This window comes from Beta vulgaris, chromosome 5, assembly GCF_026745355.1.
Source record: "Beta vulgaris subsp. vulgaris cultivar EL10 chromosome 5, EL10.2, whole genome shotgun sequence".
Classification (NCBI taxonomy): domain Eukaryota; kingdom Viridiplantae; phylum Streptophyta; class Magnoliopsida; order Caryophyllales; family Amaranthaceae; genus Beta; species Beta vulgaris.
In genome coordinates, this window is record NC_079206.1 from 44,121,008 (window position 1) to 44,265,186 (window position 144,179).

Consider the following 144,179-nt stretch of genomic DNA (forward strand, 5'->3'; position numbering starts at 1 on the left):
TTGCATTTATTTCCAAGGAGATAATTGCGGCGGTAGCACCATCCGTCGAGTCGAACCCTCGTGGATTTATTTTCTTCCCCAAACCCGAGCTTTATCGAATGAAAAAGAGTTCCGGTCGGCGAGGGTGTTACAGTTTTTGACGGTTTGAAAGCAATTTTTCACTTTAATTTCATTCAAGTTTTTTTCTTAAATAAATCCTTGAAAGAAGCCGAGAGTATATTAGGGTGTAATTACATCAACACCTTATATAATAGATTGAACAACAAAAAATTCTAGAAGGTTTTAATCCTAATAAGGTAAAGCATAGTACAAAATCTATACAAATCAATTAATTTCTTTTACACACTTACCATAACCAAAAATTTTGTATATAAGTAAGATATACAAAGAAACATACTAAGAAAAGTCTCTAACACTATAATTCAACCTATCCAATGAATAAGTATTCACTTAACACATTGCTTCTTGTCACTCCTTCATGCAACTATTTTCGCTCCCGAATTCTGTAGTCTCACTCAACCCTTCTCCTTTGTGATGTAGCAACTTAATTATTCCATATGATGTTGGTGTATACTTCGTTGACTAAACATCACACGTGTTATCTAAATAGAAGATATTTGTGACAATTAATTGTTATTGAACTAACTCTTTGTATCTTTTGCAATCCTCACTGTATTATAACTTTGTAAATCTATAAAGGCAAAATTAACTACATCTATGTTTACAAATCTATATATGAAATAAATATTTATTTGATGATTATTTTCACATTATCAACTTATAATGGCAATATTATCTACGTCAACACATGCATTTTCAAATATGACACATTCCAAAATATATTTACTTTACGTAGATACATGAAAAAATTGATATGAGAATAGGAATAATATAAAAATTCATCATTTTCTTTTTAGAATATCAAGAAAAAAAAATCAAGAACAATTTATATTAGCTATAAAAAAACTTTAAAAAAGTAAATAGAAGTTAAGAAAAGTTACACGGTTGCTGGTGATTTGCTTCCCCCACTGCTCCTCCTCCATCCGTCGTGTTTGGTTGTGTTAACAATTAATCTTTAGCTGCTACTTCGTGTTGCATGTTGCTGCTATTTAGCATGCTTTAGATGTCTTATTCCACTAACTTTTTATTTCAGCAATCTTAGTTCTAATTAAAGGTATAAAGCAGACTTTGATCTCTTACTTAAAAAGAATTTAGATTAGTTGTGAGCTAAGTTGATTGCGGTGTTATCATTTATCAATGAATTCAAATCACTTTGAAACCAAGTATGAGTTTTGTTTAAATGATTAGTTAATTGTTAAAGGAACTTTTGAATATATAGACTTGAAGTTGCGGTTAATATTAATTGACCGCGACTTCAAGTCGCGATTTACTTCAAGTCCATAGCTTGGCGCTGAGTGATATAAACCGCTACTTCAAGTCCAAGTAGCGGTTTACTGAAATCCCCAACTCCAGAATTTGATATGTGCTTGCAACATTTTGCCCAGGTAAAGCGCTACTCAGGGTAGCGGTTTATATATATAGACAGCTACTTGAGATAGCGGTTTATGTGTATACACCGCTACTGTGAGTCGTTTACGTGCACAAAAAAAAAAAACAGTTTCTCGCGTGCCGTCCTACGTGGACGGTACGCAGGGAATTTTTTTTTTTTGAGCATATTTCTGGAATTAAAACCCACTTTTGCATTATTCAAGGAAAAAACTCATAAGCATTGTGGTACTTTAATTGAAATTCTAATAATAACATAATCAGCTAATAGTGATATGAATAATAAAATAATGGACAATAATACAAATATTGATTGAACATTGACTATTTGGACCTTATTGGACCTGATTAGACCTGATTGAAACTTATTGCACATGATTAGAACTTATTGGAACCTTTTTGACTTAATTATTGCACCTGATTAAAACTTATTGGACCTGATTGAATCTTATTACCCTGATTACAACTTATCTGAACTTATTAGATCTGAAATTTAATTTTTTAAGTTGAAGAAAACGTCACTCTAATCTTTATCCTTAACTCGAGGAAAATATAAAATGACTCAAGTGTCGATGACTTTGACCATTATGACAAAGCATGGACGGTAGATTTAGTTTTAAGTTTAGTTTTATCTCTATTATATAAGGCAACACATGGGGGACACCAAAAAATAGAAAAAGGAAAAAAAGAAAAAAAAATAGAGGATAACTAACTCTTTCATTTGAATAGAAAAAGGGGGGGAAAGTAGGACATTTAAACTGAACATCAGTTTTTTGAGAAAATAAAATATAAAGACATTTTTTCTACCCAATTAATTTTATTTACTACTTCATTTGTTATCATACGTTATCGCACGCATTGCGTGCATGTAAGACTAGTTTGTAAAGTGTGCACTTATTGCCAAAAAAAAAACAAAAAAAAAAAAAACAAAAAAAGTGACTCCTTTCCTCAAAGCGACGTTTCACTCTGAGAAACTCAATTGCCATAACAATGCTTTTAAAATTGCTCAAATATCCATCGTTTAAGCAGTAGATCTGATTCTCATTGTTGTTTCTTAAACAACAAATTCCATCACACTCTCATTTCAAAAGTTGAAAAGTTGAGTGAGAGAAAGGAAGTTTGGTTGATCGAAAATGGCGCCGATCTTCGAGTATTTCATAGTGTGTGGAATTGGGCCAGAAATTCGAACATTAGATGGAGATAAAGGATTTTATGGGACCAATTATAGGTACTTACCATCACTTCTTGATCAATACCCTCCTTCCAATCCCTCTCTTCGTCCTCCGCCTCCTCCTCCTCAGCTTCCTATTGTAAGTTTTTCTCACTCTTCATCACTCTTTCTGCTTCCTAATTTTGGATTTTAGTTTTATATGTTTGTTTCGTGCTTTCTAATTTAGGATACATGGGTTATTGGGTAGTTTTCTTGTGTGATTGTAGTGGCATTAGTCATCACTCATCACTCATCACTTATGGGTTTTGCTTTTGTTGGAAGCAAAAAAAAAAAAAACTACTTGATCCACACACCCACTAGAGATACACATTAATGAATTGTGGAATACAACTCGTTAGAATATTCCCTATCACCTTCATTGCATCTGTTTGGGGAAGCATTTTAGCTACCTTAAATGATAAGGTGCTAAAATGATTTATATGTTGGGTGTCTGGAATGAAATGAAAAAGGCTGAAAGAGCATAACCGAATGATGGATGCATATTGCATAGCAAAACTACTTTGTCTCTTAAGGTTTGCTCTCATTCCCGTTTGGTTACTTCTTAAGAGTTCTATTGGGTGGGTAGGTAGCTTTGTATTGATGTTTGGGGTAGGAGAAAAAGTAGACAGAATTTGTGTGACCATGTCACCTAAAAAGGAAATCAAGCTATTGTTTAGGGACTAACTGGAAAGGAAACTGAAGCAATCTTATAGAGACGGAGGGAGTATACTTAGTGATGCATATAAATATACTTCCTCTCTTCCTTTCTTTTGAATGACGAGGAGAGAAACTGGGGAAATACCAAGGAGTCTAGAGCATGGAATAAAAACTCGCATGTTTCGTTATGTAATACCCGTTTTGTAACCTATTTTAGACATGTTCCTCGAAATGTCTTTTGTAACGTGGCAATAAAATCACGGCGTTCTTGCCACAATGTCCATAACGTAACGTTGACTCACCGCGTTAGAAGGTTTTTTTTTCTCACTTGTTACATTCTTTATTTGTCAGTTTGGCCACAAAAGAGAAAAGGAAAACATACATGGCAATTAGAAAAAACAATGTGCACACACCAAAGAAGGGAGAATTAGGTTCGGTAATGTATATGAGTTAGCCTTTGTTTATACTTCATCAGAAATAAATGAAACGCTACCCCCAAAAATCTCTTCCATAAAAGATAGAAGCGTTTCATTTATTTTAGAACGAAAGAAGTATGTATAATAGGATAAATCATTCATTTTTTAAGTAATAATGCATTCAGCATATGTATAACCCAGACACATGACAATTTTGGTCATATTATGTTGAAGAAATACTTGTTAAACTTTAAAGTGAAAATCTGTTTTACTATGATAGGTTAAAAATCTGTTTATATAATTTTTTCTTTAAAAAAATTCATGCCACGTTAACCAAGTTTGAAGTTGCGTCCTGTTCATCTGTTACAAGCCGCTTTCGGGTCATTGCAAGTGATATTGCAACCGCATTCACGGTTTTCTTGATTTCATGTGCTTGGTTATGTTGATTTCAAAGATATTAGACTCCTTCCCTTGAAGAGGAAAACCACCTTCTCTCTTTTTCTCCCCATTCCCAATGTTCATCTTTGCATCTAAAACGGCAGCCAGGTAAAAATAAACATTTACCCATAATACAGATACTCTCCTCTGCAATCCTTTATTTGTTCTTCTGTTTACCAAATTACATACTTTATATTTATAGTTTTATACATAGCAGCTAGCCACAAAACAAATTTCATTTGTTCTTTTCAAATTCAATATCCACGCAGGAAAAAAAAACTATGCATGGAAAATATGTAGAACACTTGACATCAGTATGAATTCATTTTTTTTTACCGCTGCCAGACATTTTTATAAGTCAATCACAATGCCACCATTTTGGCTCCAGGTTGCACACAAACAAATGAACCCATTATTGTCATGGTTGTGTGTATGTGTGTGTGTAGAGGGGGCTAAAAGGAAAGGGGGGGGGGAGGAGGTAATGACTTATAGGGGTTGTTGAATGCCGTGGTGGTTTGCATGGTGCTGGTTCAAAGAGGTGGCTGAGTAGGGTCGGAAGAGGCAAGAGAAGGGCGGTATGCGAATCTCATTTTCTAAGGTTAAGGGCGGAAGGTGGGTATTGAGGGGGTTGGCGGAGGGATTTAATACTTAAGGGTATGAGGCTCGAATTTTAAGATGTCTTAGCTCCATTAAATTGTTGGATATCAAGTCCATCTCATTCTTCAAAGTTAAAATCATTAAGGTTCTTCGATCAGGAGAGTTCACAAAGAAACTCGTCGGGTATGTTTCCTTTATGAGACATCCTGACGATAGGGAAGAAGACTTGGTCTTGAGGTTTTTGGATTGTCTTTATGTCCAAGAGGTTTCCATGGATGGGAATGCGAGATGTTTTCGCGTCATAGCAAGAGTTCACCTTGTCTATCAAGAGCTTGCGCTTGTTCCTTGAAATTTTTTACCCTTGATCTTCCTCGCTATTGGTTTTTGGCCGACAAAAGCTCCTCATACCGAGGATGTTCTTAATGGAAGGAGTTTCTTCATCACTAGTTGTTGCAGTTTATGCCTTAAGGAGGGGGAATCTATCAATCATCTCCTCCTCTTTTGTCCTTTGGGTTCTTTCTCTTTGGCACTTATCTGTATCCTTGTTTGGATTAAGTTGGATCCAACTTTGTTCTTGTTAAAAGATGCTCTTGTTGCCTATGAAAACAAGGACGAAAAAGGTTGGCTTGCCGAGGTTTGGATACTTTTGAAGATGATTCTGTTAGCAATTTGGTGGTGCACTTGGAAGGAAAGAAACCAGTGGATTTTTGAAGGCTAGCTTCCTCGCATGAAGCTTACAAGTTCCATTTTGTTAGTGTTTAATATAGCTGGAGTCAAGTGTGTGTTAGTGAGCATCACTTACACACAATAGCATGAGGGCTTGAGCTTTTTGTCATTAGCCCTCCTTTTGTAAATGGGTGACACCCCCTTGGTGTCTTTCTTATCTAATATTATATGTTACCTATCAACAATAATAGTAACCTAACCAAATCTTCAGGGTTCTGACTAAAGAAACTCATGAAAGAATTCGTTTCCTTTGACGATAAAATTGTATATATAGGCATTTAGCAATGGAGAGGTGAACAAGATGTGGGAAAGGAGTTGTAGAAGCTGCATCTTTCTTTATATTCCTAAACTGCAACTTTATACCTGGTGAACAGAAGGAATTAAGAATATACCTACTGATGGATTTCCATGGACTAGAAAGTTTAGTCTTTGAAGCGCAGTGGGGTGTTAAGGATCCTTGGAGCCTAGGTGAAAGGCAAAGGCTCGTGTATCTACTTTTTATTTCTATCTTTTGTGGTGTAAATTTCAATAAAAAGAGCAACAAATTTTAGTATAAGTTAAGGCAGTGACTCAGTGAGGTCTATAAAGTGGGAAAGCAAATGCAAGTGACAACTAAAGTAAAGTGACTAGTCAAAGTTTGGAAGAGCAGAAGCAAACATCAGGCTTTAGAGGGCTAAGTAAAGGTTAATGTTTAAATACTAAAGACGTGATTCATTATATTTTTAGCCCCTAGAGAGTGAAAGACGGAGAATAAGATAAGGGAGAATCTCCTAAGGTGGTTGGCAATGTGAGACAGAGCCCAAGTGATGTAGCGGTTAGGAGGTTTGAAGAGTGGCGAAGTAATGGTATCGTGAGGGAGTAGGGGAAGACCTAAGAAAACTTGGATGAGGGTGATTAAAACTGGTAGGAGTCTATTACAGGAAAATATGGAGTTGGATAGGGGAAAGTGGAGGGAGATAGTCTTTGCGCATAAATGTAACTTTATCTTTTTTCCTTTTGGTTCCTTATTAATTTACTTTCTGTGTTTTTGCAAATTTTTCTCACTAACTCCCTTAAATGTACGTTATTTATGCTCTTTCTTAAGGTTTTCTTGAACCTATTCATTTTTTTTTCCTTCACATTCTTTTTTCCTCCTTTTTATGTTTCCTCTTAGCCTTCTTTTTATGAGGCTTTGTGTTGAATTGGACTCTGAAATTTGGGTAAGACTCAAATTTATGGTTTCTTGCCCGATATTGTCTTTTTCTCTCGCTTTTCTGCACCCAACTTTACAAATACGTTTTTGCTAGAGCCTGGACTTGCCCATTGCCTTGGGGGTGCACTTTCTAAACTTAGATATGAACATGATGCATGAGTGTTTATAGTAAATCAGAGTAAGAACACCATATACCATGCACATTGACTTGAAAATGTATGAATTATATTGCATCACAGTATTAGGCATATAGTCATATATTCTGAAACATCTCCTTAGTGGATGTGGATCTCGACTATTGGTGAAGTGGTCATACTTTATTCATTTAAATGAAACTTGATTCAGCAAATCTTTCAAAATTTTGTGGATGCAGTTAAAGAAGTTCTCTTGCATTAGCTTCACTCTAATAGAGTATTCTCTTGCATTAGCTTCAGTCTAGTAGAATATACTATTGATAGTTATGTACTTGCTTGGATACGTGACAATAGCTATTGAAGTGTGATGTTAATGGTGTGTATTATATTCAGTTTGTGCTGCTCATGCATGCATGTACTTGCTGGAGTTTGATATAATTGATGAGGGGAATCTTACGTTATAACCATTGCGCCACGTGACAATGCAACCCTCTCACAACCCAAAAAATTGGGGGGAGGGGGTTGTTTGGGGATTAATAAAGAGTATGAATTAACTTTTTATATGTTTTGAATTTTGATTAGTTGAGAAGGATTTGGTTGTATCACGTAGAATTTACAATGGTTATAAGGGATATTTTATGTACTTGATTAGGGGGGTTCGGAAGCCTTTGGCTTGCTTTGTCTCCTTAACCTTCTGTTGTTGTCAGTAGTTATCTCCTCACCTTAAAGAAATAAAGAAGCTTTTCATATCTATCGAGTGCTTAATACACATCATATGATCATACATGTTAAATAGTCACATGATAGCTGTATATGGAGATATCTATTATTCGTAAGTGTATGCTTGTGCCTTCTGTTTAGCTTCCCGTCTGCAATCGATTGCCTTTTTTTACTCATATGAGGGACATGATATAGGTATTTTATCCTTTGTTGCTGTTTCTTGGTATCTTATCTATCCCAAAAATTATGTTGCCAACCAACCTGGTCAGGTTATTCTTGGCAATTATGTAGTCTGGCATGGTGTAGAGAGGTGGGAGCATGAGTGTCTTGTTTCTTGTTTTGGGTTAATCTCTCCTAAAATTGCATATGTAGAATAATATTTTTGGCCAGTTTCTTTTTGGTGGAGTCCTGTTTGAAATTTTTGACGTTGCAAATTCTAATCTTGTGACAATCTCTGATTATAGCGTGTTTCATTCCTTAGTGGATGTGCTATTACTCCATTCCTTTTTTCGTTCTTATTTAGAAGTGCCCTGCCTGTGTTTCAGCTTGTTGTTTAGTAAGTGAATAGAGGTCTTTTTGAAGTGGCTGCTTACTTCTCTTGACAATTATTAAAGTTTTTGTTCTGGGAACCCGATTTTTCATTTCACTTGTGTCAATGCAGTGTGTTTTGCCTGCTGGAGTGGAGTTCTATGCATCAGGCTTTGACGGCAATGATCCCTTAACATATCCTCGAACTTATCCTATTGTCTTAACTGGTATGTATGAAAGTGTAAGGTGTGGTTAGATAAAATTATATTGGTGGCTATTGCAAGTTTGCGACACCCTTTTTTCTGGCAGTTTTGCATTAATATGAAGTATCGTTTTCAAATCTGTAACTAAGGAAGTTTGTACCTGATGTCTTCATATGTTTATCAATAGTAATAGTAGCTTACTTCACACCCATGACATCTTTAGGATGACTTAATTTTCTATTTGATTGTTTACAGAGGGTGATGGTTCCAAAATCTATGTCACTTGTATTGCCTTTCGGGATCCTGTTGATGAAGATATTGTTGAAGCACATCGTATTCCCTTGAATTCATTTGCAGACAAGTGCATATGTCTTGTTTCACGTTTGCCAAGTTTTTATGTGCTACGTAGTGCTCTGGAGGAGATCTTTGCTCTTTGTTCATCCCTTAAAGGAAGCTGGTGAGCTTTAATTTTCTTCTATTTAGTTGCACCTTTAGAGGGAAGGAGTAGTTTTCGTTAAAAAAAAAGGAGGGAAGGAAGGAATACGATCATTAGGCTAGCAGGTTATAGCTTCAATATATCACTAATCCACCACTCTGAGAATGATGGGGTGGGGGGGGGGGTGAACATGTAACTTCATACTGCTGTTTTGTTGAAACCCATTTACAATATTTGCATCATCATTTGTATTCCAGCAAGCCATTATGGGATGTCATTGCCTATATGGTGTCTAATGTTCCTCTGCCTACGCCCGGGAAAGATCGAGTGTTGTTTGCTATTGAGAATTGCCTACTCTCTGTTGAGGCTCCACCAAAAGATGGTTTACCTCATGCTGATGTAAGAGGAATCTTTCTATTTACTTGTTTCTTATCGTGTCTTTATCAACTTGTTTGCATAAGCGTGAGTAGACTTACCAATTTTGCTTGGGTGAAATGCAGATATCGTTTCAGCCATTGGTACAGTGTCTGGATGTTGACAATGTTCTTAAACTCTTCACAGCTGTACTACTTGAAAGAAGAGTCCTACTTCGGTCAAACAAGCAAGTATCAGTTTTGAAAGCTTCGAATATATTCCTTAGTTCAAGAGAAATAAGCAGATCTGATTATGCATGCTTTATCACCAGTTTCATTTTGGAATTGGTCAATCCCTTAAGATGTCTTTGTTGTGTACAGCCTACTTGACATTTTCTTTGCTATGTAGGTTTTTTCATGTTAGTAGATTTCTAGAATTTCATTCTTGTTGCTCAATATACAGCGTATTTATCGGTGCTTATGAAGTTATGATGTTGAATGTGTTTCACTAGACACAACTTTTGTTGTTGAAGTGTTGTTACTTTGAACAATGGGCTCTAGTGGACTAAGAAGCCATATATAATCAGTCATAGTTCTCTATATTCTCATTTATATGTTTTCCCTCTTTGTTCTTTTCCTTCTTCCTTCTTCTTTGTCTTAAAAATGGGTCACTAGTGGACTTAGAAGCCATATACATTTCTATAATTAGTAATTACAGCAAGGAAAGACACAAGTGCTGAGTTAAGTGCGTTGATATTTCTCTCCTATGGCAATTTGCTATCTGTCCTCAATCTCATCCACCGCCAGTCAAAAGGATTAGTTAAGGTTTTCGTGGATTTTCTTCCTTTCTTTTACATGAAAGACAGGACTTCTAGGAAGACTACCATGAATTGTTATACATATGCCACATATAAATTGGTATTATTACAACATTTAAATAACCAAACTTGATATATATTGAATAAAGAACTGTTTCTGTTGTTGATACATATTTAACAGTTTAACTATCTTCTTATGACAGGTATTCACTTTTGACTCTTGTATCTGAGGCAATTTGTCATCTTATCTACCCATTCCGGTGGCAGGTAATACTTTCAGATATTGAGACCATAATGTACGATATTTAGAATTGGATATTCACCCTACTTATATGACTGCCGACCTTACTGATAAGATAAGAATAAACGTATAGCTGATCTGTGACTTTATTGATAAGTTGCTTTTTTATATTTTTGTTTTTGTTCTTGTCAACAATTTCCTTTAGGTTCCTTACATATCCCTGATATTTGCCTTTTCTTTTCTGAATGTTGAAGCATGTCTACATTCCATTACTATTTTTCAGCGGAGTGGATTACATTGATGCTCCAACGCCATACATGATGGGTCTTCATTCAGGAGTTGACACCTCTGATCTATCAATGGATGGTGTATGTTACTTACTTTGATGCCATCTTGTTGCTTTGCTATTGCACAGTGCTAATCTGACGTATTTCTGTCTTTTCTGCTCTACTATTATATCTTGGTCAGACTTCACATTCTCTTCCTGATTATTTTCTGGGTTCCTAGTTGATAATTCCAAGTTTCCAACTATGTTTGAATGATTTACAGTTATTTAGTTCATTACATAATATTGTTATTGCCATGTGCCTATACGGTATCTACTCAAAGCAGCCTGACAGTCTCTAGGTCAAAACTCTCACAAGCTTACTGCTATATATATGATAAATATAAATTCTGAAACTTTTTAGTCAATAGTTCCCACTACCTTCCCTTTTAATTGTCAATGTGTATAACAACGCAAAAGAAACGTTAGGGGGGGGGGGGGAAGGGGGAAGGGGGAGAAGAAGAGAACAAATCCTACTTTTCTTTGTTTTTCTTCTCCCTTGAGAGTTGAGATTAAGTGATTTGATGGTTTTTCCTACTTCTGTTTCATTTACTTTAGTATGTGACTAGGAATCTGTTCTATTCAACTTATCTTATTGTTTCTGAACTTTTCTGAAGTATTCTTAATTTTCTGGATTTTTCGGAACTTGTTGGACTTTTTTTTTTTTTTTTGAAATCAATGAAAATTAGTTGAAAAGAATAGATCCTAAGTTGGCTTTCCCCACTTTTTCCTTCTAAAACTTGGATTCAGAAACCTATATCAATGTAGTGGCGAAGTTCCAGTTTGTGGTGGCCAAAGTGCCTTAGTGGGCTACGATGACATTGTTACACTTCCAGAGTTCCAGTATTTTGATTTGCTAAGGCACCACATTTTCATGCTTTTGTGCCCTTTTTATAACTTACAAGGAAGATTGTGCTACTAGCCTACACCTAGTTTGTGGGTAGTGGTAAACAAGTCCTAGGCACTTATCTACATAAAGTGTTGTGACCAGTGAACCATCACCAGGCCGAAGAAACCAAAATTCGTTTCTTTATAGGACTGTCAAGTTGTAACAAGTATGGAATTTGTCATCTGTCGGCAAAAGACGGAGAGGAAAAGCATAAATTGTAGCAGAAAACATTTCCACACCTAGAAGAGAGAAGAACGTGAGGGAGGGGGAGGCTTTGGTGTGGGAAATACATATTAGTTGTGTTAGTCGATGTTAAGAAGGGGATATGGCATTCATGTCTTTTTAAATTGTGCACTAATAGATTCAGATTGCTAGTAATTTTATTTTAATATTTTGCATACTATTATTTAATTAATGAACATATCATTTTACTAATTTAATTTAGGACATTTTGCCAAATACAGCTGTGTAAAGTGGCCACTTTGTTAATTACAGCCATTTTATTTCAACTTTGTAAATTGCAGCTTTAAATAAACAGAATTTTTTAAAATTGCAGCCTAAAGCCATTTTCAGGCCAAATTAGCCTCAAAATGACGTCACATGTTCGGCTAATTTAGAATTTTCAGGCCAAATTAATATGTTTGACTAAATTAGTCATTTTAAGTTGTAGCTCAAAGCCGCATGCCAACATAAAGATATCCTTATTTTTTTCACATGTGACATCATTTAAATGGCTTTCGGCTGCAACTTAAACTTTTTCTGTTTATTTGAGGCTGCAATTGACGAAGTTGAAATGAAAGGGATGCAAATCATGCAATTAACAAAGTGGCCACTTTAAAGTGCTGCATTTGGCAAAAAATCCTTTTAAATATTCATCTTATAGAAATACAAATTTTACTATGATAGGTTTTTTTCCAGTAGGTTGGATTGCATACTTAAACTAAAAACTGAAAATGAGGCCTCAATGCGAATTTTCTTGTGTTGGCTGCAATCAGTTCCATTACATCCTTCACAATCCCCTTCGATGCCACCACTGCTGCAAACATGACTGCATAGTTTTGAAAGTATGTGGAGTATTATGCTACCACTAGATTGTAGGTTGTGGATATTGGTCCTAAACTTTTAGTAGCGGTGAGCTCAATTTTACAGAGTTAGTGGCCATTGCATCATTAGTTGCCTAGGCTTTGCTCTGTAGCTTCAGCAAGCTAGGAGGCAACTATCACTGGATGATGCTACAGTTAGTCGGAGTCGCCTCATGTGGATCTAGCTTTCAACAGCGTAGAACACATTATGAGAGATGTTGGAGGAGGATGGGTGCCTGCTACATGCATAGGTTCAGGAAAGTATGTCTCTTATTGTGGTTCCTGAGAGTGGCTGAGACATAACTTCGAGAAGTTAAGAGAATATGAGCATTACTTATTCTTTAACTATTTGAAGCGCACTCTTTGTCCTTCATGTCATTTGAAATCGAGAACTTGATTGCTAGTAAAGCCAACAAAGCTCAGTCTTGGAGGATTACTTTGCTTTTGAATATAGTGAAGTATTTTATCTTCTAACTAGCTTGTATTGCCTTCTTTCCTAATAGAACAACCAGAGGAAACTAGACTTAGTGCCGATAGATTTGGATCAGTATAACAGAGTTGTGGATGTTGTGCCATTAGTTGGCTCAGTTTACGCAGTTGTTCTTTGTAATCTCTGGCTTCAGCTTCAAAGTCTCGTGGGATAACAGTGGCAATGTTGTTTAAAGATTTGAACGTGTATCTTAAAGACTGAAACTGGTAGGAAGAACCAAGAACTGGACTAAGGACCTTAGTAATCTTCAGATTCATTGTTAATTATTATCACAGGGGCTCTCAGATGGTCATAATGATTGGGTTTTTAATTGGTAAATATGCTGGAACTTAGTGGGAGACCATCTGGGCACCCTTATTATAATAATAATCAACAATGGATTGAAGATTCTGAGCTGGAACCATCATCTATACAGTCTGCATGATCTTCAGATAATAACTTCTGTTATCATATGTTATGTAAATGAAAGCCATCTAAGGTGATTGTGCCCGGGTCTTTGAATTTGTCATATTCGATCTAAAGTCCCTGTGTTGATGTATCTAATCACACTTTTTTACCAAAACATTGCCTTTTCTTTTCTTTGCTGCAGCTTGATTTTGACTACCTATATCTTCCTCGTTTCCTGATGTAGGTTGTAATTGTGGACCTTGAGTTGAATCGCATCACTACTTCAGAGGAAATACCTTCTATACCAGAGCCAGAATTGAGCTCCTTACGTGGTGAGATATTAAAATTACTATATCCAAATGTGATGGATATAGATCTGATCAAGGTTGGCCTCGGCAAATCATGTGAACTGCATCATAGAGTTGCTAACAGACCATGGTCAGAAGAGCATGATGTTCAACTTAGGTAATTTTGAACTTCCTGTATAGTTGTGTGTGTGTGCGTGGGTGTGTTTGTGTGTATTGGTGGGTGGGGGACGTGTAGGGGTGTGTGTGTGTGTGTGTTTTCCTGTATAATGTTTCTATTGCAAGCATGGCCGGTGAGTGATTGGGCGACAAATTTTTTATTTTAATTTTTATTCTGTAATTTTTAGATCGATTCCTGAGGTTGATAGGCTCAGGTTCTGTATATTTTTAATAATTGTTTGAGTTCAGCACTTCAGCTTGATCATACTAGCAAGCTATGTTACATGGACTCCAGTAAAGTTATTTCTCCCCATCTAGAGAATACTTTGTAGAGCAGGATATCCCTATTAGAGCAGGTTATGAATTTCTTGTCCGTAACTATATTCTTCTTTGGTTAGCCCGTTCTACCAGAAGTCACTTTCCTTTCTCTAGGCCATTAGAGTGGTATACTTCCTCTGTTTTGTAATACTTGCAACGTTGAGATAGAGAAAGATAAAAGAGAATGTGCTAGGGGAGAGAGAGAGAGAATATGGTTGCAAGTAATAGAGAACTTCCTAAAGTAGGAAATGTTGCAAGTATTAAAAAACGGAGGAAGTATATGGTGAATAGTTGTAGAAGCTTCCAGCCTCACAGGAAGGCAGGCCCCTGATCTGCCTATAGCAAGTTTGAAGTCACGGTGGAAGATGTTAAGTGAGGCTCCTGTAACAACAATTGGTGCATGAAGTATGATAGGATTCCATTGTGAATTACTGATTGAATAGCCCTGAAAAGGCTTTGTCATTGTGGCCGTTAACGGCCCCGTCCTCGCCCTTTTTGAGAGTAAATCTACACCATCTTGCTCAAGCCTTTGGCTACTGTTTGTGTTTTCCATATCTTCACTATGATGTGAGTGAATAGTGCTTAAGTTTAAGATATAGCTAGTTAGTTGAAGTGGAATGAAATATGAACCTCGAAAAGGCGGAATTGAAGAAAGGAAAGAGCAAGTTCTAGATGGTCTGTGTGTGCACCATCAACATGTGATGACTTGTCATTTTTTTCTATCTTTGCAGCTAGGAGCTTTGGCTAAACAGCAAAGGAGAGCCTAATAATGCCTCTTACAAATGTAACGGCTTCTACTCTAGGAATTTTTAACTTGGTTTAATGTGGCAGCCCATAATGTAATGTGGGCTCTAAATTCCAAAAGTGTGTTTGAACTTCATAATAGTATGATGTCCTTATGTTAATCTTGCATACTGTACTTGTTATATCTTGTCCTTCTGAGTATCAACCATGATCTGTGCGCTAGTTCAGGAAGGAAAAGAAGTACAGAATGCGGAAATTGGATATGAGTGTCATATATGGTGTTACTAAGAAATGTGTTCTTAGTAGGTGGTTTTTTTTGTGCATTTCTTTGTTAGGTGTCTGTTGCGAACTCATGTGATGTGACCTTTGGCTTGTTTTTTTTTTTATTTTAACAAATCTATTACCGTATGTAAAATATAATCAGAAGTCCTCAATTTATCTGATTTACTTTTGTCAGAAATTATGCTCTTAGCTGTTGGTTATTTCACAGCTAGCTCCTGTATCTAGTATTCTCTTTCACTTGTCCTGGCCCATGTCATTCTGTTAATAAGATTTAGAACTGCAGAATCATGACCAGCTTTGCCATCATATAATTGGTGGAAGATTTTGATGGTTTATGCTCCTAAAACTATTAGCATGGGAGTCTTTGTTTGTGTTTCTTGTTTTGAGTGTAGTATTATTGTGTAGAGCCCCTGCAAGGTACTCTTTTCGAATATAGTGTTCTTGCCTTAAATTTTATATTGTGCTTATCTGTCTGTGTGAAGAATTGTTTCTGTAATATGGTAAGGCGCTTTAAGCAATTCTCGTTCTCTATGTGCAGGATGATATTTCTGAAGTTCTTTGCTTCAATATTATCAGGATATCGGAATTTTATTGTATGTCTCCGTTTCTGTTTGGCATTTTTGTATATATTAGGGGTAGTATATGATTGGTTGCTGTCAAAAGTCAAAACTGCTTATCAGATTACCATTTTGCGTAATTGTGAGGGAATTGATTTTCCCACTCCAAAATTTGCATTTGGTATTCCCACTGTGAAAATACTTATACATGCTTCACTCACAAAGAGGAGTGCCAAAATTAGATTTAGTGGGAAAATCACTTCACCTGATTGTATGACTTAGTGTTGTTTTTACAGGAAAATACAGCAAACAATGTCTTTAATACCCAAGCATTCTTGAAGAAGCGCTCTCGATTGACTAATCAACCCCTGGATCAGATGGTGAGCTTTAGTTCAGTCTTTTGCTGTGGTGATTGGTTAATTCCTTTTTGTTTGCATTATTGGCTTGTCATTCTCATCTATACAGCTGGCTGGGCCAGCTGGCATTCAAACTGAGGTGATCCAAATCTCATCTTTAATTACAATTGTCTTGCTCGAGCACTCAAGCTTTTTTGTCAAACAAAATAAGCTGAACTTAAGCATGACTCAAAGGGTTCAAGCTTGCCTTGATTATATAGATTTTCATTGTTCCCTTCTTTGAATATTTTTTGTGCATTCTAAGTACTTTCTAAAAAAATTGTTATCATTGCTCATATATTAAACTTAAAGGCAATGGTTGAAAATTATCTGACATTCTTAAGCTCTGTAATTTTGAACCTAACATCATCGAGTTTGACCCATGTTTCTTTGCAAACCGATCTAAGAGGGGTTGTTTTTTTCCACACACAATCCTGTACTGCGTGTGAGCTGCTCAGCTCACTGCCATTCCTGATACTTCTTGTACATGCAAACTGTTTCATTATCTCTAAGATATTCTAATATCCAAATAATATTTTGGGGGAACAATAGCAACTAAACGTAGTAAAGGTTACAAGTTTCTTAATCATTTTGGACCTAATTTTTTAATATAATAGAGTAGCTTATTTTTAATGTTTACCCTTTGCATATAAAGAAGATCTATTTTGGTATCATAAGCGAATTTGTGAGACCTGTGAGCTGCTTGTGTACTGTATGTCAAAATTCTACTTTTTTTTCCACAGATAATACAATTTTTGGATACTCAAGGTTTTCTGGACTTCCTTGAAAGGTGCTCAGGGTCTGGTGATAATTATAACAACCTTCTTGACAAGTTGCAAGATGCTATTGGGAGAGGACAGGATCATATGTCAATACTGCCATCACCTGTATTAGATCCTGAAATTATTACAATATCAGATCTTGGTGGTGGAGTACCTGGTAGGTTTCTCATCAAGTTGTGATTATATGCTTGTTATGCTTAACATATTACTTAGTTGAATACTTGAATCCATGTTTATGTCTTCCTTACTAAGATGTTACTTCTCTCTGATCCACAGTAAGTGGTTCTCGTTATACATATGACAGATTCCCTCGTTATATCATAACTGAAGAGCAGGAGGAAAAGAGGAAACAGATACTTGCTGCAGTTAGTGGAGCCCTTGTGAACGATGCAAAACTTACTCATGATCTTGCTGAAAGTCTCAGTCCAAGGGAGAGAGCTGTGGGTTCTTCTTTCAGTTTTCCCTATAAATATAATTATTAACATGACTGCTTGCCATGGTATTTATTTACTAGCCATCAGATTTGTGAGTGTCGCCTTAGCTTTTGGCATGGCCATTATCAACCCGATAAGCTGGTTTCTCTTTGTTAACAAATAACAACCAGTGAAGAGCTTGTGCAGATCAGTTTTAATAGATTGTCATAAATCCAAGTAAACAATGATTGTGATTCGTGCAAAGGAAAAAAAAAAAAAAAAGTTGATTTATCACTCTGCTTATAGCAGTGACAACCTTGTCTTAGAAAGAAAATTCTGTAGATCGTGTTGGGAGGAAAGTGATAATCTGTAAAAGAAGCCCTAAACCCAACTTAGCAATGCTCTTACCTGTATTTTTCTTTTTACAGGCAGAACGGGAGCGCATGGTCTTGGACATAAAAGTGAAGTTGCAGGTGAATAATCTATTTGATTTACAATTTTATTGGAATTTGATTCTTCTATCCTGTTTTTGCAAGTAGAATGTTGTTTCCATTAGAGCTACCATACTTCGTAGTATTTACATTTATTGGCTTACGGAAAAACGTTGCAGAAAAGCATATCATCATTTTCATTTTATAAGTGTCGTTTTCTGAGTTGAATTGTCTTCGGAGGACGTGAAGGGGATGCGGCAGTGGAGAGAGGAAATATGATAGGTAGGTGAGACCGAAGGAATTCCTTTGGGGGGCCAAAACACAGTGAGACATGGGAGAAAAAGAGACTTTTGAAGTTATTTCTTTATGTGGGTGGAAAAGTTAAATCATTATTCCACTCAATCTCCAAATATCTATAATTGTTAGCGCCTCTGTTTTATAATGTTTCTCTTAGTCGTCTTTACATGAAGATTAGTTATAGGAGAACAGAACCACCAATAGTGTTGGCTTATTGTGGAGTCAAATGCATACGAACATACATAATAGAAAGTAGGACAATCATTTTGATATGGAAGGACTATTTGTGTTATTCCTATACTTGTGAAACCATGTGGAGAATCAGGTTATGTTGCAGAAGTTAATCTGACTTTTGAAATTGTGCCTTTACCTAGTAGTATAACACTTTCATGCAATTAAATGTTGATGGTTTCATGTATACATTTTTAGGTCAGATAGCATAAGCTCTGGTGGTTGTAGCTTTGAAATTTGTGAATGTATTGTTATTGAATTGTGCCTCTAGTAAGCTGAATGAACGGACCTATGCTTCTCAACCTGGTACCTTGATACTGTGATTTGACGTGGTTTTGTGTTACGTGTTAAGCTGGTGTGAAGTTGTATGACAATTCTTACTGAGCAGGGGCTGTGGCTACGTCTTTTGAAGTTAGGGACAACTGATGATCCATTGTCCTCTTTTGAATATGGAACTATTGTTGGTAATCATGCTTCATATCTCTGGTGGTTTTTTGTTGGTAAGTTATTGACTTTTGCTTGGAGTTTAGCTAATATCTGTCTCTCTTTTGCAGCTCTCATTGAATCTGACGCAGATGGTATTGGCGGAAGTGGGTTTGTTGAGTGTATAAGGGAACACATACATACTGTATGTTTAGTAGTGGAAGATTATACTCTTTTTTCTATTCTCACATCTGGAATTACTCGTTTTTCATCTGGCTTTTGTCTTGCAGGGGTGGACTTGTCAATTGACTGAAGAGCAATTTATTGCTGTCAAAGAACTGGTACTGGCTACCGCTTTGTCATAACATGTAGAGTTCAGCTTATACTGCATCCACGGTTTTAAGTATTTAACATGAGTGCGTATCTCGCTGAAGGAAAACGTTTTTGTAATGAAATTAAAAAATTCCTTTTGAGTCTGTCCCTATAGAGCTGCTGAATATTGAGTAATCCTTTAAGAAACAGGTAAATAGAAGTGAAAAGCTATTTTGTTTTTCTAATAGAAAGATTTGAATTGTAATCACTGTAACAACTCAAATTCAAAGGCAGTTACAGAGCTGTAGAAAAACAAAACTTATGATAGTTTCAACATTTATTTTTTCAACACTATTGACACAGAGTAAAGAGATGGGCATTCTTTTTGATATGCACGAGAAAAGTTAATTTGAGCAGAGCTCTAATGCCTTTTTCCAGTCTAGCTGAAGCAGATAGCAGAAAGAGTTCCAGGTCCATTAACTTGATTGACACTGTCTATAAATTCATAGGAAAAGTACTGTGCACAAAAGACAATATTTTGGATGAGCTTATTATCCTATACCTCCTCTTTGTTGACTATGGCTAGTTCTTCTTGCAAAACTTACCAAAATAACTGAGGTTATTTGAGGCACGCGTTGTGCTTTTTGAAGCATTGTCAAGCTTTAGGTCAAACCTTCAAAAATGTATGCTAACACTACTCGGTTATATTTGAACTCTGAAGTTTCAGCTATTTTTCTTTGTTGTTATGTAAAGTTTTTCCCTTTTATTTTTTTGGGTCTCCCTCTGTGCCCTTTTAAGTGCATTTCTGGTTGGGCTATTATTATTGAGAGATTCAAACAATGGGCTAATAATGTGAATTAATGAAGTTAAGATGAAATGTTTGCACAAAATCTAAATGTAATAGTTTCAGTTTATTATTGATTGATTGCTTTAGTTACTAGTTAGACATTGTTCTTTCACATTTTCTTTTTCCTGTACTAGTCTTGTTATTTGAATTGGCTCCTCGTCTCCTGAGTTCTTTGCCTCTCTGTGTTTTGTATTTGTTTTTACTTTAGCTGAAAACTGCAATTACCCTTGCAACATCCCGCAATGACATGTCAACAGTTAGAGATGCTCTTGAAGTGTCAGCTGAAATATATAAGAAGGATGCCAATAATGTTTCAGATTGTGTTCAACGTCATCTGATTTCTCTGTCGATCTGGGAAGAGCTTCGGTAAGCTTCAAATTCATCTTAGCGCAGTGAACTTCATATCTACACTTGTCTCAAGTCTCACCATTTTGACGCAAGCCTCTTTTTTTTGGCAATTAGAAGAGAGTTTATTAATAACCAAAAATAGAGAGTTTACCATCCAAACCAGAAGCTACATGTATCAATTTTATTAATAGTTTTATTTTTGGGCCTTCTTTTGTTGCATTGGTGATACATCTTTTGCCCTTCAAGTGTATGACTTACCTTCCATACATAGTTTGCATGTTGATATGAACTCAAATATCCCAACTCCTAAAAGGATATTTTCTTGTATTGCTACTACATGTGGTTGTTATCTCTGGTGCTATATGGTCGAGTGTTAAGGTTCCCAGATGATTAAAGACTTCTGCCAGCCTGTGGTTATGGCCTTGTAGGTGCAGAGCCTGCAGGCTGCGTTCATGCCTTGGAATTTGTGGGTTGCATGTGATTCAGTTGAGGTTGCGCCCCACAAAACGACCTGGATCCTCTTTGTAATTATTCTGGATGAGCATTCTCCAAATCTTAACTAACAAGGATCCTGTTTGCACTTTACCAAGAAATCCTTTTGTTTCTTCCCCAAGTGCTCATTGTATTGAGTCATTCGTTGTCCCATAATCATTTTCTAAATTCCACTGCTGTTTACTTGGTGATGTTTGGCTGTCAAGCTATCTCATATATTTTGAGAACTCTAGTATCCATAAAGAAAATTTTGATTTACATTTTGAGAACTCTAGTATCCATAATCATTTGCTAAGTCATTATGAGTGTTGCTTGAGTATGATTGAGGAAGCTATTCAGATAAGATCATTTGTTGATGCATTTCTAATAAGATGCTTCCAGGAGCATGAAAATCATCCATGCTCCAAGGGTGGAGTTTGGAAAACATCTGCATTCACCTCATTTTCTGAAAATGTAGATACGCACAAACATAGGGAGCATTTTTATTGATTCAATTTGTGTCATTTGTTTATGTAATGTTCTGATTTTGGCTTCACAATCATGTGACTCCATTTTTTCTTTACTCTAGGTTTTGGGAAGGATATTTTGAGTATCTCATGGACCAAACCTCCAACAAGTAAGGATATATAGTTGATCTCGTTTCACTTAATCACATGCTGAGATATTACGTTTCCGCATTCCTTTATGTTTCCTATTTTCCAGCTGTGAATTGGTTTGGTAATTACACTCTGAAACTCCTTTAAACTGAAATAAGTCGGAAGTATTCTTACTTGGACCTTCTGCTTCTGATGTTTTGTTGATGATACTAATAATTGTAAGCTTTACCTTCTCTGTCCAAAAAGAAGCGTTCATGTTTTACAGTCTCAGCCAGTCAGGTCTCCGACCCCACACCAGTTAAATATATTTTTTGTGCAGTTATTACCTGAGGGTCAGCCTCCATCTCCGACTTTTGGATGCATGAAATCTTTGTGAGAATGGCTGAATAAATTAAGAAACATATAAAAGATTATTCATTATAATGTAGTAGAAACATGAATGACTATTATATATTTACCTATAGTACACACTCTTCATTGCACATCAAGTATCCCATCCTAGGCACTCTGAAAGGGGTACATGCACTTTACACTTGATTTTGGCCAAATCATTTAAACCTTTCATTTGATGGTTGACCGTCATTTGCAGTAATTGGTACAATATTTTTGGAGAAGTAGAATGACCACCTTCTAATTTTTTGTGGAGAAGCCCAAATAACTGCTCCTTACATGGACACCCCGCTTGGAACTGATTGACATTGATTTGTATTTAAGATTACTAGAAGTTGTGGAAAATTTTATTTGTATGTCTTTGAAAAATAGGTGATATGCTATTATGTTTTGTATGTGTCTTGTATAATGCTCCCTCAGTTCCAAAATGTTTGCGTACCTTAAAATTTATGACTGATATGAGTTTTAAATTTTGATGTTGGTGAAACATTTTGGAATCGAAGGCATAATAGTTTCTAATAGTAGAAGGATTCTAATTGTACTTTTAGCTATGTGACATATTGAGAAAGCAAACTTCATTCAGAACATTTTGATAAGGTATATGGTTTCTCATTATTTCTAATCACTGCTGATCTTCAGGTCATCTAATTATGCCACCTTGGTTATGACACAGCTGATTGTAGTAGCTTCACATATGGTACTCTCTGCCCTTTCGTCTTTTCTCCCACAAAAATGCTGCTACTGATTACTAATAAACTTAATAATCATGATACTTAACTCTGTGAAGGCTGGACTGGGACTTCCTGATTCTGACGCTTGGCACATTATTGAGATCATAGCAGAGAAAAACAACATTGGGTATAAGCAATTTGTGAGTATCTGTATCTTTCCTCTGTCAAGTTTTGGTGAAGCCACTTGTGCTATCTGCTCATTTGAAAACTGAGACTATTCCCCATCATTTGGAAAAGATTCTGCCTCCATTCACTCTTGCGCGTGCACGTGCGCGTGGGTGTGGGCGTGTCTGTGTGTGCGTGCCCGTGTCCGTGTCTGTGTGTGGCTGTGTGCGCACGTGTCTGTGCGTGTCTGTGCGTGTGTGTGTGTGTGTGGTGCGTGTGAGTGTGTGTTGGGGGGGTGGGGGGAATGCTAGGGCTCCTCTGAAGGTGAGAGCTTTCATGTGGACTTTGTCATAGGTAGACTGTTCTAATGACGTGCTCCAAAGGAGAACATGAGGGATGGCTGTGGAGTGTAGTAGTCCTGGGTTTTCCCTTTACTATTTGGAGCTCCTGCAGGTTCAGCTTGTGGGCCTTGGAAGAGGAAAGGAGAAGAAGGTGCGGGGCCTAATGGTTTATGGTGAAATTTGCTATTACGTGGCGTTTGTGGTTAGAGCTGAATGCTGATTTTTTTCAGAACAGAAAATCATTTAGCATCTTAATGGGTTGAAGGCGGCTGGAGTTTCACACAATTGCTCTGTTGTGAATTATGGAGTATAACATAAGTGGGTTAATTTTTAAACTGTTCTTGCTGCTCTGAGGAAAATTTGTCATCAGTCTTACTCTCTGCTACAGTTCATTTACAAAAAGGTTCTTTATCAAATAAAAGGTGGATGGAAGAAATTTTTTATCACTGGATATAATTTCTTGTAAAATGGAAAAAGGTCGCATTGCGATTGTTAGTCTCACTTTGTGGCCAATGGGCATCTCTGCATGAGCTAAAAAATTGAAAAAGTGGCTCTTTCTCATTGTCATTTCAGGAGTCTCGGAAAATATTCCTTTGATTATAAACTAATATATACTTTTTAAAGCTTACTTTGTTATTTTCCGTAGAGATAAAAAGGTATTGAACATTTATAGTGACTAATATTTGAGTATTATCTTATATGTAAATTGACTATATCTATATGCTTTACGATTTAGAAATGGGTTATAAGCAGGGAAAAAAAACGCTCTCGCGGTCGCGTTCGCGGGAACGGTCGCGTTGTCGCAGGAACGGCTTGTAACGGCGAAATAGAACGTTTCGCGGCCGACGCGGCGTGAATTTTTTTAAAAATTCACATTAATATGATTTAACCTTATTTGCATTTTTTTAGTTTATGAAGCATTATTAGAACATAATATAATCAAATCTAATAGAATATCATGTTTCCTCAACTATATAATTAAATCATTAAAAAATTTTGGCCAATGTTTGAAAAGAACGGATGTAACGGGGATAAAATCGTTCTAACGCGGCGAGTTCGCGTTACGGAACGGACAACGCGGCGAGAAGTACGTGAATTTAATTATGGCGTTCCGTAACGGGATTTCGCGGAACGGCAAATCCAAAATCCGTTACAGAACGGCCGTTCTGTAACGGAACGGGAGAGTTTTTATTCCATGGTTATAAGAGTTTACATGTTAAATAGAGGTCCGTGATGGATGTGGCGATGTGATTCAACGTCACATATCAGATTGCCAAGTCCAAAATATGTTACAAAATGGCCTTTAAATAACAGAGCAACCTTGTTTTTATTGTATGCCTTCTAATATACGACTTATTACATATGTAAATCTAAATGATACTTCCTCCATATCTATCTGGCTAACCTGTTTCTTTAGTCACACTTGCCAATGCATAATTTATCATTAATTTCTTTATTTATCAAGAAGCAAAACTCATAATAAATTTGTTATCTTCAAATTATACATCGAGATGAATCTAACAAGATCCCACATGACTAGAAAGAAACATAGGAAGTAGTAATCAACTCTCTGATAATATGTGCAGTCTTTGAATCTTAGAAAGTGCTCCAATGTAATATTAAAAAAAAAAAATCTAATGTGTGACCTTGGTTGATTTTTAATTATGCGAGAATGGTTTCTTTGTTTACTCTGATTGGTCGTAGATACAACTGAGGGGGTTCTTGTCACATATTCACCAACTACGCTTTGCTTACTGGGGAGTCGCGGCTTTAAAAGTCCAATCATTGTCTTCTTATGGAGTGCAATCAGCACTTTCTCAAGATGTTGCAACTGACGGTCAACAAACTATTGAGGCTTCTAGTGTTGGAAGGAGCTGGGTGCAGAGCATGTTCAGCAGGGATACATCATTAAGGGCTCATTCTTTTACTCGTGTAAATAGTGGAGTATCAGGTATCTCCAATTTATGTCGAAGTTATAAATCATCCAGGTTATTATCTTAGCTTATCCTTTATTTCATATTTTTGCTGTATTCAGTTGCAGATGAAAACAAACAAGATCTGGGAAACACAGCAGGTCAAAAGAGGCCTTCAACAAATGTGCGCGTACTTAGGGGCCATAATGGTGCAATCACTGCTTTACATTGTGTCACAAGAAAGGAGGTTTGGGATCTTGTTGGTGACCGTGAGGATGCAGGCTTCTTCATTAGTGGAAGCACAGATTGCCTGGTATGTGAACATATATTGCTAATCATGTCAACATTAATCTTTGTCACCTTTTTTTTTGGGTGAGGGGAGGGAGAGGGGTTGGGGTCTGGAAAGTTGTTTCTGTTTTATCGATTTATATGGCACTTTCTACCAGATCTTCCTTTGTGATGATTATTGTTCAGACTTCAGACCTTCCATGAATGCTTCAGCCTTTTCCTGCAGTTACACATGTGAATTTTTGTATTGCCTTTTGTTTCAGGACTTTGGTCTTGCTTACTAACAGATTGTAGCATGTGGGCCAGTTAAATGTTATTTTTTCTGCTTTCTTAAGCATATGTAGCAGTGTACAGTCAAATTATGTTGAAATTCTTTACTGGAATATTCTTATGATTTATAAGAATTTGGAATTGATCGACTACATTATTAACTGAATATTCAGGTTAAGATATGGGATTTGTGCTCGAAAACTTTGGCATGAATACACCTTTACAATTTTAAAGATACTTCAACTGATTTATTATTTCATCCACTGCATCTTTCCGCTTAAGATATGGGATCTGTGTATGAACATCTTATCAGCATTATTTTTGCAATTTATAAGATTTTGAAGTTATTTTACTATATCACTCACTTCAAAATCTTTCAGGTTAAGATATGGGATCCAAGTCTTCGTGGTTCTGAGCTTCGGGCAACTTTGCAAGGCCATACTGGGTACTATATCAAATTAATGCTTCTATTCTTTCATATAAGTAATGATGAAGTTATAAAAAGACAACTGATGGGTAACAATCATTTTAAAAGGCGGGCTAGAGCGAGATATGTTGTACCCCTAAGCTTTTAAATACAGGATTTCAATAATTGCTGCTTAATATAGTATGCTCAACTCCACTTTGAATGTCCATTTTTTTGTACAATATTGGGTGTAAATTTGTATTCTGTTTGCTAGTTCCATACCAAAAACTCCCATCTGAAGTAAAAATTAAACCTGAGAATTAAATCTCAGTTGGTTTTACTTGTCATAGACTGACCTCACATAGAGTAAAAGTTACAGTAAATACAGAATGTGACAAGACTAAAGTTAGTGGCTGATAGGAAGTTCCTTAATGACTTGTGAGTCGTGACCCTCATGTAGGTGAATGATTTTCGCTTCAACCCCCCATAATGGATGATTTTTGTCATTTGGCTCTGTTTCCCTTTTCACTATTACTTCTTCACTTATATATCAATTTCGTGTCCCCTGTTTTATCAGATCTACATGGTTTGATATCATTCTGAACTATTGCTTTGTCTACCAGAGCTGTGCGTGCTATAAGTTCTGACCGAGGAAAGATAGTATCAGGCTCGGACGATCAATCTATCTTGGTCTGGGATAAGCAAACGTACCAGGTTCTGGAAGAGCTGAAAGGGCATAATGCACCAATCAGCTCTGTGCGCTTGCTCTCAGGAGAACGTGTCCTTACTTCTTCCCATGATGGAACCCTGAAGATGTGGGATGTAAGAACAGACACTTGTGTGGCAACTGTTGGGCGTTGCTCAGGTTCAGTCCTTTGTATGGATTACGATGATTCTACAGGAGTTTTGGCTGCAGCAGGTAGAGATTCAGTTGCTTATTTGTGGGACATCCGTGCTGGTCGACAGATGCACAAGCTCTTGGGGCACACCAAATGGATCAGATCTATCAGAATGGTTGGAGATACTTTAATCAGTGGTAGTGATGATTGGACAGCTAGGATGTGGTCAGTTTCTCGAGGCACATGTGATGCTGTCTTGGCTTGCCATGGAGGTCCTGTTCAATGTGTTGAGTATTCACCGTTGGAGAAGGGAATTATTAGTGGCTCAACAGATGGGATGCTTCGGTTTTGGGAAAATGGGGATGGAGGTATAAGATGTGTCAAGAATATCACCTTACATTCTGCTTCTATTTTATCTATAAATGCTGGTGAACACTGGCTGGGGATTGGTGCAGCAGATAACTCCATGTCTCTCTTTCATCGCCCTCAAGAAAGACTTGGTGGGTTATCCTCCTCAGGCTCTAAAGTAGCTGGATGGCAGCTTTACCGGACACCCCAGAAATCTGCTGCTGTTGTAAGATGCGTGGCTTCGGATCTTGAAAGGAAACGGATCTGTAGTGGTGGCCGTAATGGACTTCTTCGATTGTGGGATGTTACTATAAATATCTGAGCTCTTAACTGTCATATTTAGGAAGTTATTCTGTCAGATTTACATTATGGTAATTGTTTTCACCAAGATACGATAGTACAAGTTATGAAAAGTTAGCAAGTATTTTACTATTCCCTTTATATCTTGGGATCACATTTGTATACCTCCGTTTGAAGGGCTTGGTTCAGCTGCTTGTATTTTGTATTTGTGTTACAAGTAATTGTTCAAATGTCACGCTGTATTTTTTTTTTGGGTTCACTGGAACGATATATTAAGATAAAACTACTACATGATCGGTTTTCGTTTGCATAGGGAGATATTCCTCTTCATTACAGCAAGAACGTAATTGTTCAGAATAAATGTCTTCTAAGTTAATATTGAATTTTACCCATGAATTTGTGCAAAATTAACGAAAACGTTAACCTCGCTGCTCCCTTTACGATCTATTCTAGCCAAGATGTCCGCTTTCTGAACTTAAGCCCTTTCCACTTTCTGGAGTTCGATTTAGGCCCCCTCCTGTAACAATTCTCTGCACATAAATATATAATGGTTATAATGGTCTCGAATTCTAGTATTCCTGTTTATATTCTCTAGAACCACTAGAGAATCCGAGAGAATTAAGCATTTTGTCCACTGATTTCGTTTTATGCACATCAAAGTCTAAATGATTGCAATAAGCTTCGAAAGCTTGGCATCATTGCTCACAAATATACTACAGATTATTTTCACCCATTAACCTGATTTTCTCCTGCAGATCGCTCCCATCCGCATAGGGGTTAGCATTACAGAAGGAGGCATCAACTATTATAGTGAACTCATGGTTTTGGGATATTTGGAGGGGTATCGGTGGGTTTGGTTGTGGATAAAACAGGTCTTGAACAAGCATTCTGTAGTTAGAAACACATATTGGTGCCAAAAATACTCTAATTTAGGGTGCGTTCTCCGCAACTTAAAAAATTAAGTTTCAGGTCCAATAAGTTCAGATAAATTCAGATAAGTTCAGATAAGTTTAGATAAGTTGCAATAAGGGCAATAAGTTCCAATCAGGTCTAATAAGGTCCAATAAGTTCCAATCAGGTGCAATAAGTTCCAATCAGGTGCAATGAGTTCCAATCAGGTTTAATAAGGTCCAATAGTTTTGATCAGGTCTAATCAGGTCCAATAAGGTCCAAATAGTCAATGTTCAATAAATATTTGTATTATTGTCCATTATTTTATTATTCATAATTTCATATCACTATTAGAATTTTAATTAAATTACCACAAAGTCCACAATGATTATAAAGTTTTATACTTGTATTAGTGTCTATTATTTTATTAAATATTTTGTATTATTGTCTATTATTTTATTATTCATAGCTGATTATGTTATTATTAGAATTTTTTATTAAAGTAACACAATGTATAGTATTATTGTCTATTATTATTTGATTATTCATATTACTATTAGCTGATTATACTATTATTAAATAATATTATAATTATGGTCAAATAATTAAGGTTAACAATAATAATCATTATAATTACAATATTTTGCAATTCGTTTTTAAATAAGGAGTTAATGCATTCTACTACCTTCAAGTAAATGAAAGTGGATTGAGAATTTTTCATATGTGCCAATTTTAACTTGTTAGCAATAAATGTTAATCAACTTTTGATTTTCTACTAGTGCTTTATAAAATCAAAACAAGACTATTAGATATATTAGTGGTGAAAGTTATGTATAGGCAAATTTATAAATAGTAAAATTTTTTTTGTTAAATTAATTATCATAAGAGATAATTAATAATTATTTTTTTAAAGGACGAATTTTAATAAATTACTTCATAATAAATTTTGAGGGGTAGTATTTACGTTAGTGGTAATATTTATGTTATTAATGGTCAATTTTTTTTTGTCTAATAAGGTCGAATAAGTTTCAATCAAGTCCAATAAGTTTTAATCAAGTCCACTAAGGTCTAATAAGTTTCAATCAGGGCCAATAAGGTCTAATAAGTTTCAATAAGGTCAATAAGTTCCAATCAGATCCAATAAGTTACAATCAGGTTCAATCAGGTCCAATAAGTTGAATCAGGTCTAATCAGGTTTAATAAGTTCCAATAAGTTCAGTTCATGTTCAATAAGTTCAGTTCATATAAGTTCAGGGCCAATAAGTTGAAGAGAACGTACCCTTAAAGTCCTTATTGTTAAATGTCCATTGATTTCTTCTTATCCATATCCTCCAACATAGGAAGGAGAAGAGGGTGCTCCAAGAGATGTTATGATAGTCCGTCATAGTTGTCTGAGAATTTAAGTTTCCATTCAGTCAAGTTTCAAGGTCGGTACTGAAAAAGTCCTTAGGCAGAGTGCACTTTTGCCACACCTCTCTTGCTCTAATGCAGTCTCTAAGGACATGTTCGTGAGTTTCCATGATTGTTAGACAGAAGGGGCAGTTTGGGTTACAAGTTATACTTCTAGCATAGAGTGAGGCTTTTGTTGGTATACCATTCCACAGGCAAGTCCACAGGAAATTTTTGTATTTTTGGGTGGCGGGGGTAGCCCACACTGGTTAAGTCACAGTCACTAGTGCTAGGGGATGAGCATAGGGACCGATCATCCTTATAGATCTTTTGACAGTCAAGAAAAGTTTCCTTAGCAACCTAACAAACAAGGGTATCTTCTTTGTCTTGATTATCCCTAGTCATATTATAGCTCTCATTCCATTGGGTTATATGGGGGGGGGGGGGGGGGAAGATATCCAAGGTAAGGTCCTGAAGGTTCCACCTTCCTCATCCAACACACTCTCAACTTTGCGTTGGTCTTCTACATTCGATATTGGGCCAGATACAATGTTCCTTGAGGGTTCAAAAGGTGTCTACACATCATATCAGAAGGAAACAAAGTCACCTTTTTCAATACTCCAGCCTGAGTATTTTGTAAAGATGACCCACCCTTTTCCCATGTCTTGCATTGCCATATATAAGATCCAGATTTGAAGGGTCTAGTGAGGTTTCTACCCCTGCAATACTTTTGGTATAGGACTTGGGCAGCCAAATTTTCCATGGAGTTCATCTTCCAACACACTTGTGCTAGGCAAATTCTGTTTCTTATAGCATTTTTTCTAAGGCCTAGGCCCCCCTGATTCTTTTGGTCCACATACTTTTTCCCATGCAATCAAAGCCAATTTATTTTTTCCAGCTATACTTCCCCAATAGAGCTTCCTGTAATTCTCCACAATTTTATAAATATATTTAAAGTATATTTATATATGTTTTCGTATTTAAATAATTAATTTCTTAAAGTGATGACTATTTTTAAAGGTAAAGGATTATTTAATGTTTTAAATTATCAAATTTTTTTTGAGTCATACTTCTTCCTCTGTTTTTTTATCATTCTCACTTTCCTATGTGCGTCTCCCAATGCACTTCTTTGAACTTAAATATCTTTCATTATATATTAGTGAAAATTATAACGATTGAATATTAATAATGTACTAATTGAGACGAATCAAATAAGACCCCACATAGTCTTGAGAAGATTCTCTCTAATTATGAATAGTGCCAAGATTTCAAGTGAGAAATATATATAAAAAAAAGAGGGAGTACTTTGAAGGTTATTTAATATTTAATTATTTTGAGTTGTAGTGTAAAAGATTTTAAAATATTGGGTTAGAGGAGCCCAAACCTCTATAACTTTTTATAGAATCACCTTTTATTAAAACAACCCATTAAGCCCAATTCTCTTTTGGATCCCTAGTGGGGGAACCTATAAGTACTTCCCTCATTAACAATTTTGCCACATTACACAATACCCTACTTTCTCTCTTCCACTATCTCCTCTTACGACACACTCCTTTTTCTCTTTTCCTCGCCCGACTTTTCTTTCTTTCCCTCGGTTCACTTGCCGCCTAGCCGACCACCATCGTCGCAGCCTTGCGCCGGTCCTTCCCTCTCCTTGGCTACCGGTTTTTCTCCCTCCTCTTTGGTTATTTTCTTCCTCGTCTATATTATGTTGATGATTAGTTTAATGTTTTAAGTATTATTTTGGTGGTTTGATGATTAAAGTTTATATCTTTAACTCTGATAATACTAGCTTTCTTTGCATGCAATGCGTGCGTGACTTATTTTCGTAATTATTATGAAACTTCATCTAAATATAATTTTGAATGATGTAATTTACAATCATTATTAGTTCTAATTAAATATCATGTGGTGCAAATACAAAATATAAGAAATACTTGATGAAGAAGTTGTTTTATAAGTATTTTTATTGCTTGTTAATGGATGTTGGTATATTGCTATTGCATTTCAAAGTTAGGTAAAATTAAAATTTTATGTCTTTGGTTTTGTAATTGATTTGAAAATTGCTTTAGTTATGTTAATTTGTTCTTTAATCATAAACTTTTTCTTTTAATACACATATTTTATGAAAGTTTATTTTAGCTACTTTGAACTTCCTTTGATATACATATTTTAAATTAGGAAGGGTTATGATTGAGGAAAATCTCAAAATCTTAATAGGTAATATTTTTTATTGAATGAAGGGTTAAAAAGTCTTTGCAAAGGTGGACGCCATAGCTCCCCTCTTGGCTTATATAATGGAGATTAATTTCAGATTATATAATTAGTTTAATAGATTAAATAATTTCATATATAATATATATGTTTAAATTAGGTTTTTAAGCATGAAAGCATGTATTTTTGATGTTTTATAGAGTTAGAACTATAGTACTATGTTAGAGTTTATGAAAATTGGGTACTTTAATATTTATAATTATTTTACAGTAAGTTCAAAAGGGCTTGAAAGATATTCTAGGTTGCTGGAATCTCTATTCTATAAGGCAACTAGGGGGGACACCAAAAAATAGACAAAAAGAAAAAACAACAAAATAAAAAATACATCCAACTGCAACACAACTCGGCAATTAAAAAACAAAACAAAAAAACAAATTACACACAACTGCAATACAATTCCATTTCTCAATTCTATTCCACCAACTTCTACCCGTCAATTCTACCTTCGGGTTCTATGAACAACACAACAACATCAACAAACCACAATTCAGAATACCAATTGTTTTTACACAATACAAGGTAATTACAGTGATTTGTTCATAAAAATTATACATGATATGTTTATAAATACATCATTCATTTCCATGCAGAGTACTTTGAGTTTCACAAGCGCCAAAATACACAATCGAACCACAAATCAGAATACCAATTGTTTTCACCAATACAAGGTAATTACAAATTTACAATGATATGCTCATAAAAATTATACATGCTATGTTTATAAATACATCATTCATTTCCAAGTATGAATTTCATGCAGGGTAGTTTCAGTTTCACAAGCGCCAAAATACACAGTCCAATACAAGCAAAAACAATAATATGTAGTACTTGCTTCTCTCTAACACCATATTTTTTTTCCTTTTTGTAATAAGATTTGATTGTGATTTTTGTGTTATCAATGTGAAGTTCATTTCCAAGTATGATTTCTCGAAGGACATAGTCCCTCTCTTGGGGAGTCAAGAACAATTGTACAAGAAATCATTCACCCACCCCTTCCTCCGCTGCTTGACTCCCCAAGAGGGGACTATGTTCTTCGAGAAATATATCAAGGGGCAAGCGAAAGTCATCAAGGAGCTAGAACCATCACAGTTAAGGCTCTTCGAGCAGGGTACTATTGGCCCACCATGAGAGAAGACGCCTCGAAGTTGGTCCAAAAGTGCAAAGACTGCCAGATGCATGCCAACCTTCCTCATCAAGCTGCTAGCTCTTTAACCACCATTCAAGCTCCACTGCCATTCGATATGTGGGGAATGGACCTTTTGGGACCCTTTCCCCCTGCTTCAAGACAACGAAGATTTCTCTCACTAGTAGAATAAATGCTTATTGTTGCGGTCATTAAGTGGCCTATTGCGGCGGTTTTAGCCGTGCAGCAATAGGTAATTAATATATTGTTGTGGTTTTAATTCGCGGCAATATCGAAACATATTGCTGCGGTTTCTGGGCAAAATCGCAGCCATAAGTTCATTTTTAATTAAAATAAGTACAACGTATTGCTGCGATTTTGGCTAGAAACCGCAACAATAGGTTGGCCTATTGCTGCGGTTGTTTCCCAAAACTGCAGCAATAGGTCATGGTACAGGTAATTTTTTTTTTTTTTTTTTTTTTTTGCATTTCGCAATTATTGAAAAATTAAAAGCATGCAACTAACCCATCCACTATCCACCAAATTTGCAGACAAAATGAAGATGAAATGACATGAATCTCATTAATATATAAAGATAAAAAAATTAGTTACATAAATAATACAAAAGATAAAAAAGTAAAATGAAAAGGCAAAAATAACAAAACAACTATTACAACTTAATGACTAATTACAAAAATTATAATAAAAACAAAAAAATATGTTAGAAAAAATAAGAAACTGATCTAAAAAACGAGAAATCAAAAAAAATAAAATCCTAAAACGAAAAAATCTACAAACATATATAAAAAAAGAAAACAATTAAAAAAAAAATCCTAAAACAGATCAAAAAACGAAAAAAAAGAAAACGAAAAAACAAAAACGACAAAAAAAAGGATTCATGGCGCCATGGTGAACCGGATCTCGTTTCTCAAACGAACGAACCAGATCTCGTTTCTCCTTTACAGTGCCGGTACGGTGAACGACGAGGAAATGAAGATGAAGCGCGAAGATCGTCTCAACCAGATCTTTCTCAATGAAGCGCCATGGTCGACAGATCGTCATTTGACCTCTCATGACCTCTCTGTAAATGATTCATTTCGCGTCTCAACCAGATCATTCTCGTTTCGCAATGGTCAACGGAGTCCGCGTTTCTCATTTTTCCATGGTCGAAAGTGAAGGATGAGAGGAGGATCGAAGATGGAGGGTCGAAGGTGAGGGTGAATGACGAGAGGAGTGAGGGTGAACGGTCGAAGGTGAAGGGTGAGTGGAGGGTGAGAGGAGGGTCAAAGGTGAAGGTGAAATGAAGGTGAAGGTGAAGGTGAAGGTGAAGGTGAAGGTGAAGGGTGAGAGGAGGGTAAAGGGTAAGAGGAGGGAGGATGATAAAGATTGGGTGAGAGGATGAGAGGATAGTGAGGAAAAAACCAAACCCTAGCTGATTATTGCACGTCGTTTATACTTTTTTTTTTAAATATTTTTTAATGATATTGTTGCGGTTCTTCCAAGAACCGCAACAATATATTAAAATAATACTTTTAAAAATTATTTCAATATATTGTTGCGGTTCTTAACGAAAATCGCAGCAATATGTATGGTAAAAAAGACAATTTTTTTCAATAATTTTCCAGCCGATATCATATTGCTACGGTTTTTGGCCGAAACCAAAACAATATCTTTATTTTATATTTTACCTTTTCTATTTACGTGATATATTGTTGCGTATGGATAAAATTGCAACAATACCACCACAGCAATAAGCAATACCACCGCAGCAACTGCGTATGGAAAGTGCCTCGGCTTCCTCGTAGATGAAAGGGGCATAGAAGCTAACCCCGACAAAATTGAAGCCATCATCGAGATGAAAAGCCCTCGAACTGTCAAAGAAGTCCAGCACCTAACCGGATGCATGACGGAACTAGCACGCTTTCTGTCACGATCAGCTGACAAGAGCTTATACTTCTTCAGGCGGCTAAAACAGCCGACATTCGACTGGGACGACGCTGCGGAAGAAGCGTTTCAACAGCTCAAAGCACATCTGGCTAGCCTTCCCAAGCTTGTCTCCCCCTTGCAGGGAGAGACACTCTTTGTCTATCTAGCCGTATCAGATCACGCCCTCATCATCGTCCTAGTCGCAGAGCGCGAGAAGAATCAACATCCCGTATACTTCATAAGCTACGCCCTTCGAGGCGCAGAAACCAACACCAATAGAGAAGATGATCTTCGCTCTTGTCCTCGCCACTCGCAAGCTCAAGCCTTACTTTCAGGCTCATCCCATCAAAGTCCTCACCAGCCAGCCCATTCGAAAAGTCATCGAAGGAGGGAACCAATTTAGTAGGGTGACGGACTGGTTTAATCAACTATCGAACTTCGACATCGAATTCGAACCACGACGTGCTATCAAAGCCCAAGCGTTGGCGGACTTCGAATGCACCTCCAGGCTGAGCCTACGGAGGAAGGCTTCTAGGAGCTATTTATCGATGGATCGTCATCCAAGGTCAGATGTGGTGACGGACTCTTGGTCCTAGACCCACAAAAGAACAGAAAAGAGTATGCAATAAAGTTCGACTTTATCGCCTCGGATAATGAGGCTGAATACGAAGCACCACTGCTTAGGATCCAGCTATGCAAGACAGCTTGGGCTCGAAAACTCAAAACTCACTCCGACTCCCACCTTATTGTCGGGCAAGTGACAGGGGAGTTCGAGGGCAAGGAATACAACATGAAGATGTATTTGAAGAAAATTAAAGAAGAAATTGTTGATCTAACCCCCTTCACTATCACTCACATCCCTTGTTCTGAGAATCAACAAGCTAACGCACTATCAAGGCTGGCCAGCTCAGCTGAGGATCTCTCACCCCGGCCAATCATGTGGGAGGTCCTCAAAGCTCCAAGCATCAATTGGGGGGGGGGGGGGGGTAGCCACCCTCGATAGAATCCCCACTTGGATGGATAAAATCATATCCTTCTCCAGAGATGGTGTCCTGCCCCAAGATTATCTCGAGGCAGAAAGAGTGCAGAGGCAAGCTCGATGGTTCACATATCACAAAGAACAATTGTACAAGAAATCATTCACCCACCCCCTCCTCCGCTACTTGACTCCCCAAGAGGGGGACTATGTCCTTCGAGAAATACATCAAGGGGTAAGCAAAAGTCACCAAGGAGCTAGAACCATCACAGCTAAGGCTCTTCGAGCAAGGTACTACTGGCCACAATGAGAGAAGACGCCTCGAAGTTGGTCCAAAAGTGCAAAGACTGCCAGATGCATGCCAACCTTCCTCATCAAGCTGCTAGTTCTGTAACCACCATTCAAGCTCCCCTGCCATTCGATATGTGGGGAATGGACCTTTTAGGACCCTTTCCCCCTTCTTCTGGACAACGAAGATTTCTCTTGGTAGCTATCGATTACTTCATAAAGTGGGTAGAGGATGCACATCTCGCCTCCATCACTGATAAACAAGTCCAGCAATTCATCGGCAAAACTTGATCACTATATTCGGGGTTCCTCGAGTCCTAATATCAGATGATAGATGCCAGTTCAACAGTGGACCAACTTGAGACTATTGTTCTAGGTTTAGCATCGAAACCAGATTCTCTGTCGTCAGTTGACCTCAGACTAACGAACAAGCGGAAGCAGCGAATAAAGTAGTTCTGAAAGGATTGAAAACTATGCTCGAAGGAGCCAAAGGTTCATGGATCGGCGACCTACCAGGCGTCCTGTGGTCAACGAGTACAACGGTCCGGGAAGCAACTGGATAAACACCATTCAACTTGGTGTATGGTAGTGAGGTTGTGCTACCCATCGAAGTTGGCATTCCCTCACCCAGGATAACCTTCTATGATTACAATAGCAACGAAGCTAAAAAGAAGGTCAACCTCGACCTACTCCCAGAAACTCGAGGCAACGACCTCTTGAAAGTTATTTCCTACAAACTCAAACTGACACGGCTATTCAATCATCGGGTCAAGCATCGACCATTTCAGGTCAATGATTGTGTCTTAAGGAAACTTGAAGCCACGGGTCGAGAGCCTCGACTTGGCAAGTTGCAACCCATCTGGGAGGGACCTTACAAAGTCACTTAAGTAGTTCGACAAGGCAGTTACCGCCTCAAAGATCAAGAAGGGTGTCCCCCCCCCCCCCCGACCATGGAACGCAAATAACCTTCGTAAGTTCTATGTTTAAGCGTATCCCTCGAGCTTAGAGGCATAACATGTTAGTTAAAGCTCAACTTTTGTAAAATCACTTGCTTTTTTGCATTGATTCATAGGTCTTGTAAAATCACTTGGCCTCTTAGGGCATTTATTTATAGCTATTGTAAAGAATCACTTAGCCTTTAGTGGGCACTGATTCAAACTAATTTATGTAAAGGTTACTTAGCAATTACTGGTCTTATGAAACGAGTGTCGAATCAAGTTGTAAAAAGTTGTATGACCATCGAGTCTTGGTTTAAAGCATGAAAATTAGCAAATCTCGAAGGCACAAACTTAAACAGAAACAAGGCAAAGTGCAAAGAATCGAGTTTTATTCCATTTATCGAGATACAAGGTACCGAAGTAGCCAGCTTACAAGTTAAAGAAAAAATCTAAGGCAAGCAAGAAAGCTTAAGGGTTCAACATTAACCCTGGTAGGAGGCAGCTGAGAAGACCACGCGAGAAGAATAGAAGAAGAAGATACCATGAGCTCGATCCTGGCAGCAAAGAGGTAGGAGCTTGATTCCCGCAACCAAGCAAGAGCTCGATGCCAAGAAGAAGATGCGAGCGGAAGTGGTCAGCCCTCGAGGTTACCAGGGGCAAGAGCCTGGTCCTCGACCTTGGAGGCCTCACCACTGCCCCCCGCATCCTCTTAAGAAAGCGCTCCAACGCCTTTCTCCACTTCAGCCCAGGAGAGACCAGGGGATACCTTCTCGAGAACGGCCCACACCTTTCGGAGGGCCTCAGCATGGCCTACCTCGAAAGCCTGTAGTGATGCATCTTCGAGAAAGGTCCTCCCCTCCGAGGAAAGCTTCCAGTTGTTGATGATCGCGTCCCGACAGTTGCGAGCTTCGGCAATTGCTTCCTCAACCCTCTTATTGGCCTTCTCAGCCTTCTCTTGGGCCTTCTTGCAATCCTTGACGACCTCCCGTCGTCTACGGCTGGCCGAGTCCCTCTGCTTCCTGAGGTCCTTGATGGACTGCTCAAGGTCAACCACCTTCTTGTCGAAGGACTTCTGAGCCTTCTTGATCACCTCCTCAGCCTCCGAGAGCCCCAGCTTAGCTATCCGGAGGCGATTGACTAGGGCGGATCTATCGTTAGAGGACATCTCCCCTGTCGAGCCATCGGCGGTTAGCCTAGGCTTAGACCTTCGAGCCAGGGTCGATAACCTGATCGATAGCTGTTGCAAGGAAATAACATGAGTTAGCATCGAGTTATAAATAATTACAAAGAAATGTATGGCAAAGCAAAGTTACCTCAACCAGAGTAGCCTTAACGGTCTCGATCTCCTGACCCTCGTGGGATAGGCAACCCTTCTCATCGGCCTCCGTCATCAGATGCCTGTGAGGCCTTATCAAACCGCGAGGCCATTTGGGCGCTCGAGAGTGCCAAGAAAGGCACCCGGAAGGGTTCCTCCCTCCACGGCCTCTTCCTTGAAGGTGGGGCACCCTTCGACCCAAAAGCAGCCACTGGCTGCAGTCCTCGAGCTTAACCTCTAAAGGTTCTTGCTTGGGGACCAGCGCAGGTGGGGGTAAGCTTCCTCCCTCAGTTGAGGTAGCGCCCTTTGTAAGACCATCAGGGAGGATGGCCTTTGAAGCAATTTCCGATCCCTTGTCGAAGGGGAAGCGGAACTCGAGCTGGACTTAGCCAGCTGGTGGCGTTTAGCCGCTCGAAGTGCCTCGACGGTAACCAAAGGCTGAGACATAGCACTCGAGATGAAAAATAGGGTTGATGGTGGAGATGAAGTAGAGAGAGAAGAAGAGAAATGAGATTTTGAGTTATAAGAGTTACCCGGTTATGTACTTATAAAGAAACAAGATCGCGATTCCCAAGGTTGAAATAAATTCAACCCCCTCATTGGGCTACACTTGTCGGCCCATCAATGTCAAACACGCGCCACGCGCTTGTCACGTATCTCAGGACTCAAGCTGATGTTACAAGCACCTCGAGGGTCATCGAGACTCGACGATGTCATACCTCGAAAGACTATTATCGACTAACGCAAAGTAAAGGTTGAAAATATAGCGAGAAAACAAGGAGAGGCAAAGCATTGAAAAAGTCAAAAGTTTCATTCATTAAGTAAAGATTTGCATCCTAAAAGCCACTAAGGGCTTGGCTAATTACAAAATAGGCAAAAGGCAAAATCAACTAAGGAACTCAGTCAGAGCTGCTCGAAGAGTCGCTGATCGAGGTGCTCGGGGTATCGTCATAATCGAGGGACGTGGAGGCACTCGAATCGGCTTGATCCTTAGGGTCCTCCTTTCCAACCTCGACATCATGAACCTCGTTTGCCAAAGTCCCCTCGATATCGAGGAGATCATCAGCTTCGAGCTCAGCAGCAATGATGGAATTGTACTCCCCCTCGACCGTGCTCTAGTCGACTTAGGAATGTGTCTTTCCCAAGGCCTCTCCAAGCTTGCCTAAAGTTACTTCTGTGGCGACCTCGGTCCCACGCAGCCCCATATCAGCAAGGAAATCCTTGCCGGCCTGGGAGTCCTTCCACTCCTGGATGATGAGCTCCCTCGCCTCCGAGGTCTCGCCTTTCGAAGCATCATTTATGCGCTTGACTGAATCCCGTTGGCTCACGACATCCTTGATCTTTTGGTCCTGTAGAGCCTTCTCGTCGATGAGCTTCTTCTTCTTCTTCACAGCTAGCTCCTTCTCAAGCCTGTCGATTTCAGGATGGTGGCTCGAAGCAAGCTTCGTCTGCTCAGCCAGGTCCTCTCGAAGCTTCCGGAATCCTATAGTATGTTGATGGCTCATTACTGCCATTCGAATCAAATGCTGAAACAAAGCATCAAGCAGCACTTACGTCGATCCAAGAAGAGTTAGAACTTCGACCTCCTCCTCCTCGATCAAATCTCGGCAGACCTGTATGTCCGCCCTGGTAAGGAAGCGCTTCACAGCCGAATCGAAGCGACTAGCCTTCTCCATCCCAAACAGCTCCGTGAAGGGTTGCGTGGGGGCTCCATTTCCGAGTTCTTCCTCGTTTTATGAATTGGAGAATTCTCCTCTCGAGGGGGGATGCCTCCCCAGTGTCTCGAGACTTGGATGATCCCCCCTTCGATCGAGGAGCGGAGTCTGCAACGATCTTTCTCCGGTCTCCACCCCCGTGAGGAGTAATGATGGCCGATGCAGTGGGGGGTCGAGTTTTAGGCTTCGAGGGATCCTGTGAGCAAGAGGGTTATTCATCATAACAATAGAAAAGAAAAGGTCGAGAAGGGGCAGATATTACCTTAAAGGCTCAAGGAACTCGAGTGTCTCCCCTCGACACCCTCTGTCGAATTTGGTCATGCACCCGTTGGTTGGCCGTTGGACGCTTCTGCATCTCCTCGTTGAGTTTTTGGCAGGTAATAACTACAATAAAAGAAATCAAGTTAGTAATCACACTAAAAGTAGTCGGGATCAGATCCCCATTTATTGAGGTAATGAATTCTAGAAAAACCACTTCACACTTACCCATTAAAGCAATCAACTGACTTGATCGTCAGATGGGCGATCCCGGATATACCCCAGGGGTAGTCTAACTCCCGTTTGCAGGTTTCACTTCATTCCCCGAGTGACCGGTCACCACTGTTGATCATCGGCTCCTAATATCGATTCATCCCCCATCTTATAATTTTTTACTCGAAATAGAGGGAATTTGATGTAGGTAAAGATTATACACGCAATCACAGAGGAAATTCAAAATGTATCCTCTGCTTAGCATCTCATTCTTAGCGCATTTCTTGAGCTTTGCGATCATTTCTTTAGTATCTTTGTATAATGGTTCTGGTAAGTACCAGATTTTGGATGCAAATTGCAGAACATATAAAATCGTCGTAGTAGTTTGTTAGAACGACATCTTCTCCTTTAGACGTAAGAAATTGGTTCCATCAAAGCGATCTAGTTTCATAGTATCATTACCATACATCTTCATAGAGTTTTGCATAATAATATATCCTAAGATTGTCAGACACATTGTAACGGCAAACTAGATTAAAGAAACGTAAACTAACGGAATTATTCTATGTCCTTAGAAATTAGAATAATAATGTCCCACTAAAGTATCGATGGAATTAATCCACTAATTTCCACCGGGATTCCCCAATCTAATTAAGAACGAATTCAGGCAAATAATCCAATTACAATGAACATGATTATAGTTTTGTCAAGAGAAGTGTTTGAAAGAAAGACATGTAAACCTGGATTAGCAAAATAACGTTACTACCTATTATTAGGAACGCAATAAAGTAACAAAGAATTAAAGAACAATATATCTACGTAAGAATTAATGTGATTCATTTACAATATGTTAGCTACATCCACAAGCAGAGAAGACATGTTTTATTATCTTTTAGGAGAGAGTGAGAGACAAGGTACATGTTACAAAATATAGAGGCAAAAGTTAATTAAGGGTTTATATAGTATCATGTTTTATTATCTTTTAGGAGAGAGTGAGAGACAAGGTACATGTTACAAAATATAAAGGCAAAAGTTAATTAAGGGTTTATATAGTATCGTGCTTGGTTAATCCTAGCGTCAAATAATTTAAGACGTACAATAATTAATTGCTTAGTGTTAGTCTTCGATTGGTAATATATGAACATTCTAATAATCCAAGTAAAAGGACATCCAAGCCTGATACTCGATTTAGCTCAACTATTTAAGCCCTTATCATATTTAATGTACTAATAAGCATAAGAGTCAATATATATATATATACATTAAAAACATTATACACCTGATAAGACTTTTTCAACTTTCTCTCTCATCCGAAATTCTCTCCCAAAGAATTGAGAGTTATCTCACTTTAAGTGAGCCCACTTGTCACCTAAGGTTTTCTTCACTGAGGAGTTCTCGCCAACTCACACCTGGCGTGTTATGCTCTTTACACCACAACAAATCCAGCCAGCTGTCCAGACGCGTGGTACAAGCCTCGCCAAGTTTGATCGGTAAAATTTTCTTCCACCGGTAAATTCATCCTTACCACCCTTGTTCTTCATGTTTAAATACTCCCTCTCACTGTAATTCTTGCGGAAAAACAGCCAAAATCTTTCGTTTTTTCCTTTCACTTTTCACTGTTAGTTTCTACTTTCTCTTTAATTTTTCGGCTACTGGTTGTTACTGATTACTAACAAAGATATTAAAAACCTTCGCTTAGTTCCAACACCTTCACTGTACGATTTTCTACGTTACTATATTAACCTTTCCAAAACCTATATATTTGCGAAGAATGAGTTTCTCAGAACCCCAAACTAGTAATAGTGAAGGTCTTCCTGTTCGTTCTATACACAAGCGCATGGGTATCCTTGTTAGCCACCCGCCATCGACTCTTCCTCCTCTGCCTAATATCGAGTGGAGTCATTCTGTAGTTGGCTATTTTTTTGATCTTGTGCCTCCAAATGCGAGCCTGGTTAATAATGTGGTCAATACTCAGTGGATTACTCGAGGCTCCATTCGAGTTCTTCGCACTGGGATTTATTTTATCTTTGAGTGTCAAGACCCGCGTGATTGTGCGGCTCTTCTTCGCCAACACACTACTGTCATAGATGGTAAGATTATTACCTTTCGCGCTAGTTCAGCCAATCAAGTTCCTTCTTCTATAGACTTTAGTCTGGCTACGCTATAGGTACTGGACTGCTCGTATATTATCTCACGTTGGGATGGTTGATTTAGTGGAAGACACTGGGCCGGGTCTCCCACAGGAGGCTTTTCTTCGTGCTCGTTTAGTCATAGATTTAACAAAACCACTAATCACGGGGTGCTTCTTGCCCTTGGGAGATGGTCAAGTGGTGTGGGTCTATTTTCGATATGAAGGGGTTTTTAAGTTTTGCAAACAGTGCGGTTGTGTAGGCCATCACACTGGACGATGTCCAATGTCTGCCTATGATGCACACCATCTTATTCATCGTCGTTTCCTGGAATTTGAACATGATGGTATGAACATCATGTTTGATGCTATGGGTGTTCCTCTTTATACAAATATTATTCGTGGGTTACCAGATCGGTTTATTTACCGAAATGTTCGTGTGAATTTAACTCATGTGGTTCCTGGCCATGATCCCTATATATTTGAGGAACGTCACGTTGATGTTCATATGGTGGATTCAAGCTCGGACGAGGAACCAGTGGAGGTAGAAAGCTCGGAACCTTCGCTTGAGCCACCAAATTTGCCATCCCAAGCAAATAACCCTTCTCTTCATGAATCTGAATTTCATACTAATCCCCCTATGTCTTTTTCCCGAGGATCACCTGCAAGTGTAACTCAGAATTTTTCTCCTGCTATCAGTGGCCACGAAGTGTTATCTCCACCTGGGCGCCGCTTTGCTACTGATGATATTACTTATGGCCACATCGAGGATTTTGTATCCCCAAGACCTCAACATGTGCCACCCGTATCTGCAGCAACTTCCCATATACCATTAGTCGCACCTACAGCCGCAGCACAAGTACATCGAAGCAGACCTTTTTATCGTCATTTGGGGATTACTACGCGACCTCCGAAATTATTTCGCGTGGCGATCGAACACGAGGAGTGTTATGTGCGTCCAAATGATGCTGCATCGGGGTTTATTCATCAGTCTCCTGGTTGGGATTCTCTTAGCAATGTGGGAACTCTTGAGGCACTAATCGAACAAGGAAGGACTACGAGTGGTCCTCCGCATCCTGACGAACCTGGGCCTAGTAACTGGTTTTCCGCAGGTCATAAGCGCAGGGCCGAAGGTTTGTTGCATAGCCAATCTGCCAATGACGTAGCTGGCTTACCTTTGGAGGTGAGTTACAGCTCTAAAGATGGAAAGCGACAACGTCTGGAGCAATGGGAAGCTAAAGGAGGATTTAATTTAGGCTTCCTACGTGGTGACGTTCGTACTAAAGCTATTACTGATGTGTCTATGGCTCGAAATTTGGAAGTGGAACCTGGGGAAGAGATTATGTCTTCTTTGGCTCAGAAACGTCATGCAGCTACTTCACCACCTATGCCGACTAAGAAATGGATTTTCAAACGTCAGCGTGGGAATGATGTCGGCTCCTCTGCTGCTGACATGGAGGGACATTTTTCCTTGTTGGTTAAGGTTGCAGATGACTCAACTAGGGTAGTGACTGACCCAGACCAGTCACCTCTAGTTCCATGAATATCCTTTCGTTAAATTGTCGGGGTTGAATACCAGTGATGCCCCGATAATTCCGTACATACGCTGGTTGGTTGCGACGGTTAAGCCCATTTTCTGTTTGCAAAAACAAAATGTTCAGTTGCACATGTACAGTCTGTGTTACGAACTACTAATCCACACACTGTAGTTGGTGTAGATGCTTTAGGGTCTAGTGGTGGGTTAGTTGTGGTTTCTTGGGCACCTTTTGCTGTTAACGTACTTAGATCCATGTGTAATTTCCTGTTTTGTAAAATATCAGCAAATAATGGAATGATCTGGTACGTTTTATTTTTGTACGGAGAATCGCGCCAAGAATTTCGTACTTCATTATGGAATCAATTGTTACACATGTTAGAGCCATATCCTGACTTTGTTATTATTGGTGATATAAATCAACTTGATCATTATGGGGATAAGCTGGGTGGGACTACTATGATTAGGGGATGGGAAGAATTTACAACTTGGAAGCATGCTCTACAACTACAAGATATTCCCTTTGTTGGCCCTCGATTTACTTGGACAAATAACAGGGATGGTGTGGATTTAATTATGGAACGTCTCGATAGAGTGTATGCTTCCCCAAATTGGAATGACAGATATCCACTTGGTTTCATTAAAAACTTCCCTATTCTACATTCTGATCATGCAGCTATCTTTTACCAGACAGAGCCACCACGCCAGGTTCATCGTAGGCCATATCAGTTTGAAAATTGGTGCCTCATACATCCTGAATTACCTAACATTATTTCGTCTGTATGGCGCATTCCCATAGTTGGGTCAACAATGTACCGGTTCACGAAACATCTATCCATCTTTCGCAATCAGATTAGGCGATGGTGACTGGATCATAAAGTTGTATGGGGGATTGATTGGCAAGAACTTTCTACAAAGTTAATGGCCAATGCGACTGATATCTCTTCTCTTCCTCAGGGTAACGCTTTCATGCTCCAACGTCAGCAAGAGTTGAATAAGTCTGCTTTGGCACACTCTTATTGGTCGCAACGATCTAAAGATAAATTCGTTCAAATCGGGGACCTTCCAACCAAGTTCTTAATAAGATGAGACAAAAACAACGTGCAGCATATATATATCTACTACGGATAGCAGACGACCAATGGACGGAGGATGGTCCTACCATAGTAAAAACTATTTTACATCATTTCAAGGTTGCATATGGGCCGTCTCAGGTGTCTACTGCCTCTGATCAGGTCCAGGATGAGGCCATTGATCTACTACTTCGCGACTTAAATTTACCTCATCTTTCTCCTTCTCAACAACAACAGCTCATTCGACCCTTCTCTAAGGATGAAGTGCATGAGGCCATGTTTGGTATTGGTCAGGGCAAATCTCCTGGCCTGGATGGATCAACGGCGGAGTTTTTCAAACTTCACTGGCTTAGCCTCGGAAATGAGGTATTTCAAGCTGTTAATCACTTTTTCACAACAGGTTTCATACTTCATGAATGGAACCAGACGTTGATTGTTTTGTTGCCTAAAGGACCGAATCCTGAGGATGTGACACAATTTCGGCCAATTAGTTTATGTAATACCATTTACAAATGTGTTTCGAAATGCCTTGTCAATCGTTTACGGCCGTTGCTCTCTGATCTTATCACAGAATATCAGAGTGCCTTCATACCGGGAAGGCATATGGATGACAACATTTTGATCAGTCATGAGTTAACCCACGTTCTTAATAAACATCGAAGCGGTAATGTTCATCTAGCGGCTCTAAAAATTGACATGAATAAGGCATATGACCGGGTTAACTGGAGGTTTCTCTTAAAGGTTCTTCAGGCCTATGGATTTCCTGCACCATGGATACAGTTGATTAGTCAATGTATTTCTACAGTGACATATCGCATCCTGGTTAATGGACAGGTTACAGAGTCCTTTCCTTCCCATTGTGGGCTCCGTCAGGGTGACCCACTTTCCCCCTATCTATTCTTGTTCTGTATGGATATCTTCTCTCGCATGATAATACTGGCTACGGATATTCGACTTTTTGATGGAATTCGAGCTCACAGGTACGCTCCTGCTATATCTCATCTGTTTTTTGCTGATGATGCTCTTCTTTTCTTTAAAGCGTCGACTACTTCTTGTACGAAACTGTCCAATCTACTTGATCGATTCTGCCATATTTCTGGTCAAATGCTCAGTTTACGAAAGTCATTTGTTAAATTTAGTCCAAATGTTTCCGAGCACATGGGTCAGGAATACAAACGTATCTTGCAACTAAATGCCAACGTTTCCCTGGGCACATATCTGGGTACTCCTGTGGATATCCAAGGGAAGAAAACTCAGCACTTCACCTTTTTACTTGATAAAATTTCTCAACGTATAACTGCGTGGAATCATATACCAATTTCGCAAGCTGGGAAATTGATTCTCATTAATTCAGTCCTCATTGCTTCCATCGCTCATATCCTATCAGTCTTCTTGGTTCCCACAACAATCACAAATAAGTTGGATGCAATGCTAGCAAGATTTTTCTGGTCCAAGTGCTCAGGTAAAGGAATTGCTTGGAAAAGCAAGGAGCTCTTGCACTTGCAAAAAGGTGCTGGAGGACTCGGATTACGTAGTATTGCGGTGCACAATCGTTTGCTTCTGATTAAGAAAGTATGGCGTATTCATAGGAATTCCAATGGTCTTATAAGTAAAGTATTTGCTGATCAAACTTTGCGGCCTACTTCATCAATAGCTACACTGCGTCCTATGCGGAATCAATGTTCTTGGGGTGCGCGCGGGTTAATATAGGCTGAGAAGGTGCTCTTGACAAATTATATTTGGAAAATTGGATCCAAGTCCAGATTACGAGCTGGCAACGAGCGCTGGGTTCATGGAAGGCCTCCCATCTTTCGGGATAATGTATCTCTTCACACTGCCGCTACTGCTTCCATTGCTTCCCTCTTGTTGCCACACCAACAAGGTTGGAATGTATCCCGGCTTCATTCACTTTTTCATTCCAGCACAGTTCGTGATATACGTTCTCTTGAAGTGCCACAACTCACCAACCAAGAGGACCTTTCTATTTGGCCTTTTACTACTTCGGGCCAATATACTACCAAATCTGGGTACTACTTCCTTTCTCGAAATACCGATATCTATAGCATGAACCCCCCTCTCAATTCGGAGTTCTTTCGAATCCTATGGGGATTGCGCATCATGCCAAAATGAAAACTTTTCCTCTGGAAACTGTTCCATAACGGGTTAGCAACAACATCTAACCTTTCGTACCGCGGACTGACTAGTTCAGATGTTTGTCCAAGTTGTAATTTGGAACCAGAGACATGCCAACACCTTTTTCGCTTTTGTCATCTTTCCACGTTAACATGGCAAACTAGCCAATTGAATCTCATTTCCAATTTAACTCCCCTTGTGAGCTTCAAAGACTGGCTCATTGCATGGATACACTATTTCTACCAGCAGGATGGATACAATGGCCATCGTCTTCCTTTATTTGTGGCTATTTTATGGGCCATTTGGCAGGGACGGAATCAAAAGGTTTTCAACGGCACAACACCTGATCTGCCTCTAATCCGTTCACTTCAGGACAAAGGTATCCAACAACACTTCACCTTTATGGCTACTCCTCTTCCTCAGCCTAGGATTTTGCATGAGGCACCAGGTCCGCCAGGGTTTCTTTTTGCACATTTTGGGTTCTCCTTCTCTGGGATACCACAGTTACAGATACAAGTGGATGGGTCCTGGAAAAAGTTTTCTCCTCTGGCTGGTATTGCCTGGGTTGTTGATAACGTCAGTACTAACGCAAGGAAGGGGCAAGGTAGCTGCATTTATGCTGACTCATCCCTGGTGGCGAAAGCACGGGCTTGCCTGGGGGCCTTGCTTTGGGCTCAAGCTCAGGGTTATTATCAACTTTTGATCTACACAGATTCCGATATTCTGGTCCGGAGTTTGCTTCATCAAGCCACACAACCAATTTCAATTGCCTGGACTCTCAACGACATTCGAATCCTGGGACAACAACTTCAATGGTGTCGTATTCTAAAAGTTAATCGGCAACAGGTGCAGCGGGCACATGAACTGGCCAATCATGTTCGCCTAGGACAGATACCAATGGCCAACCTGTAGTTAATTTTGTTTTATGGTTCTGTACGTTTTAACGATGTCCAAAAAAAAAAAAAAAAAAAAACATTATATTCCTTCCATTTGGGACAAAACCCACACTTAGCTTAACTCCACTAACTAAGACATAATAAAGACTATTATACAACATGATAAAGAGGCATATAATGCAGAAGTTGCTTAAAAAAATATGATTTTTATTTGGATGTAGAGAGAGGTATAATGACAAATGATAAAGACGGAATTTGATACCAGGCCTCAGGCACCACCTTCCAAAATTTTAACTAATGAAGTTAATTGAGATCCACGAACAATAATATGTTCTTATATACCTTTGCACCCAAAAGATAATACTAATAATGTATTCTTATCCTTGATTCTTTGTATATAACAAGGCTAATGAGTCTAGTATATAGATGAAGCTAAATAGATCACCCGAGGAATTGATGTACACATGACAGTATGATACCTCTTTTGAAAGTCAAGTGTCTCTATAAAATCTAGTACAGTAGAATAATAGTTACATACAGAAAAATTCAATACTTAAGGTTGGTTTAAGTAGTGAGTTCTTTTATTTTCTCTAGCAGAGTTTAATTAGGTTTCACCTCCTATCCCAAGCATTTACTTAGAATTTAAGGGTGAAAGAGGTTGGGATGTTTGACCTCTAATAGGCCTCTGGATGGGGGACTCTGTGTGAGAGTAGCCCAGATGTTTTTTCTTACCTTAGAAAAATATAGAAATATTCAATACTATCAAAATCTTCTATAATCCTTCAATAATTTTATATGTAATCATAGTAAATATGAATCTTCTTTTGATATCAAAAATGTTGTTGAAATTACTGATACTTCCAATTAAGTATAATAATGATTTTAAAAAAAATTAATCATTTGTGGTAATTTTTTCAACAAAGAAATATAGTACACCTCCGTTCTTTTTCTATTGCAACAATAGAGTTTTTACGAATGCAAATGCACCAACTTTAACTATTAATATCTTTAATTACTTCTTAGTAAAAAAATATAAATTAGATCTTTTTGAAAGTATAAATCGAAACGAATCTGACAAGATTCCACATAATTATATTTTTCCTGACGTAAAAATCACAAGAGATAGTGAAAGGATGGTGAATGAATAATGTGAAAATCTCATTGTTGCAATAGAAAAAAAAACGGAGGAAGTAGTTCATAAACAATTACAACCTACACTAGGTGCAAGTCTTTTTTTGTAAAGAAAAAAACTATAAGAGATTGATATATAAAGTATCAATCCATTAATTCTACACTTCAAAAATAAAGTACCAATTCATTCGGTATAGAGTAATCACATACAAAAAAAAAAGACTTGGCGTTGCTGTCTGCTTCATTCTAGTTCATAACCAATTATCCCTCACTAATCTAATGGGTATCCGCAATGCACACCAATAGTATTATGAGAAAGACAATAGAGAATTGTAACATAATAAAATCAAGTATTGTTCATCACCTATGGAGGATCCAAGTCCACAGGTTAATTCCCTCAATAATGTTTCCACTTTACGTAATTAATAGATTTTAAAAGTTATGACACATCAAACATCACATTAACATTAACAGGAACCTCTTTAATTCAATAAATATTTTTCATAACTTAAATCACTATATCGAATTATAATAATCAACGTCTATAATTCATAGTAACCAATATGTCCATCATGGAACCCCATAGAGTCACAATATCAACTTATAATACCGTTCGTAACATCATTAACTCATTAGTTGTACCCATTAAGTTATATTATCAACATTAGTATAATTTTTAATAGGAAAATTTGCGAGAAAACACCTTATTTGTTATACTTTTTGTAAGAACACACCTTATATATATTTTTTTGTGAAAAAACGCCTTATATAATATTTTTTAGGGTTTTTCTACGTTATACCCTTGTGTTTCTTCAATTTCTACGTTTTACCCCAACTTTGTAAAAATTCTACACGGTACCCTCAAGCTTACCTTTTTTAATGCACGATGCTCAAACTGTTGATTATATGTCATTAATTTCATTTATTTTTTTAAATTTATTGGAACTAAATTAACTCATACACAGTTTAACCTTTATAAGGTTATTCACTAATTAGATTCGTTCTACCAGAATATAAAAAATAGACAAAATTAATGATGTATAATCAGTGGTAGGGGCATTGTTCGTTGAAAAAGGTAAGTTTAAGGGTACTGTGTAGAATTTTGAAAAGCTTGGGGTACAACGTAGAAATTGAAAAAATACAAGGGTATAACGTAGAAAAACCCTATTTTTTATTAAAACAACCACCTTAATGTCGAAATCTAGCCAACAAGTCAACTTTCCGGCATTGACCCATGTATTATATCTCACTCCCTACGCTTGAACTACACGCACAATTAAAACAAAAAGATACACTTTTCATTCTTTTGTTCAACCTTTGTTGCGTTTAATTAAACCCTAATACTGCCAAAAGTTTCTTGCTTGCCTCTGGTCTCTCATGCTCCTCTACAAAAAGCAAAGTAGATTGTGTCAGTGCTTTGTCTCCTATACATCAAAATCCAAGGTATATATTGCATCTACTTTATTATATTGAATACTTACACAATACTCTAATGTGATGCACAATAAGGAGCTGTATGAAAGCTATGAGTATTTTCATAGTTTGTCACCTCACTGCTATGAGTAATTTCATACAAAAAGGCAAAAGCTACATAAAAGCTATGGGTATTTTCATACAAAAAGCTGTATATAATATTGCATCTACAATAAATTCATAGTTTGACACCTACATGCTAACTAAGTCATCTATTTTTTCATGTTTTAATTTTGTTTAAATTGTACTTGATATACTAATAACATTATTTATAATTTATGACAAGATGGAAACAACAAACACCATATTGAATCCTAAAATCGGGATTAACACGGTTGTACTACTGATGATATATATGGTATGGTGGAAAGTTTGTATGTGAAAAAAAAGAGGATATATGATGGAGGGAGAATGTTTTTTAAAGGGGGTATATCTCAATTGTGTTACGCTACTATAGCTTAAATTATAACATACTACTTTGGTGATAAAAATGGAGTTAAAATATGGTATAGGAAAAAAAAGGAGAAGTTTGACTAATGGCCTAATGGAATTTATGATTGATTCAAACCCATATGATTTGTTTGAATCTAAGGATGAGCATGGGTATATCACTATTTTTGTAGAGTATGACAGTGGAGCTAAGGAAACCGATAGAGTATATGGTGACCGTGGTGATGAAGAAGGTTACAATGAAGGTTGGATTCTTGGTGGTGCCAATTTAGATGACTGGGTTGATTTAGCCGCCAGTGATGGTTGGGATACTGAAGTGAGTTTCGGTTCAAACGGAAAAGGAGATACTAGTTGTCTTAGTAATAAACCTGCCAAACTTGATGTGAGGAAGAAATCGGGAAGGAAAGTAGGATCTCTTAAGGGACCTGAAGTTAATGATGTTGTGTATGATGAGTTTGTGGACGAGGATAGAACAGAATGTGATCTCTTTGCAGAGGGAGTTGATAGAGACTTGACTGAAAGTGTTGATGTGAGCTTTAGTCAACCAAATATTGTAGGTGAATCACAATTGGATTTAGAAATTGTACAAGGTGAGGAAGTTCATGTTCCCGAAGATGAGGACTTAAATGAAGACTCTAACGAGGAAGGTAGTGACATTGGATCGGATGAGGAACACGACAAGGCTCCCGTATTCAACCCATAAATAGGCTTTAAGAATCCCGTTGAAATGAGAAAGGGCTTGAAATTTCCTTCAGCAAATGTTTGTAGAAAGGCACTAAGGCAAAATAAAATAATCGAGTAATAAAATTCCTAATAAAAACACATATAGGAACTTAGAGAATTTCTAATACTACTAAAAAAACTTAGTCTGCAGACCTTATTATAAATATAAATTTCAACATCCACTAGTAGAAAAAGGACGATTTGCATTCCCCCAAGTGCGTTGCACAACAAGCAAAACGACGCAAAAACATAATATGCGTCGCATGCTATGAAGAGTACTGCGACGCAAACAATCATTAATGTGCGTCATACTCCATTGATGTGCGACGCATATAGCTCATGTGTGTCGGACACTAAGGTCCGTCTAACGCACATCAGCCCACAAAGCCTAATTTTAAATACTTGGAGGCCCGTCATGTGCGTCGCATGGCCCATGACACGCGATGCAGATGACCCGTGAGTTCGTGACTTTTAAACTTCTCCCAATCCACTCCTCGTATTTCTACAAACCCTAACTTGATCTCTCACCACATCCTCTCTCACTGTATCCTCTCTCACCTCATTATGACTCTCACCTCATTCTGCTTCCTCCTTTCAATGCTCTTTTTCCCCATTTCTTTTTCTCTCTCCACCATGGATCCTGCAAATTTCAGTCGCTCCAACTTAATTCCTTCTAAAACCCTACTTTTAAACTTCATGATTCCAGATCTATCTCTAAACCACCATGGAAGCTCAAATTTGGAGCTCAGAGCCTGTGACATGCAACAACTACACTGAGATGGCATTGAAATGGGAACGACGTTCCCCATCTCAACTGGGAGTGACGTTCGAATCAAAGAAAAATTGAACCTGTTAGAAGGAATTGGAATGGGGTGACGTTCTCCATCTCTAACGGGTTGATTTTTTATATCATTTTTTTTTTTTACTTTTTTAGATCTGAAATAACGACGACCTTCTGGAGGTATTGTAATGGCTTCCGGCGAATTATTGTAAAGCGATAAGGGTCTTGTTGTGTACATTTTTGCTATTAAACTATGGAATCACCAGGTCTTATGTCTTATCTCTTGTGTTCTCCTTACATTTATATGGCAACTTCTTGATGCAAACTTGTTGATTCTTTCCCTTTCTTAATCTTGATTTTTTTACATCATTCAGATTGAAGAATGTTGAAGAAGTTTTTTTTTTATATCAGAGTGACGTTCAAATCAAAGAAGTTGACTGTGAAGATTAAATAATATTGAATTTACCTTCGAATTTATCACCATCTAGATTTGAGGTTATTTTTTTTTTATAGTTTTTCCCCCTAAATTGTTTTGGATTAGCCGATTTCAAATTAGATTAGCGTCCGACTTTTTTAATTTTCTTGGATCTATGTAATTCAAGTTGTAATAAATTGTAAATTTTTTTTCTCATTTATGTACTAGTTCTTTCATTTGATTTTATTTTATATCAAAGAAGTTGTGATCTGATTTTTTGGGTTCAAATTATATCAAAAAAATCGTCTTTTCTCTACTAGTGATCCTATGGTGAAATGATCTTCCTAGCACAACATTTTCTTGTAGTTACATTTTGTCTCAACATCTAAACATATAAGAACGAAAAGAAACAATTAATAAGCACCTGAAATAAGTGCTTTCACGTTAAGGCACATAAACCCTTTTCGATCCCACTCTCATAATTTATTTTAATGTTCACTATTTAATTTATTAATATCTATATTATTTAACCTTAGACTCGTAATTATTTAACAAATTTTATTAACTCCTAATTTTATATTAATTTATTATACCCTAAGCTCTGAACACCAATTTGTAACACCCCAAAAATTTGGTTTCAAAACTTTATAAAACATTCACTTTTCATTAATATATCTAACCAAACCTTTAGGGTGTTACTGCTGCGTCTATTGTTAAAAATAAATGCAAGACTAATTATTAAAATAAAAATTTAACTCACAAACCAAGGTATCAAAATAAACTACTAAGTTGTCTAATTTAAACCAAATCGAAACTAAACTAAACAATCCCAAATAACAGTACTATAATATTTATTAAACTAGGTGAACTTAAAAACTATAGATTCGCTCATTCCTGCAACATAGTCCCTTTCACCACCCTGCACAATATAAATAGGAAAAAGAACAAAGAAAAACAAAAACACAAAAATTAGCGAAAGCTAAGTAATTATAACTCCATCCCGTAAAATAATATAGTTATATTTTGAAAATAATATACAGACAAGTATAACGTGGTACAGACAAGTATATAACATATTACAAACAAGTACATAATATGCTTAACCATTCCATTATTTCAAGTTTATATGAGTCATACAACAACAAATTTAATTATTAGAGAGGAATTGAACGTTAGTAGGTCGGGACTAATCCCAGTAACCACCTACTTCAACATGGATTGTCACCCAAATAAATTAAGAGTAATGGCTAATATCGTTTTGCAGAACGTCCCTAGTGTGCACACCCTTCACTAATCTAATGGGTACATGCAATGCACACCAATAGTATTAGGAGGAAGATAATAAAGAGTTGTAACAGAATAAAATCAAGTATTGTTCATCGCCTATGGAGGATCCAAGTCCACATGTTTCCACTTTACGTTATTAATAGATTTTAAAAGTTATGACACATCAAACATCACACTAATATTAACAAGAACATCTTTAATTCAATAATTACTTTTCACAACTAAATCTATAACACCCCGTAATTTTCACCCTTTATTTTTGGTGTTTGTTTATATTAAAATGATATTTTTCGTAAAAATAAATAATTTATTATTTAAGTTATTTTGGAATGTGCTATAAAAATGTGTATATATTTTTATATATTCTGATATATTTATGTATATTTATTTTTAAAGGTTAGTTATTTATTTTAAATTTTATATTAGCTTCATTTTTTTTATTTAGGCGCTTAGGATGCGGTGTTGTCGCGTAGCGTTTTTGTATCATTAATGGACCGACTTGGGTGATGAAATGTTGCATCACATGTGGTGTGTCATGCTGGCCGAAAATCAACAATTATGGAGTGGAGGATGAAGAGTTTTGGTGCTCATTAAGCTAACCTTTGAATCTCTTGTAACCCCCTCATTTAATCAGAGTCGGCCATGGACCAGGGCAAGCGGGGCGCCCGTCCAGGGCCCATAAATCTGGAAATATGTAAGTACTACAAATATCTAGTTTCAGCATCTTACTCCTGCAAGTACTTAGCGCAGCGGAGTTGGTAGCTTTGTTGGAAGTGATGAGTGTGCGGGTTCGAAACCCGATTCATGGCAATGCTTATTGCTTTCTTTTTCTTTCTTAAATTAAATTTTTTATTACTTTCTTGTTCTTTTTTTTATTTTCCTTTTGAAATAATTCTTCAATTTGTTTTTTGATTCTCCGTTCTACCTCCTTTCGAAAGGTATTCTAAAATATGATTCATTTTTGTAGTTAAAAAACAATATGATTTTTATCATGTAGACTTTTAAATCGTAAATTGTGCATATATTAAAAAACTATGTACACAACCTCAACTTTAAACTTAGATTTCTAATATTTATTTTAGGTGTTGGGTGATAAACTGGATTTGATTATAAAAAATAATGTACACACTTACTTTATCAATAAAAAATACTCATATTTCTCTTTTTCGTTTTTAATAGAAAAGTACTTTAGTAACTCATATCACATCTATTTTTAAATAAATATAATATTTGATAGTCACATTACAATTTATCACCTTAAAGGCTTAAACTACATGACGGAGGGAACATCAAATATTACTCATATGAAATGAAAAGTTTTCTTTTTTTGAAGAAACAATTGTTGGTAGATATGCGTTAGGCAATTCTCAATTAGTTGTTATCCTATAAATGTGTATATTTTAATAAATTTATTGTGCGTTAGGGGGGCGCTTTTTTTATTTTGCCCCAATGCCAATAATTTTCAGGAACGGCCCTGCATTTAATCCCCCTTCAACCCACCTTAATGCATCCTTAAACCTTTGCTTAATGAGATGAATAATATTATTCTTTTACTACACTTTAACCCCTTCCATAATGCTGGAAACAAGTCAGGAATTTCGTGCATAACAACTCCTCTTCTTCTCTCTTCCGCATTTTCAGTTATTTCTGCACCCCTATCTTGTTTACATCATATCGCCTTCGTCTCTTATCGGAATTGGACGTACGAGTAATCAAAATTTATCTACTCGAAAAGTTCTTGCTTATGGTGTAATTTGTTTTTGAAGAAAGTGAAAGACACATCTGCAGTTGTCATTTCAAACAGACGACTCATCCTGTTTTCTTCGAGTTTTCGGGAGTAATGTTATTCTCTTCTTTCTTTGTCATTCTAGTATTATTTTCCACCTAAAATCCAGGTAACTAGCATCTCTTCTAGTAAATTATTAGGATTAGAGTACTGATTTTGGTATTGTTAGGATTTATGTTAGTAGGCTAGAAATCATGTTATTACGCTTAGGAATATGTTAGGATGCTATTAGAGTTGTTCTTATTGTTATTTTTATTCATGTTAGTATCGTTTTAGGATTGTATACATGTTATTCTTCATTCCTATTGTTATGCTTGTGATGTTATTGTAAGTCTAAATATACTTAACATGTTTATAAATAATCTGAATTGAACATGAATTACATGGGCAGAAGCTTTAAAGTAAAGGAGTATTACCTCCAGCCATTGCTAATTTGTTGTTTCCTTCTTATTATGCGAACTAGTGTACCCAATTGGTTTTTGATTTTCTGAATTTTGGTGCCAAACCCTCACTCTCGCTGTATAGATGGTGTTCCATTTATTTTTAGAGAGCAAATTTAGTGACCATTATTTTCAGAATAAAAGACCTATTTTAGTATTTTATATTAGAGTCTTGCCATCAAAGAGCCCTAAAAAAATGGTGAACGTTATGAGTGGTTAGCAGAAGTGGGGAGAGAATCATGGGGAGTTCGTTGATCATGGGTAACTACCCACATAAAATGGACCATATTAATTTATTAGCTGATTAAATATTATTAGTAATTAATTAATAATTAGCTAAAAATTTCAAAACTCTCCCACTTGGTCCATTTTAACAAGAAAAACTTCATATATGAATCATGGCGATAAAATTCCCTTTAGAACGAGAATCTATCTTCCATATATCACAATATACTTTGTCTTTCACCACTAATACTAATTAATGAGTAAACCCTATGTTTACGCAAGGTTAAACATAATGAAATTTTCTCAAATAACAAAAACAACATGTACGTACATAGACTTGAAAGAGAAATATCCAACTGAATGAAAAGTTACAACATAACTCAAATAGTGTTTTAAATGATAGGACCAAGTCCCATGCTCTCTTCATGACCCTTGAAAACTTTAATTTGCATGCCTTTTGTCAAGGGGTCAACAAGCATTAATCCAGTGCTATATGTTCTATGATCACTTTCTTTTTTTGAACACGTTCTTTTATGGCTCGAAACTTAATGTCGATGTGCTTATTTCGACTTCCCCTCTTATTGTTCTTAGCCATAAAAACAGCCGTTGAATTATCACAAAACATCATTATCGGCCAACAGATAGAGTCAACGACTCCAAGTCCAGATTTGAAACTTTTCATCCATATACCATGTGAAGTAGCCTCAAAACAAGAGACGAACTCAGCCTCCATAGTTGAAGTAGCAGTTAAGGTATGTTTTGCACTCCTCCAAGAGACGACACCATGGGCTAACATAAACACATATCCAGAGGTAGATTTTCTTGAGTCAATGCAGCCACCGTAATAGGACTCAGAATAACCAACTACTTGGAGATTATCAATCCATCTATACATAAGCATGTAGTCCTTAGTACCCTGAACATATCTCAACTTTGCAGCTTTCCAGTGATCAGGACATGGATTGCTCTGATATCTTCCCAATACTCCAACAGCATATGCAATGCCAGGTCTAGTGTAAACCTGAGCATACATAATGCTTCCAACAACTAAAGCATAAGGAACATTTTTCATCTATTCCCTCTCAATATCATTCCTAGGGCACTAGTCCAAACGGAACCGGTCACCTTTCACAATGGGTGCTACACTTAGTGAACAATTTTTCATATGAAGCCTATCAAGTACCTTGTTAATATAGGTCTCTTGAGATAAACCCAAAATGTCTCGGGATCTATCTCTATGGATCTTAATGCCAATGACATAAGATGCCTCACCCATATCTTTCATATCAAAGTTACTTGAAAGAAATTGTTTCACTTCATATAACAACCCTTTATCATTGGTTGCTAGCAAAATATCGTCCACTTATAACACACGGAAACAAATCTTACTCCCACTAACCCTATGGTATATACATTGATCTATGATGTTATCTTCAAAACCGAATGAAGTTATCACTTGATGGAACTTCATATACCATTAGCGAGAAGCCTGTTTCAATCCGTATATGGATTTATTCAGCTTACAAACCAAATGCTCACCCTTTTTAGAGAAGAATCCTTCCGGTTGTTTCATGTAAACTTCTTCCTCTAAATCACCATTGAGAAATGTCGTTTTCACGTCCATTTGATGCAACTCATAGTCAAAATGAGCTACTAATGCCGTAATAACTCGAAGGTAATCTTTCTTTGATACAAAAGAAAAGGTCTCCGTGTAGTCGATTCCTTCCCTTTGAGTGAACCCTTTGGCAACGAGTCTAGCTTTACGTCTCTCGATGTTGCCTAATGAGTCTTTCTTTGTCTTGAAGACCCGTCTACATCCAATGGTTTTAACACCATCAGGTAACTCGACGAGGTCCCAAACTCTATTTGATGCCATAGAGTCTATCTCATTTTTCATGGCATTCATCCACAATACAAAATCTCTTGAACTTATGGCTTGTGAAAACGTAATTGCATCATTGTCAGCTTCATCATTACAATCCGATTCTTGCAAATACATCTCATAATCATCAGAAATGGATGATTTCCTCATTCTAACAGATCTTCTTAAAGGAACTTGATCAATCTGTTGATCATCCAAATGTTCCTCATTTTCATTATGATCTATTAGATTATCATCAACGTTTTGTGGAATTTCTGTTACTAGTTGCCTAACGCCTAATTTATCTTGAGGAGCGTGAACAACAACCAGCCTATCACTTGAAATATCACTCAAGTCAGGGGGTGAAACTTTATCGTGATCCTGTTCAGAAACGATGTCCCGAATTTGATCACTCCCACTAACTAAGTCATTTTCAAGAAATTTAGCATTTCTTGATTCCACAATTCTGGTGCTGTGAGACGGACAATAGAATCTATAACCCTTAGATTTCTCGGGATATCCAATGAATTACCCACTAATAGTTCTCGGTTAAGCTTCTTTTCATGTGGGTTGCAAACTCTCACTTTTGAAGGGAATCCCCAAATGCACATATGTCGCAAACTCGGTTTCCATCCTTTGAATATCTCAAAAAGTGTCTTTGGAACTGCCTTGGAAGGAATCCGGTTTAATATATACGTTACCGTCTTAAGAGTTTCAATCCACAAAAATGATGGAAGTTTAGTGTTACTCTGCATATTTCTCACCATGTCCATTAGGGTCCTATTTCTTCTTTCTGCTACACCATTTTGATCTGGAGAACCAGACATAGTGTATTGGGCAACAATCCCATTTTCTTTAAGAAATTTTGCAAATGGTCCTATTGCTTGTCCATTCTCGGTGTATCTACCATAGTACTCTCCACCTCTATCTGATCTCATGATCTTAATGTCCTTACTACATTGTTTCTCTACTTCAGCCTTGAACAATTTAAAGGCATCTAAAGCTTCATTGGAACGAAGTAAGTAGAGATACATATATCGTGAATAATCATCAATAAAGGCGATGAAGTATTTCGGATCTTTAGCGTTCATGTCTGGACAACAAATATCTGTATGTATGATCTCTAATAGGTGGAAACTTCTCTTAGCACCCTTTTTAGATTTGTTAGTTTGCTTTCCCTTAATACAACCAACACAAGTCTGAAAATCAGTAAAGTCTAGAGCATCAAGTACTCCTTTCTTTACCAATCTCTTGACTCTTTCAATGGAGATATGTCCCAATCTCTGGTACCATAACATAGAGGAATCTTCATTCATAATACACTACTTAAAGTTAAGTTGCATGTCCCAACGGCCTCTACATGCGAACTCATCTAATTACCTTAATAGATGTGATGTTCACTCCCCATTGGTTTCCTTAGGTTTGTCATACCCTGCAAGGTATTCGAAACATGGGTTGTAGGACCAGAGTCAATCCACCATGTATTGTGATTAACACTAACCATATTAGATTCATAACAAACAAACGTAAGAAAATTACCTTTCTTCTTAAACCAATCCTTGAACTTTACACACTCTTTCCTTATGTGTCCCTTCTTCTTACAGATTAAACACGAAGACTCTTTCTTGATGGCTTGATTTGCTGGAATTTGACCCTTTCCCTTATCCTTAGTGTGATCCTTCTTCTTCTTTGCAGAAGTAGTAAAGTTCACCTTTTCACCCTCCTCTTGAACACACATGGTCATAAGCTCATTAATTGACCATTTATCCTTATGTGTGTTGTAAGAGACCTTAAAAGGACCATATTGGTAGGGAAGAGTGCACAAAATGTAATACACAAGGAAAGTGTCAGAAATGGTAACTTCCAAGTCCTTAAGCTGAACTGCAATATCCCTCATGCGCATGATATGATCACACACTCCCTTAACCTCAGTGAGCCTTATGGATGAGAATTGCATAATTAAGGTGCTAGCAAGAGCTTTATCAGAAGATGCAAACTGCTCATCGATGGCCTTAAGAAGATACTTGACTTTGGTATGCTTATCAACGGAACCACGAATACTAGCACTAATCTTGGTCTTTATGGACATAACAGAGAGGCGGTTAGACCTCTCCCACTTTTCATAAAGATCAACTGCATCTGGAGTACTACTCGTAGTAATGCTAGGCGGTTCGTCTTTCCTAATAGCATAGTCAATATCCATCCATCCCAACTGCAGTAACACTCTTTCTTTCCACACCTTATCTTTATCACCCTTTAATTCAGGAATGTCACATTTGATATCAGAAATATTCTCTGGTAAAACTACTGCAAAAATAAATTACAATTAGAAATAATCATGCTTATTAATAAATTCGAGACCTTTAACACTAGTCATGTTTTACCAATGTAAATCATGTAAAATATGAATCTAGTGACATAAAACTTGCCTGTGGGCTATTACTCAATTAGATTTATAGTAATAACCATATGGTGAAACTAATAAACTGTATCAATTTCTTAATTCCTGTGGGATGCTTAAGAAACAAAATTTATATTTCACCCCAATTAATTGTTCAAAAATAATAAAATTCCTATGGGTAAGTTTTATTATATCATATACAATTAATTACAACAAAAGTCTAGTATCCACATGTGATTCCCAAAACAAAATTTTAATAATTAGAGGTGATGTGGCTACTCCCCAACTAATAAAGTTTTGAACTACTCAACTTTTACTTGATTTTATATACTAAACAACATGTATATAAACAATATATTTGACCAAAAACTCAATTGGTACAAACGAAAAACAACACGTTATTCGAACGAATAAGCCTTGTTATGAATAATATACACAGTTTGCCAATGGTCTTAATAGCTAATAATTCAAAATAATGAAAAAAAATATATACTGACACAAGTAACAAACTCGTTTTAACGTGATACGAATATACTGCAAATTACATACGGAACTCCAAAGGTCCAAACAATAATCAAGGTAGTACTCCAAAACACCAAAAATAAAGTACATTCATACAGTGGCAGACATTAAAGTCAATACAAACTCACTAGTTAAGGATACATTTTCATTTTCCTCATTGTTTCTCTCAACATAAAGGTTAAAGCAGGAGAGATGAAGACTTTTATCTTCCTCAACAAAACAAAGAAAAAAAAAACTCCAGCCGACGAGATGTAGATCAAATTAAAAAAAAATATGTGATAGAACTCTTCTACAACAATAAGCGAAATATTTCAGAAAATAAATGCAATCGATTGCTCAAAACAAGAAAATATCAGATCTGAAGGGGAAGATGAAGAAAGGAAGAACTAAGCAAGGCAGAGGAGTAACACTAGCTCTTGATACCAAATGTAAGTCTAAATATATTTAACATGCTCATAAATAATCTGAATTGAACATGAATTACATGGGCAGAAGCTTTAAAGTAAATGAGAATTACTTCCAGCCATTGCTAATTTGTTGTTTCCTTCTTATTACGCGAACTAGTGTACCCAATTGGTTTTTGATTTTCTGAATTTCGGTGCCAAACCCTCACTCTCACTGTATAGATGGTGTTCCTTTTATTTTTAGAGAGCAGATTCAGTGACCTTTATTTTCAGAATAAAACACCTATTTTATAATAGAGTCTTGCCATCAAAGAGCCCTAAGAAAATGGTGAACGTTATGAGTGGTTAGCATGGGGAGAGAATCATGGGGAGTTCCTTGATCATGGATAACTACCCACATAAAATGGAGCATATTAATTTATTAGCTGATTAAATATTATTAGTAATTAATTAATAATTAGCTAAACATTCCAAAAGTTATATGTATTTTTATCATGAAAGTATTAGGAATTTGTAAAAAAATAGTAGCATGATGTTAAGGTTATGTTTAAGCATGTTTGTTGAATGTTGCTTAAGGTTGGATGTGGTTTTGGATGAATTTCGGTGGTTTTAGTAATCTGACATTAATTTATTTTTTGAGCTATTATTCACGTAAATTGTGATTAATCATGTTAGAATAGTTAATATATGTTGAATTATCATGTTTGGGGGATGTGTAATTTATGTTTCATGTTAATCCTCTTATTAAACTAGTTACTTTCCATGGTATAATCATATATTGGCTTGGGTATACTTCATTTTGGTGTATGAGTATATGTGTTGGAAGTTTGGGTGAAATGACATACCTATTGTTGTGCATGAGAAAAAGAAACAGAAGACGTTTCGCGGCTCACGAGCTATTTCACGACCTGCGATCAGTTTGGACAGTGTATGTTCAAAGTGTCATATCTCACTCGTCTTACATCGACGTTGAGCTTATGACCATTCGTTGAAAATTTATTGAGATAATTTGTAACATACAATTGAAATCTCATAAAAATATTGTGTATGCTAAAAGTTATGTCTATTTGAAGTTGTTTGCTTATGTTTAACATCATTTCAAAAGGCATAATTTGTTGTGTTGAAGCATGTTAAGACTTGTTTTGAGGTGAAATCTTGTTATGGAGCTTTTTTTTAAAAAAAATTGTTGCATGTTTTATTTATTACATTATGATTATTATTTCATTTATAATTACTATTACTTTGACAAGAATAAATGTTGTTGAATTGAGACTCTTAGTTTGCGATCCTAGTATCTGCTGATTTTAGGTGTAAGGCCTTAAGGGCAACCTTATTAATTTCTTTTGAGGGTTAATTGATGAATAAATTATAGTATTTATTTATGGAATTATTTTATTGAGATTAAGATATCCGGTGGGATAGATGTAGTCCCCGGTGAAGAACATGCCAACCACCTAGGTTGTGATTTAGGGGTATTACCTGGGTTAATTGTTGTCGTCCGAGAGGTTGGGAAGTACTGAGTTGGGTGCTATCCTGCATCGAGAGTTGGCCACTCTTAGACACAAGCAGTAGGGAACGTAAGTCCATAGGCTGTCTAGAGATTTCAATCTGACAAACCTTAGGAAGTGGGTTGCGATACACTAGCGTTCTTCTCTTTCTCAAAACCTATTATATTATTTTGTTTAATTATTTTGGAGGCTTATGCTATGGATCTTGTAAGACTATCTTAAGTTCATTATTGTTGATTTACTTATTGTTACTAGAAGCATGTTGTTGTGTAGTAACATTTATTTTATCTTTACTTAAAATTGCTATTTGGATCCTATATTGGGTTGGGAGAGTTGTTAGTTACTCCCCACTAATTGTGGATATTTGTTATATATTTTGTAGGTTTTGTTGATGGGGATTTTCTTTGATTTTGGGCTCTGGTTGAGATGCGAAAAATAATCTATTAGGTGTTATAGTTCTAGACTTCTTTTTAGTTTGAGATACTTTTCTCATTTTGATTATAATCTAAGTAATTAATTTATTTATAGTATTTATTTAAGTTTATTTTTATAACTTAGTTATTTAAAAGCATTTCTTGTAGTAGTGACATTTCCAGAAGACGATGTTTCCGCCATCGTCCTATAATACTATTATTATTTGGGAGGATCGCGCAAAGCTGAGATTATTTCCATAAAAAAGAAATCCAATAATCAACCTATTGATGCGGTTTTGGCCCAAAACTATAACAATAGGTATATGTAAAAAAAATGCTTTTTTTGCCTTTTTAGTGATTTTAAGTGAACTGAAATCAATAAAAAGAATGAAAATAAGGATTATGGCTAATACTACCAAAGTGATTGAAAGACAATGCCATATCCATACCTCATAATTGATACAATATCCATGAATAATGAAACAGAATTACTATCAAAAAAAGAAAAACAGAAAGAGTAAAAAGAAAATAAGTCCTTCAGAATCATCATCTCAAACCCTAGATCTAACCAACCAACAAATTGAAAAATCAAAAAGTTGAGTAAAGTAAGAAAAAATCGGTCGGTCATGAATTGGTGAACTTTATTATCATCTCAAACCGCAATAGATGTATGTGAAGAAGCTGTAGATCTAATCCAACCCAGCAAAATACGCATAAAAAAATCTGAGCAAAAAAACAAAACTGAGTAAAATAAACCATCAAAATTTATCAAAAAATTCGAAAACCAGTAAAATTAATGCTCAAACTCACTGATTGTTCTCACACCCAACAAACTTATTGTTCTCGAACCCAAAGAAATTCGAAACCAAACTCTTTGATTGTTCTCGAACCCAACAAAACTCGAAACTTAACTCGCTGATTGTTTTGAAGCAAGGAGTAGTTGTTGGCAGCGTTGTTCAAAGCTAGTGGAGAGAGAGGAAGCGGAGAAGAAGATTTGGCTGACGCAAGTTGATGGTCGTCATCGTGCGACGCAGGCGGAGAACAGGATCCGACCAATGGAGGAATTTAAAAGACAAATCCTTTGGCTTTAGTATGGTTGTCAAAAGTGGGAGAACAATCAACTTGTTTCAAACATGGCTTGAAGACTCACATCAAGTTCGATGTGAGCAATACAAATTTTGTTGAGAGTTTTAATGCCGCTCTAGGCATTGAAAGTGACCATTGCTCACCCTACTTGAAGGTAACTAACCCAACATAGCTCATTTATAGTATGTCTCAAATAGATGTACATCTAATATTGGTATTGAGTAAATCTGCTAGGTATAAGAAGAGTCACGATTGTCATAATTGCAACAAGAAGATAAGCATGCGGAAGACTGAGAAAAAGATGATATATGCCCCAATATCGTAAAGATAATTAAAGTACTAAGCCATGAGTCCAAAACTTGCATTGCCTATTCAGGTTTGAAAAAATTAGCTTCACGAAATATAGAAGTACTTCTTACGGAGGAAGAAAAAATATTTATTTCATCTTACCAAGGGATTCTTATACTTCACATGGATTATTATATAAAAGGCGAGGATATGACCAACTTGTTGTAAAATGTTTTAGTTTTGGAAAAGTTCTATAAAAGAAGTCGCCAATAAATTTTCAAAGCAAGACTCATAAACCTAATTGGATATTTTTGGGAAACCATACGGCCATCTTAGGAACTTATGTAGATTTTTTCATCATGGCTTCATAATTGATCAATGAACCAAATATTAAGTTCGGGGGTGAGGGTACACATATGACTAATTTTATGCAATTGAACAACCAAGCAATATATTTAAGCTAGAGGTGATCAAGTTGAGCTCGGCCCGAAAATGGGCGGGTTTTGGGCACGATTTTGCAGCCTGCAGTCGAGCCCAGTCTGACCCAATTTTTGGGCAAAACTTTTGGGCCACGGGCAACCTAGATTTGGAAAAAAAATAGGCTAAATTTCGATCCGGTACAAAAATGGCCCGAAAAGCTCGCTAGCCCCGACCCGAAATATCAGGCTTTGGCGCGGTTTTTTTGGCCCGGCCCTCCCCGCGGTATTTGATCTGAAATGGAGTACTTTTTTTGGGTCAAATCCCGGTCCGGCCCGATCCATGACCACCTTTATTTTAAGCATTATGAAAATTAATATATTTTATTTTGTTAAACCAACAAAAGACTAATTTTTGTGATATGTTCTTCAAGCAATTAAATAACTACGAACTTAATGCAATTGTCCGAATTATCTGACTTTAATCTTGGAACATTTAGTTAGGTCATTGATTACCAAAAAAAAGCATATGAATGGTGGCGAAAGCAATAAACATATATGCATGAATAATATGAATAAAGGAAAGGAAATTAGGAGAAGAATATACAAAAAGATATGGATTTCTTTAAGATCAACATAATGAAAAACTTGTTAGTAATTTCAAGAATTTCAGTAGAAATTGAAATATAAAGGACCCTCAAGAATAGACCTTTATCGGCTGGCCTTGAATAACAATCCGCTGGAGGATTAATCGTGAAGCTTGGATTGAATGGACATTGAAAGATGTGTTTTTGAAGTGTTTGAAGTGTTCATATGTAAAGTACTAGAGGTGATATTTGCGTCTAAACCCGTAGAGGTGATATTTCCCGAAATCGAATGGAATAAGTTATAGACCATCAACGTGACGATCTAGTTTGGAAGAGGTCATGAATTGATTATTAACCTTAAATTCTACATATTAAATCACAAGAGTTTAATATATTTTATTTTATTCAAATAGATAACTAGACAAGCATATACAAAGAAGATTTTCAAAAGATTGATTTGTCGATTAGATTGGAGTAAATGACATACGAATTACCCCATGATTTGTTTCGACATCTTCGAGTACCATCATCCTAAGTAAAATTTGACTACAATACTCCAAAATATTGGCCTTCCGCTGTTAATGTCCCAACTGTCACTTATTTCAAAATAATCCTAACTTTACTATGCGTCTTCCAGATTTGGCTCCCAAGTCACCTATAACTTGTGAAATTGGTCATTCTCATTTTTAAAAAAATAGAAACAAAAAATGCCCTTAAACATATGCCACCATTTGCTCCATTGAAAACGCTTACTTCGATCCTCCAACCCATCTCCCTAACCAACTGAACTTACTACCACCATCTCCAGCCATTGCCCCTCCCTTCGTCGTCGCCCAACATATCATACCCATAATTGTAAACAATAGACACATAACATCACAGTGGTAACAATAATCAGCGAAGATTAAGGTGGCTCGAAAAAAAAAAGCTACTTAACACTACAAACTCTTTGTGGCAAAACAACAACATTAAGCGTGACGATTTACAAAAAAATCGAGCAAAAGGTTGAGGTTGAGACTCATGAGAGGAATCGATGAGCCTTCCAAAGATTTGGAAACTCCGAAGCACATGTTAGAAGCTTTTCAGCTCAAAGGACTTTTGCATTCCTTCACTACTTGTGCCACTATATATTCCTGCCAACACCAGAGATTCTCATCAAAGAAGAGAATCTCCGGTCATTTTAATCAGGGCGGCGAGGTTTATCCAGTTATTGGGCAATGATTTAAGAAAAAGCTAAGTTGTGTTTATTGTTTACCGCAGGGAGTGGATTGTCGGATAGAGGACGAGGCACTGTGGGAAAGGGAGTTATTTCTTGGTGGTGGGGAATGGGCTCGAAAGAGAGAGGTGAGAGGGTGGGGAGATGGAGGGAAAGGCAAGAAGCTCAAATAATTATTAAAATGGTAGGTAAACACAATATGCCATATCGCGCTAGTGATTTGTTAAATAGGTTAACATATTATTTTGGGAAGTTATACATCATAGTTGGTATGAAATACTTCATAGCTAGGATTATTAATAGCGGAACGCCAATAGTTGGGATAATTCTAGTTAGTTTTTCCTTAAACCTAATTAATCAAGTGATGTGTTAGTTCGGTTTCAAGCAAACACTTCCCATTGCTAGTTAGATGAGTGAGTCACTTTACCGAGTTGATATACCTACGAAAGTTGTAACAAAAACTTGAGGTCTTGCATTGTCATTCTTTACAAAATCTTTTCTTAGATTAGACTGATTAACTAGCCATAATTCGTATAATTTGAATCAGAAGAGCTTTATGTATTCTATTATACTCAAATAAGTGACTTGACAAGCATATACAAAGAAGGTTCTTGAATGATTGATTTGTCAGTTAGCTTGACATAAGTGTCATACTTATTACCCCCATAATTTTTCGGCTTTCTTCGAGTACCAACGTCCTAATTGAATGAATGATACGTTAGTTAGGTAACGAGCAGAGAATCCTCGTTGCTAGTGAGACGAGCGAGTCAATTTGCCGAGTTGATCTATGTAATTAACAAAAACTTTGAGGTCTTGCATTATCATTCTTCACAAAATCTTTTCTTAGATTAAACTAATAAACTAGCCATAATTCGTATAATCAGAATCAGAAGAGCTTTATGTATTATATTGTACTCAAATAGATGACTTGACAAGCATACACAAAGCAGGTTCTTGAATGATTGATTAATTTTTCAGTTAGATTGACATAAATGTCATACTTATTACCCCCATGATTTTTCGGCTTCTTCAAGTACCATCATCCTAATTTAACGAATGATGCGTCATTTAGGTACCGAGCAAAGAATCCCCGTTGCTAGTGAGACGAGTGAGTCACTTTACCCAGTTGATCTGTGTAACAAAAACTTTGAGGTCTTGTGTTGTCAATCTTCACAAAATCTTTTTTTTAGATTAAACGGCTGTTGCTATTTAGATAGCTATCTTACTAACTACAAAATTCATATACTAAAGTTTTAGCCATTAGACCAAATTATATTTTGTCTTATCATTTTAAACTAGTTTTTTGACCCGTGCAAACTGCACGGGAGGTTGTTCATTTTATAAATTGACGATTTTAAGAACTTCTTCAAGAAAAGTGGTGGTGAGCCTCCAACTTGTGATGTAAAATTTAGTATACATGTATTTAAATTATTTTTAAAACTAATTTATGACCCGTGTGTTCAACTATTGAAGTAGTTAACGTCATGGTGGATCATGTGACCCATCTTATAAAAAAAGAGCTAATTGAAAAAATCTTTAAAACTAAGTACTTCATTTAGAGGCCCTGATAAAATCACAATTCGTACCACGACTGATACTCGGCAATACACCAACTTCCACTCCCACTTATGGCAATCCCGTTCACCCACTCTCTTGCCTTCTTAATTGCACCACAGCTGCACCACTTAGCTATAATAATTTTAATTTTCTCAATATGCTTGAGCTTTAATACTATTTAAGTTCGTCTAGTTACATATAATGGTTGTTTTTCGTATTTGATGATATCTTTTTTAAAGTCATATCATAGATATCATTTAGATAATAGGATTAGAGTTTGACCCCATTTTTTTCAATAGTTAATACTCACTCCCACCAAAGATCTAAAGATTAAAAAAGAACAAAGTTCTGTTTTTATCATGTATTATATTACGTTTAACAATACTACTTTTACCCACAAAAGTAATGCATATTTACATTCCTATTTTAGAATTATGCATAGTTACATGCCCATTTAACTATACTTTTTTTTTGTAGAAGATTAAGAGAAAATATTTTCTTGATTATATAATTGTAATACTTTTGGCCATAATAAGCAAAATAACTTTTATGCCAACACCCTACAGAAAAAGTAATAAAATCTTTTATGTACATAAGATTCTTTTAAGTTATATAATTTCCAAATTGTCATTCTTGAGGCATGTTCTCCCCAGTTTATTTTCAATTCAGTTCAGTTCAATCCAGTTCAGTTCAATTCAGTTCAGTTCAGTTAATTTCAGCTCTAGACAATACTTTTACTCTCACATATCACTGTTCATTTCAGTTAAGTTCAGTTCAATTCAGTTCAGTTCAGCTATTTTATGTTGAAGAGAACATACCCTTGGTTCTATATATGTTTTTCAACTTATTTTGCTTATGTAATTTTATTTGAACTTAAATAAACTTATGTAAGAACCAATCTGAACTTATTACACCTTATTAATCCTTATTAGACCAAATTTTAACTTTTAGAATTTATTTTGTAAGTATGTCAAACTTTGTCTTTGCTTGTTTTTGCATTATACAACTTATCTGAACTTATTAAGCCATATTATTCATTATCTGAACTTATATTTTCTAGTAAGAAATAAAAATAAGTTGATCAAAACAGTGTCGTTGTTGATTGTTTTTTAAAACTTGGGTTTATAAATATTTAATTTCACGACACCTAAATATATAACTATTGCTAATACACCTACAAAAACAATGGGTTGAATATTCAAGTTGTGTGATTTAAAATTAATAATATATATTGAATTGGACCATCTTTAATAAATACCTATTTCAATGTTGTCAGTTGCTTGAAGTGTTTGGAGTTTGCCTAATTTTGTGAATTTGATAGTTGCATCCATAGTCAACGTGTATCTTATTAAGTAATGAGATGATTTATGTATTGTATTGTAGTCACCATGAAAGAATCGATATCAGTATTATATAGGACCCATAATCGATGGTGTTTTTTTTAGAATAATATTCAGAAATCCGATTTCTTAATTGAGAGATATAAAAACCGATTTGTTAATAGCTTTGCTTTTACTTTCGAAATTTATATAGTTTTTGGGAATGAATTTTATGAAATATAAAATTGCAATATTTCGTAACATTATATTGATTCTTTTTCTTTTTTTTAATACAAAAGATAGTATCTTCTTACCTTTTTAAAATAGTATCAGATGGGATTATTGCTTCATTATAATATTATATGTAAAAATAGTATCAGATGGGATTATTGCTCCACATCGCCGTAACATTATATTTTGTAACATTATATTGATTCAAACTTAGGGCATGTTCTCCCCAACTTATTTTCAGTTCAGTTCAGCTCAGTTTAATTCGATTCAATTCAATTCAGTTCAGCTCAGTTCAGTTCAACTCCAGTTCAGTTCACTTCAGTTCAACTCCATTCTTTTATAACCATTTTTGTTAAATATTATTATTATGTTGGTCTAATTTATTTTACTAATTACTCTTATTATTATTTATTTTTATATCATTATTATTATTATTATTATTATTATTATTATTATTTCTATATATTATTTTGTTTATTATATCTTTACTCATTATTATTACTATTATTATTAGAAGGAACATGGTTTAGGTCGAAAACACAAATTAAATAAACCCACGTTTTTAGCCCATAAACCAATCAAATCGCATCAAAACGGTTTATGATGTGATTTTGCGCGGTCCAACCCAATCATTATTTTTATTACAAATTATTATATTATTAAATCTAATTATTAAAATAGTAATATTAATTTATTACTTCTTATTTATTATTGTTATTATATAATCATCATCAAATATTAATATATTAATACAAATAATTTAAAATAATTATTATTAATTATCATTAATTATTATTATTATTATTAATATTATTTATTCATACTATCATTTAAAAATATCCAAAATACTATTATTATTATTATTCATTATTATTACTTATCATTATAATTATTATTTAATATTCATATTATTATTTTTTAAATATTATTTATATATTTATTATATTTAATTTAATTTAATTCAGTTCAGTTCACCTGTTTTATGCCAAAGAGAATAGTCCCTTAGCCGGTTTATAATATATTGATTCAATTTTCTGTGTCAAGTATTAAATGTCTATGGGAAATTCATTTATTGCATTGCGAGATTTATATTCTTTCCTAAAATGAAGATTCTAATTGATTTACTTAGAAATCAGTTGCTTGAAATTAGGCAATTATACCAAAATCTCAGTAAGTGATTTAATATTGTTTTGACACGTGGCAATTGTTCGGTTGCTTATGTGCATTATCGTTCATTCTCATGCCTTATTTCACCGTTGATCGCCACGTAGGATAATTTTTTCTTACTTTAATATTATATACTAGGTTTTAGGCCCGTGCATAATGCACGAGAACTATTTAGTTTTTATATATCAGCTACAATGAAAACGTGTAAACGATTCTTACGTTAACTTGATAAAAAATTGTGTTTAAGAGATATACACTTTTATATTAATTATAAAGTTGTTTAACATATACATGATACTCATATGTTTTGGAAGACTTCTTTTTAGTGCAAAACGAAATTTATTAAGAAGTTACTCCCTCTGTTCTATTTCTATAATATTGCAAAATGAGATTTTTACACTATCCATTCACCATCATAACCTTTCACTGTATATTATGATTTTTATGTAAGGGAAAATATTATCATGTGGGGTCTTGTTAGATTATATTCGTCTCGATATATACTTTCAGAATATCATTTTTGTATAATTTTACTAAAAAGTAATTAAAAATATTAATAGTTTAAATAGTGCATTGGCAAACGTGAACATACTCAATTGTTGCAGTAAAAAAGAACGGAGGTTGTATAACATAGTCATAAGCAAAGCCAACAACACCTTAAGAGAAACTTTGGAATTCCATATTTTCTCCACACTTTTGATACAATTGAACCGCTAATAACTTATGTATGAGAATTCTTTGAAAAATTAATAAAGTGATGACATTATTTAATATAATATACCAATTTTGGTGTAGCCCTACAAAGCCATCATCTAAGGGTTGAGATGACAAAGGTAAATTAATGATCTCAACTGCTTCGAAAAGGGAGAAAAGTTGCACGAACTTGGTCTTATCCCAGTAAGCACTTAGGGGTCAATTGTCTTAGAAACCCTCTCCACATTACAGTCTTTATTTTTACTCGAAATGGCCTTAAAGTGTTAGACTTCCCATGTTCTTTCTCATAAATTAGTACTATTAGGCAATTTTTACTCGTGACTAATAAATGGCTACATAAAATTAGCCATGACTAAGAACTGGTCTCGGGGTACAAACCTACCATGTGATAGGGATTGTCATTGACTTTTAACACATGGCCGAAAAAACTGTGTTTTTTGAAACATCATAAGAAATTTTGTTCCAACTGACGGAATAAATACCATATCGGGTATAAATACCTTATTGCCCGTTGCTACCTGAAATTACCACAATTTCGATAATATATTGTATCATACCTTATTCCCCGTTCCATCTGACGTAATGAGTATCATACGGGGTTTCCCACTTTACTTTTTTGCCTAAATACCTTATTCCCTGTTGCTACTTGAAATAATCCTTACTCATTAGTTTCTTCCTGAAAACAATTTTAGAATATATTAAGCCACCACAATTTTAATATTAAGAATAGTTTAGAAAATGATAATTTTGTATAGTAAACAAATATAAATACACAGTACTTGTATAATGTATGTGTGTTTTATAAGTTCTCCATATGATTTACATTTCAATATTATCTTTTACATCAAAGAAAAAAGAAGTTGTCAAAACAAAGTGCATAGGCAAATTAACAACTTTTCTAATTCGATAACTTCCGATCTTTCAACAACACTTTTACTCTCTTATAGACCAACTAAAATTGAATACTTATAAATCCATTTTTTGATATATATAATTAACTCATTTTGTTGATTCACCTTCTCAATTAGTGTCTCGAAACTCATTAAAGAAAGCTATATTTTATAATTTGAGCACATGGGCCATGTTTCACTCTCTCTGCTAATCCTTTATTTTAGAATTTTTATATAGAATGGGCCGAATTCAAAGTGTGCATTTTCTTTAAAAATGATATTAATATCAAGGTAAGTTCATAAGTGGATGTATTCATAATTTTTGTTTCATTTGAATGTAAGAGCGTGGGAAAATTTTGAGTGATCCTAAGGTTAAACCCTCTTAGACACAATAAAGTAATAATATAATATATATACAATAAATTGGAGAGAGAACAATCATAAAATTAATGTCTGAATGTACTATTGGCCGAGGAAATTTCAATAATTAGAGGGTTGGCAACCCGTTGGATCACCTAATCATCTAAATTTTTTCGAACTTATATCGTCATAGTTTTGTCAAAATAAGCTGAAGTGAACCGACCCTTATATGTTGGTTTTCACTTTTTTTTACCTTATTTAATTTCTTGTTTTATATATTGTCTCTTGTCTTACTTCTCTCACTTTAAGGTACTGTTCTCCCCACCTTATTTTTAGTTCAGTTCAATTCCTAAATTATTATTAGTTATGATTTAATTCAATTCAGTTCAGTTGTTTTATGCTAAAGAGAACAGACCTTAACTCTTTTTTTTTTTAAAAAAAAAATTAGTATGTATTGGTCGTGGATATGATTTGTTATGATGATTAATATTACCCCACCTAGACCACTTCGGACTAAAGATTGAGTTGTTATTGTTTTTGTTATATGTAACCTCTGATCATAGTCATGGTGTGACATATTTTTTTTTTTGAAACAAAATCATGGTTGAATATTAGCTCATGAATTATTATAATAATATCGTGTAATTAAAAAATATTTTAAAATCGACTTATGACCCGTGTGTTCAGTGACTGATGTCATGATAAAATGCACGAGAAGTTTTTTTTTATTAGAAAACTAATAATATATCGATTGAATTTTTTATTTATACAAATTCTTTAGTACCACAAATATACAATAAGTTATTATTACATGGAGGTAACTTTTTGTCATAAATGCATCAGTTTTCTTAATCTAGAAGTGATCCATTTAAGATTAAAAGTTACCGCTTTTACCAATAAATTTTATTATTCATCTAGATATAATAGTTGGAAACAATTATTTTTAACTTGTCGAAAAATTACATTTTGAACATATTGCTTTAGACCCTTGTAGATTATATGCATAATTTTTCATATATTTTTTTCAATATGTTTGAAGTTCAATACTATTTTAGGTATACTTAATTACATCTAATAGTTGTTTTTTTACTTCATGGTATCTTGTGTAAAGTCATATATATTATGTAGATTACGATCTATATTATATTGTTAAAAGTTACACAAGAAACACATGTCACTTCGTACTATAAATTTTCCCAACAAAATAAATTTTTAGTATTTTCTATTTTTCCGCCTGTCCATCTACATTATGGCAAGAAGTTATACGTTTAAGATATGATTTGGACTTGTGCATAATGCACGGGAATTGTTTTTTTAAGTAGTTGTTTTTGTTCCAAATTTATTAAATCCATAATAATCAGATTTCATGCATTTAAGGTTGAAATAATATAAAATATAAAATTATATTTCATGATATATAAAAATCATTTTTTACAACATTTTAAACAATCTTTTTAATCGTGATATATACATCTATAAATAGGTACGTAAATGAAACAAAAAACACATTAAAATGCGGGGGAATATTTTATAAATTTAAGATTTTAGGATGTTTCTCCTAAAATCATGGTTGAATATTAGCTCATGATTTAATTTTTTATAATCATATCGTGTAATTAAAAATATATTTTTAAAATGGCTTATGACCCGTGTGTTCAGTGACTGATGTAACTAATGTCATGATAAAATGCACGAAGAAGTTTTCTTTTGATTAGAAAACTAAAAAACATTGATTGACAATTTCATTTATACAAATTCTTTAGTACCACAAATATACAATAAGTTATTATATAGTAAGGATTTTTTTTTATGAAAATAAAGTGAAGAAACAATCTTTGATAGCCGAAAATCAAGGAATATAATACTCCATATGCTGCTTGGTCAAGTTTTTGCTATCAAACAGGTTTTGTAAATGATTTTTATTTCCTTAAAGGTTACACTTATGTGGCAAGTAATTGATTTAATTTTAAAATCCTAACATAACTGGTTCATCTAATTGATTTGTTGCCTAAAATGCTAGAATGATGGATAAAAGGAATTCAATTACGCCTAAAATTATGAGCTGAAAATAGATCTCAAGGCTAATGACACGTGGCAGATTGATGAAAAGCAAAGAAGAAATCGAGGAGCAATGTTAGGCTTTGAATAATGGTGACTTGACACGTAGGCAGAATTTTTCTTCCTTTAGTATTATATATGATATGATGATATATGATATGATGATGACAATATTAATAAGAAGGGGGAGGGGGGCTTCGAACCTGTGACCTATCGTTCACAGCATCTCAATCTTAACCACTAAGCCAAGACATCCTTGGTTCTGTGTTACGTACATGTGTAAGCACGTAAAATAGTTTTGACCTCCTACCAAAACATTTTAATTTTTTTTTTATAGGATCATACAGTTAAATCGTTCTTAAGAAGTTTTCGTACGTTATGCAGCAAAAATCGATGATGTGCACCAGATACTTTCGTGTTTTAAGAACAGCTCAGTATCTATCAAATTCTTCAAACAGATCTCAATTAGAAATTAGAAATTCCACTTCCCGCGCATAATTTTGTTCGAATTCCTACAAACTCTGGAAATCTTGTAGAGTTCTAGTTAAATTGTGAACAATCGAAGTAAAAAAGTACCGAGATCATAAAACCTTTGATCTTAGATCCGGAATCATCAATGGAGGTTCCGCAAAGTGGACTGGAGAGAGAGAAGTCGAGCTCATCTTCAGCGTCTCCAGTTTCTGCTGTCGCCAATTTCTGGAAAGGTATTAAACTGAAATGTTTCCATTATTTTAAGGTGCATTTCCATTGAATTTGATGAAGTGCGATTCTTCGATCGATTTTAGGGAAAATTTAAGGAAAAATTGAATTTGATCGTCTTATTAGGGTTTAATTGGATGATTTTCTGTTGCAGAATTCGATCTAGAGAAGGAAAAGAGTTTATTGGATGAGCAAGGGCTTCGGATTGCTGAAAATCAGGAGAACAGTCAGAAGAATCGGCGTAAACTTGCAGAGAGTACTCGAGGTTGAATATTTTCTCATTCTAATTGTTGAAATTGCAGTTATTGTTTTGAATAATATTTTCAGAATCAAGCTATCTTTTAAATTTGTAGAAACTTGCAAATTCATGGTTTTGTGTACTGTATTTGGACAGATTTTAAGAAAGCTTCGGCTGAGGAAAAATTGAATTTGTTCAATTCATTACTTAAGGGATATCAGGAAGAAGTAGACAACCTTACTAAGCGTGCAAAATTTGGCGAAAATGCGTTTCTTAATATTTACCAGAAACTTTACGAGGCTCCAGATCCTTTTCCAGCTCTTGCGTCACTTCCGGTGAGCATCTATTCACTAATTATAGTAATTTCTGTTGAAATGTAGTCTCCTTACTGAAATATCATAGGTAGAATATCTGCCAACTTGATATGCCATGTAACAGACTACTGGCTGGGAGATTAAGTCCTCAAATGAGCTATATTGTAATTGTGTGTAAATTTGATTTTCTTCCTCCTTTTGTCCTCATTCTACGTTGATAAGTCCTGATTCACCTCTCTTTTCCATAACTTGGAGCTTTGCTTCTTCTACCTATTTTGCTTTAAATCCTCCCCCAAAGTTTAGAACTTGACTGTAGTTTTCTAGTGCTAAGTTTCTACAACTGTTATGTTACGCCATCTGCATATTGCGAGGTGGTCATGTAATGATGCAAGAGTTCTTCTGTATACTCTATATGCAAATTATTTGCTTCGTTGCTGACTCCATCATTTCCACTGTGTCATACCCATCTTGTTTTGCGTGTCTTGTGCTTGAATATCTGTCAGACATCGGAAGGTTACTCTCTTTAAATAGAAACTGCACTGTAAAATGCGGCTATGTGTTAATTCCTGTAGCTGTTGGTATCACCTAGTAAAACTTAAACTTCAGGATTGCTCATCAACAATGGCATGTTGCATGGAAATTTGATTTTCATTACAGGATATTTTTTTCTTTCAGTAGTGATGATATTGCTTATTTATGGTGTCATGCTTATGTATGTATATGTTTACTAATATGTAGCTTGATGCAGGAGCAAGATGCAAAAATTTCTGAACTGGAATCTGAGAACAGAAAAATGAAAGTTGAGCTTGAGGAATTTAGGGCAGAAGCAGCACATTTAAAAAATCAACAGGCAACGATAAGGAGACTTGAAGAACGCAATCGTCAATTAGAGCAACAGGTGAATTTCTGTGGTTCCATTCTTTTACACTGTATATGCTATTTATATCCTGCTCTTTTTTGTTGCTGAATTTAATGTTGCATAAATTTTACAGCCTCCTTTATTTATAGTTATGTAACCATCACCATTCCACTGAGTATAGGTCTCTATGCTCTGGAAATTAAAGTGGGGATAATGGATATTTTAAGTAAATGCAACTAAGTGATGGATAATATTATAGAAATATTGGTGAAAGCCATGTTATGCGCTGTGTACCAAAGGTAGAAGTTACAGAGACATATACACCTGTGGTTATAGAAGACCATTTGTGATCTTAATCAGAGACTTGTGGCCTTTTTAACAACTAAAGTGTTTTAGACTGACTGTCCATTTTCAGTCTTCTGTCTCCTTGTGAAAATGAAAATATTTGAGTTTGTTGCCTCTAATACCCTTTTTTTTGGTTCTCTCTGTCCTTTTTGTTCAGATGGAAGAAAAAGTGAAAGAAATAGTTGAAATGAAGCAGCGTAGTTTGGCAGAAGAGAACCAGAAGACTCTGGAAGTCCTAAAAGAACGGTATCTAATAGCTTGTTGACATATGAAAACTTTGATGTGTAATACACTAGCCAACTAGATCCACATAACTGGTCTACTTGGAGTGTAATGAGTATTTAAAGTAAAAACTAACCTTTTTGCTCAAGCGAAAGCTCAATCTTTCGGTTCCATTGAAAGCGAAAAAATCCAAGAAAACGTGGGACCCTCACCAGTCACTACCCAATACTTCCTCCTTTCTATTTACTTGCAACACTTGCTATTTTGGGTTGTTTCAATTTACGTGCAATAGTACTTTTTCTGTTATTCTTTCTCTCTTTATCTCTCTGCTCATCACATGGGTCACCATTTCTCTCTCTCTCCTCACCTAAATTATTCTGCCTCCCCCCTTGTTTTAAGTACATCTTGGTATTCTCTCTCTCTCTCTCTCTCTCTCTCTCTCTCTCTCTCTCTCCTCATCACATGGGTCACCTTCTCTCTCTCTCTCTCCTCACCTAAAATATTCTGCCTCCCCCCCTTGTTGCAAGTAAATCAGAACGTAGGAAGTATATCATAAGTTGGGGCATTAAGAAAGATAGTAAAGATAAGATTGAGAAATAGAAACAAGGCATCTCCGTTACATAGGATCGATCCCGAAACTTAAATCTTATACCGAGTCCCATAGAATAACTTGTGAAAGTATAGTGAAGATACTTAAGACTTAGGAGATGAATCTCCAAGTACGAGGCAATATACCTACCCCTAATGACTTGTACCAAAGAGAATCGGGTTCATCATAGTCAATTAGGCATCTACCCACTATTGAAATGTTCTTGGTAACCATATTATTGAGCCTAGGCCAACCCGCCCCCTGGGTTTGGGAAGTTTGTCCCAACCTACTCCCTATGTTTGGAAAGTTTGGCCCACCCCACTACTAGAGAAGCTTCCGTAGTTTTTATTTCCCTCGCGTAGGCACTCTTAAGCTGAAGGGAACCTTAATATGCCACTTGACTTTCTATGAGCATCTTGTTGAAGATGGATTTGCAAGGGCAAATGCATATGTTAATTTAGAGCTTAACAACAAAAAAGTGTTTAATAACGAGCTTAAGGTAGTGGTGATGAAAGTAGTAGAAGTAAAAGTAGAAGTACAAGAAAGCCCTAAGAAAACACACCCTAAAGGAACAAATTAGGAGACTAGAGCAGAAGTTGTAGAATGACTAAGAGAAAGCTAGGAAAATAGACCCCTAGCTTTAGACTTCAATGAGCATGGCTAAAAAAGGGTCCTTGTTTTGGACGTCATGCCTTCTTGGTTCTACATCATCAACATGACACATCTAAACCAACCTTTAGCACTGGTTGCCAATGCTAGAGTGCCATAGAGTCTTGTCAAGGGCCATTGTTGGGCATATTGGACAGGAGGTCACCTTTCATATTTGATCTTTCACATTGGTCATAGTCTTCTTGGGCTTTTTCTTCCTTTCTTTATAGTATCTTCTTTCTCTTGAAAGATTCCCTATTATTTGCCTCAATGTCAGCTAGATAAGATTTTCCTTGCTCATATTATTGTGATGTCACTATACCTTTTTCACAATCACCTTACCAAACCATCTTTCGTATCTAGGTCTTATATCACCTATCCATATTGTAGCATGAAACATCCTTTATTGCCCTACATAACGGGTCAAGGTACACCTGGAGCAATTGTTATTTGATGCAATAGGTCTTGCCCTAGTTGAACTCTCAAACATAAAGTGTGTAAAAAGAGTTTAATCTTTGTAAGTGAGATCTTCCTTCATTTGTTGATCGGGATGATGTACTTGAAGCGGGACATGACTCATTTTCTAAGTCATCCTTGTGACCCTTTCAGAATCCCTTCAATTGCCAAAAGAAAGAAGTTGTAGTTTAACTTGTTAACTAATTGGACAATACATGAGGGCATCCCAGGCATGGCCCTTATCTTACATATATCCATCAAAACCCTTTGAAACATCTCAACTTAGTTATGTTCCTAGAAGTAGATAAATAGAAACAGTAATACCAACTGGTCTAGGGCGTCTCGGCACGGGGAAGATGCAGATAGCCTTATTCATGAATGGCTGACTAGTAGAGAACTATAGTTACATGACTTACATGTACATGCAAAAATAAGGGTTAAACAGATTAATGTACAGCCACAAACAAATTGCTGAGAAGGCATTTTTAATTGCTTGGGTATTATATATCATTATACTGCTGTTAATATTACGATGACTTATGACTATTGTTTGGGATAACAAGGTACATGCCCAAATAAATAAAAACATAGGTATCAGCACACCGTTGAAATTTCTGCATCTGATAAAATTTATGCTGCAAACATGATGAAGGGAACTTTTGGCATAATTTTTCTGAGAGTTGTTATCCCCTATTTGTTGCAGAGAGCAGTCACTACAAGACCAATTGCGCCAAGCTAAAGAAAGCGTTACAACTATGCAAAAGTTGCATGAACTTGCTCAGAGTCAGTTGTTTGAGCTTCGTGCTCAATCAGGTGCAATCTTATCTCTAAATTAGAACAAGTATTTTCCTGGTTAAAAAATTAGTCATTTCACTGTCTGGACACGACATTGGAAAATGAAAATGAGCATGGATTGGTTAAACGTACTTAAATTTTAACATGACATAAGTCTTACACATCAGCCCTCCCTCCTTAGGAGAGGATAATGCAATAACAAGGACTATTTGAGTCAGATGCCTTGTGAGATCAAAAAATAAGTTTGTTCCAGTATTCTAGATTATTTTTGAAGTATCTCTTTGAAAGACACTATTTAAAAGACTTCAGAGTCACTAAGAAGCCAAATTCGCTCCATACCTACCAAGAAGAGCTTGATGTTGCCTTAGTTCTAAAATGTGCACTCTACTAGCATGAGGCACACCGGCCACCAGACCCAAGTTGCAGCATTGACACTGCTGGCTGAAATGATGTTTAAGTGGTGCGGGGAGGTACGTGCCTCCAGCCTCTTCATGCGAGGTATAACTATGAAGTACAACGCAATGTGCACTTTTTTGGTTAAGTAATAGAAGATTTATTAGAAGAAACCAAGGGGTGTCACGTACAGGCGAGCGAAAGATATAAATGCATGCCCTTGAAAGCTTTTTTTCGTTTAAGAGCGAGAGGGGGAGATAGAGAAATGTATTTAAAATTACTATGACGCAAATTAGAAGTTAAGATCTACTGTTCGAGTGAAAGCCCTCGTTACTTGCACGTAATATGCTTTAATTGGAAGGCTAAATCTAAAGCCTTAGTAAGAATAATAGCATAGGGTTTCTTCTGGAAGGAGAAAACTGACTCAAGCATTAGCTTCATCAAATCTGATGACTCATTGTAGAGAGAAGTTGAGAAAGAGACACAGCAGACATGCGCACACTAGAGAAGCTTGATTCATCATTTGTCATTTAAGATAACTTTATAGCTGTAAAACACATTCTCAAACCACGAACATCCAAGCAAACCTTCCATAAATTACTTTTGAACATGATCAAGTTCATGTGAGATGAGATGTAACTCTTATTGAAAAGTGATGTAGTTCTAACCTAAAAAAACATCATAAGCAAAAAAAAATTATCTATTCTTTGGATCAAAAGTTTTTATGGTCCAACTTTAAGTGGAAGTGTTGTACAAAATATCATCCTTCCCAAATTGGAGAAATTTGGAGGGGAAATGGAGCACCATCCTTCCCCTCCCCTTCCTCCTCTTTCTCTCCCCTCCTTTCCCTTCGATGTTCCTGTGTGAACAAAATGTTATTATAACTTTAAGTGAGAAGTGTTGTAGCTCTATGTTCCAATAGAACCAACTCCAAAATAAGAACTTAGAACCAAATTTGTTCTTTAAAAGCAATGCAAAAGTACACTAAAGTAATTCATACTGATTCAATAGTAAATATCCAATTATACAACTTCTTATATACGATTTTCTTGACTTTCAATGAAGAAAAAATTTACAGTATTCAAGTACTAGCATTGATAACAAACTTTATGATATGAAATTGTTTTAGATAAATTTTCATTTTATTTAATTGTAGAAGTATAAGAATAACTAGTAAAAATAAATGTAACTTAGTAAATGAAATCACTTTAAAGTAAAGAAACTAGGAACTAGGTTTCAGAGTTGCGAAATTACGAAAATGCCATTAATGACAAAGAAGCATCTAGATCGATGGGATTTGGATGATCTCATGGCACATATGGTGCAACCCTAAGTGAAAAGTATATTATTCTAAGTAAAAACTGTTGCAACTCTGATTCCTTATTATATGTGTATATAATAATATATGCATATACTCCCTCTTTTTTAATGATTTTCCTACTTTTGGTTAAAGTGCGTTTCATAAAGATCTTCCTATGCTTACTTTATTTGGTGAAATTTTGTTCCTTTTTCACACTACTTTGACTCACTTGTTAGACCTACATACTCCGGGTTTGGGTTATTGTTGACCCATTTACCTAAACGGGTTGAGATGCTCAACCCAACCCAACCTGTTTAGTTAAACGGGTTGCGATTCTCAATCCAGCCCTACCTGATAATTAATGGGTCGACCTTAAATCAACCCACTACCCCATTTGAAAGCATTTTTCAGTTTTCATTAACGGCTACCTGATTAGTAATTAGTTAATTACCTCATATTCTAAGAACTTCGACATACAAATAGTTCATACATAACAAGAAGACAAATCCAAATACAATACAACCCTTTTTAGTGTTAATTTAACTTGGAAAATTGGTTTTTTTTGGATGAAAAAATAAACGGGCTAGGTTAACCAGACTAGAACTCGACCCATTTAAGGAAACGGGTTGCGGGTTGAATTTTCAACCTGACGCGACCCTTTTCATTAAAACGGGTTGGATCGACCCATTTAATTAAACAGGTTGAAAATTTTGGCCCAAAACCATTATTATTGGGTTGTTTTCAGGTTGGGTTGGGTCGATTTTTGCCGGCTCTAGACCCGCATAATTCTACACTCTCTCACAACCACAATGTCTCTCCTATTTAAATAAAGAAAAAGGAATCGTTCTTTCATCCTCACCCTGGCTACCATAAATAGGAAGATCTTTAAAAAAACGGAGGGAGTATTTCGTGATATTGTATGTATAAGTAGTGTTATATTATATATTTCGTACGCAATCGTACCCGATTCACCACAAGTAGTGTTCTACATATTCGATCCCGGACCCCGCATAGTATCAAATTGTGTACCATGTAACAATACTCATGCTTCACTAAAGCGTATTTTATATTATTAACTAACTGGTTGCAGTTGACGTTCTATTTTTTTTATATTGACATGCTATTAGCCTACATCGGCGTTTGATAACTCTTATGAGCTTGTATCGCGATTTGCGATCATGTTACAAAAACTCAGTCGTTCCGTTACGTAACGCCCACCATGTAACCTATTTTGAAGTTGTCATTCCACAAAGTTTAGTTACATAACGTCGTGATGAAAATCACAGCTTTCTCGCCGCAATATTTGTCACATAACGCTGACTCGCCCCATTAGAATGTTTTTTCCTGTTACATCCGTTTTTTGTCAAAATTGGCAAAAAAAGAGAAAAGGAAAAATACATTGCCAAGTAGAAAAGTATTAAAGTAATGTGCACATAATAAGTTGGGCATGTATATGAGTTAGTGTTTCTTTATATGAATAAAGCACTTATATTTAAGTAATTATTCATTCACCATATACATAACCCAAGTATATGATAGCTTTGGTCTTACTATGTTGAAGGAATACTTGCTAAACTTGGAAAATGCAAAATTGAGCTTAAAAATCAATAAAAATTCATGCCTTGTTAATCGCGATCCTATTCATTCATCCATACATGCAGCTTGCGCGTCATCGCATCCGATTCTGCGAACGTGACAGCATCTGCTATTTCTTCCCTGATTGTGACATTAATTTGTATCATGTAATTACTTTGTCTGATATGGCTCAAGAAATATTAGTTTCTGAAGGTCTGCCAATCAATGAATTTTCGAAACCTACTTTTTCTTTCTTTCTACAAAATCAATTAAGGTCGGCAGGCTAGAAATTTCGTTCGTAGTTGATATATTGGCTGAGATTTGAAACCATGATAATACCAAATCTTTCTTGTTCCCTTTCAACCGTGTGAGTTTGAGGTACTGGTAACTCAAATCATACCAAACCTAAATTTCACTTTGTTAGATTATATCATCATACTGGGTTGAAGTATGTAATGATGTTATTAGAGGTGGACATTGTATAAAAGCTTTTGTATTACAAAATCAGAACAGTGGTAGGTAACTAGGTATGTTGTTTGCAACTTTCTTTTGGCATATAAACAAAATCCTATGTTTACTGCTTTAAAGTCCTATGCTTGATCTGCTCATGCTTCATGTTTTTAGTAAAGCAAGCAAGTATTACTTGGATGCTAACATTTGTACATTATCTCGCACTTTTTTACCACCTTTTGTTTATGTGGGTTTTTGATCTTGATTGCCAACATCTTTTTGTTTGAAGATCCGTGCCTCACAACTTTACTTGAATTTCAGAGGAGGAGACAGCTACAAAGCAATCAGAACTTAGTCTTTTGATGGATGAAGTTGAACGTGCTCAAAGTCGACTTCTAAGTCTTGAGAGAGAGAAGGTAATTCATCTCATGTGTTAGCACATAAATTGAGAATGTTTTGACTACTCTCGATTCCCATCTTTCACAAACCTTTTTATGTAGCGTTTCTTTTGATCGGTGTACCTGGACCATACTAGAATTTAGGAAAATTCCATATGAAGAATCCCAACTTTTACCCATCTTCTCAAAATAATCCCAATTTTTGGAATATTTCAAAATAATCTCAACTTTTGAGGCGACCTTTTCAAAGTAAGCTAAACTATCTTTTTCCTTGTCTGCACTAATCCATTTTAGGGTCTATAATATGCTGAACATTAATAGTTCGGATTATTTTGAGAAGGTACCCCTAAAGTTGGGATTATTCTATAATAATTCAAAGTTGGGATATTTTGAGAAGACTAGTGAAAGTTGGGATTATTCATATCAATTCTTCCAAGAATTTATGAAATATTCTTCGTCTTTCCTTGGTAACTATCTGACTCATCTTTACATTTCAGGGACATCTCCGTTCCCAGTTACAGTCTGCAAATGAAGAAAGTGAAAATAAAAAAAGGCGAGTTATTTAATTCAATATGACGCTTTAATCTGCATTATTGTGAATTTTTACCATGAAATCTTGCAAATTAGAATAATTCAATCTACAACATCATATGCTATTTTATTTGGTTAGTGACTTTACCTTAGCATAGGAGCATACTATCAACTATCATATTTATTTGTGTATTGTTAGTTCAAAAGAGAGCGGACATTTATTGTGGTTTATCACAGAAAGGTCAACTCATAATCGCTCTGGTTGAATTTTTTTTTTCAATGGGCTTTCCCCATTTTACCTCTTGTTCTTTTTGTTAGTTCTGGCTTGTGGGAGAAATAAGGGAATGGAAGCTCTTTAATGGCTCAGCTTGCTTGGTGATTCTTGGAGTTTTGTGGTTGGAGAGGAACGATGGAATTTTTAAAAAGTGGCAATCTGGTTATTAGTCTTTGTGCGTTGATTTTCCTTGCTTCTCTTTGGTTGGGAACACTATGTACAGCATGATTCCCAGGCACTTTTCTTAGCTTCGAGAGGACCGCCGGTGTTCTCTTAGTATAATTTCTTTCCTTATCATGGAAACAATATAATATCTCATCATCCAACAAAAAGCTATGTAAACGGAATTGGGTGCTAACAGGAACTGAAATAATCATCAGCTATCAATTTTACATTCTTACATTTCTTTCCGGGCTATTGGTATCAGCCTTTGATGTTTTATTACCAGATAATTTGATAAGGCATGTATTTGTCTGCTTGCCCTTGTCTAATTTGTGGTGGTTCTCATGTTTCTCTCGTGTTAAAGAATGGGATTTTATATATGCTCAATCTTTTCACATTTCCTTGTCAACAATTTTAATGCCGAGTATTGCAATTTGCAATGTTAGTGCATTTACCTGTGTTATTATGTTTTGGAGTCATTAGTTTCTTACCGTCCATACTATTTTTCCTTGGCTTGCAGTGATACTGTGGATTCAAGTAGCGTTCTTGAGAGCTCTTTGAGCGCAAAGGAGAAGGCTATATCTGAACTCAATATGGAACTTCATAAAGTGGAGACCACCTTATCAAATGAAAGGGAACTTCATATTAGTGAAATCAAGAAATTGAATGCTCTCCTCCATGAAAAGGTACTTGTTGCATTGTTTTTGTTTAGTTCTTCAATTTACTTCTTAATGTTCTGGAAAAACTTCAGTTTTTTTGCTGCTTTTTTTTCCTTCTAAAATTCTAATATCTGAAATGATGTTAATATATGGTCTGATTCTGAGGGATCTGGCCTATTTAGCTCATAAATGTATGCGTCACAGGCTCACAGCCTATTATAATGTCTGAAATGGATTTGGATATGAAATGCAAAAAATTATGAAAGGTTTTTGAGCAGGACGAACATATTGAGAAGGAAAACCAGTTTGATGTAGGATTATAAGTCACAAGTAAACGGAGTTTTCTTTGCTCTCTGTTTTCTTAAGCTTCACTTACCACCTGCCATAGGCACTAATGCGTTCCACATTTGGGATTGGTTTGGAGGAAGAATCTCGATCTTTAATTTTTGTGAATACTCTGTTTCCGGATGGCATTTGTTTATGATGCGGTTAGGTGATTTTAATGAAGGTTCTCTTGCTTGAAACTATGTATTGAAAGCTTTGAGCATGATTTGGCAAGCTTGGAAGAATAAGAAAGGATATAATGGACACACGATCATCACCACAATTCATGGGCATTTATGCCAAACCAACTTCCACGTCACCCACGATTGCGGCACATAGCATTTTGTGATTGATGAGTGTTTCCCCGTGGTATACATGGATCAGGGCCAGCTAACCTGTGAAATGCTCTACTGGAACTAAAAGGTTTTACTGGGGGCTTGCACAAATGGTTGAGCATATTGTTTAATTCGATAAAACACGGTAAACCTTGCCAGCCGTTGTACAAGGCCATCTTGTGGCCAGTTCCTCTGATACTGTGGCTTTGTGAATTCAGAAGCTACAAGTCTCACGCCGAACTTGTGGTTATGGAACCGCCCACAGCCCAATACTGTGGGCATGGGTTTCCAGAGATTTGGAAAGGTGCACAGCAGAGTCCAACAATCATGGTATTGAAACCCTGTGGTTGGGGCTGTTGTGCTGCCGTTTCTGACCTTTTAGCTGAACTATTAAGTATTGTTATGATTAATCCTAGTTGTTCATATATGTAATTTAGAGCCTAAAACTGAAGCTACTTGGTGTTTTATATGTTAACGTTGCCTCCCTAAATTTAGGGGATAACTCTATATAGAGACTCAGAGTTGAGTTTTCTCCTCCTTTCAGAACTATGTGATCCTTCCGTAATGGAAAACCTTTTTTTTTTTCTTTGATACTTTGCAGATCATATCTTTGGTTTCATTGGTCTCTAGGTTGTAGTGATGTTCATTATCGAGCTTAACTCTTGAATCATATATAGCTTTGTGTTATGATTTTGTTTCGAGTGCACATCATTTACTTCATTGTTCTTCCGCAGATAACTGCTAGAACCCTCAAAAATTTGTTATTTTCTCTTAAAAATGCTCACCATGGATCAAGTAGAAGTAATTTTCCACAAGCATCTTAGTCTTAGAAATAAGCCTCATGTCCAGCAAAGTATTTCTAGCTATGTTTGGCAGTGTATCATATTATACGCCAGTCTTTTCTGTATTAGCTTCTCCTATGGAGGACTCCTGATCTTCAAAGTTGTTTCTGTTTATCTTCCATACCATATCATACTGTACTATATTTCTTATAAGATATTATTAATCAACATCCTTTTTCTTTTATCTTCCTTATCAAGGTATTTAGCCTTTCAGTTGTTATCTGAATTTAACTATTCTTGTTTGCAGGAGATTGCTCTTGAGGAGCTGAAGAAAGAGCTGCAGGCTCGCCCGACAGCAAAATTGGTTGAAGATTTGCGTAAAAAAGTCAAAATTTTGCAGGTCATTTCATCTCAATCTTATTTTGATGCATTAACATATAAGTTCTTCTTTGAAGAAGCTTGCAGCTTTCACCATAATTTCAGGTTTGTGTAACTGTAGTTTTTTCTATGTGATGCTCCAGCTGCATGACATTGTTGGTTAGGTTACTGAATGAAGTGATCTTGGAATGCTTTATTGATTTGTTTATCTTTCTTATCAAGTTGTTCACATTGGATGATAAAACTGCTCCTTCCCCAGGACCTCTTGTTGTCGCTTTTAAATGCTCATTTGTTCATTGTGTTGTCTGAGATTCATGTAAATACCTTGATCTCTGTGTGTTATATTTTATCTGGTTATTATGTAGGCAGTGGGTTACAACTCTATTGAGGCTGAAGATTGGGAAATAGCCACGAGTGGGGAAGAAATGAGCAAATTGGAGACTTTGTTGCTTGACAAGAACAGAAAGATGGAACACGAAGTCACTCAATTAAAGGTATGGTACTTAATAAATTATGGAAGATCTTTCTCTAGTGAATCCAGTATTATTATTGCCACATTTATCCATCCATTCCTAATTGTTGTTTCATATTATTTTCCACCTTAGGTAAAGCTGTCTGAGAAAACATCAGTTCTTGAAGCTGCTGAAGCAAAGGTCTCAGAACTTAATGTTAAGGTTGATGAACAGCAAAAATTAATTCAGAAACTTGAAGATGATATATCGAAGGTACAAACCCTGCAGGTTTTCTATATTGGCTATTAGCATATTTGAAATTGCTCTATGAGAATAATAACGCGTTTGAGACAAATATATTTGACAAATTTTCTTTGGGGCAAAACTGATTGTTTCTTCATCAAGAAGTTTGTTACTTTTTCCTATTTAAAAGTAAAAGGGAAATGAGCTATTAAAGTCTTCTATTCATCCGTTTATTTAAATTCGTTGAAGTTGCCCTGCATTCCAAGTCTAGTAACTTCAGTTCCAGTTTTTGGTTAGCTTTTACATGTCATTGGAGCATTGTAGGAGATGAAAATCGAATTTACAAACTTCAGTGTCGATAATCCTCAAATTGTTTTTCTTATGCCTCCTTTCAGATTTGTACATAGATATTGATTCACAAGTCATGTTATAGTTAATACTCTTTGAACTTGCAACATAGGGATATAGCTCCAAAGAGCGGAGAGGCTCGTTGTTTAATGATTGGGATCTATCAGAGTCTGTTTCAGCCGAACCATCCGAGGTATGCTTCATTACTTGATTCCTACATATAAATGTATGAGACATTCTTCTTTGCTTGATATTGTGCCCTAAATATTCCTATCGAATGCTTACAGATATACGGAAGTATCTTCCTGATGTTGTAATCACTCTTTCAATCTACTGATATAACCATAAAGCTACATCTGAAGTTAATTATATTCTTTTTCTTTGCTCAAATCTTTTGGGGATAGGGGTGAGGATGGTTGGGAGGAAGAAATTACAATTGAGTGGGGTTCCCTTTGACCATTAGAGCCTCTTTTTTGCTGCCGCGTCTTCGATGACATACCAGGGTGATTTGGTTCGATGAACTTAGCAGCAGTGATGGCTCTGTCCACAGTACTCTTATTCTGAAAGTGAATTGGAACACCCAACGTCATGTAAATAGATGAATTAAAGTACTTGGCACCTATCTTTGCTCAAGAATTCTTTGAACTTCTTCTGGCTAATCATCAAAGTAACAGCTTTAACTTTTTAGAAATCTTGAATTTGGTAAATTGCTAGTTTCTTCTTTTGATTCAGAACAACTTTTAGTCATTGAGTTTAGTTATTGTTTTGATCTTTTTTATTTTACTGTTCTTTTAAGTAATTCTGTATGTTAGTTTCCAGTCCCAATGCGTTCTCTACTTACTATCTCATCCTCTCTTTCACCTTGTCTATCATTCAAATTATATGGATCATCCATGAAAATATTCATGTCAATAATGGAATTTTTCAAATAATGTACTGTAATGGGAGTGTCAAAAGCGAATTGATTGGTACAATGTCTGCAATATTTTATACTCTTTATATTGCGGTTCTGGTGAAGATAATTGCCATGTATCCCTTTTTTATTCCAATTATCTTTAGTATAATACATGGAACCATCATTATAAGTATGACCACCCTTAGATCTAGACTTCATATACCTTGAATTCGAAAAGGAACTTTGCAGTTCACTCAGAAAAGAATGGTGGTTGTCAATCTATTTTTTTAAAAGTTACTATTCTGCTTCATGATGATAAATGCTGTATCTCGAGTGTTGGCATTTCCAGATTGCTATTACTTGTTTTTATCTCACTTCTGCATGACCACTTGTTGATCAGAGTGCAGAACAGAAGCATAATTCTGCTGATCAGGACCAAAGTTCCATGCTTAAGGTGATCTGTAATCAGAGAGATAGATTCCGAGCACGACTACGTGAGACTGAAGAAGTAAGTTGCTTCGCCACAGTAATTTGTGTTCTTGTTTCACCTTTATCAGCCTTTTCCTTTTTCTTTGATTTTTTTGGGAGTAAGTGGTAAAGTGATGAGGTTTAAGCAGAAACCATGTTTTTCCTCTTGCTTGAATTTTGTTTGCTGATTTGAACATCTTGCCAAGTCTTTGCTAGAATACTGGTTTAACCTGCAAAATTACAGGAAGTAAGGCAGTTGAAGGACAAGAATCGGTTATTGACAGAAGAACTGGAGAAAACAAAGGCAGACAATGTAAAACTTTATGGGAAGATCCGATACGTCCAAGACTACAATCATGAGAGAGTGGTTTCTAGAGGGTCCAAGAAGGTGGGTTATCTACCAAGTACCAGGTTTAAAGTTTTCTTTTCCAGTTCCCCTTGTCACGAGATTAAATCCTTTTGTATTTCAGGGTTCCGATGATCTAGAAAGTGGCTTGAGCTCTGATGTTGAGTCCAAGTATAAGAAGATTTATGAAGATGATATTAATCCATTTGCTGCTTTCTCCAGAAAGGTAGTTAGCCCAAGTTTTATGAGATTTACTCTCATGATCGCATTGTTATTGTCAACTATTCAGTAAAAGTAGTTCTAAAATACACTTGCAATCGATATTAATTAGTTATGGGATAAGGAAAGAGAACGATATTTTGAAAGTGGAAATTGGTTGGAGGGAGCATATGTAATGTCTCTTTAATGTGGTAACTAAAGTCAGTTTGGAAGTTGATGGTATCTATTGAAGTTAAGGCTGTTTTTACTGGAAATTTGTCATTTATAGTTATAGTATTATGCTATTGCCAAATGGCTGCAAATTATTATTTATTGTAGGAAAAATTGTCAGAATCTACCTTTGAAAACAAGTCTTTGTGAAAAACAACTTCGTACAAAAATGTTGAATGAAACGAACTTTTAAAGCAAAAATGTTGTAAAACTCAATCTTCGGCCGAATTTCAACCGTATACCAACTTTTCCGGTGTTGAGTTTCTATTAGTTTTTGCTTTTTTCCCTCCATTTATACCCAATCTTCATTATAGTTTGAAATTTGGTAGTAAAATGTGGTTGGTTGGCAAATTTCGGTGAAACTGAATGGAAAAAAGGCTGAATATAGAAAGTCAATGCTGGAAAAGGTGGTCATTGGCCGTAATCCAGTAAAAAGTACCTTCTTATAACAATTTTGCTTTAATAGGTAGTTTCTTACAACAATTTATTTATAAGGTGATTTTTCACAAAAAAGCTTTTCTGGTAAGGTAGTCTTTTGACAAATCTACCTTTATCATAACTCCACGCCTATTTTGCTGAATTTTTTTTTTGCTGATATTCTATCTAGTTTAGGCTTTTTGTTCAATTGGAACTAGTTAGGCCTACACTATTCACAAAGTCGACCATTTGGATAGTTTTGGAAAGAAATGCAGCTCACAGCGCGTTCCTTGATGTCAAAGTTTTCTTATGATATCCTAAGGATGTAAGGACAAGAGAGATAGGGAGGATAGAGACAGGGAGAGAGGACGTTGGGCTATCGATTCTTCTATACTTCTCTCTTCTTGCTGTTTCTTTTATTAATTATACTATCAGTCTTACGTTGCATTTCATATTCATTCAATGTACAGGAGCGAGATCAAAGGTACAAGGAGTTGGGTCTCAGGGACAAAATAACACTTACCAGTGGGCGTTTCCTACTTGGCAACAAGTATGCTTTCTTATGCTAGATTCGTGTGTGTCAAATGTTAATCTGATAGTTATGTCTTTTCAAGGTTCTTATACATGATGAATTACCGAATTTGAAGTGAAATGACATTTTTGGGATCATCAATTCAGTTTAGAAATCAATCAAGGGTTACAAAATATCCTAGATTTCTGATACGACAGAGACCTACCTTTTATAACCAGTGACTTGATTGAGGGAAATGAATTCATAATAATGCACCAGCATAAATTGTAGATCTAGGCCATCTAGCTTCTTTATTGAAACCCTAGTTTTAATAAATTGCAATCTTTTATTGTACATGAGATAGAGAGAGATAGAGATAGAGGTGTGGCTGGGTCAGAAACTAGGGACTTAGAAAGCAATGAGGTAAGGTTCTGCTGTCTTTGCTTTTATATTTTCGGCTTTTGAGGTCTGTGATGCAGTGAAATGTTTTGGATTCCATATTGGCATTTTGGGCACATGCCGTTTGCATTTTGAGACTTTTCATGTTTAGAACCATTAAAACACTATCAACCCACCATTTCTGAGCTTCATACCCTTAGCTCTTGTAAGTAGGTTACTTGCTAAGGTAGTAAGGTGTCAACTGTCAACCAATCATATCTTATTCGAAGCCTTCCAGCTGGTAAATGCTAATACAATATTAAAAGAAAGGAGGAATTTGTGATCTCTTATGAGAAGTTAACGTAGAATAAATATGTTTTCTCAGCCTAGCAGAGCTTTTTTTTTTGTCGCTTGAGTGAAGGTAGCAAGTAGACTTGTTCAGTCTTCTTGATATAAATTCAAATTTAAGCAAGGAACAAGTTGCTGCTCTTCAAGTGAGCAAACCTACCTTTTGTAACCAGCAATGCTGGCTCTAAAAGTGTAATTTCTACAAGAATTCGACTGAGAGTTGTATAAATTGATGCTTGTCAAGGAGATTGTGGAAACATGTCTAAAATGGTAAGCTCTATATTTTGTTCTTAGCCACCATGCGGAATAAACAACTACAAGATTTGTATAACCAGAATTTAGCTACTTGCTAGGACATTTTTCCTCTATGAAATTGAAGCTGCAAGTGAAATGTAAAAATGATACTTTGAACTATTTTATGCTTGTCGTGCATTTCCAAATTACAGAGTAGACTTGCCAGATTGTAACTACTGTTTTCCGCCAAGCCCACTTGCGGTGCAATCTCTTCACTTGAATTTTGCTGAACTTATCTGAACTTTTCGGAACTTAACTTATGGAATTTAGCTAACTGGTATGAACTTACTAGAACTTATTGGAAATTATCTGAACTTATTTTTCCTGAAAATATTCTTCTGAAGGTGAAGAGAAATCACCCTTAGTGGCTTCATTCCTTGAACTATCTGATCCCCAAGGTCATTTTTGCAGAATAAGCTCTGGGTGCTGTTAATGAAACATATTTTGGCCTTCTTCCAGTGATCATTCATCATATTCTTTTTGCTAGCATTTGATGCAAGTGGCTAGGTCTTCCAACTGTTTGAAATTATAGCTTTCCTGATTAAGTACTTTTTTTTAAAGTTTTGCCTTCCCTTCCTATGCAGTCTGAGAACTCTACAAGGTAGAGTTGTATCTGAACCATACATTTTAAAATAAAGGGCTCATATCAGCTGAAAGGGGAAGATTAAGGGGTGGATTTTGAGAGAAAAAATAGGGGGGATTTGGAAAGATAATATAGGAGCCATTATTTTTTTTTTATTCAATGGTTGATATTGCTCAAACTCTACCTTGTAGAGTTATTTTAGAACTCTAGAGGATTCAAACACATGTAGTCTCTATCTGCAGCATGTTCAGCACTCTCTATATTCTGCATGCTTTTGCAATTGCAACCCTGTTCCCTTTGCTTTTCATAAACAGAAGATTAGAGTGCGTTTCATTTGAATAAATATGCTTCAGTGAGAGTGTATTTCCATTTCAACTTTTCCAAGATTAATCTAAATAAAACTGATTATTTGCAGATATGCTAGGACTTTCGCATTCTTCTACACGATTGGGTTACATATCCTAGTTTTTACTTGTTTATACAGGATGTCTGCTCTGAGTCATTTAAGGTACTGAGATCTTACCAAATCTTTTATCTGCACATTGCTTTTTTTACCAATTCTAATTCGTGTCCTTCTGCAGTCATGGCACTGAAGAACTTGTTGAGGAAACCATTCTGCCTCATGCTCTCTAAAGCTTAATCCAAACTACTATAAATACTACATCCTCATATTTGAATGATTTTGCTTCGGATGTTGAAGAACATATCATGACAAAGTTTTGTTGTATAGTAGTATATATGATCACAACAGTAGTCATTACCCTTTTTCACTCTTCTTTCATGTATAATGCAATGTCGGAGTATGGAGTACATGTTAGAAATTCTAGTTATGCTGTATGCTGGAAATGATGATGACAATGACAGATGCTTGTTTGGCCTGACAAGTCAACATTCAGTAGTTCCTATAGTAGATGTTTGTGTGATTAAATGTGCCTATTTTAGCATTCATGACGGGGTACAAAACTACCAATCATTGTCTAGGGGAGGAAATAGTGTGTAGATACAATCCAAATTTGACTGAAGAGTTCTGTTCCTTTTTTTTTTTAGGGGTGTACTAGTCCTATATAACTTCATTTGGTCAATGGGGGAGATTTATAATTTTTAAGGAACTCGTGTGACAAAGAAAGAGATAAAAAAAAGAGAGAGGAGATAAATAAAGGAATTGAAGGAGTAGACGTTCTTGAGAAAAGCTTTGATATCGGGTCCTTATCTCAGCATAAAGAAAAAAGTATTGGCAGAGCTGCAAAAACAGCATTAAGATCCAGCTTTTAGCTGAAGATAGGGAAGAAACCAACTATCAGTACAAGAAGGCGGATATTGACTAGGAAAGAGCGGGTCGTTCCCGAACACTACCTAGTCGCGAGTCAGTCCGACTGGTGGCTGACCTTGTAGTCTCGAGAAGGGGGCTCCCCCGAAGAACGGGACTTTCGCATGCCGAGTGAAGAAGGTGGCTCCATACGGGATACAAAAAATACCTTGATAGATAGAAACAGTTATTGGTTGCATGTTTACTTGTTTGCTTAAGGAGGAGTGCTAAGCGTGTGGGAATAAAATTTGCTTTTTTTTCGGCGAGATTCAATCCCCAACCTTATTAAGCGTTTAGCACTCCTCCTTAACCAAAAATAAAAGTGTTTCCCATTCTTAGCACTCTTCCAAGGTTGGGAATCTAGTTGTAGGATTTGGTACACCAATCCATGATTATTGATTTACTAAGTAAAGATATTTAGTTGTGCCTCCGGGATTTTATCGAAAAAATATTATGGTCATTTTGCATTTACTAGAAAGATGTTGCATTTATTTTAGGACGAAGAAAGTAAGTTATTGTGTAGTAAGTTATTGTGTAGCTACTAATAAATGTGATCATCACCATTAGCTAAGATCTAAACACGATAAAAAATGAGACGAACAAATGGCATTAATTTGAGTCATTCAGTGTCAATTTTAAGTATCAAATTATGTGTCCTTTTTATAAGGAAAATTTGCTAAAACAAACATTTGGTCATATTTTGTGAGAAATAATCTTTCAAATTGTTTCTGTGAATTTAATACCTTAATTTGTTGTTTTTATTTATTTGAAACAACCTTAGGCTACAATTTAGCGTTGATCAAACACTTTCTAGCTAGCACTTCTCTTTCCTTCTCTTTGTTCGTCAATCTCTCTCTTCTGTTGTTTTATTTCGCTCAAATATTTTCAAAGCATATCTAAGAAATTAAATAATCCCAAATTTTCCATCAAAATATTTAGAATACATAGAATAAACAAAGCCGACATGGGTTCACTAGCAAAGCATTTCCCATCATTCTTGCTCCTTCTCCCCAATTGGACTGGGGATCGGACCGGAATGGACCAGACCGGAAAATTTCTGTCCGATCTCCAATCCATGAAAACTTAGGATTCCGGGTTTCCGGTCCGGTCCGGAGCGGAATGGACCGTAATTTTTTTTTTTGTAAAAATAAGTTTGAAGGTCAAGAAATAGTTTTAAACTTAGAAAAGTTAGGAAGTTAAAACCTCATCTTTATTGCCTTTAAGATTATTACTTTTAGTATTGTTAGTTTTTAATTTATCGAATTTATTAATATGTTTAAAGCTTAGCAAAGAAAGATTCTTTTGAATAAAAAAATACAAATTTCGGTCCAATGTAACACCCTGATAATTCTCTCTTTTTCAAATTACTTTTTCAATATAAAACTTAGAGAATCATCAAAGCATTATCGCCCGTGTGATAATTGCTATTAATTTTTGTAGAAAAAAACATATAACTAAACTTTAGAATAAAAATATAATAAATAAACAAAGTACTTAAAAATCAAACACACTATTAATGTTAACTCCAAACCAAACTTAAATAATATGTTCATTCTAAAAACAACAATTAAGTCAAAATGTTACACAAGCTTTCCATTTCCAGATTCCCATGATACAACATTTGCAAACTTGTAGATGTCAATGCACTAAAGAATCTGCTCACCAAGAATGGGTCATCACAGGATCAGTAAGGCAAAGCCATGATTTACATACACAAACAAAGCACGTAATCAAAGTTGAGTACAACATAATAATAAATAAACATTTCTAACATGATACTAATACATAATAAGCAGAGATAAATAATAACATAACAATATAACAATCTAACAATCTAACAAGTAACAATATAACAATATAATAATCTGTAAATAATTTTTACTGAACTAAACTTTAACCATCTTTTTATTACTTTAATGGAATAGTTATTGGACCGAGTTGTCTAACTAAAAACCAGCCTTCACCTAGGAAGACGAAATACGGGCGCGACTCCTTATTCCACAATGACCTGCGATATCGAAGAACCTTTTAATAAAAATAAGAACGGTGATCAATCCAAGTCCTAGAAAAAGTCATGGCACGCTGATAGGCTGTTGTACACCTGTCAAAAATAATTCCTGCAAAACCTTCTAATAATGTAGTAGGGTAAGTAGGGTTGAATCCACAGAGAGATGGTCGTTTTGATCTAGCTTCTAAGATATGGAGAAACTAAACAAGATCAAGAATAATTGAAATAAAGTTCTAAACTAATTAAACTACGAAAATCAAACTAAAAAAGATCTAGGGTAATGGTTCACCATGTTTATAACTATAATCTATCAAAATATCATCAATAGTTCAATTAATCAGATATCTAGAACACAAGTTAATCCTACGATTGAGCCTTAACGCTCTCAAATCAACATATGCTAGTACGGTCGCTCAACATAATCAGATTTGCTAATTGTAGGTAAGCCTCTAAAGAGTACTATCTCTCGATCTATGACTCTCGCTCTATTAGCAATATTTAATTAGACAATTGATCAGATTGCAAGATTAACAATAAAAACACTAATCAATTAGAGAAATCAATAACTAATCAAACCATGAATAAATATCAATCAAATCATAGCATATAAACATGGATTCCCAAAATCCTAGAAATAAAAATTACTCTATCATGAAATAAAAAATCAGATGTAAAACTATAAAAGAAAACATAATTAAAGAAATCAATGAAAGAAACTAATATAATTCATGAATTAATGAAGAAGAATAAAAACTAGGGTTTACAACTAAAAAAAACTAGAGGGGAAGAGAGGAGACAAAACTAAAACCTAGAATATCAAAACTAACGTGAGAGGGGAGGAGGAGAGAGAAAGAATGAAAAACTAATCTAAACAATATTCAATAACATAATATGCCTAGGAAAGTAATTTACAAGATAAAGAAAGTTTTAAATAAATCATTAATGGGCGGATTAGTGATCCGCGCGTACGCGTAGCAGATTTCAGCAGAAACAGTGCAATCTTCCGAAAGACATAACTCCTTGACTAGAAGTCTCCTCGGGGCGTGCCACCTATAGTTGGAAAGCTCTTTAAGTCTAATTTCCAAATTTGCTAGAATTACTAAATTTAAATAAGCACATCAAAAGTTATGATCAGAAGAGTAGACATGACTCTTTTTTCACATTTCTTCTAATGATTTTTCCGCTTCATTTTTGCTCAAACTCATACTGTGACATATCCATACGATCCTTATGCGTTATAACTTATTTCCAAGTGCTCATAATCCTCAAGTTTAGGTAATCATACTCCAAATATGTCCTCAATGCCTGAAATTCATCAAAAATAAGAAAAATATACCGAATAGGAGTAGAAAAGCATAACTTAAGAATATAATGCAATAATGAACCTTAACATGAAACTAAATACTCTAAAATACAACCTAAATGTACCTAAAAACTATATATAAATATGATTTGTCACACGCTCACCATGTACCCCAACTTCTGATTGTCCAACTTCAGACGTGAAGAACAGAGAGGAGGTCGCCGACCTATGAAGGACATCAGCGACGACAACACGACAACTCGACGGTGGTGGAAATTGTGGTGTTGTAACATTTCTTGGTAAAGAAGAAAGTATTTCTTAAAGAGGAAGAAAGAAAAGAGGAGAAGGAAGAAATCACGTGGAAGAGGAGAGAGAGATTCCGCCGGTTTGGTTAGTGTGAGGAGAGAGAAAATTTGTGTGGGTAAAATAATTGCGTTCAAGGTATTTATATGTAGGCTTTCGTTTTGGGCTTAGGAAAAAGCAATTGGGTTTCAATAGAGTTTAATGATGAATAAGATTGATGATTTAAAACTCCTAACATCAATAGAAGTCATTTTCTTAATCCACTTAGAATTTGGGTTCCTCAATCCCATTCAAATTTCTTTTTCAAATCCAATTAGTATTTCAAACATTTTTCAAAGCATGCCTTAACGAAAATATTTTTAACTTCCTTAATTCTTAAAATAATTCTTTTGACTTTCAAAATAGTCAACTTTCTTTAATTAAATAAATTATTTTAAACTAAGTTATGTTTTAATATAAATATATAAATGCTAAAATATATTTATAAAATCCAGATTTTTACGGGGGGTTACAGTTTACCCCTCTTAAAAGAAGTTTCATCCCGAAACTTGACCCGAAAACTCACACATTTTCAAAAGTTTTAAACACAACTTTCATTTGAGAAATACTTGTGTCACTCATGTGCACACTTTTACCAACTTAAAAACGATTGTGTTACTCATGAACACGTTTTCTTATGCGGAGAATCTATTTATTTTGCACCAATATGTGCAAATCGCCAAAATAAGCATAAAAATCTCATAAAAATACCCAAAAAGCGCGAAATTCTATCGCATTCTAACCCCCTTAAAGAAAACAAGTTACGCCCTCGTAACTCACCTCAAGGAACAAGTCTGGATATTTCTTCTTCATTTCATCTTCAGCTTTCCACGTTGCCTTTTTAGACTCGTGGTTATACCAAAGCACTTTCACGATATGGACGCCCTTATTGCGTGTACTATGCACTTTCTTGTCAAGAATCTTGACAAAACTTTCCTCATATGTGAGGCTACTATCAATTTGAATCCGATCAGGCTCTAGGACATGACGCTCATCAGGGATATATCGCTTGAGTTGGGAAATATGTAACACATCATGTATCTTCTCAAACTCCATTGGCAATGCTAACCTATAGGCTAATTCCCAATTCGCTCCAAAATCTCATATGGGCCAACATATTTAGCACTTAACTTGCCCTTTTCCCCAAATCTCATGACGTCCTTAATGGGTGATACTTCAAAAACACTGTATCACCTATTGCAAACTCATCTTCGCGTTGTTTTAAGTCGGCATAACTCTTTCGCCTATCTTGAGCAGCTTGAATTCTAGTCATAATCAATTTGACATTCCTGACGGTTTCCTCAATACATTCTGTCCCCAAAACTATATTTTCACTAAAATCATTCCAACAAATGATATTTCTACACTTTCGTCCATATAGTGCCTCGAAAAGGTGCGATCTTAATGCTCGCATGATAGCTATTGCCGTAAGAAAATTCAATCAGGTCTAATTGGTCCTCCCAACTACCTTGGAAATCAATAGCACACGCTCTCAACATATCCTCCATGGTTTGGTTAGTCTTCTCAGTCTGACCATCAGTCGCAGGGTGAAAGGCTATACTCATCTTCAATGTTGTCCGAAGATTTAATTGGACCTTTTTCCAAATTTTCGAATCACGATCAAAAATTATATCCCTTGGAACCCCATGCAATCTCACCACATGCCTAATGTACGTCTTTGCAAATTTCTTCTTTTTCCATGTCTCCTTAACAAGTATAAATACGGCGGATTTTGTCAATCTATCCACAAGAACCCAAATAGCATCAATACCACTCCTCGTCCTAGGCAAAGCAGTCATAAAATCCATATAAATAGAATCCCACTTCCATCCAGGAACCTCTAAGGATTGAACCTTCCCCATGGATCTCTTATGATCTATCTTCACTTTCCGACAGGTTAGGCACTTAGACACATATTCAACTACCTCACGCTTCATATTTGGCCACCAATAGATACTCTTAAGGTCTTTGTACAACTTGTCACCCCTAGGGTGCACAGAATATGGAGTGTTATGCCCTTCATCCACAAGACGTCTCTTAAGGTCATTACAGAAAAGGAGAAGGAAAATCAGAAAACCCTAAACTCTTCTCTCTCTCGCCCCAGCTGCTTTTTCTCTCTCCCTCTCCCTCAGCCGACTTTCATCTCCCTCTCTCTCTCTCAGATTTCTCTCTCAATTTCTCTCTCAATCTCTCGCTGCTCTTCTCTCGGTTTTATCTCTCTCGTCGCCACCCTTGAGCCTTCACCTTCGTCAGTTCAAGGCGGTGCGTGCGAAGGGTTTGTGCGTGAGTGTCGAAGTTTGGTGCAAGCGGTGGTGTTGGCTCGTGTTCGAGGGTGCTCTAGGGTTTGTGCGAAAGGTGTTCGAGGGAGTTGTGCGAAAGGTGGGCGGTGCTCGAGGGTGTTGTGCGAAAAGGTCGAGCGGTGCCCGATTCGTGCGAGTGTGGTGGCGCGACAGATCTGGGTCACGCGAGTGTGTTTGGGCGACGAAGACTAGACGGGGGTGTGCGAAACCTTGCGAGGCTGTTGTGCGCGTGTGGTGCGACATTTCGGTTTTGTGCGCGAAAGTGGTGCGCGTGTGTGGTGTGGTGTTTCGTTCGCCGGAGTTCTTTTGCCGGCGAGTTTTAGCGGTATAATTTATGTACTTAACACTATATCAGTTTTATTAGTTTATTTTTATATTTACTGTTTTTGTAATTACATAAGTTGTAATTAGTAATTAGTAATTAGTAATTAGTAATTAAACTTGTTTAGTAATTTATTAGACTGTTTAACTAGTTAAATTATTATTCTGTTTTTAAGTTAAAAATCTGGTTAACGTTTGTAATGGAATAAGATGGGACGTAGAAAAGTGTATTACTGTATTAGTTAAAGTTAGCATCTTATTATGCGTGACCTGATTTGTGGGACATATAACTTTTGGACATATGACTTAACTTTTGGACATGGGACCTAACTCTTGGACATATGACTTAACTTTTGGACATGAGACCTAATTCTTGGACGTAAGACTGGACTTCTTGACATAAGACGTGGTTGGACTTATAACTTATCTGGTTTGGTAAAATAGTAGACTAATGACATTAACTGAGTTTAGTGGCTCACTAACTTTGACTCTTAAAAACGCTAAATCCACTAGAATAGAAAAGTAACGAAAGTTCTTGAATAAGGTATTAGCTATCGTTTAATTCGAATCATTAGATCATTATGGTCTTAGTACGTAGTAGTTGTTAGTGTGTTCAAGGACGTAGCACTAAAGCTTGTTATTAACGGTTTAGGTCCCAATTTCATAAGCGACTCGTTCAATTAAGACAGCAAAATTCTCCGCTACAAGGTACGTACGCGTACCAGTTTAATTCTAAAGTTTTAGTATCATGATTAGGTTGCAATTCATTTTATTGGAACCTAGAAGCATGTTAGGGAACAGTTGATTGTGATTGTTTGGTTAGACGTTTGTAACGTGAAATCAATATGTTGCATTGAGATGCGAAGTTCTATCGTAGTGTAATATAAGCATTATTAATCTAATCCATAGTGTAACGAGAGTGTTACAAGAGATAAGATTTGAGCATTGTAATTCAGAGAGCATGTAAATGACTCTTTAAGGTTATGAAAAGAATAGATAGTAGTAAAAGAAGATTATGGCAATAACTTGTAGCTGGACTCCCTACAAGTAATGAACAATGGGGGGAGTGTGGGACTGTCCTACACTCCTACGCAGGCCTACTGTGACGACAGTACTGTCCTTATATTTTGATAACTCAAGTAGGCGGAAGGTTCCGTCCGATCTTGGGGGTATGCATACTAAGGTGATGGGTGTGAGACGGAACAAAACCGTATTTGCATTTCATCTAATAGGCCAAGTTGTCTATTAAGGATTCAGTAGCCCGTATGATTCTAGTAAGATGACGGTGCCCGTTCGATACCACTTAAACAAAGACTAAAGGATGTGACATAACGTAGTATCATATATCAGATTGTTCATGTGTGCATCATTTATGTTCATATATTTTCATTGGTTCATCACGTACTCAGCATAGCTGATTCTGTGTTTATTATGTGTTTATTGACCTGTGATGAACCATTGACGCTTCAATGGGAGCAGACTAGGTGTGCTGGTCGCTACATGATATCAAGCATACGGGGCTAGTCTTTAGTTTTGAAGTTAAGCATTTTGGATTAAGTATTACTGGATTTTATAGAACGTTATTAAAGTTTGAGTTTGAACAAAAGGGTCATCTATGATTCCCGAGTTGTACTTACATTTTTAATTCCGCTGCATTTTAGTTTTGAGACAATGATTTGAGTTATCGTATTTCTATTTATGCCTTGCGTTCCATTGCGACGGTAACAGTCCCAAAGTCGATGCGACGTAGCATTAGACGTGTATGGATTTTGGGGGTGTTACAAAACTAGTATCAAAGCCAGAAGCTCCTATTTTCAAAGACGTTTTAAAACGATTTTAAAACGGGTAGTATGGGATAGGAGCATATAGATCATGTCATGTGCATTAAGTCATAGGAATGATTTCATTGCAATTTCGTTCGTGTGTTGAACTCGTATGTGTTGTTTGTGTAATTGAAATTGTGAAAGATTCTTGAAATCTTCATATATGACTAGATTAAGAGAGTATACAAGGATAGGTCTAAATTGATGTTAGACTCAAAGCTTATTTTAGTATAAAATTATTTCATTGATCGAAATGATCTTGATCTTACTTGTGAATTTCGAAGTTAAAATGAGCATTTTAGCTCCTAAACATGAATATCTATAATATATGTTTTTAAACCCTATTATATACAAAAGCTTAGACTATTCTATTTTTTTTTTTTCGCAGATGGTTCACGACATAGGTTGTACAGATTATTTGATGAAACAAGTAGGGGAGGACTGGGATGTTTGGTTTTTTAATTCGAGTTTAGTTTCGGTCGCCCCGAAGATTGTGGAGGAGTATTACCGGAAGTTCATTGAACTAATGAGATTTGCCCCGAAGATTGCCCCTACTGAGGAGGCTAAAGCCTCACGTTTCGAGCTAGGGATTACTCTTGACCTGCAGGGTAGACTGGGGGGAGACACATTTACCTCTCTACACCACGTGTTTGGCAAAGTTGCTTATCTTTATGCTATCAGGAAGAGGGAGGAAGGGGGTAAGCTTGGCGAGAAACGCAAAGATAAATTAAACCCCGAGGGCCAGAAGTTCGAGAAAAAGCATAATGGGAACCAAAACCATCAAAACCCTCAAAGGAATTTTGGTAAGGGATCCAATAACAACTCTAATCCCAACAACAACAACCGCAATAACAACATCAATAATCGCAGACCTGAGCGTGTGTATAGGTGTAGAAAGTTCCCTAACAACCATCCTTGTAAAGACTGTGAGAGTAACAAGGTCGAATGTCGAGAATACTGGAAAATAGGACATAGAGCATATGAGTGCTATTCAAAGAACAAACTGAACCCCAATGGCCAAAATAAGGGGAATTATGGGGACAAGCCCCGAAATGGGAACGGAAACGGGAATGGAAACGGGGGAAGTACTTACAATGGGAATTCTAACTATTCCAAGTCTGCGACCAACACCAGCAATCAGATCTCTAATGGGAACAATGCAACCAATTCCCAAGATAAGGGCAAGGGGAAGCTGTACATGATGAAGAAGAGGCTCGTAGAGATGTTGTCACGGGTACATTTTCTATCAACTCCACTCCTGTTAAAGTATTATTTGATTCTGGAGCATCATTGTCATTTATTGCCCATGCAACTGTTAGAACTTTAGCATTGTCGAGTCTGAGTCGATTTCTATGCCTATAGTCATTCCATCTGGGGAGACCGTTAACTGCTCTAAAAGATTTCTAAAAGTGCCATTGAAAATAGGTGAGGGTTTCTTTCCTTATGATCTGATAGAGTTTAACTTATCGAACCTAGACATTATTCTGGGGATGGATTGGCTTGGGAAGTACATGGCTAAGATAGATTGCGATGCGCAGAAAGTGGAACTAAGGGACCCTTCGGGAAAAAGATGTCATATAGGAGAATACTCGAGAACCTGGATTAATGATCAATGCTTACAACTTAAGAACTATGTAGACAAGGGATGCCCTATTTATGTGTTCGGTGAGAAGAGTTGAGGATGATCCGTTGAGGCCTGAAGATGTACCCATAGTCCGAGAGTTCCAGGATGTTTTTCCTGAAGAAATACCTGGTACGCCTCCAGGAAGAGATGTAGAGTTCACCGTTGACCTAGTACCTGGGATTGGACCAATTTCGAAACCCCATATCGAATGGCTTCAGCAGAAATGAATGAGTTGAAGAACCAGTTGGAGGAACTACTCGACAAAGGGTATATTAGACCTAGCATGTCACCATGGGGAGCACCCGTCTTGTTTGTGAAAACGAAGGATGGTAGTTTGAGGTTGTGTATAGACTATCGAGAGTTGAACAATGTCACTGTGAAAAACAAGTACCCATTACCTAGGATTGATGACTTGTTGACCAACTTCAGGTGCGGGGATGTTCTCCAAAATAGACTTAAGGTCTGGTTACCATCAGTTGAGGATTGTTGATCATGCTATACCTAAGACTGCCTTCGGACCAGATATGGTCACTATGAGTTTACGGTCATGCCTTTTGGGTTAACCAATGCGCCTGCAGTTTCATGGACCTTATGAATAGAATTTTCCGACCCTACCTCGACAAATTCGTCTTGTGTTCATAATGACATACTATTATTCTAAGAATAAGGAGGAACATGAGGTCATTTGAGAGTCATTTTATCAGGCACTCAGGGACAACCAACTTATGCAAGTTTTCGAAGTGTGAATTTTGGTTGGAAAGGTGTCATTTTTGGGTCATTTTGTCTCCAAGGAGGGTGTGTCAGTAGATCCTGCAAAGATCAAAGCCGTGAGTGAATGGCCTACCAAAGAATGTCACGGATATAATTTCTTGGTTTAGCCGGTTACTATAGGAGATTTGTGAAAGACTTCTCCAAAATAGCAAAGCCAATGACCAACTTGATGAAGAAGGATTGTAGGTTTAACTGGAATGAGGACAGTGAGAAGCCTTTCAAACGTCAAAGAGAGTTAACATCCCCTGTCCTAACCTTGCCTAACGGGAATGAGGGATATGATGTGATAAGATGCGTCCAAAAATGGGTTGGGTTGTGTTCTGATGCAAAACGGGAAGGTCATAGCTTATGCGTCCCGGCAGTTGAAGCCATATGAAGTCAATTACCCAACACAACCTAGAATTAGCCGCCATAGTATTTGCACTCAAAATCTGGAGACACTACCTTTTCGGGTGACCTGTCGAATCTTCACTGATCACAAAAGCCTTAAATACATCTTCACCCAGATTGACCTTAACATGAGGCAGCGCAGATGGTTAGAGCTCATCAAGGACTATGACTTAGACATCCAATACCATGAGGGTAAAGCCAACGTCGTTGCTGATGCGTTAAGTCGCAAGTCTAGCCATAGCCTGAATACATTAGTCGTTGCCGACAAACTTTTGAGGAATTTTCTAGACTCCAGATAGAAGTTGTTCATGAAGGGGAGGTAGAAAGATTGTGAGTGCCCTAACCATCGAACCCAATTCTCGCAGATGAAAAGAGAGTCAACCTGGGGATGTGAAGCTTGAGCGAATCAAAGCAAAAGCTTAAGGAGGGCAAAGCAAAAAGCTTTGCGATCCATGAGGATGGAAGCATACGATATAAGGGTAGGTGGTGTGTACCACAAAAGTGTGAAGAGCTGAAACAGAAGATAATGAGTGAGGGTCATAACACGACTTATTCCGTCCACCCAGGGGGAGATAAGTTGTATAAGGACCTCAAGAAGATTTTGGTGGCCTGGATGAAGAGAGCAGTAGCTGATTTGTTTCCAAATGCTAACGTGCCAGAAAGTCAAAAGTGAACACAAGAGACCTCAAGGAAAGATTCAACCCTTAGACATTCCGACATGGAAATGGGATTCGATATCCATGGACTTCGTTGTCGCCTTACCTAGGAGTCGGGGAGGCAATAATACCATATGGGTGATAGTGGACAGACTAACCAAGACAGCAAGGTTTATACCTATGAAAGATACGTGGAGTATGGAAGCCTTAGCCAAGGCTTATGTGAAAATTGTCATTCGATTGCATGGAGTACCCACGAGTATAGTATCAGATAGAGATTCTCGATTCCTTTCGAATTTCTGGAAAAAGGTCCAGGAAGCATTTGGTAGTGAGCTATTGATGAGTACAACCTTTCACCCAGCTACCGATGGTCAAACCGAAAGAACTATTCAGACCTTAGAGGACATGTTGCGAGCATGTGCCTTAGAATACCAAGGATCATGGGAAGACCATTTGGACCTCATAGAATTCTCATACAACAGCTACCATGCTAGTATTAAGATGGCACCATTTGAAGCACTGTATGGGAGAAAGTGTCGTAGCCCTTTGTGTTGGAACGACATTAGTGAGACTGTGGTGTTAGGACCTGAGATGATTCAGGAGACAGTGGATCAAGTGCGAGTCATTCAAGAAAAGATTAAGGTGCACAGGACAGGCAAAAATCCTATGCGGATCAGAAGCGAAATGAGAAATTACGAAGTCGGGGAAAAAGTATTGCTTAAGGTGTCCCCAATGAAAGGAGTGATGCGATTCGGAAAAAAGGGGAAGCTAAGCCCTAAGTTCATAGGACCCTATGAGATACTGGCGAGAGTAGGGACAGTTGCTTATCGCCTGGATTTGCCCAACGACCTAGAAAGGGTCCATAACGTGTTTCACGTATCCCTACTCCGGAGATACGTACCTGATGCGTCACATGTCCTTGAACCGGAAAACGTGAGATAGACGAAACTTTGTCCTATGAGGAGAAACCTGTCCTACTTAGACCGCAAAGTGCGGAGTACGAGGAATAAGGACGTCAAAATTGTCAAAGTGTTGTGGAGAAATCAAACTACCGAGGAAGCCACATGGGAAGCCGAAGATGCAATGCGTCTGAAGTACCCTGAGCTTTTTCAAGAGGTACGTGAGTTACGGGGACGTAACTTTTCTTTTAACGGGGGAAGAATGCGATAGAATTTCGCGCTTTCACCCTGAAGTATGTTAATTATGTTAGTTATGTGTAATTACTGCTTATCTGCTTATCGTTGTGCGAACGTTAGAAAACGCTTGTGAAATTTGGGACTTAGAAGTGCAAAAGATCGTCGTTAAGACGGGCTACCTCAAAGTTTCGGGACGAAACTTCTTTTAAGGGGGGGAAGCCTGTAATACTCCGTATTTTGGGAGTTATTTCGTATTAATTAAGAAAATATAAAGAAGTTAATAAAAAGGTATTTTAGTTTATTTACAAAATAACAGGAATAAAATATTGATAATATGAGTTGGTTTAGGAAATTTTGGAGTTTTAAAAAGGTTAAACTGATTTTACTTAACCTAGGGTTGAAGGGGAGTATAAAAAGGAAACAGAGAAGGAAAATAAGAAAACCCTAAACTCTTCTCTCTCTCTCCCCATGTAACAGCCCACTCGATTAGTTGCTTAACCAATTCATGATTCCGCTCATAAACCCTTAGTCGATCATGAGTTAAACATCTAACCAGAGTGGTGTTACTGAAACTACCTCCTAATAACAAGGGGGTAGCCAAATGATATCATAATTAACCTACTTGATAATTAGCAAATGAAAATAACTACCAACTGTTACATCCTAATCTGAGAGATAACTAAATCCAATTTAAGAAATTACATAACCCAAAATAAGCAAACTATTTATTAATAACAAAATAACTCAAAAGTCCAGCTTCCATGCTCCATTTTTAACTACTTGAATCACATGCATACCCAAGTAAGTAATCCTTCACACCTTTTCTTCCTATTCCTGCAAATTAGGGGACCCTGTCCCCCAACCATAACAAAACATTCCACAATATACTCAATCAGCAAGGCTGGTACACAAGGTCCACTTATCACAAAAGAAATAGGAACATAACAACCGAGTCTTTCTAAATAAAGAAAATGTTTCTTATTACCATTCCGAAGATCTTACCAACAGTTTCAAATCTTATTCACATTTTTACACAATTATACAAACAGTTGGGAATAGATATAAATAGATATATGATCCACATTAGACCCGCATACTTTCGATTAGGGAAAGAGAACCTGATTAGAGAGATATAACTGTGTCTAGTTGATGAGGGACGTCTCCCTTCTCTTATCATTTCTGCTTGCAAGACTTTCAGGACATGTCCCATTACACATTCATATTCCTTATCATATTCCTTATCATTCACATAAACAAACATCACTGCTAAGCAGCTTCTTTCCCCAATCGTTTCATATATTCACAAGTTAAAAATCATCATTCTTACAAGAATAATATACGAAACAAAACTTATTTGGAGTGTTGAGGAAAATCATTCTTCAATCAAGATTTTCTAAGAACTAATCTCATCATGTGAAGTCCCCATTAAGAGAATAAAAGAATCTTTATTACATCAGTTTGTTTGATTTAAAGTTTTAAGGAAACATTATATACTAGAGAAGGAAAATAAAGTAGTTCTTTCTTCGAAATCACTATGGATACCTAGTTGTAAACTATTGATTTGTAAAGAAAATAATTAAGTAAGTGAAGGTTAAGTATTAATCATCAAGAGTTCTTTTTCTTAAGGTAAAGTAATCTTTACAAGGTTTTCTATAAATTATGAATTTCGAAAGTATAGTTAAATTTGTTATCCAAACTATTCCTCGAGAAGCACCGATTATAATAGGGTCTTATGTATATAAGTATTACTTTGTTAGTATTGTTACATTAAGAAATAGACCTTGAAATCGAAACAATCCCTTTTTTCTTTTCCGATAGAAATACGATTTAATCGTTAAAAATGCTTAATCATCATAATTCAATAATTTTGACTCTCATACTATAATATCAAGCTACTGTCCCCTTTAGTTATATTACTCAAAAATTCTTTTTAAATAAGTTCTTAACACTTGAGACAAAATTTAATCTAAAAAGGCTAGTAACGATAGTCACAATTTGGTATTTAACTCAATTTTAGTTCTTAGGTTCTTGTATCCACTAATTTCTAAGATTAACTATAGCATAGCTACTGCCATATTATATATAATTTAATTAGAAACCTCATACAAAACAACTAGATACATATTCATGAGTTATAATGTTCAAAAATCATGTTTTTGTGACAAACTAAGCATAAATCTAGTGGGAAACTTCACATGCATTTGATTAGTCACCAAAAACAGCAATTATCCAAATATATATTCATCATAAAACCACATGCACACAACAATTTCGTAGCAATAATCACACACAAACAATTTACAGAAATTTTTAACCAAAATTTAGTGTTTTAGTGTAATGCTTGTGTACCTTGCTTGCTTGCTACCTTTTCATTCATAAACCTCTTTGAAATCTTGATTCTCTACTGAACTTCTTAGTACCTATATCCAAAATGATATATCATCAATAATCTTACAAGAATACTCCCCAAAAATCGACCCAAAGAATCAATTTTTCAACCATACATTACTTACCTCACCTACCTTCTTCTTCCCTTGACTTTGATTAATCTCCTTGGACCTTTGGCTTGAAAACTTTTCTTCCCATACCTATTATCAACTGAAATAGCTAGATATCAACTTTCATGTAAATTTTGAGGAGTTTTTATGCAGCAATTTAGGAGAGGGAGACGAAGAACCAAAACTGGTTCCTAAAGAACAGAACAGGCGGGTAAGAGGGAGAGGAAAGGAACTTCTGGGTCTTTCTGGTTTTCACTCTAAATGGGATGAAATCTTTACCCTAAGTTCCCTAATGTATTTAAGACACTCTCACGTAATTTTTTTACACTTTGACGGAATTTACAAGGTCCAAAACTCTGGTTCCCATAAAGGTGTGTTCAGAAATTTCTGAACAGTCCCCATTTAATGTTTTACCTTGGTTTACCCATTTAAGGTTAAGGTATTCACTTGAAAATTTAAACATAGACTCCCAATAAGCCCATATTCATACCCAATTCCTTTCCTCCTCTTGGATCCATCTCTTTTATTTTATTTAAGATCATTTCTTTAACCCGTTATTCGTGAATTCTATAAATAAGTTATTTAACAAAGCATTCTTGTAACTAATAATGTGAAACAAATCTTAGCCCTATTACTTGTTATTGTGTATTTAATAACCTTAAGAACGTTTATTAATTCTAATATTCCACTTATTCAGGAAGGCTATTTCACTCTCCCCACCTTAAGATGTTTCGTCCCGAAACTAATATTTACCTTAAAATAAATGTGGGTAGCGCCTTCATGTCGACTTCTTTCTCCCAAGTGATTTCTTCAGTATTATTGTCTGACCATAACACCTTTACCAATGGAATAACTTGGTTCCTCAACACTTTTTCTCGTTTATCCAGAATTCGAACAGGCCTTTCTTCATAACTTAATGGCTCATCAATCCGAAGAGGTTCATAAGTCAGTATATGAGAAGGGTCATGCACATATTTCCGCAATTGAGACACGTGAAACACATTATGAACCTTAGAAAGTTCAACTGGCAAGGCAAGTTCAAATGCCACCTCTCCTACCCTTCTGAGGATTTCATATGGTCCTATAAATTTAGGACTTAATTTCCCCCGCATTCCAAATCTCTTCACCCTTTGGTTGGGATACCTTTAGGTAGACCTCTCCTTCCTCAAATTCCAACTTCCTTCTTCTCAAATCAGCATACTTCTTTTGCCGATCCTGTGCCTCTTTCATTTTCTCCTGAATTTTTCTTACATTCTCCATCGCTTCTTGCACTAACTTTGGCCCCACTGGAACTCCGGAACTAATATCATCCCAACAAATGGGCATTCAGCACTTTCTTCTATACAAGGCTTCATACGGGGCCATCCCAATACTTGCCTGATAGCTATTATTATATGAAAACTCTATCAAGGCCAATCGTTCCTCCCATGACCCTTGAAACTCCAAGACACACGCTCGTAACATATCTTCAAGAATTTGAATTACACGCTCCGTTTGTCCATCTGTTGCAGGGTGGAACGCGGTGCTTAATTTGAGTGTTGTTCCAAAGGCTTCTTGTAATTTTTCCCAGAAATGCGACAGAAATCGAGGATCTCGATCCGATACTATCGTTGAAGGTGCTCCATGAAGTCTGATGATATTTCGGACATATGAATCTGCCAATTGCCTTTTACTCCATGTTATACCAATAGCGACGAAACGAGCAGTTTTCGTCAATCTATCTACTATTACCCAAATAGAATCATACCCTTTTCGTGTCTTTGGTAATCCAGTTACAAAATCCATAGATACTGAATCCCATTTCCATTCTGGTACTGGTAGCGGTTGTAAAAGTCCAGGCATTCTTCTTCTGTCAAATTTTACCTTCTGACATACCATACAACTCGCCACAAACCGTGATACGTCTCTTTTCATCCCTTTCCACCAGAAAAATTTCTTCAGATCTTGAATCATTTTATCTCGACCAGGGTGCACTGAGTATGCCTACTATGAGCTTCAACCAAGAGTTTCCTTTTTAACTCCTTATCATCTGGAACACACCACCTTCCATTAATACGTATACTTTGATCAGCGTACTTTTGGAAGTCAGTTGTTTCACCGCTTTCAATCTTTTCCTTCATTTGCTGAATGAAGGATCTTGATTTTGTTTTTCTCGAATTTCCTCATATAAAGAAGGTTGAGCAGAGATAGCATTCAGATTCCCTTGAATATCTCCTTTCCTGACCAGGTGCAAATCTAGTTGTACTAACTCCCGGTACAACTCTTCTGGAACAGAAATGATTGAATTCACCTCCCGTCTTGGTCGGCGACTCAAGGCATCTGCTACTTTATTCGCCTTTCCCGGATGATACTGAATATCTATATCATAATCCTTGATAAACTCCAGCCATCTTCTTTGTCTCATATTCATTTCCTTCTGGGTGAAAATGTATTTTAAACTTTTATGATCTGTATAGACCTTGCAGGTTACTCCATATAAATAATGTCGCCATAATTTCAAGGCAAAGACCACTGCTGCCAATTCCAAATCATGCACCGGATAATTCTCTCATGGGTTTTCAACTGGCGTGAAGCATATGCTATCACACGCTGATTTTGCATTAATACACATCTAACCCTTCCTGAGAGGCATCACTATATACTTCAAATCCTTCAACTCCTGCTGGCAATGCTAATACCGGTGCACTTGTCAATCTTCTTTTTAATTCATGGAACGCTTTCTCACATTTCTCTGTCCACTGGAATTTAGTGCTTTTCCTTATTAAGTTGGTGATGGGTAAGGCAATCCGAGAAACAAATCGTCGATAATACCCTGCTAATCCGAGGAAGCTACGAACTTCGATTACATTCACCGGAGCGGGCCATTCAATAATTGCTCTAATTTTCTCAGGATCCACTGATACACCCTCCTTTGAAACTACATGACCCAGAAACACTACCGATTCTAACCAGAATTCACACTTACTGAGTTTCGCATATAGTTTTTCCCGTCTCAATACATCCAACACCATTCTTAAATGCTTTGCATGCTCCTCCCGATTCACGGAGTAAATCAAGATATCATCAATAAATATCACCACGAACCGATCTAGGAATGGTTTGAAATATCTCTGCATCAAATCCATAAATGCAGCAGGAGCATTAGTAAGGCCAAATGGCATTACCACAAATTCATAATGACCATATCTGGTTCTGAATGCAGTTTTAGAGATGTCCTCCTCTGCTATCCTCATCTGATGATACCCAGATCGTAAATCAATTTTAGAAAAGATTCCTGCGCCTTTCAATTGATCAAACAAATCGTCAATTCTAGGTAATGGATACCTGTTCCGCACTGTGATCTTATTGATTTCCCGATAGTCAATGCATAATCTCATGGTGCCGTCTTTTTTCTTAACAAATAGACTGGGTGCCCCCCAAGGTGATACACTTGGCCGAATATAGCCTTTTTGCAACAATTCCTCCAATTGTTTCTTCAATTCCACCATCTCCATTGGTGCCATTCTATATGGAGCTCGGGAAATGGGTGTGGCTTCTGGTATTAAATCAATATGGAAATCCACTATTCTCCTAGGCGGAAGCCCAGGCAACTCCTCCGGAAACACATCTGAATATTCCCTAAGCACAGGAATATTTTTGGTCTTCTCTATGACATCTTTTCCTTCATGACCAAAAACTTCATATTCTGCATTGTCCCCCATATTACTGAGGGTTATTTCTCTTATAAAATTCAAACATTTCCTGCCCCTAGGAAAACACCTTTGATAAAACACTTCCTTTCCTCCTGGTGCTTCCAGCTTAATCTTCTCCGAATAACATTCAACCACTGCTCTATTATTACTCAGCCAATCCATTCCTAAGATAACATCATAAGACTCTAAATTTAACGGTATCAGGTTTGCAAGGAGCTGGAGTCCACTATTCGAATTGTACAGTCCCGGAGGATCCAATGACAACGAACTGAATTCCCACGGGCATGGAAATTGACATATTTATAGGTTCCACACAAGGTTTATTTGTATCTCCTAGCAAATTTATTAATATAAAGGAATGGACGCACCAGTATCAAATAACACATTGGCCAACTTGTTACATACTAAAAAGTTTCCAGAAATCACATTACCTTCCAATTCTGGGGTCTCTGAGGTGCTAATATTCTTCGACTTAATGGCATACGCCTTTCCAGCTGATCTTCCTTGAGCACTGTTAAACCCTCCTTTTTTTCCACGGCTGGAGCTACTGACCTGCCGTCAGCATCAATGGCTACCATCTCGATTATTTCCTGAATTAAAGCGTCTATCCCCTGCTCCTTTTGGACACTCCGATTTGTGTCCCGTACCTCTACACTTAAAACAAATCAACTCCCCAGCGCAATTTCTCCCATAATGATTCCTTCCACACAATCTGCACTTCCATTCGGACTTGTTTATCTTTTCACCTCCCCCTTGAGGTTTAAAAGTTAATCCAGTTCCCTCCTCTTTCTTGAATCTTTTTACATTCTCCGCTTTACTCTTTCCCCCATTTTTCCTCTTTCGATATTCTTCATCCTTCATCTCGATCCGCTCCTTTCCAAGGCCCTATCATAAAGTTCTTCGAAAGTGGAATGTGATCCTACCCGCTTCTGATATTTCAAATTCAACCCTTCAAAAAATCGCATAGATTTGATTCTTTCATTTGCCACAAAATCTGGGGCAAACCGTGATAATTCTAAGAACTTTGCTGCATATTCCAACACAGACATTTTAGCTTGTCTTAGAAATAAGAACTCATTTTCCTTAATCCTCCGCAAAGCCAGAAAAAAAATTGTCTTTCAATTTTTCAGTTAACTTTTCCCAGCTGAAGTCAGGCTGCTTGGAAATTCCTTTAGTGGTGTTCCACCAAATATCAGCAGGTCCTTCTAAATAGAAGGAGGCCATTTTGACCTTCAGGTGCTCTGGACAACTCACCACATCCAGCAATTTGGTCATATGATTCACCCAATCCTCGAACTTAACAGGGTTCGCCTCCCCATCATAGAAACGAGGTTGATGAGAAGCTAATCTTTTGTAAAACTTTTCCTCTTCATCAACCTTACTAGCTCCTTGAGCTTCAAGTAAGGCTAACAATCTTTCATTCATTTCTTTCAGCATTTGAATTTGCTCATCTTTAGATGATTCTTTTTCGCTGGTTCTTTCTCCAGCGCTGTTTGAGACATTACCTTCACTAGCCATTTCCTACACATAACAATATTTAAACAATTCAAATTTTTATTCCATAATTAATTCCTTATTGATTCTTCGAGGAAAGAAAACCACAATGACCAACCAATTATAACACACACAACTTCCTTCATTTCCATTCAATGATCATACGTTAATATTCTCACATTACATAAGATGAAAACACATATTCCAACCATTCCTACTCAATTCCTAACCATTACAGATAACAAGATTACATATTAAAATGAAACATAAAAGAACCATCACATTTTTCTAAATCACCCATTCTTAATCCCTTGACTGATCCAACTTCCACCTAATTTAACCGATAAGGATCATAGTAATATCCGCTGTCGCTTCTACTAGGAGTTGGGGTTCCTGGAACATAATCGGAATCACTAGTACCCTGGAAAGCTCCACCCACCGAGGAACTGCTGGTAGTACCCCTAGAACTCCTATAGCTAGAACCCCTGGAACTGCTGAGTCGCGTCCACTATTCTGCGGCTTGACTCATTGGACACCACTATTGGTGAAGGAGCGGCACTTCCTATTCATTTCTTCTCTCTAACCTCGCATACATATCATGCCAATATTGAGCTCCAGGTCCCATGGGAGTCTCTCCCAAAGCCCATGCTTCCTTAGTCCACTCTACTTCCTTTTCTACTCTTCCGGACCCCCTCCACCGAATTAGGTTTTGTTAATATTTCCATGCTAACACCATCATCTTGATAAGCACCGGTGGCCACAAAGAGTACCAGCATTCTCCAATAAGTCATTTTGAACGTCACCCAAGGTTCATAAGGAGGTAAGGTCTTAATCAGGGTATAGGCTTGAATCTCGGAACGAGATGGGTTATGATCTCCTTCACCATGATTTTCATTCCATTGCTTGATTCCTTCTTTCACATCTATCATGTGACTGATAGGTTCATCCCAACAGCTAGCTTTCCATGTGTCAGGCCCATCCTCAAACTCCACGGACACAGATCTTCTACTCCCGCTTGATCCACTTCCATTTCCAGCCATTTTCCTATAGTTCAATAAACCATTATATACAGAATATCCTGTATCCACATAATTATCACAACCTTAAATCCTCCTTTTCTTTACCCCTAGATCTGTTTTACTCCACATATATATATATTTTTCTTATAACCTATTCCCTTAGTTATCTTTAATCAAGAACCTTCGGCTCTGATACCATCTGTAACAGCCCACTCGATTAGTTGCTTAACCCATTCATGATTCCGCTCATAAACCCTTAGTCGATCATGAGTTAAACATCTAACCAGAGTGGTGTTACTGAAACTACCTCCTAATAACAAGGGGGTAGCCAAATGATATCATAATTAACCTACTTGATAATTAGCAAATGAAAATAACTACCAACTATTACATCCTAATCTGAGAGATAACTAAATCCAATTTAAGAAATTACATAACCCAAAATAAGCAAACTATTATTAATAACAAAATAACTCAGAAGTCCAGCTTCCATGCTCCATTTTTAACTACTTGAATCACATGCATACCCAAGTAAGTAATCCTTCACACCTTTTCTTCCTATTCCTGCAAATTAGGGGACCCTGTCCCCCAACCATAACAAAACATTCCACAATATACTCAATCAGCAAGGCTGGTACACAAGCTCCACTTATCACAAAAGAAATAGGAACATAACAACCGAGTCTTTCTAAATAAAGAAAATGTTTCTTATTACCATTTCGAAGATCTTACCAATAGTTTCAAATCTTATTCACATTTTTACACAATTATACAAATAGTTGGGAATAGATATAAATAGATATATGATCCACATTAGACCTGCATACTTTGGATTAGGGAAAGAGAACCTGATTAGAGAGATATAACTGTGTCTAGTTGATGAGGGACATCTCCCTTCTCTTATCATTTCTGCTTGCAAGACTTTCAGGACATGTCCCATTACACATTCATATTCCTTATCATATTCCTTATCATTCACATAAACAAACATCACTGCTAAGCAGCTTCTTTCCCCAATCGTTTCATATATTCACAAGTTAAAAATCATCATTCTTACAAGAATAATATACGAAACAAAACTTATTTGGAGTGTTGAGGAAAATCATTCTTCAATCAAGATTTTCTAAGAACTAATCTCATCATGTGAAGTCCCCACTAAGAGAATAAAAGAATCTTTATTACATCAGTTTGTTTGATTTAAAGTTTTAAGGAAACATTATATACTAGAGAAGGAAAACAAAGTAGTTCTTTCTTCGAAATCACTATGGATACCTAGTTGTAAACTATTGATTTTTAAAGAAAATAATTAAGTAAGTGAAGGTTAAGTATTAATCATCAAGAGTTCTTTTTCTTAAGGTAAAGTAATCTTTACAAGGTTTTCTATGAAATTATGAATTTCGAAAGTATAGTTAAATTTGTTATCCAAACTATTCCTCGAGAAGCACCTATTATAATAGGGTCTTATGTATATAAGTATTACTTTGTTAGTATTGTTACATTAAGAAATAGACCTTGAAATCGAAACAATCCACTTTTGTTCTTTTCCGATAGAAATACGATTTAATCGTTAAAAATGCTTAATCATCATAATTCAATAATTTTGACTCTCATACTATAATATCAAGCTACTGTCCCCTTTAGTTATATTACTCAAAAATTCCTTTTAAATAAGTTCTTAACACTTGAGACAAAATTTAATCTAAAAAGGCTAGTAACGATAGTCACAATTTGGTACTTAACTCAATTTTAGTTCTTAGGTTCTTGTATCCACTAATTCCTAAGATTAACTATAGCATAGCTACTGCCATATTATATACTACCTCCGTTCTTTTTTAGTTGCAACGTTTGACAAATTGCACTATTCATGTTCTCTTATTTGACCATATTTATTGATTTATATGTTAAACAAAATATAGTCATGTGGGGTCTTGTTTGATTCGTTTCGATGTAAGCTTTCATAATATCAAATTTTTATAATTTTTACTTACATACAATTAGAGATAAAAAGATTTGAAATTGTACATTGGCAAGCGTGAAAGTCAAAACGTTGCAACTAAATAAAAACAGAGGTAGTATAATTTAATTAGAAACCTCATACAAAACAACTAGATACATATTCATGAGTTATAATGTTCAAAAATCATGTTTTTGTGACAAACTAAGCATAAATCTAGTGGAAAACTTCACATGCATTTGATTAGTCACCAAAAACAGCAATTATCCAAATATATATTCATCATAAAACCACATGCACACAACAATTTTGTAGCAATAATCACACACAAACAATTTACAGAAATTTTTAACCAAAATTTAGTGTTTTAGTGTAATGCTTGTGTACCTTGCTTGCTTGCTAGCTTTTCACTCCTAAACCTCTTTGAAATCTTGATTCTCTACTGAACTTCTTAGTACCTATATCCAAAATGATATATCATCAATGATCTTACAAGAATACTCCCCAAAAATCGACCCAAAGAATCAATTTTTCAACCATACATTACTTACCTCACCTACCTTCTTCTTCCCTTGACTTTGATTAATCTGCTTGGACCTTTGGCTTGAAAACTTTTCTTCCCAATACCTATTATCAACTGAAATAGCTAGATATCAACTTGCATGTAAATTTTGAGGAGTTTTTATGCAGCAATTTAGGAGAGGGAGACGAAGAACCAAACTGGTTCCTAAAGAACAGAACAGGCGGGTAAGAGGGAGAGGAAAGGAACTTCTGGGTCTTTCTGTTTTTCACTCTAAATGGGATGAAATCTTTACCCTAAGTTCCCTAATGTATTTAAGACACTCTCACGTAATTTTTTTACACTTTGACGGAATTTACTAGGTCCAAAACTCTGGTTCCCATAAAGGCGTGTTCAGAAATTTCTGAACAGTCCCCATTTAATGTTTTACCTTGGTTTACCCACTTAAGGTTAAGGTATTCACTTGAAAATTTAAACATAGACTCCCAATAAGCCCATATTCATACCCTATTCCTTTCCTCCTCTTGGATCCATCTCTTTTACTTTATTTAAAGATCATTTCTTACTAACCCATTATTTGTGAATTCTATAAATAAGTTATTTAACAAAGCATTCTTGTAACTAATAATGTGAAACAAATCTTAACCCTATTACTTGTTATTGTGTATTTAATAACCTTAAGAACGTTTATTAATTCTAATATTCCACTTATTCAGGAAGGCTATTTCACCCCAGCCGCTTTTTCTCTCTCCCTCTCCCTCAGCCGACATTCATCTCCCTCTCTCTCTCTCAGATTTCTCTCTCAATTTCTCTCCCAATCTCTCGCTGCTCTTCTCTCGGTTTTATCTCTCTTGTCGCCACCCCTGAGCCTTCACCATCGACGGTTCAAGGCGGTGCGTGCGAAGGGTTTGTGCGTGAGTGTCGAAGTTTGGTGCGAGCGGTGGTGTTGGCTCGTGTTCGAGGGTGCTCAAGGGTTTGTGCAAAAGGTGTTTGAGGGTGTTCGAGGGAGTTGTGCGAAAGGTGAGCGGTGCTCGAGGGTGTTGTGCGAAAAGGGCGAGCGGTGCCCGAGTCGTGCGAGTGTGGTGGCGCGACAGATCTGGGTCGCGCGAGTGTGTTTGGGCGACGAAGACCGGACGGGGGTGTGCGAAACCTTGTGAGGCTGTTGTGCGCGTGTGGTGCGAAGTGGTGCGACATTTCGGTTTTGTGCGCAGAAGTGGTGCGCGTGTGTGGTGTGGTGTTCCGGTCGCCGGAGTTCTTTTGCCGGCGAGTTTTAGCGGTATAATCTGTGTACTTAACACTATATCAGTTTTTTTAGTTTATTTTTATATTTACTGTTTTCGTAATTGCGTAAGTTGTAATTAGTAATTAAAGTTGTTTAGTAATTTATTAGACTGTTTAGCTAGTTAAATTATTATTCTGTTTTTAAGTTAAAATTCTGGTTAACGTTTGTAATGGAATAAGATGGGACGTAAAAAAGTGTATTACTGTATTAGTTAAAGTTAGCATCTTATTATGCGTGACCTGATTTGTGGGACATATAACTTTTGGACATGGGACCTAACTCTTGGACATATGACTTAACTTTTGGACATGAGACCTAATTCTTGGACGTAAGACTGGACTTCTTGACATAAGACGTGGTTGGACTTATGACTTATTTGGTTTGGTAAAATAGTGGACTAATGACATTAACTGAGTTTAGTTGCTCACTAACTTTGACTCTTAAAAGACGCTAAATCCACTAGAATAGAAAGTAATGGAAGTTCTTGAATAAGGTATTAGCTATCGTTTAATTCGAATCATTAGATCATTATGGTCTTAGTACGTAGTAGTTGTTAGTGTTGTCAAGGACGTAGCACTAAAGCTTGTTATTAACGGTTTAGGTCCCAATTTCATAAGCGGCTCGTTCAATTAAGACAGCAAAATTCTCCGCTACAAGGTACGTACGCGTACCAGTTTAATTCTAAAGTTTTAGCATCATGATTAGGTTGCAATTCATTTTATTGAAACCTAGAAGCATGTTAGGGAACAATTGATTGTGATTGTTTGGTTAGACGTTTGTAACGTGAAATCAATATGTTGCATTGAGATGCGAAGTTCTATCGTAGTGTAATATAAGCATTATTAATCTAATCCATAGTGTAACGAGAGTTATACGAGATAAGATTTGAGCATTGTAATTAAGAGAGCATGTAAATGACTCTTTGAGGTTATGAAAAGAATAGATAGTAGTAAAAGAAGATTATGGCAATAACATGTAGCTGGACTCCCTACAAGTAATGAACAATGGGGGGAGTGTGGGAGTTGTCCTACACTCCTACGCAGGCCTACTGTGACGACAGTACTGTCCTTATATTTAAATAACTCAAGTAGGCGGAAGGTTCCGTTAGATCTTGGGGGTATGCATACTAAGGTGATGGGTGTGAGACGGAACAAAACCGTATTTGCATTTCATCTAATAGACCAAGTTGTCTATTAAGGATTCAGTAGCCCGTATGATTCTAGTAAGATGACGGTGCCCGTTCGATTCCAATTAAAGAAAGACTAAAGGATGTGACATAACGTAGTATCATATATCAGATTGTTCATGTGTGCATCATTTATGTTCATATATTTTCATTGGTTCATTACGTACTCAGCATAGCTGATTCTGTGTGTTATTATGTGTTTATTGACCTGTGATGAACCATTGACGCTTGAATGGGGAGCAGACTAGGTGGTGCTGCTACATGATATCAAGCATACGGGGGCTAGTCTTTAGTTTTGAAGTTAAGCATTTTGGATTAAGTATTACTGGATTTTATAGAACGTTATTAAGTGGTTTGAGGTTTGAATAAAAGAGGTCATCTATGATTCCCGAGTTGTACTTACATTTTTAATTCCGCTGCATTTTAGTTTTGAGACAATGATTTGAGTTATCGTATTTCTATTTATGCCTTGCGTTCCATCGCGGCGGTAACAGTCCCAAAGTCGATGCGACGTAGCATTAGACGTGTATGGATTTTGGGGGTGTTACAAAACTAGTATCAGAGCCAGAAGCTCCTATTTTCAAAGACATTTTTAAAACGATTTCCAAAACGGGTAGTATGGGATAGGAGCATATAGATCATGTCATGTGCATTAAGTCATAGGAATGAATTCATTGCAATTTCGTTCGTGTGTTGAACTGGTATGTGTTGTTTGTGTACTTGAAATTGTGAAAGATTCTTGAAATCTTAAAATATGACTAGATTAAGAGAGTGTACAAGGATAGGTCTAAATTGATGTTAGACTCAAAACTTATTTTAGTATAAAATATTTTATTGATCGAAATGATCTTGATCTACTTGTGAATTTCAAGTTAAAATGAGCATTTTAGCTCCTAAACATGAATATCTATAATATATGTTTTAAACCCTATTATATACAAAAGCTTAGACTATTCTATTTTTTTTTATTTTCGCAGATGGTTCACGACATAGGTTGTATAGATTATTTGATGAAACAAGTACGGGAGGACTGGGATGTTTGGTTTTTTAAGATGAAGTCTGCCATGGATTATAGAATCTGCAAGGGGAGAAGTGGTTACGGTCTGAGTGCTCTAGGATACACTTTATGCTTCGATATGTCCAGACATAGAGCCTATAGATTCGTTCATCGTAGGTATGGAATATGTGGACTGCGAGGGAATTTCAATAGGAATAAGCATACCTACGGATACCAAAACCTTCCTTCTGAAAAACACTTCCTATCTGACCTCAAATACTGCGAGAATGAGTGAAGGATTCGCGAAACGAGAGGTCAAAACCCTTCACTTCATCTGTGGGGGAATGTTCGGGAACTAGGACCGTAGATGGGAGTTCTGAGAACCCAAGGGTCATACCTGAACCACCATCGGCACCTGTGGCAAAGAGGCCAAGATACCAAGCGCTTGAGGATGATTTAATAGCTGATGACTTTCAAAACCTTAGGACCGTCACCTACGTCTCGGATGATGAGAGAAATAATAGGACCTTTATTATAGTGTTGGACGTTGTCCAGGCGCCACCAGGGTTAGATGGGGAAGATGATGATGACGAGCCACCCCCACTAGAAGATATACCTGTTGAGGAAGAAGAACCTGCTGAGAACGAAGATCCTGTTGAGGAAGAGGATCCCATTGATGAAGAGGATCCCATTGAGGAAGAGGGTCCCATCGAGGAAGAAGACCCCGAGGAAGACCAAGGACCCCTACTAGATGATATACTTCATGAGGACGACGAGCCTGATGCAGAAGAGATTGACATTGAGGAGGGGATAGAGGATTCTGAATCAGAGGATGAAGCTCGCCCCCTTAGCCCATAGTTCCTTTGGTCATATATTTAGGATTAGTACTTTTGTTTTATTTTGTCGTCTTTATTCATTTGTTTTCAGTGTTAATAAGGCTTGCATGCCGATTAATGAGTAGCATTACTTGGTTATTTATATATATATATATATATATGGTATTTCGTTACAAACATTATAATTCCATTTTCAATAATAGTACATAATGTTATCTTTATTGTTGATTGTGGCATCTTATTTAGATGATTGTAGTGCAAGTCAGTACAGACTTAGTAAGTGTTCGCAAAATGGTTATATGCGCAATGTGTAATCGTTAAATGAGTTAAAATTATGTGAAGTCACTGAAATAGCTATTATGTTAATTTCAGCGCAATGGTTCGATCGGGAGGCACCTCTGAAACCTCTCTCATATCGAGCAATCGATACGTGACTTGGTACAAATCACTGCCAACCTAGCCCAAGGTCACAACCGTGATGGGGATCTATCTGAGAAAGTGGCCCGTAGAAACCCACCTGTACTGAACGGAAAAGGGGGACCTGAAGAATTAGAAAACTGGGTTGGGGAATTCGACAAACTTTTCTTCACCCTATCCTGCCCTGATGAGAAAACCGTGCCCTTAGGTAGCTACTATCTGTAGGGAGATGCTCATTTCTGGTGGACCCAAGCTAAGGACAACCTCCTGAGTCAACCTGGTTTTGGGTGGGAAACCTTCAAAAAGGCCCTGAGAGACAAATATTACCCTCGCTATATCTTAAGAAACAGAAAGCTCAGGAATTTATGATGCTAGAGCAGGGGACCATGTCTATGGAGGAGTATTACCGGAAGTTCATTGAACTAATGAGATTTGCCCCGAAGATTACCCCTACTGAGGAGCTAAAGCCTCACGTTTCGAGCTAGGACTTACCTTTGACCTGCAGGGTAGACTAGGGGGAGACACATTTACCTCTCTAGACCACGTGTTTGGCAAAGCTGCTTATCTTTGTGCCATCAGGAAGAGGAGGAAGGGGTAAGCTTGCGGAGAAACGCAAAGATAATCCAAACCCGAGGGCCAGAAATTCGAGAAAAAGCATAATGGGAACCAAAACCATCAAAACCCTCAAAGGAATTTTGGTAAGGGACCCAATAACAACTCTAATCCCAACAACAACAACCGTAATAACAACACCAATAATCGCAGACCTAAGCGTGTGTATAGGTGTAGAAAGTGCCCTAACAACCATCCTGGTAAAGACTGTGAGAGTAACAAGGTCGAATGTCGAGAATACGGGAAAATGGGACATAGAGCATATGAGTGCTATTCAAAGAACAAACTGAACCCCAATGGCCAAAATAAGGGGAATTATGGGACAAGCCCCGAAATGGGAACGGAAACGGAATGGAAAGGGAAAGGGGGAAGTACTTACAATGGGAATTCTAACTATTCCAAGTCTGCGACCAACACAGCAATCAGATCTCTAATGGGAACAATGAACCAATTCCCAAGATAAGGGCAAGGGAAGCTGTACATGATGACGACTAGAGAAGAAGAGGCTCGTAGAGATGTTGTCACGAGTACATTTTCTATCAACTCCACTCCTGTTAAAGTATTATTTGATTCTGGAGCATCATTGTCATTCATTGCCCATGCAACTGTTAGAACTTTAGCATTGGTCGAGTCTGAGTCGATTTCTATGCCTATAGTCATTCGATCTGGGGAGACCATTAACTGCTCTAAAAGATTTCTAAAAGTGCCATTGAAAATAGGTGAGGGTTTCTTTCCTTCTGATCTGATAGAGTTTAACTTATCGAACCTAGACATTATTCTGGGGATGGATTGGCTTGGGAAGTACATGGCTAAGATAAATTGCGAAGCGCAGAAAGTGGAACTAAGGGACCCTTCAGGAAAAAGAGTGTCATATAGGAGAATATCTCGAGAACCCGGGATTAAGGTGATCAATGCGTTACAACTTAAGAACTATGTAGACAAGGGATGGCCCCTATTTATGTGTTCGGTGAGAAGAGTTGAGGGTGATCCGTTGAGTCCTGAAGATGTACCCATAGTCCGAGAGTTCCAGGATGTTTTTCCTGAAGAAATACCTGGTATGCCTCCAAGGAGAGATGTAGAGTTCATCGTTGACTTAGTACCTGGGACTGGACCAATTTCGAATGCCCGATATCGAATGGCTCCAGCAGAAATGAATGAGTTGAAGAACCAGTTGGAGGAACTACTCGACAAAGGGTATCTTAGACCTAGCATGTCACCATGGGGAGCACCCGTCTTGTTTGTGAAAAAGAAGGATGGTAATTTGAGGTTGTGTATAGACTATCGAGAGTTGAACAATGTTACTGTGAAAAACAAGTACCCATTACCTAGGATTGATGACTTGTTTGACCAACTTCAGGGTGCAGGGATGTTCTCCAAAATAGACTTAAGGTCTGGTTACCATCAGTTGAGGATTGTTGATCATGATATACCTAAGACTGCCTTTCGGACCAGATATGGTCACTATGAGTTTACGGTCATGTCTTTTGGGTTAACCAATACGCCTGCAGTCTTCATGGACCTTATGAATAGAATTTTCCGACCCTACCTCGACAAATTCGTCGTTGTGTTCATAGATGACATATTGATCTATTCTAAGAATAAGGAGGAACATGAAGGTCATTTGAGAGTCATTTTACAGGCACTCAGGGACAACCAACTCTATGCAAAATTTTCGAAGTGTGAATTTTGGTTGGAAAGGGTGTCATTTTTGGGTCATTTTGTCTCCAAGGAGGGCGTGTCAGTAGATCCTGCAAAGATCAAAGCCGTGAGTGAATGGCCTTGTAATCCCCCACAATTTTAAAGGATTTTCATAAATATAATAAAGTATTTATGTAGTTATATTTAAATCCAAATGACTTTGGAAAATGATTTGACTTTTAAAAAGGGTTGACTATTTTTAAAAAGTCAACTAAAAATATTTTCATAGCTTAATAAATTGAAAATGTTTTAATTAAGCATGTCTTAATAAAAGCTTTAAGTATTAAAAGTATTTATTGAAAAAGAAGGTTAATGGAATCGAAATTCCTAAAAGGATAAAAAGGAAAAGAGTCCTATTGATGATTAAAGTCCTAAGTTGATCATCTTATTAGTCATCAAATCTTTTTAAATCTTATCTCTTTTCCTAAACCTAAAAGGATTAGCCTATTTAAATATCCTAAAAACCCAAATATTTTACCCTACATACTTTATTTCTCTCTCCTCTTTCCACGTGACTTTTCTTTTTCCTCTCTTCACTCGTTTTTTCTTTCACCCGAATCTGATTGGCCAGATTTCTCATAGTTACGTTAATTTTTAGCCAAAACTTCCTTCTTGAAAGTTGTAGATCTCGAAAAGTTATTATGAAGTTAGGCTCAAGAATCACTCAATTCCGATTCTTATTCTATTAGTTATGGCCTCTGCAAGCTTCGCAATTCTGCTGCCATATTTCACTCGCGAATTCGGTATATTGCTCTTTTTCTTCCTTTTTCCTTTTGATTCTTTTCCTCCTTATTGTTTTGGTTGTTTTCTTTTCTTCTTCTCTAAGATTCCATTAAAGTATTAGTTTTTACATTATTTTATTATTTATTAGCATGTTTATGATTTAAATTATTATTTTATATGGAAAATATATTTCGATTTTCATATGTGTAAAAATAATAATTTCAGATTTATTATTTTCAGTTTTTATTATGAAAGATATAGTTTTTAGGGGTTTTAATCACTAGAAACTATATATTTAAAGTATAAATATGAGTTTTGATTAGAATATGATTTTAATATGCATTAAATATATTTTCAGAAGGTTTATAAATTTTTATAAATGCTGGAATTTCAGAAAGTATGTATTTTAAGGGTTTTTAATGATTTTTAATCACTAGAATAGTTGTTCTATACTAGGGATTAAAAATAATGAAAGTTTAATACATAAAAACGATTTTAAAGACGTTTAAAAGGGTTTGGGACGTTTTTAAAGCTGCTGTAAATTTTTAGTTCAAAGTATTTACTTTGTTATTTTATTTTCTAGGCGGAGAATTCATAGTAGAGGACTTTTAGAGAGTAAAAGTGGCCTACCGTTTCGTTTACACGAGGTACGTACATAGTCTACGTGCTATATGGTTTAGAAACATGCCTTAGGGATGTTTTTATTTATTAGTATCATGTATAGGACCTTGTTGTTCATATATATGATTTACTGAAATTGCTTTACATGTTACTTGCCTGTGTGCTACATGTGAACTAAGAATATGTATGAGTATAACTGTTTGTATGGAAGTTTGATGCAAGCAGATAAGTTCAGTTTTGGTATTAATTCGTGAGTGAATTAATGTAAGTAAGTTGGAATCATGTGTTACATAGATTTCTTGGAGATTATTCATTTATCTTATAAGAACCGTGGATCTTATTTGGTAAGTATGGATTATACCTATATAAAGGTACGGATTTCTGTTGGCTAGGTTCAACAAAGGATAAAATAAAATAAAAGGAGTCTTGATTGATAAGTTGTGAACACTTGTTAATCCAAAGATAAAAAGAATGTTGTTATGATTATGTGATTATTGAATTGTGTGTTATTTGGTTGTTGTGGTGTCAACACAAGTAATAAAATATATTTAACGTAAAGTGAAACGAGAATAAGTTATAGACTTTAGACTGGTGCACGTCTAGAGTTGGACACTAAGGGTTGGGATACATAGTCCGCCGTGATATGTATTTTCGAGGGTTGGATTGATCACCATTCCTCTTTAGTTCAAAGGTTCCTCGATATCGTAGGTCATTCTGGTTTACGGAGTCATGACCGTATTTCCTATTTTGGTTGGTCAACTCGTCCAATAACTATTCCATTAAAGTAATAAAAGTTGGGTCAATGTAGTTCAGTAAAAGTTGTCTATAGAGTATTGTTTACTTATGTTATTATTTATTCCTGCAAGTTATGTTTGTAGTATCATGCTTAGGATTGTTTATGTCTGATATGTAGTACTCAGCTTTGTTGATTACGTGCTTGTTTGTGTGTGTGATCATGGCTTTGCCTATTGATCCTGTGATGATCCTTCTGGTGAGCAGAGTCAGTATTGCATTGACATTACAGGTTCGCAGATGCATCACATTGGAAATCTGGAATGGAGAGGCTTATACTTAGCATAATTTAAGTTGTTTTGATAGGGACATCTTTACTTAAGTTTGAGGTTTATTTAGTTGGTGTGCTTTAGTTTCCAAACAGTTGTCATTTATTTCATAAGTTTGATAAAGTTGATTTCATTTTTTAGTAAATTGTTTTCCGCTGCAAAATTCTGAGTAAGCCGAGACGTTATCACACAGGCGATAATACCTGGGTAATTCTCTAGATTTGTTATAAAAGTATTTTCTAGAAAGAGAGAATTATCGGGGTGTTACAGGCCTACCCCAAAGAATGTCACGGATATAAGAAGCTTCTTGGGTTTAGCCGGTTACTATAGGATATTTGTGAAAGACTTCTCCAAAATAGCAAAGCCTATGATCAACTTGATGAAGAAGGTTTGTAGGTTTAACTGGAATGAGGACAGTGAGAAGGCCTTTCAAACGCTCAAAGAGAGGTTAACATCATCCCCTGTCCTAACCTTGCTTAACGGGAATGAGGGATATGATGTGTATAGTGATGCGTCCAAAAATGGGTTGGGTTGTGTTCTGATGCAAAACGGGAAGGTCATAGCTTATGCGTCCCGGCAGTTGAAGCCATATGAAGTCAATTACCCAACACACGACCTAGAATTGGCCGCCATAGTATTTGCACTCAAAATCTGGAGACACTACCTTTATGGGGTGACCTGTCGAATCTTCACTGATCACAAAAGCCTTAAATACATCTTCACCCCAAAAGACCTTAACATGAGGCAGCGCAGATGGTTAGAGCTCATCAAGGACTATGACTTAGACATCCAATACCATGAGGGTAAAGCCAACGTCGTTGCTGATGCGTTAAGTCGCAAGTCTAGCCATAGCCTGAATACATTAGTCGTTGCCAACAAACTTTGCGAGGAATTTTCTAGACTCCAGATAGAAGTTGTTCATGAAGGGGAGGTAGAAAGATTGATGAGTGCCCTAACCATCGAACTCAACTTCCTCGACGAGATGAAAGAGAGTCAACCTGGGGATGTGAAGCTTGAGCGAATCAAAGCAAAAGCTTAAGGAGGGCAAAGCAGAGGGGTTTGCGATCCATGAGGATGGAAGCATACAATATAAGGGTAGGTGGTGTGTACCACAAAAGTGTGAATAGCTGAAACAGAAGATAATGAGTGAGGGTCATAACACGACTTATTCCGTCCACCCAGGGGGAGATAAGTTGTATAAGGACGGACTAACCAAGATAGCAAGGTTTATACTTATGAAAGATACGTGGAGTATGGAAGCCTTAGCCAAGGCTTATGTTAAAAATGTCACTCGATTGCATGGAGTACCCACGAGTATAGTATCAGATAGAGATTCTCGATGTTGTATAATATGAGCACTATAAGAGGGGGGTGAATTATAGTGAGAGAATAAGCTATACTTTTTGTGGAATTAAAAGTAAACTTGGGAACAAACAATGGGAACACGAGAGATTTAGCGAGGAAAAACTTCCTAGGCCTAGTAGGAAGAAACAACCTCGATCACAAGGGATTTTAAACAACTTTCCACTATAATAGGCCAAAACAACTCTGATTACAACCTATTACTTTTCTCTCGATTCTCAACTTAAGTCACTCAACTCAAGTTCCCAACGACAGTTCCCAAACTGACGTTTCTCTCAAACTTCACTCGAAGTTCCTTTCTCTTTCTCTTTCTCTTTCTCTTGCTTCACTCAAAGCTTTCTCACACTTACAAGAGTTCACTCAAACCCTTTTTCTCAAAAATACACTTTGTAAAACAATGGAAGAGTTATAAACTCGATTAATGTAAGTATGAATTCTCTTAAAGAAAAGGCACTGACACTTTAGATAACTTAAGACAAATTAACTAAGTCAGACATAATTTTGCTCAAATGAATTAGGCGCCTATTTATAGACAATTAAGACAAGACGTGTTCTCCACTAATTACACCATTATCACATGTTCACTATGATGTTTAATTAATTAATTAAATTAAATTAATTATTCCATGTCATGTAAAACATCCACTAATCCACTACTTCACTTCATAAAAGAAGCAGTAACACATTACGTGATTTTACAAAACTTGAAGAATAATTAAACTCATTTAATTAAATAAATACTTGGAGGATAATTAACTAAGCCACTAAATCCATAACTACATAAAACGTGTAGCAGTAGGTTTAGGCGTGCAATCTAGTTTTTAGGAAATAAATAAATTAAATCTTTTAGCTAGTTTTTAGGAAAAATATCTTTTTCAAAATATATTTTATAAAACCAGAAAAACAGTTTTAAAATCCGAAACATTTAAAAACCGGAAATATTAAATTTTCGAAAACTAAATCTTTTAAATAAAAGATAAAAGATAAACTATAAAAAGATAATATTTGAAAATCAGTTAATTTAAAATCAGAAAATCTTTTTAAAATCTTTTCCTAACAAACTTAAACTAAATTCCTAAAATAGTGGATCTTAGTCAAAATATCCCTAAAAACTCTAACAACTATATTGGGCACAGATTTCACTTAGGCGCACAATATTAGAGTCTCTTAGGAGTTCCTAAATTAGTTTTAAGTCTTGTTCCCTAATCTTTAAGTCTTGTTCCTTAACCTTGTTCCTATAGTGCCAGGTCTGTTCCTTTCATGGGAACAGAACCAAGTTCCTTTGAGAATTCACCACGAACTTAATTAAGCTTTTACTCAACCTTAACAAGAAGATTAATAAATACCCTAATGTATTCTAATCTTCATTCCATGCTTGATTCTTCATCTCTCGAACATCTTTACTTCGATCTTGATTAATTCTCCGCTTTAATCTTCAAGCAAGTATTCTCTTAGCTCGAGCATGAATTACCTTGCAACAACATAAATAAAATATACTATGTCTTTTGTGATTAGGTCATCTTCAAAACTCAAGGGTCAACATTCGATTCCTTTCGAATTTCTGGAAAAAGGTCCAGGAAGCATTTGGTAGTGAGCTATTGATGAGTACAACCTTTCACCCAACTACCGATGGTCAAACCGAAAGGACTATTCAGACCTTAGAGGACATGTTGCGAGCATGTGCCTTAGAATACCAAGGATCATGAGAAGACCATTTGGACCTCATAGAATTCTCATACAACACAGCTACATGCTAAAGAGATGGCACCATTTGAAGCACTGTATGGGAGAAAGTGTTGTAGCCCTTTGTGCTGGAACGACATTAGTGAGACTGTGGTGTTAGGACCTGAGATGATTCAGGAGACAGTGGATCAAGTGCGAGTCATTCAAGAAAAGATTAAGGCTGCACAGGACAGGCAAAAATCCTATGCGGATCAGAAGCGAAGATATGAAAATTACGAAGTCGGGGAAAAAGTATTGCTTAAGGTGTCCCCAATGAAAGGAGTGATGCGATTCGGAAAAAAGGGGAAGCTAAGCCCTAAGTTCATAGGACCCTATGAGATACTGGCGAGAGTAGGGCCCAACGACCTAGAAAGGGTCCATAACGTGTTTCAGGTATCCCAACTCCGGAGATACGTACCTGATGCGTCACATGTCGTTGAACCAGAAAACGTTGAGATAAACGAAACTTTGTCCTATGAGAAGAAACCTGTCCTGATCCTAGACCGCAAAGTGCGGAGTACGAGGAATAAGGACGTCAAAAATGGTCAAAGTGTTGTGGAGAAAAAAACACTACCAAGGAACCACATGGGAGCCGAAGATGCAATGCGTCTGAAGTACCCTGAGCTTTTTCAAGAGGTGCGTGAGTTACGGGGACGTAACTTTTCTTTTAAGGGGGGAAGAATGCGATAGAATTTCGCGCTCACCCTGAAGTATGTTAATTATGTTAGTTATGTGTAATTATTGCTTATCTACTTATCTGTTGTGCGAACGTTAGAAAACGCTTGTGAAATTTGGGACTTAGAAGTGCAAAAGATCGTCGTTAAGACGGGCTACCTCAAAGTTTCGGGACGAAACTTCTTTTAAGGGGGGAAGCCTGTAATACTCCGTATTTTGGGAGTTATTTCGTATTAATTAAGAAAATATAAAGAAGTTAATAAAAAGGTATTTTAGTTTATTTACAAAATAACAGGAATAAAATATTGATAATATGAGTTGGTTTAGGAAATTTCGGAGTTTTAAAAAGGTTAAACTGATTTTACTTAACATAGGGTTGAAGGGGAATATAAAAAGGAAAAGGAGAAGGAAAATAAGAAAACCCTAAACTCTTCTCTCTCTCTCCCCAGCCGCTTTTTCTCTCTCCCCCTCCCTCAGCCGACTTTCATCTCCCTCTCTCTCTCTCTCAGATTTCTCTCTCAATTTCTCTCTCAATCACTCGCTGCTCTTTTCTCGCTTTTATCTCTCTCGTCGCCACCCTTGAGCCTTCACCTTCGACGGTTCAAGGCGGTGCGTGCGAAGGGTTTGTGCGTGAGTGTCGAAGTTTGGTGCGAGCGGTGGTGTTGGCTCGTGTTCGATGGTGCTCAAGGGTTTGTGCGAAAGGTGTTCGAGGGTGTTCGAGGGAGTTGTGCGAAAGGTGAGCGGTGCTCGAGGGTGTTGTGCGAAAAGGGCGAGCGGTGCCCGAGTCGTGCGAGTGTGGTGACGCGACAGATCTGGATCGCGCGAGTGTGTTTGGGCGACAAAGACCGGACGGGGGTGTGCGAAACCTTGCGAGGCTGTTGTGCGCGTGTGGTGCGAAGTGGTGCGACATTTCGGTTTTGTGCGCGGAAGTGGTGCGCGTGTGTGGTGTGGTGTTTCGGTCGCCGGAGTTCTTTTGCCGGCGAGTTTTAGCGGTATAATTTATGTACTTAACACTATATCAGTTTTATTAGTTTATTTTTACATTTACTGTTTTCCTAAGTACGTAAGTTGTAATTAGTAATTAGTAATTAGTAATTAAAGTTGTTTAGTAATTTATTAGACTGTTTAACTAGTTAAATTATTATTCTGTTTTTAAGTTAAAAATCTGGTTAACGTTTGTAATGGAATAAGATGGGACGTAGAAAAGTGTATTACTGTATTAGTTAAAGCTAGCATTTATTATGCGTGACCTGATTTGTGGGACATATAACTTTTGGACATATGACTTAACTTTTGGACATGGGACCTAACTCTTGGACATATGACTTAACTTTTGGACATGAGACCTAATTCTTGGACGTAAGACTGGACTTCTTGACATAAGACGTGGTTGGACTTATAACTTATTTGGTTTGGTAAAATAGTAGACTAATGACATTAACTGAGTTTAGTGGCTCACTAACTTTGACTCTTAAAAGACGCTAAATCCACTAGAATAGAAAAGTAACGAAAGTTCTTGAATATGGTATTAGCTATCGTTTAATTCGAATCATTAGATCATTATGGTCTTAGTACGTAGTAGTTGTTAGTGTTGTCAAGGACGTAGCACTAAAGCTTGTTATTAACGATTTAGGTCCCAATTTCAAAAACGGCTCGTTCAATTAAGACAGCAAAATTCTCCGCTACAAGGTACGTACGCGTACCAGTTTAATTCTAAAGTTTTAGTACCATGATTAGGTTGCAATTCATTTTATTGGAACCTAGAAGCATGTTAGGGAACAGTTTTTTGTGATTGTTTGGTTAGACGTTTGTAACGTGAAATCAATATGTTGCATTGAGATGCGAAGTTCTATCGTAGTGTAATATAAGCATTATTAATCTAATCCATTGTGTAACGAGAGTGTTACAAGAGATAAGATTTGAGCATTGTAATTAAGAGAGCATGTAAATGACTCTTTGAGGTTATGAAAAGAATAGATAGTAGTAAAAGAAGATTATGGCAATAACTTGTATCTGGACTCCCTACAAGTAATGAACAATGGGGGGAGTGTGGGACTTATCCTACACTCCTACGCAGGCCTACTGTGATGACAGTAGTGTCCTTATATTTTGATAACTTAAGTAGGCGGAAGGTCCCGTTCGATCTTGGGGGTATGCATACTAAGGTGATGGGTGTGAGACGGAACAAAACCGTTTTTGCATTTCATCTAATAGACCAAGTTGTCTATTAAGGATTCAGTAGCCCGTAGGATTCTAGTAAGATGACGGTGCCCGTTCGATGCCAATTAAAGAAAGACTAAAGGATGTGACATAACGTAGTATCATATATCAGATTGTTCATGTGTGCATCATTTATGTTCGTATACTTTCATTGGTTCATTACATACTCCGCATAGCTGATTCTGTGTGTTATTATGTGTTTGTTGACCTGTGATGAACCATTGACGCTTCAATGGGGAGCAGACTAGGTGTGCTGGTGCTGCTACATGATATCAAGCATACGGGGGCTAGTCTTTAGTTTTGAAGTTAAGCATTTTGGATTAAGTATTACTGGATTTTATAGAACGTTATTAAATGGTTTGAGGTTTGAATAAAAGGGGTCATCTATGATTCCCGAGTTGTACTTACATTTTTAATTCTGCTGCATTTTAGTTTTGAGACAATGATTTGAGTTACCGTATTTCTATTTATGCCTTGCGTTCCATCGCGGCAGTAACACTCCCAAAGTCGATGCGACGTAGCATTAGACGTGTATGGATTTTGGGGGTGTTACAGCATTTTTAGCTCACTCATCTCAGGAGGTGCCATTCTATAGGGTGCTTTAGATATCAGCATAGTTCCAGGAACTAAGTTTATGGTGAACTCAACAGCTCTCGCATACCTGAAATCTCACTCGGAAATACATCCATAAACTCATTCACAATTGGAACATCCTCATGATTCACTCCAACTTCTTTACTCACATCATGCACACTATAGAAAAATAATTCACACCCCTTTTTCATCAACTTCCTCACTTGCATCGCAGAGATAACCCATAATTCTTAAGCTTCCCAAAATATCTATAGGAGGTCAATTTTCCCAAAGGGTTTCTCACTACTACCTTCTGAACCTCACAGTCTATGTTTGCCTTGTAAAGACTTAACCAGTTCATCCCAAGAATAATATCTAGGTCTCCCAAATTGAATTTTGTTAAATTAGACGAAAATACACAGTCTCTTATCTTCAGAGGCCAATTTATAAACAATTTGGTACACCTTCTGATCTCCCCAATAGGTATACTGATAGGCAAGTCAATTTCTTCATAATCTACTAATCCTTGACTCTTTAGGACAGATGACGACACAAAAGAAGAAGTCGCCCCCGAATCAAACAATGTTTTAACAAGGACGGAGTAAATAGAAAAATTACCAAAAACTACGTCGGTAGATTTCTCAGCTTCATTTCGAGTCATCACGTATAGTTTACCTGCAGTCTTTTTCTAGTTGAGATTCTCACTGGCAGGCTTACTATAGTTCCCTTGGTTGTTCTGTGGCACTACAGGCTTAGAACTTTGGTTTCCTGACTGGTTGAACCCCGATCCGACCTGGTTATCACTTTCATTGCTTTTATGTTCCTTGCTTTGCTTAGTATAGCACTCATACTCCCTATGACCCTTCTTTTGGCAGTAGTTACAAGTCACTAGGTCTCCGTTGCAGTCTCTACCAGGGTGGTTGTTGTTACACTTCTTACATTGATACACTCTTTCAGCTCGACCCTTATTGCGGTTATCCTAGTTGTTCCTCTCTTGGAAATTCCCATTACCATTCCTGTTTTTCTTGAAATTCTCCTGGGTTCCACGCATTAAAGTCCTTCCTTTTCTCAACTACCACATCACTCTTTTTATCCCGCCTTGACTGGAGTCCATAAATGTGGGCGGCTCTCCCATACACAATATCTAGGGATGTAAAGGTCTCACCTCCTAACCCCATATCTCATCAGTCAACCCTTGATCAAACCTCTAAGCCTTGAACTCCTCAGTGGCTACAACCTCAGGTGCAAACCTCGACAGTGCTATGAATTTACTATAGTACTCAGAGATGGTCATACTACCCATCCTAAGGTTAATGAATTTCGAAGCCTTCTGCTTCCTCAGAAATGCAGGGTAAAACTTCCCTCTTAAGGCAATCACAAAAGCATCCCAATTGAATCCTTTTACGATACTTAGTCTAGCTCTATTCTCCCTCCACCATAAATCAGCCTCATCCTTAAGGTACAACACATCCTAACCCACTCTCATACTCTCAGGACTGCTCACAGCCCCAAAAATTTTCTCAAACTCCCTAATCCAGTTTTCTAGGAAGGTAGGATCAGCTTGCCCCTTATAGTATGGTGGTTTAACCTTAGCTAGCCTCTCAAACATGTCCCCAGTAGTATCAAGACGCTCAGCTCTCTCTTGAGTCAATGTTTCCGCCAAGACGCGAATAACAGCAGCTAGGTCGTTGTTGTAGCCATCCTACTTCGTGACCTGAAAGTAATATAACTCCACTTTAGGTTTCAATATAACTTATATGCTAATCGAGGAAGGCAACATTTGATTTGATCAAACAAGATCGCATCAACAAACAATTTCTCCAACAGTTTCAAGTACAACATAAAATGTTCTCTAGCAACCACATAATCATCCATGAGAAAATATTCACATAAAAACATACACGTGAAAACAAACAAGAAATTAATCACATAATAAAAATTTAAATAATATAAAGATTCCCAACACGTGCCCAGAATAAATTCTTGCTCACTTGAATAAATAAAATAATTAACTTTTATTCCTCCAAAAGGGTATTATTAAATAATTGTAATTATAACATTATATTTTCCTAAAATAATAGTACTATAAAACAAATCTAATCACTATTGGCCAACTATTCAACATTATTATATTATTATACTATATTGTTTTCCTTAATCAAAAATACATAAATAGTGATCTAAGGTACCACATTATCATTCTTGTCCTTAGATTTCTTGTACCGTTCAGGCGTGAAGATGTCATCTTCAAACTCATCTATGTCCTCAATGTAGTAGTCGACGTATCTCCTTGGTCTTTTAGCTCTTCCTGTAGGTTGATGCTCTTCATCCTCTATCTGTGAATCAGTTTCAAACCTGAAGACAACACGGTAAATATATAGTCTGGTCTGACCCCTAGCACGGTTCACAATTAGCTCATCATCACTAGCCACACCTGATCTTAATACAAAACGCATATCCCAATCTAGTCTGGTATAGTCATTATTATTGACAGGTACATTAACACCATCACCTTCATCATCACTTATTACAATAGGATTTTGGTAAATTCCTACTTTATTACTTTGCCTGGCAGACATGGTTAGGAATCTACAACAAATAAACATCTTCAATAAATATATTTAGTACTCTCCCTGAACGCAATTCCCAAAAATAAACAATAAAGAGTTACCACCAACAACATTGGCACAAGATTATAATAATTAGCAGGGAAGAAAAATATAAACAATTATCAGGAAATAAAATATAAACAATTATCATGGAAGAAAAATATAAACAGTTAGCAGGGAAGAAAAATATAAACATGTTGAACTAACTATTTAATGCAGACATATAATATTTTTCTATCCTATATGTCCTTCATGTACTACCCATTCTCACAATACAACAAATAAAACATAAAGGTAATAAATAGACTAACTATAATTTTCGAATAAAAATAACAAGAATAACAAAAGTGTCGAACTAATAAAAGTTTCCGACTAAACAATATCGACTAAAAAAAAAATTCAGACATATATAAAAAAAAATCGAACCGGAAAAAAAAAATTGGAACATAATTCCGAAAAAGAAAAAATTTCGAACCTAATAAAATATTCCGAACGAAATAAAATTTGAACAACATAAAAAAAATTCGAACAAAAATTCGAACTTAAGAAAAAAAAATTCGGACCCCCTAATTTAATTTCCGAATAATATATTCCTATTGTTAATTTAAAATAATAACGTGTTTCAAAACAAATAAATATGAGTTCAATTCTAAGAAGTTTATAATTCTCTCTTTTTCAAAATACCTTTTCAATATAAAACTTAGAGATTCATCAAAGCATTATCGTCCGTGTGATAACGTATCGACTTATTCAGATTTTTGCAGCGGAAAACATATAACGAAACTTTAGAATAGAAATATAATAAATAAACAAAGTACTTAAAAATCAAACAGACTATTAATGTTAACTTCAAACGAAACTTAAATAATATGTTCCTACTAAAAACAACAATTAAGTCAATCTGCTACGCAAGCTCTCCATTCCCAGATTCCCATGATGCAACATCTGCAGACCTGTAGATGTCAATGCGCTAAAGAATCTGTTCACCAAGAATGGGTCATCACAGGATCAGTAAGGCAAAGTCATGATCAACATACACAAACAAAGCACGTAATCAGCAAAGCTGAGTACTACATAATAATTGTAACACCCCCAAATTACTCACTTTTAAATAAATAATTTAGTAAATAATATTTGAGTAATTTAGGAGTATTACTGCCACGTGACTAACACGCTTTCGGCAACAAACTACTAACTAACAAAATAACTTGCAGCGGAAGACTTTTAACCAAAAATAATAATATTTCTTTATTGATAAAAGTAAATATTGTCTCACAACTCAATATAAATAAAAATCCTAATCTAGGTGAATAGCCCCTTCCTAGTATGCTCTCATGCACATCCAAAATTTACCTGCAAAACTGCTTACCAAAAAGGTAAACAGGGCAAAGCCAAATAGGAAAAAGGAAATACGCGTCAATATAAAACTGAGTATGAAATGTACTAGATAAGTAACACATTTGTTAGTTCATAACAATTTTTCATTTCGAAAACTCCATCACCAATAATTCAAGAATAACTCTTTAAGAATAAACTATTTTCAAACACTTAATAAATAATGCAAGAATAACATTTTAAGAACAAAGTCTTTCCAAACACTTGAATAATAATTCAAGTAACCTTTTAAGAACAAACTCTTTCCAAACATTGAATAATAATTCAAGAATAACCTTTTAAGAATAAACTCTTTCCAAACACTTGGATTAAAAATAATCCTGAAAACAATTCCTCTTCTTTTTCCCCTTCTATTTTGCTAAGTGTGCACACCCCCAAGCTAGTCATCCCATCACGGAGCTATATCAAGGGGTAACTATAATTGCCAACAAGTGGACTTTGAATCTCTTGATATTAATCAAGCGGAAATAATAATAATATGACTTGTAAGTCATGAATAAACCTCCTTTCCTCAAACAACTTTTTGAACATTCAAAGTTCATAAAAACCAATCAACCTTTCCTTGAAAAATAATTTAATTTTCCAAAAAGGATAACAAAACTTCTATATAAAAATGATTGATAAAATCATTCCTTCTTTTCATTCAAGAGTGAATAATAAAATATGTAACCTTTTCAAACCAAATTTCTAAACCAATCCAACCATTAAATCAATAAACAACTTTATCACATAAAACATTTTCAAAAGATCTAGCTACATAACGTACCTTGATCTTGCACAAAAGTATACTAGTATCTTCACTTATTCTTATACTTGAGCTTTCTATAACACATAAACCAATAAGCAATTCACCACATGAACTTAATCATGAATTTAAACATGAATGACCTATCATGAGCATAATATTTTTGAGTAAGAAATATGAAAATATTTTTCTTAAACCAAAGAAAATTGAAACTTGAATAAGAAATATAAAACTAGAATAGATAGGAAGAGAAAGAAGAACTTTGAAGTAAGAGAGTATGGATTCTTCAAAGTTTTTGTGTGGAAAAGATGGCTTAAGGTATGGGGTATTTATAAGAGTAGAATAGGTAGTACTTAATTTCAAAAATTAAATAGTTTGTAACCTTCACCATAAATTAGGAGATAAAACTAAGATTTGTAACTCCATCATAAATTTGGAAGTTATAGAAAACAAAACTCCCTCCATTCACCATAAATCCCTAGGAATATATGGCCCTAAAAAAAATTTTTTTTTTTTTTTTTGGTTTTTGAAATTTTTTGACTAGGATTTTATACCAAAAGCTTATAACAATCAATTTTGGCGCCATATCCCGCCAAAATAATTAAAACATTGAAAATACTAAAATACCCTTTGCTTAAAATATTTATTTTATAAAATAAATATTTTAGTATTTAAATAAATACTAAAAATATGGGGTATTACAGTCTACCCCCTTTAAAGAAGTTTCGACCTCGAAACTTAAGACAAAAAGTCATAAACACTTCCAAAAACGGATTAAAATTCAAAATGTAGTTTCTGACTCAAATGCTCATGTCTAAAATGCATATAATGACTCAAAAATATGCTAAAATGCATAACTATAGTAGAGCGCGAAACTCTATCGCATTCTACCAACTTAAAAGGAGTTACGATCCCGTAACTCAACAACTAACCTCGAAAACAACGCCGGATATTTCTTGCGCATATCCGCTTTAACTTCCCATGTTGCTTCCTCTATATGATGGTTTAACCATAATACTTTGACTAATCTTACATCCTTAGTCTGAGTACTTCTAACTTTACTATCAAGGATTCTTACAGGTCTTTCCTCGTAAGTCAAACTATCATCTAATTCAATGGTCTCAGGTTGCAGCACATGAGACACATCCGAATATACTTCCTTAACTAGATATATGGAAAACATCATGACTCGACTTAAATATTTGGCAAATCAACTTATATGCCACTTTTCCGATCTTCTTTAACACCTCATATGGCCCGATATACTTTGGACTTAACTTTCCTTCTTCCCAAATCGCATCACCCCTTTCATTGGAGATATTTTCAACAATACCTTCTCCCCAACCTGAAACTCTTCATCCCTTCGCTTCAAATCAGCATAACTCTTCTGTCATTGAACTGCTTGATCTTTTCGAATATCACTTTCACCTGCTTCACCGTCTCTTTGAGGAACTCGGTTCCAAGCACCACAGTTTCACTAATATCATTCCAACTGACTGGACTTCTACACTTCGACCATATAAAGCCTCAAATGGAGCCATACCAATACTTGCATGATGACTGTTGTTGTAGGAAAATTCTATCAAATCCAAGAAATCCTCCCACGAACCCTGATACTCCATAACACAAGATCGCAATATATCTTCTAAAGTCTGAATTGTTCGTTCTGTTTGCACATCTGTAGCCGAATGAAAAGTTTACTCATTAACAAATTATACCCAAAGCCTTCTGCAAACTCTGCCAAAAGTTGGACAAGAATCGTGAATCACGATCGAAACAATGTCCTTAGGCACACCATGATATTTCACCACCCACTTCACATATGCTTTAGCCAATTGATCCATCGACCAAGTATTCTTCATAGGTATGAAAGTTGCAGATTTAGTTAAACGATCTACCACTACCCAAATTGTATCATTTCTAGCCTTAGTTCTTGGTAATGCAGACACAAAATCCATTGATATAGAATCCCATTTCCAACTCGGAATATCCAGAGGTTGAACCTTCCCTTCGGCCTCTTGTGCTCAAACTTGACCTTTTGCATGTGAGACACTTAGCCACGAACTCTGCTACCTCTCGCTTCATGTTTGGCCACCAGAACTTTCTTCATGTCCTTATACAACTTATCACCACCTGGGTGTACTGAATAAGGTGAGCTATGAGCTTCTTCCATTAATTTCCGCTTCAACTCTTCTCTATTACTTGGTATACACCACCTCCCTTTGAACCGAATACTTCCATCATCGGCTATCTGAAATCGATACCTGACCATCCTGGATCTTCTCTCGAATCTTTTCTAACTTTTCATCCTAATCTCATCATCAAGATTGAGGGTTGAATGACAAAGAACCCAAAATTCTTCAACACCTCCTTCTTCTAGTACCTCCAACGACATTTTCTAGAAATTCGACACATAATTGACTTGGCGACACCGTTGTATTAACTGAATGACTCGACTTTCGACTCAATGCATCAACAATAACAACATTAGCTTTCCCTTCATGATACTGGATCTCCAGATCATAATCTCTTGATCAATCCAACCACCTCCTCTGCCTCATGTTCAACTCCTTCTGAGTGAAAATATACTTTAAGCTCTTATGATCCGTGTACAACTTACACGTTCCCCACACAAGTAGTGTCGCCATATCTTCAAAGCAAACACTATTACAGCTAATTCAAGATCATGGGTTGGACAATTCACCTCATATGGTTTTAACTACCTAGAAGCATAAGCGATGACCTTCCTATTCTACATCAATACACACCCTAACCAAATTTCGAAGCATCACTATAAACATCATACTGCTGCTTTCATCAGGTAGAGCCAAAACAGGTGTTGTAGTCAACCTTTCCTTCAACGCCAAAAAAAAAAACTTCCTCACACTCTGGATTCCTAACAAACTTACATTCTTTCTTCATCAGGCTAGTCATTGGTCTCGATATCTTTGAGAAATCCTTTACAAATCTTCGATAGTAACCAGCTAACCCAAGGAAACTCCTTATATCAGACACTGTCTTCGGTGTTGGCCATTCGTGCACCGCTTGAATCTTAGTAGGATCCACTGAAACTCCTTCCTTTGAGATAACATGTCCTAAAAATGCAACATCATCCAACCAAAACTCACACTTAGAGAGCTTGCATACAACTTATTCTCTCTTAGGGTGGACAAAACTTCCCTCAAATGCAGCTTCATGATGCTCCTATCCTTGAATATATCAAAATATCATCTATAAACACAACCACATATTTATCCAAGTATGGCCTGAAAACCTATGCATCAAATCCATGAACACTGCAGGTGCATTGCAGACCAAACGGCATCACTGTGAACTCATAGTGACCATACGCGTCCTAAACGCAGTCTTAGGAATATCACCCTCAGCAATCCTCAATTGGTGATAACCTGACCTAAATCTATCTTCGAGAAAATCCGCCTCCTTTCAACTGATCAAATAAATCATCATTCTCGGAAGCGGATACTTATTCTTGATCGTCACATTGTTACAACTCCCGATAATCAATGCACAACCTCAAACTACCATCCTTCTTTTTCACGAACAATACAGGTGCACCCAAGGAGACGAACTAGGTCTTATATACCCTTTTTCCAATAACTCCTCCAACTGAACTTTTAACTCTTTCATCTCAGCTGGAGCCATTCTATACAGGAGCCTTTGAAATAGGTCCGGTTCCTGGCATCAAGTCTACGTGAACTCAAGATCCCTAACGGTGGCACACCGGTATCTCTTCAAAACACATCAGGAAACTCAGATACGACCGGATCTCCCTATTCTCATCTTCCTTTTCAATCCTCTGAACTCCACATAAGAATAACGGACACCCCTTCTTCACATAA

General features: G+C 36.5%; 4 protein-coding genes and 1 long non-coding RNA gene across 8 annotated transcripts; 3 read left to right on the forward strand and 2 right to left on the reverse strand.

Annotated features, from left to right (window-relative positions):
* The first annotated feature begins 2,131 nt into the window (after window positions 1–2,131).
* On the forward strand, window positions 2,132–27,502 carry LOC104893555 (hypothetical protein). Of its 4 annotated transcripts, none has more exons than XM_048644510.2 (24): window positions 2,132–2,816; window positions 8,258–8,351; window positions 8,583–8,784; window positions 9,021–9,162; window positions 9,264–9,364; window positions 10,138–10,201; window positions 10,430–10,543; window positions 13,593–13,813; window positions 15,695–15,749; window positions 16,010–16,093; window positions 16,852–17,047; window positions 17,167–17,330; window positions 17,732–17,776; window positions 18,651–18,726; window positions 18,817–18,890; window positions 18,976–19,026; window positions 20,053–20,210; window positions 21,253–21,300; window positions 22,310–22,367; window positions 22,458–22,541; window positions 24,552–24,798; window positions 24,883–25,073; window positions 25,699–25,763; window positions 26,302–26,523. In XM_048644510.2, the coding sequence occupies exons 1-24, from the start codon at window positions 2,640–2,642 to the stop codon at window positions 26,369–26,371; spliced, it is 2,781 nt and encodes a 926-aa protein (XP_048500467.1). In that variant the 5' UTR covers window positions 2,132–2,639; the 3' UTR covers window positions 26,372–26,523. The 4 variants fall into 4 exon arrangements, with proteins under 4 accessions (XP_048500467.1, XP_019105150.2, XP_010677974.2 ...); XM_010679672.4 differs by having other exon boundaries at window positions 2,404–2,816; window positions 26,348–27,502; XM_019249605.3 differs by lacking the exons at window positions 25,699–25,763; window positions 26,302–26,523 and adding an exon at window positions 25,492–25,632.
* Window positions 27,503–52,443: 24,941 nt separating this feature from the next.
* Window positions 52,444–53,542, forward strand: LOC125497474 (uncharacterized). Its single transcript, XR_007274261.1, has 2 exons — window positions 52,444–53,105; window positions 53,214–53,542. It is a non-coding gene; the product is annotated as an uncharacterized LOC125497474 (long non-coding RNA).
* A 3,928-nt stretch (window positions 53,543–57,470) lies between these two features.
* Window positions 57,471–58,268, reverse strand: LOC130591422 (secreted RxLR effector protein 161-like). The gene is made up of 2 exons (XM_057394737.1): window positions 58,176–58,268; window positions 57,471–58,013 (listed from the first exon to the last, which is right to left on the reverse strand). The coding sequence occupies exons 1-2, from the start codon at window positions 58,266–58,268 to the stop codon at window positions 57,471–57,473; spliced, it is 636 nt and encodes a 211-aa protein (XP_057250720.1).
* An 18,043-nt stretch (window positions 58,269–76,311) lies between these two features.
* LOC104893554 (protein CASP) lies at window positions 76,312–95,884 on the forward strand. Its single transcript, XM_010679671.4, has 19 exons — window positions 76,312–76,694; window positions 76,844–76,954; window positions 77,084–77,262; window positions 77,990–78,139; window positions 78,603–78,691; window positions 81,064–81,173; window positions 85,195–85,289; window positions 85,769–85,824; window positions 86,759–86,924; window positions 88,646–88,738; window positions 89,082–89,210; window positions 89,322–89,441; window positions 89,872–89,952; window positions 91,055–91,162; window positions 91,367–91,510; window positions 91,593–91,694; window positions 92,785–92,864; window positions 94,844–94,936; window positions 95,010–95,884. Exons 1-19 carry the CDS (start codon window positions 76,607–76,609, stop codon window positions 95,059–95,061), a joined length of 2,046 nt encoding a protein of 681 aa, XP_010677973.2. The 5' UTR covers window positions 76,312–76,606; the 3' UTR covers window positions 95,062–95,884.
* A 14,893-nt stretch (window positions 95,885–110,777) lies between these two features.
* LOC130591423 (uncharacterized) lies at window positions 110,778–112,166 on the reverse strand. Its single transcript, XM_057394738.1, has 4 exons — window positions 112,050–112,166; window positions 111,749–111,916; window positions 110,922–110,996; window positions 110,778–110,828 (listed from the first exon to the last, which is right to left on the reverse strand). The coding sequence occupies exons 1-4, from the start codon at window positions 112,164–112,166 to the stop codon at window positions 110,778–110,780; spliced, it is 411 nt and encodes a 136-aa protein (XP_057250721.1).
* Window positions 112,167–144,179: the final 32,013 nt, after the last annotated feature.

What these genes read in the sequence shown, in the direction of transcription:
- LOC104893555 (XM_010679672.4), top strand. Translation starts at nt 2,640, where the DNA reads ATGGCGCCGATCTTCGAGTATTTCATAGTGTGTGGAATTGGGCCAGAA. An exon ending in TCAGTCCAAGGGAGAGAGCT is followed by an intron (nt 17,331 to 17,731) that starts GTGGGTTCTTCT and finishes TTCTTTTTACAG; the next exon opens with GCAGAACGGGAGCGCATGGT. An exon ending in ACATTGGGTATAAGCAATTT is followed by an intron (nt 22,542 to 24,551) that starts GTGAGTATCTGT and finishes GATTGGTCGTAG; the next exon opens with ATACAACTGAGGGGGTTCTT.
- LOC130591422 (XM_057394737.1), bottom strand. Translation starts at nt 58,268, where the DNA reads ATGGGTGAGGCATCTTATGTCATTGGCATTAAGATCCATAGAGATAGA. An exon ending in AAGAGACCTATATTAACAAG is followed by an intron (nt 58,014 to 58,175) that starts GTACTTGATAGG and finishes ATGTATGCTCAG; the next exon opens with GTTTACACTAGACCTGGCAT.
- LOC104893554 (XM_010679671.4), top strand. Translation starts at nt 76,607, where the DNA reads ATGGAGGTTCCGCAAAGTGGACTGGAGAGAGAGAAGTCGAGCTCATCT. An exon ending in TAAGTCTTGAGAGAGAGAAG is followed by an intron (nt 85,290 to 85,768) that starts GTAATTCATCTC and finishes TTTACATTTCAG; the next exon opens with GGACATCTCCGTTCCCAGTT. An exon ending in ATGCTCTCCTCCATGAAAAG is followed by an intron (nt 86,925 to 88,645) that starts GTACTTGTTGCA and finishes TCTTGTTTGCAG; the next exon opens with GAGATTGCTCTTGAGGAGCT.
- LOC130591423 (XM_057394738.1), bottom strand. Translation starts at nt 112,166, where the DNA reads ATGGAGAATGTAAGAAAAATTCAGGAGAAAATGAAAGAGGCACAGGAT. An exon ending in AAGGAGAGGTCTACCTAAAG is followed by an intron (nt 111,917 to 112,049) that starts GTATCCCAACCA and finishes GAACTTTCTAAG; the next exon opens with GTTCATAATGTGTTTCACGT. An exon ending in GGAACCAAGTTATTCCATTG is followed by an intron (nt 110,997 to 111,748) that starts GTAAAGGTGTTA and finishes AGTTGATAATAG; the next exon opens with GTATGGGAAGAAAAGTTTTC.